Source organism: Argopecten irradians, chromosome 4 (assembly GCF_041381155.1).
Source record: "Argopecten irradians isolate NY chromosome 4, Ai_NY, whole genome shotgun sequence".
NCBI classification, from domain to species: domain Eukaryota; kingdom Metazoa; phylum Mollusca; class Bivalvia; order Pectinida; family Pectinidae; genus Argopecten; species Argopecten irradians.
The window spans coordinates 4533847-4678025 of NC_091137.1; the positions used below are offsets into that span (position 1 = coordinate 4533847).

Sequence of the window (144179 nt, forward strand, 5' to 3'; positions counted from 1 at the left end):
TACTGAAAAGGCTAATATCATATAATTAAACATTTTAGTCATAAATAGCAATACCAGCATAGAGGAAATATTATTGAAGTTTAATTCCCGCTGTTCTTCAGTCCTCCTGTTCTTACATGTAAAAGTTTTGTCCTTCATAAATTGATTGTAATATAGCAGTTGTTATATAATGTGCACAAAGAAATATAAATATACACACGTATCATATGCATGGGTACAATGGTAAATTAATAAGTTATACAAAAAATGATGGTGCTGATCATGAAAAGCGTAAAGTCTATTTTGTTGAGTAAAAAGTTAAAAAAAACTAACATTGTTCACACCCTAAGATGTAATCGCACTAAAAACAGTAATCATGTGGGCTTTTGTGCGATTGCATTTGTAAGACTGTGCCAGGTGGTAGAGATTAGTTCCGCTCGAGTGATCACACAATGCAAGTGAGAGTCGGGAAAATCTCTGATGCTTGTTGGTAAAATATAACTCAGGATAATTGCTAAACAATCAACAGTTTTCTCTACATTTTTACAGATTGAAACAGTGCCGTTTTACGGAAGAATTATGAAAAAGAAATCGACATTTTCGTCGATCTAGTAGTTCAAAAATATCACTTCGAGTTATATGAACATTCCATCTATGATTTATGTCATTCGGCCAAAAATTTACTTCGTATTTATGGAACGCCGTTTTGTCATAAAATACATATAATACTTAAGGTCAAATCTTTTGCCCTTAAGGTAAAAATATTTGCCGTTAAGGTCAAATCATTTTACCTTAAGGTTAAATATTTTGACCTTAAGGGCTAAAACGTTGAAACTGTACATAATGGCAAAAACCTTTGCCCTTAAGGTCAAAAGATTTGCCCTTAAGGTTAAAAAATCGGATAGGTAACATAATGGCAAAAGCGTTTATTTGACATTATGTCCATATTTTTTAACCTTAAGTTGTTGTAAACAAATCTTTACATAATGGCAAATCTTTTGACCTTAACGTCAAATCTTTTGACCTTAAGGGCAAAAAATATTTTTTGTCATTATGTGTGATGTCCTTAATATTGATATACCACTTACTAGGAATGGAATCATCCAATTGTTTGTTGTTCAGAAATAGTATTCATTTCATTAAGGGGAAGGGGAGTCATTTTGAGATCAGGTGTTTCTTCAATAAACAGTATCAGCGATGGATAATAAGGTTTCAATGTTTCAATAATTCAAGAATCTTGTAGTATTTATCATTTTTTGAAGGGGAATGGTAAAATTTTTATTATCGTCTAAAGTATAAAATAGTCCAAACAGTTTTTTGACCTTAAGGGCAAAAGATTTATTTACCTTAAGGGCAAAAAAGTTTTTTGACCTTAAGGGCAAAAGATTTATTTACCTTAAGGTTAAAAAAGTTTTTTGACCTTAAGGGCAAAAGATATATTTGCCTTAAGGGCAAAAGATTTATTTACCTTAAGGGCAAAAGATTTACTTACCTTAAGGGCAAAAGATTTATTTACCTTAAGGGTAAAAGATTTATTTACCTTAAAGGCAAAAGATTTATTTACCTTAAGGGCAAAAAATGTTTTTGACCTTAAGGGCAAAAGATTTATTTACCTTAAGGGCAAAAAATGTTTTTGACCTTAAGGGCAAAAGATTTATTTACCTTAAGGTTAAAAAAGTTTTTTGGCCTTAAGGGCAAAAGATTTATTTACCTTAAGGGCAAAAATGTTTTTGACCTTAAGGGAATAAGATTTATTGACCTTAAGGGCAAAAGATTTATTGACCTTAAGGTTAAATAAGTTTTTTGACCTTAAGGGCAAAAGATTTATTGACCTTAAGCAAGGGCTAAAGATTTCTTGAATATACATGTAAAGTTACAACTTGTTTATTATAATTGTAGCAATATAAATGAATTATAACTAGATAGACTTCTAGTGTCAATAAATGAACAATTTTGAAAACAATTTTGTTAAAATTATTTTATGGGATTTTTAATTTTCATCAGTTGTTTTGTGTTTTCATTGGTTTTTTTTTTCAACTTTTAAAGGTTCAGTATGTGGACAAGTCCATTATGTGATTAGGGGTATGAATAGCATAGTGACTTCTACAGATTTTAAAATTATTTGCCATTATGTACATTTAACCTTAAGGGCAAAAGATTTGACCTTAAGGGCAAAAGATTTGACCTTAAGAGCAAAAAACGTTTTTTGACCTTAAGGTCAAATCTTTTGCCCTTAAGGTGAAATGTACATAATGGCAAAAAACATTTTTTGCCCTTAAGGTCAAAAGATTTCGTCCTAAATACTGCGCGGTAGTTGACTATCACTGCGGCATACGGTAAAACAGCGAAATGACTCTCCATTGTTATCATATATTACGCAGGAAATCTTGCATATGTTTGGTGTTGTAACCTCATCTTAGGCCATCGGTATATATTTTCTGAGGTAATTAATGTTTCAAGAAATCTTTATATTTTGCTCCGGAAAGGTAGTGGGCCTTTAATGAATATGCTGTATGTATATGATCAGAACGTCAAGCTCCTGTGGTGAAAATAACTAAAATGTTTTAAAAGTATGGTTTAGTGGTAATCTCTGAACGTGCTTTAGTATATAGATATAATCTGATATTTATACATGTGCTTATGAAATTATCGATAATTATGGATGTGTTAAATATTCATACCTTATTAACTGCCGTTAGTTTTAAGATTACGCCACCTTGGACATTTACAAAATGTTCACCGTCTGTCACGTGCTATTTTATCAGTAGACCAAGTTTGTCCAAAATTTTGTTAGAGTTGTCTTTCTTCCATTGTAGTAAGGCCATGTGCCATAACGCAGCCGTGATAAATGCATCTCCATTTCGCCATGAAATGTATTTGCTCCGAGACAAATTGATTCAAATTACAAAATTCATTATGGTATCAATTTTGATGTTCGAGGTGAAATATTGATTTCCTTTTTTTCCGTTGCGGGATAACTGTCACTAATAGGGAGTAAACGTCTGGGGGAACCAGCTTCGGAGCGAAGCATTTTTGGGACGAAACGTCTTCATTCATTGTAAACACCATTTTGTGGACGAAAAGTCTAGATACTTTGTAAACAATTCAGGTGAAATTTTTCAAACAGAGGTTTGATTAGTTTAACGTCCTATTAACAGCCAGGGTCATTTAAGGACGTGCCAGGTTTGTTGGTGGAGGAAAGCCGGAGTACCCGGAGAAAAACTACCGACCAGCGGTCAGTACCTGGCAACTGCCCCACATGGGATTCGAACTCGCGACCCAGAGGTGGAGGGCATGTGGTAATATGTCGGTACATCTTAACCACTCGGCCACCGTGGCCACAGAGGATCTTTTGGATAGTGTATATAGTAAGGATATGAAAGCCGTAATATACTATTCCTATTTCAACATTACAGATACGCTTATTTCAGTAACTTTCATATTCAATATTTGCTATTTAAAATTCCCGGTAAAATCAAAGTTGTTGAATACACTGCCGCTAGGAGCGCTAGTAACTGCGAGCAATTTCTAAGCCAATCATATTGAGGAAATTGACTGTAAGAGAATTTTGCAACCACGATCACAATGGCGAGGTGACCTCGCCAAAAACGTTTGATATCTATACATGTGTACGGAATGGGAGAAAGTATTGAAGGACTTGTTGTAACATCGCTGTGTAATGCATGGCGGGAAGGTTGTCGTCAAGTCCGGGTATAAAAACAATGGGTAAATCGCTAACTGAGCACCGTTGTCAAGGCCACTACATTGTCACTGCAACCCCAGTATGTAACCTTACCAAACACAGTTGGCGTTGTTCAGGCTACCATCTGTTTATTTTGTTGACTTTTTAAAACAGTTCCATCCTTGGCAATAAAATCTCTCTAGGTATACTTATAAAATCATCATCAAATGTAATATAAGCAATGAACTGCATTGAATTAATGCCACATGAACAACGGCAAAATCAGCATCATTCGTGTTAAACTTCATGTTTCCCCCCCCACAGTGGCCACAGTACACACTTAGTCTGTAGACAGAAGTATACCGACTGCATGTGGCCACAGTACACCCTTAGTCTGTAGACAGAAGTATACCGACTGCATGTGGCCACAGTACACCCTTAGTCTGTAGACAGAAGTATACCGACTGCATGTGGCCACGGTACACCCTTAGTCTGTAGACAGAAGTATACCGACTGCATGTGGCCACAGTACACCCTTAGTCTGTTACACCCTTAGTCTGTAGACAGAAGTATACCGACTGCATGTGGCCACGGTACACCCTTAGTCTGTAGACAGAAGTATACCGACTGCATGTGGCCACAGTACACCCTTAGTCTGTAGACAGAAGTATATACCGACTGCATGTGGCCACAGTACACCCTTAGTCTGTAGACAGAAGTATACCGACTGCATGTGGCCACAGTACACCCTTAGTCTGTAGACAGAAGTATACCGACTGCATGTGGCCACAGTACACCCTTAGTCTGTAGACAGAAGTATACCGACTGCATGTGGCCACAGTACACCCTTAGTCTGTAGACAGAAGTATACCGACTGCATGTGGCCACAGTACACCCTTAGTCTGTAGACAGAAGTATACCGACTGCATGTGGCCACAGTACACCCTTAGTCTGTAGACAGAAGTATACCGACTGCATGTGGCCACAGTACACCCTTAGTCTGTAGACAGAAGTATACCGACTGCATGTGGCCACAGTACACCCTTAGTCTGTAGACAGAAGTATACCGACTGCATGTGGCCACAGTACACCCTTAGTCTGTAGACAGAAGTATACCGACTGCATGTGGCCACAGTACACCCTTAGTCTGTAGACAGAAGTATACCGACTGCATGTGGCCACAGTACACCCTTAGTCTGTAGACAGAAGTATACCGACTGCATGTGGCCACAGTACACCCTTAGTCTGTAGACAGAAGTATACCGACTGCATGTGGCCACAGTACACCCTTAGTCTGTAGACAGAAGTATACCGACTGCATGTGGCCACAGTACACCCTTAGTCTGTAGACAGAAGTATACCGACTGCATGTGGCCACAGTACACCCTTAGTCTGTAGACAGAAGTATACCGACTGCATGTGGCCACAGTACACCCTTAGTCTGTAGACAGAAGTATACCGACTGCATGTGGCCACAGTACACCCTTAGTCTGTAGACAGAAGTATACCGACTGCATGTGGCCACAGTACACCCTTAGTCTGTAGACAGAAGTATACCGACTGCATGTGGCCACAGTACACCCTTAGTCTGTAGACAGAAGTATACCGACTGCATGTGGCCACAGTACACCCTTAGTCTGTAGACAGAAGTATACCGACTGCATGTGGCCACAGTACACCCTTAGTCTGTAGACAGAAGTATACCGACTGCATGTGGCCACAGTACACCCTTAGTCTGTAGACAGAAGTATACCGACTGCATGTGGCCACAGTACACACCCTTAGTCTGTAGACAGAAGTATACCGACTGCATGTGGCCACAGTACACCCTTAGTCTGTAGACAGAAGTATACCGACTGCATGTGGCCACAGTACACCCTTAGTCTGTAGACAGAAGTATACCGACTGCATGTGGCCACAGTACACCCTTAGTCTGTAGACAGAAGTATACCGACTGCATGTGGCCACAGTACACCCTTAGTCTGTAGACAGAAGTATACCGACTGCATGTGGCCACAGTACACCCTTAGTCTGTAGACAGAAGTATACCGACTGCATGTGGCCACAGTACACCCTTAGTCTGTAGACAGAAGTATACTGACTCTGTAGACAGAAGTATACCGACTGCATGTGGCCACAGTACACACTTAGTCTGTAGACAGAAGTATACTGGCTGCATGTGGCCACAGTACACCCTTAGTCTGTAGACAGAAGTATACAGACTGCATGTGGCCACAGTACATCGGTAGTCTGTAGACAGAAGTATACCGACTGCATGTGGCCACAGTACACCCTTAGTCTGTAGACAGAAGTATACCGACTGCATGTGGCCACAGTACACCCTTAGTCTGTAGACAGAAGTATACCGACTGCATGTGGCCACAGTACACCTTAGTCTGTAGACAGAAGTATATACCGACTGCATGTGGCCACAGTACACCCTTAGTCTGTAGACAGAAGTATACAGACTGCATGTGGCCACAGTACACCCTTAGTCTGTAGACAGAAGTATACCGACTGCATGTGGCCACAGTACACCCTTAGTCTGTAGACAGAAGTATACCGACTGCATGTGGCCACAGTACACCCTTAGTCTGTAGACAGAAGTATACCGACTGCATGTGGCCACAGTACACACTTAGTCTGTAGACAGAAGTATACCGACTGCATGTGGCCACAGTACACCCTTAGTCTGTAGACAGAAGTATACCGACTGCATGTGGCCACAGTACACCCTTAGTCTGTAGACAGAAGTATACCGACTGCATGTGGCCACAGTACACCCTTAGTCTGTAGACAGAAGTATACTGACTCTGTAGACAGAAGTATACCGACTGCATGTGGCCACAGTACACACTTAGTCTGTAGACAGAAGTATACTGGCTGCATGTGGCCACAGTACACCCTTAGTCTGTAGACAGAAGTATACAGACTGCATGTGGCCACAGTACATCGGTAGTCTGTAGACAGAAGTATACCGACTGCATGTGGCCACAGTACACCCTTAGTCTGTAGACAGAGGTATACTGACTCTGTAGACAGAAGTATACCGACTGCATGTGGCCACAGTACACACTTAGTCTGTAGACAGAAGTATACTGGCTGCATGTGGCCACAGTACACCCTTAGTCTGTAGACAGAAGTATACCGACTGCATGTGGCCACAGTACACACTTAGTCTGTAGACAGAAGTATACCGACTGCATGTGGCCACAGTACATCGGTAGTCTGTAGACAGAAGTATACCGACTGCATGTGGCCACAGTACACCCTTAGTCTGTAGACAGAAGTATACCGACTGCATGTGGCCACAGTACACCTTAGTCTGTGGACAGAAGTATACCGACTGCATGTGGCCACAGTACACCCTTAGTCTGTAGACAGAAGTATACCGACTGCATGTGGCCACAGTACACCCTGTAGTCTGTAGACAGAAGTATACAGACTGCATGTGGCCACAGTACACCCTTAGTCTGTAGACAGAAGTATACCGACTGCATGTGGCCACAGTACACCCTTAGTCTGTAGACAGAAGTATACCGACTGCATGTGGCCACAGTACACCCTTAGTCTGTAGACAGAAGTATACCGACTGCATGTGGCCACAGTACACCCTTAGTCTGTAGACAGAAGTAAACGTGTGTAAGTAGTGGTGTTGTGATATTAAATAAGACAGAAAAATTATTCTAGCAGAAAATTGTCCGATTGTGATTTACAGACCTGTAAGTTATAATCAATAAGCCACTGGGGTTTAGTTGTCGCCAAGACATCGTCCTTAATTCCATAACTGAGATTCTTCTGTCACGCAGGGTCTCGATACAATCTCGGCCAGTTTTGTCTCCCGTGTCTCAAAAGAGACTTGACAACGACCCTAATTATCTCCCTTTTGTCATATACTGCTTTAAGAGAACTCTGTTACTACATTATATCAAAGTAAAGGGGTTGGGTTTTATTAGTTTAACATCCTATTAACAGCCCGGGTCATGTAAGGATGTAAGCCAGAGTACTCAGAGACAAACCAAAGACCAGTAGTCAGTACCAACTCGCAACATAGAAGTGGAGGTCAAATGATAATATGTTGGGACATCTTAACCATTCTCTGTAGTTATCAATGACACATTTATGTCAAGTTGACAACTATCTGAATTCCTAGTCAATAAACAGTATTTTCAGTGAATCAAACTTAACAAATCTTAAACAATGACATAACTCAAAGGCTAATCTTAAACATAACTTAACAGTTTTGCATGAAGATTTCTCTTTCACTATGATAAATCATGCTCTAACTCCAATATTGTTTGATTCTACTTTATTTACAATGACACATCATGTCGATGGCATAATATAGGTACATACAAATCTGTCTGAGCATTCGCCACTCACTCTGCTAGGGAGGATTCTAATCCAGGACAACCTCTACAAACAGACAATGTACTATCACTGACATATGTCTCTTATTTTCCATTTCACAAGGAATTCATTTTAGAAATTCATTAATTGGAACCAGAAAATAACCTTAAATCCCATATCTTTCTTAACAAGATTCCTCTTACAGCAGCTCAGTTGCCATATTGTAATGAAAAAATTTGATAAGTTATATTTCAGATCTTTTGAATATTCAAAATTATTACCCTTTGTAGGTCTTTCTGGTGAAATTGAATAAACATTGTCTTAAAATAATTTGCTATTTCCCTTTTTAAAAAATCTTATTTCTATATAATACGAAATATCAAGTGTTCATCATTTTCAAATGTGTAACATCACACTCTTACAACTTGATTATGCACAAGAACATTTCCTGTTGTGCAATGCATTGTATATTGGTACAATGCATTGTATATTGTTAAGAAGATGAATACATGAAATGTTTGAACACATGGAACAAAGCTTTTAATTATTGGAAATTACAAATTTCTAAATCAAATGGCTGTTATATAAACTACATTTTGTACATAAACAACCAATGTAAAAAATAAAATTTCCATGTACAATGTATTCTTCAGACTGTTGCTGAATTAAAGTCTCCATCTTTAAATATTTCCTAATCCATCTTTAAATAATTCCTAACATCATTTTCTTGATACTGAATTAAACTCCTCCAATATCCACTACTAACGACAGAGTATACATATAACCACTGCCAAACATACAGGAGAGATAGTAAAGCCTCCATATCACTTCACAAGTTTGACGTTTTAGAATTATGTTCAGAATTCTATGTAAAAAACTACTCTTTTAATAATTTTGTTTTTGTTTGTGAATAATCTCTGCATTTTCATAATCATAACATATTAATTACAGATTTTCATCATAAACATCTAGAGTATCAAATGTTTTAGCCAAATTTGGACGACTGGTTATCTGTAAAACACTTCATTACATGGGCCGTCAAAGTTGATTTGTTTACAAAACACATAATATCAAAGTAGGAAAATTATTGAAACAGTCTAAAAAGTGGAAAAGGCGAGAAATGTAAGATGACTAACAAAATCGGCTTCTAGATTTAAATGTTGTCCTTGAAGTTATCTATTTACTGTTGTTATGGCAGGTAGCAGTAAAACAAATAAAGAATTCATTCACACCAAAATTAGTTAGTATAATTAAGGCAAGAACAGAGTGAATGACTAATAAATATTACATTAACATCGTACCTCTTATAGTCCAAGAGTATCAGGACTTTGTGCACTCCCCACACAGATTCACCACACCAACCCTTGTGGAGAAAAGGGCTCTGAGCAAATAATACAATTATATATGTTATTACTACAAAACAAACAAAATAAAATTAAGCTGATACATGTAGCTAAAATCATTATCGGATTATATATGCTTGAGTATATATACATCTGATACAAATAAAACTACAAAGCAAAGCATCTGTTTAAACTAAAATGACATTTATCTTGTATGAATACACATATCTATACAACATTCTGTCACTATAACACAAGTACCTGCTTACTAATTTTAGCTGCTGGTATGTAGATACATCTACAAAAATTGTGTGAAATGAACTGTGATTCAATCGACAGTTTAAGAAGCATCTGAGTTACATACCTATATCTATATGGTGACAATATTCAGATAAAAGGATCCTTTGTTATACCCCTATACAATCTTTTCTATATAAACTCTATTGACAAAAATGCCAATAAATGAACTGTTCCGTCGAGCGGTCCAAAGAACTGTTAAATTTGACTGTTAAAATGTGCTGTTGGACCGGAGTGACGTCACAATGGGGTATAACAAAACAGTTGTCGACTGGGTTTTCGGGTAATAGATGATTTGTGTGAGGGTCCAACAAATCATCTGTTGCCCTCAACCCCAGTCAACAACTGTATAATATTTTACAGGTTGCTTTCTTTCTCTGTCACACTGGTGGAAATGATACATCCTGACATTATTCACAGGGTGACAACTATTATAATACACAAGTATCATCAGTGAAATACATCATGGTTGAAATCCAAGCAATGCTTAATGATCATATTAAATAAAGGAAGAAATATAGTCAATATTCCTGGCTGGTATTTGGCTACCACCAACATGTAATATGAAATTGTTTTACTGTCAGATGATGTGTATTGTCACATTTTGTCTATACACTTCCTGGTTTTAATAGTATTGTTTATCAAACACTGACCAATTTTAGCTTCAAACAGAATAGCAACTATGTTTTTTTAAGTCTAAAACTTTCTGTGTCTGACAGCCTAAGATTAATTCTGAATCAGAGAGTTGGAGGTAAGAATATTTGTCAATTTGATGATAGGTGGAAGTGAATCGCTATTTCTATTTTTTTATCAATTTCCCCTCTATGCAAAACAATTTTAATACTTGATGGGTAATTGCATCTCAAGAAATATCTGCCCAGCACATCTGACACAGGCAGTCTAATTAGGATCTGGCATATAGAATCCCAGATAAATGTGTCAATTTCAATCAAATCACTTTCTGAGTTAAATTAAAAATATAGAAAAATAGAAGGCAAATTATGATCGTAAATTATTTTCAAAAGCAACTCATGTAAATTAAAGGCAGTAAAAATGCAAAAGGCAGAAAAATATATATATAGGAGCTGAAGCTAGCAAAAGTTGATTATCAACACATACTCCTGTTATAACAAGATTACAACTTATAAAATATGTGAACAATTTACAATATAAAAAGCATACACAAATTATTTACAATCTAGCTTTTTATACATAATTAATTTTGGTCAAACAACTATGACACTTCCAATATAAATCGTCTATAAAAAGGATAACTTTCGGATCTTGATCAAATGGCTAGCATTTCTTTGTAAAGTTACCAAAGGTTTCACAGTTTTACAGCTTATGTTTTTCTTTATTTATGTTAGATATTTTCATTTTCCTAAAGTTGACTATGTTTTAGATTTTCCCCTCCCCTGACATAAAAATATATAAACGTGAACAAAACCTTTTAGCAGAGATGACAAATTGAGACTATCCCCACCTAATTTGACTGTCATATACCAAATAAAATGGCATGTCTAAAATATATAATTGGATCAGAATATAAAATATTGTTCTTATATTAATATCAGTATCTACAGATCATATAGCCATATCAATAAGAATTTAACCCCACAATATACAGATTAACAACATAAATAACACCAGCTAGTACCAGATCAGATTTAAATAGTGAACTCCGGATACTAAAGATATCTCCCACACAGAACACCACAAATAGTGAACACATTCTTCATCACTTTGTTTTGATTTAGATTTCAAACATAAGTGACATCACCTAGCAGATTTACAGTCATCTTCATTATCTAATACTATGAATGAGTGAGCATAACTGAATGACAAGCAGGACACCAAAAGAGCTATGCTTGGAGGATCAAAGAAGTGACCAGAGATACTAGACACCAACTCTGATGATTACAGACATTTGATAGTCCCCTAAAATGACAAGGGATTACTAGAAGGTACGTAACCATGCATACCAAAGGGTGAAAGTACGGCCATAAATAATAGGTGAAGGTCAAATGACATCAATAATGTAGATTGACAGCTGATACTTCAACTCACGTTTGGTGACCAGAGATGATAAACATCACCTGTGTCACACATAACTATCTCATAGAAAATTAAATCTTATTGCAGTGCTTCATTGAACAAATTCCCCAAATCTATGCATGCAAAGTGAAGTTATTTTAAAAAATTCGGACCCATGTCAAAGTTTTACATAGCTACAAGTTTTGTTACAGAGAGAGACCCTGAGACAGCCAACTCTACACCAACGCTATTGAAATGATCTTTCCTATAAAACCTACCTTTGTCACAATCACACACATCAGTACATCTCATACAGGACTGTTATTCTGTACATACTCCAAATTGAACAACCATACATTTTTGTGAGTACATTTACATTTGTGACGAGTTGAAATCAGACCGTGGTATTATGTTGATAATGAAATAGTGATCACTATGTGATAGCACAAATATAACAAATTCTTCCTGATAGAAGTCCTTATCTACAATAACTGAATGGTCCCTGTAACTATGTGGTTCCGCCTTCCCCGATTCCCTCATCCTCGTGACGAAGACGGTAGTCCTCCAATGTTTTCTGGATTGTCTCATTAGAATATTTACATTTGTCTGAACCACAGGCACACGTGAACTGCTTCCATTTAATCATCCAGAACTTCTCACCATAGTCAAACCTGTTCAGGTACATAAACACAAATCATTACATGTATGTAACAGGCATTATTTTACATCAAACTTACGAGGAAAATAACAAAACCCTCAAATTCTGACATTTTTTAATAATTCAAAGCATTTAATGACATAGATTTTCTAGATTTCGAAAAGATAATTTCAGCTGATAAACTGTAAAAATTCAAATCTGATTTTAGCATTTCTTTATGATCATTAAGGCCAAAAAAAATGAATGAGTTGGTTCTGAGGCCCGCGCGCATATAATTTTTAAGCCCCACATTACCGATTTTATTGTTAAAGTAAAAAAAAAAAAAAAAAAGTTTGCGTGGACAGCACATCTTAAAAACGCTTGTCTGCATTCACACTACGAGTATTCCAAGCGCCAACGTGATTTTGATTGGCAAACGCTCTCGTAAAAAGTGTCCGTCTCAAGCTTTTTTAGCAGTTTTAGACGGCACATCTTTTAAACGTTTGTCTGCAATACTAGTGAATAAATGTTCCAAGCGCCAAAGTGATATGCAAAACACGACATTGTGATACGGTCGTGTGGTAATGTCGCTGGTATCTGTCCACATTTGGCACGGTTCCACAGTCGTACTGCCATGGAACATTATCGGTGGATTCTCCGATGCTTGTACTTTGACCGAACTGTTCCAATAATTGAAGGAGGGCACATAAGGACACCAAGATTGGACTTTTCCCGAGAAACTGATGCTGAACAAAATGGCGGCGTCAATCGGTCAGAGCAAAGTGTCTGGATTAGATCAAGTAATGATGAGCATGAAGGTTGGGAGACTGTCACAGCATTCCGCCGTTACATCTGATATGACATTATTGATGGTGCATGCACCCAAACGAAACCTGAATACCTTGATCATGACGAAACGAGTGATAGTGGGAACAGTAAACGAAATGCTTTTGATGTGCTTTTCGCGGCCGCTCGGAAACTGTCATTACCGGAGCCCTACACAACAAACGTGTTGTATTTAACAAGGTGTTGATAATTTGCTGTTACGAAATCCTTTTGAATTGAAACTTTGGTGAATTTTACCTCCTATTGTGTTGGGAAATTAAAAAAATAAAAAAAAAATTAAAAAAAAATCCCTCGTCTCTTTTTTCTACAATAAAAAAAAAGAAAGGAAAAAGCCCTCCCTCCCTCATCTATTTTCAGAAAAAGTGGCCTGAGAACCAACTAATTAATTTTGTTTGGCCTAATATTTTTTTTTTTTTTTTTTTTTTTTTTTTTTAAATTTTCCTGTGCAAATATTTTCCTTATTCTAGGACACAAAAGTTGATTTCATTATCAAAAGTATGAATTTTATTTGTTACATTAATAAGGAAATCTCAGAAATGAGTTGATCAAACTTATAATACTACATTGAAGGTCAGAATGCATTGATTGATGTCAGACTTTTTACTGACCCTAGTTCCTCATCTGCCTTGATGTCGCGGGAGGAAAAGAAACATATCCGAGGAAAGCGGAGATCCTGATGCTCCACAAAGACCTTCACAGGAATGAGGTTTGGTTCACAAAGGTGGTTGATGAAGCGGCTAATGTTACCATAACGACGAGCATCAATACAATAGGTGTCTCCATCCTGCAAAATAATAGCAAAGTTTATAACTGAATTTTTAAACAAGAGGCTGATGGGCCTTAGTGGTCATCTGAGTTTGGATACAATATGAAACAATGACATATAAACACTATATATTGGCCCATCAGGCCGTTAAAGTCAGTCAGTGATTTTATAAAAGGCCGTTAAAGTCAGTCAGTGATTTTATAAATAGGACTTTTCAATCTAAGAAGAATATCTGATCCCATCAAATCTGTCAATTCAGAAGATTATTTTTAATTTTAGCCATTTTGACCGCTTTTGGCCCCTCCCCTCTAGCCCCTGGGTATCGGCGAAGACCAATATGGATATGACATTAAAAAAGATATTTCAGGTTAACAATTCTAACCCAGGTTGATTAATTTCCTATGAAAACTAAGCACATAATGTTCATGAATGTGATTTTCCTATATGAACTATAGTAAACTTGATCCCCTCCCCAGGGAAAAACTTGAGACCCCAGGGTCCTATAATTCACATTTTTTGTAAAGGACCTTAAGACCTTTCCATCTATGAAGAGTATTTGATTGAATTTCAGGAGAAGATTTTCGAAATTTTAGCCTATTTGACCCCCTTTGCCCCTAAGGCCCCTGGGGTCAGTCATGGAAAAGTTGTTAATAAGATTCAATGGCCATTTCATAGGGATAATTCTGACAACATTTGACTAATTTCCAATTACAAATGACCAAATAATGCTCAAAAATATGTTTTCTCTATATAAACTATAGTAAATCTAACCCCCTCCCCAATGGGAAAACTGAGACCCAAGGTGATATAATTTACAATTTTTGTAGAGGGCCTTGAAACCTTTCTATCCATGAACAGTATTTGATTCTACGTCATCTGTGAGTGGAGATTTTTGAAATTTTAGTCAATTTTACATTTTTTCTTTTTGCCCCTCCCACAGCCCCCTGCGAGGTGGTAGTCATATAGTTCACAATTTTTTTATTGGCCTTATGTCTTAATAAGATTGTGCAAAATTTCAGTGAAATTGCTTTGGCCGTTTTGGAGAAGTCGAAAATGTAAATTGTTTATCAGCGCATGACGGACGACGACGACAGACAAAAGGCGATAAGAATATGTCACCATGAGACTTTGTCAAAGGTGACCTAAAGATTGATTTAGCTAAATTACATTGAAGACAAATGATTGTACAGATCAAAGTTACAAAATGTTTGCAAAAGCTGAATTCTGAATGTAGTATTATGGAGACAATAGAAAACCGCATCTAAATTGAGATAAAGCCAGCCTATGAAAAGACTATAGTGTGGAGTTTACATAATTTCTAAGACTTGTATCACTTTTTTCTTTCAGTTTTTACCAGAAAGACATATTTTCTTTAAAGCATTAGGCCTAGGGACATCATTTTATTAAACATTGTACCTTTAACATTGATAAACTGTGTAACACTATCTTGATTTTGAGTCAGATTACATACCCTGTTATCTAAGTCAAATAAATAGGAATCATCTTCTCTGCTGTCAGCCTCAGAGTCCGAAATCAGCTCCCCGATATATCTGTAGATAGTACAAGCATGCTTTAATATAGGTAGCATTTGTCTAATATAAAACATGTTGGGCTGTCAAATAGGAGGAGACTGACTTCATGCAATCCAATATCTTTCAAAATCATTGATTTATGATTTAAATTGATGAGAGCAAATGGGTGCCATGTATTTGTTGTACTTACAGAATTTTACTAGCTACTAAACAAGTAAAGTGTACTTACTCGCAAATAAACATGCCCTTAGGTATATCAAGAAGTGATTTAACACCCCAACCACGGCCATTAGTTTTCACCATTTGGAGTCGACTCCTGAGAATGACAATAAATGTAAATGCAACATAAATACTAACAAACAGTTAAATATATAATTTCAAGATTTATTGACCTCTGAAGTATTTCTAGGAACACCTGAGCTACCATTAAAATCCAAATTAGTTGTGGATTTGTAGCAAGGGAGATAATTCATTTTCATACAGCCACATATATCATCATTAGATAACCTCCCATGGAAGTAACTTTGATATTCAATTTTCAATATTTTGGAGTAGTAAAAGAGATGATGAAGGTGAATAGAAATAGAGACACTAATATCAGCTTACGCTATTCCCATCTGTACAACCCGGTTATTACAAGTGCTCCAACAACGACAACCCTTATTACACTCAAATATCAATGGTGGCTCCAACATGTTGAAATCTGGCAGCAGGCGACAACCCTACAAAGACAATTAACCAATCTTTCAGTGAGTGGGTGATCACTTATCACACAACATTGATACAGTATGATTTTCCTGTTTCTGAAAACCATGTTAAGATTTAAATCGCCAAAGTTACATGCATGCAAAACATGAAATCAAGCAAAAACGTTCATGTTTAAAGTATTTAATGAGCACTGAACTTGTTTATTTAACAACTCACCCGGTCATACCAGCATTTGACACTGTTTCTGCCACACACACAGAACATGGATGAACAATTGTCTGAACAGCGACAACTCTGTAATCACATACATCACTGGAGCATTACTAATTTATTTCTAACAATATTTAATGGGTTCTTCACCAATGGTCAGGTCAAGGTTATAATACATACATCACTGGAGCATTACTAATCTATTTACTACAATATTTAATGGGTTCTTCACCAATGGTCAGGTCAAGGTTATAATACAAACATTACTGGAGCATTACTAATCTATTTACTACAATATTTAATGGGTTCTTCACCAATAGTCAGGTCAAGGTTATAATACAAACATCACTGGAGCATTACTAATCTATTTACTACAATATTTAATGGGTTCTACACCAATAGTCAGGTCAAGGTTATAATACAAACATTACTGGAGCATTACTAATCTATTTACTACAATATTTAATGGGTTCTTCACCAATAGTCAGGTCAAGGTATAATATAAACATCACTGGAGCATTACTAATCTATTTACTACAATATTTAATGGGTTCTACACCAATAGTCAGGTCAAGGTTATAATACAAACATTACTGGAGCATTACTAATCTATTTACTACAATATTTAATGGGTTCTACACCAATAGTCAGGTCAAGGTTATAATACAAACATTACTGGAGCATTACTAATCTATTTACTACAATATTTAATGGGTTCTACACCAATAGTCAGGTCAAGGTTATACATACATCACTGGAGCATTACTAATCTATTTACTACAATATTTAATGGGTTCTTCACCAATGGTCAGGTCAAGGTATAATACATACATCACTGGAGCATTACTAATCTATTTACTACAATATTTAATGGGTTCTTCACCAATAGTCAGGTCAAGGTATAATACATACATCACTGGAGATTACTAATCTATTTACTACAATATTTAATGGGTTCTTCACCAATGGTCAGGTCAAGGTATAATACATACATCACTGGAGCATTACTAATCTATTTACTACAATATTTAATGGGTTCTTCACCAATAGTCAGGTCAAGGTATAATACATACATCACTGGAGCATTACTAATCTATTTCCTACAATATTTAATGGGTTCTTCACCAATGGTCAGGTCAAGGTATAATACAAACATCACTGGAGCATTACTAATCCATTTACTACAATATTTAATGGGTTCTACACCAATAGTCAGGTCAAGGTATAATACATACATCACTGGAGCATTACTAATCTATTCACTACAATATTTAATAGGTTCTTCACCAATGGTCAGGTCAAGGTATAATACAAACATCACTGGAGCATTACTAATCTATTTACTACAATATTTAATGGGTTCTTCACCAATGGTCAGGTCAAGGTATAATACAAACATCACTGGAGCATTACTAATCTATTTACTACAATATTTAATGGGTTCTTCACCAATAGTCAGGTCAAGGTATAATACAAACATCACTGGAGCATTACTAATCCATTTACTACAATATTTAATGGGTTCTTCACCAATGGTCAGGTCAAGGTATAATACAAACATTACTGGAGCATTACTAATCTATTTCCTACAATATTTAATGGGTTCTTCACCAATACAGGTCAAGGTTATAATACATACATCACTGGAGCATTACTAATCTATTTACTACAATATTTAATGGGTTCTTCACCAATAGTCAGGTCAAGGTATAATACATACATCACTGGAGCATTACTAATCTATTTACTACAATATTTAATGGGTTCTTCACCAATGGTCAGGTCAAGGTATAATACATACATCACTGGAGCATTACTAATCTATTTACTACAATATTTAATGGGTTCTACACCAATAGTCAGGTCAAGGTATAATACATACATCACTGGAGCATTACTAATCCTTTTACTACAATATTTAATGGGTTCTTCACCAATAGTCAGGTCAAGGTATAATACAAACATCACTGGAGCATTACTAATCCATTTACTACAATATTTAATGGGTTCTACACCAATGGTCAGGTCAAGGTTATAATACAAACATTACTGGAGCATTACTAATCCATTTACTACAATATTTAATGGGTTCTTCACCAATGGTCAGGTCAAGGTTATAATACATACATCACTGGAGCATTACTAATCTATTTACTACAATATTTAATGGGTTCTACACCAATAGTCAGGTCAAGGTTATAATACAAACATCACTGGAGCATTACTAATCTATTTACTACAATATTTAATGGGTTCTTCACCAATAGTCAGGTCAAGGTTATAATACAAACATTACTGGAGCATTACTAATCTATTTACTACAATATTTAATGGGTTCTTCACCAATAGTCAGGTCAAGGTTATACATACATCACTGGAGCATTACTAATCTATTTATCTATACTACAATATTTAATGGGTTCTTCCACCAATGGTCAGGTCAAGGTATAATACATACATCACTGGAGCATTACTAATCTATTTACTACAATATTTAATGGGTTCTACACCAATAGTCAGGTCAAGGTTATAATACAAACATCACTGGAGCATTACTAATCTATTTACTACAATATTTAATGGGTTCTTCACCAATGGTCAGGTCAAGGTATAATACATACATCACTGGAGCATTACTAATCCATTTACTACAATATTTAATGGGTTCTACACCAATAGTCAGGTCAAGGTTATAATACAAACATCACTGGAGCATTACTAATCTATTTACTACAATATTTAATGGGTTCTTCACCAATAGTCAGGTCGAGGTATAATACAAACATCACTGGAGCATTACTAATCCATTTACTACAATATTTAATGGGTTCTACACCAATGGTCAGGTCCAGGTATAATACATACATTACTGGAGCATTACTAATCTATTTCCTACAATATTTAATGGGTTCTTCACCAATAGTCAGGTCAAGGTATAATACAAACATCACTGGAGCATTACTAATCCATTTACTACAATATTTAATGGGTTCTTCACCAATGTCTGATCAATCTCACACCAGCCAACAACATGGACTGGTGAGGGATGAACAATTTATGAATATTAAGAAAGTGTAGCTTACCTGAAGACTACTAATTGTCCTGTTGATGTTCAGGTCCACCGTCTCCACGTTTTCAGTGATGTACTGGAAGTCTGTGGGGATCGGGTCATCATCTGTACCATTCACCACAGCTATTGGAATGTTTTCTCTGCCCATCGACACATCCCTATCACAGAATACTACAGTAACATATCAATACATCAACAGCATACAACCCTTGAGGGTTTCGTTAAATACGAGTTCAAATTTAAGATATAAAACTTTATAATAGAAGTTTCTAAGGAAAGAATTTATCCAGGCTTTTGCCTGTTATTCAATCCTTTTGATGTAACATATGTAGCTAAAATTTGCTAATATGAAATGAATAATCAGCAATTTTCACATGAACTTTGATTTCCGAAATCCAACAACATAAAGATACATTTACATGTGTGGCCATGAAAGAGTAATACTATAAGGTAAATGTAACATTCAACGTTTCTGTAGATGTCCACACAAGTTTTAAACAAATTAGTTTTACCTATGGATCAATCTCTCTGGCCTGCCCATTCTTGCTGCAGCAAAACCTTTGAGTTGTTTGTTGACTCGTAAAGCGAGCCAGACCGGACTGCTCTCATTGAGACAACACTGAAAGTAAGCAAAAAAGGCACATATAATACTATTTTACTACTTATCTATTCAATGGGGCATATCATGCAGAATATGAATATAGAAGAACAATTTCAGGTGGATCGCTTCCCTTTAGTCACATTTCCACAATAGTTATGTAGGCAATGTTTTGCTATAAATAAATCAGTTAACTTGTAACAATGAAATGGAAGTTTTAAAAATTGAAGAAAGAAATAGAATATTTAATGAGTGTGTTAAGTGGACTAAGACATCTCAACCAGAATGTAACCTACTTGTTGACCAGCCAACATTTTACTTATTGGTCGAAATATCTGTGTCCACTACACAGACCCATTAAAGTTTGATAATCAGTTTCCTTTACACTAAATAAAACCTCATTTACATTGCACCATCATTACAGGAATGATGTCATACATCAAATTAGATGTCCTAAGGTTCCTATCAGCATGTTTACAGGCTTTTTCTCTGTTCATTTTCTGATGTATCCACTCTATAATAATTGTATGATAATGTTGTTATGTATCAAATTAGATGTCCTAAGGTTCCTATCAGGATGTTTACAGGCTTTCTCTGTTCATTTTCTGATGTATCCACTCTATAATAATTGTATGATAATGTTGTCATAAATCAAATTAGATGTCCTTAGGTTCCTATCAGGATGTTTACAGGCTTTTTCTCTGTTCATTTTCTGATGTATCCACTCTATTATAATTGTATGATAATGTTGTCCTACATCAAATTAGATGTCCTAAGGTTCCTATCAGGATGTTTACAGGCTTTCTCTGTTCATTTTCTGATGTATCCACTCTATAATAATTGTATGATAATGTTGTCGTACATCAAATTAGATATCCTTAGGTTCCTATCAGGATGTTTACAGGCTTTCTCTGTTCATTTTCTGATGTATCCACTCTATAATAATTGTATGATAATGTTGTCGTACATCAAATTAGATATCCTTAGGTTCCTATCAGGATGTTTACAGGCTTTTTCTCTGTTCATTTTCTGATGTATCCACTCTATAATAATTGTATGATAATGTTGTAATGTATCAAATTAGATATCCTAAGGTTCCTATCAGGATGTTTACAGGCTTTTTCTCTGTTCATTTTCTGATGTATCCACTCTATAATAATTGTATGATAATGTTGTAATGTATCAAATTAGATGTCCTAAGGTTCCTATCAGGATGTTTACAGGCTTTTTCTCTGTTCATTTTCTGATGTATCCACTCTATAATAATTGTATGATAATGTTGTTATGTATCAAATTAGATGTCCTAAGGTTCCTATCAGGATGTTTACAGGCTTTTTCTCTGTTCATTTTCTGATGTATCCACTCTATAATAATTGTATGATAATGGAATGCTACTGATGTGACATCATCACAGTATTTTCTCGAAGTTATGGTATTGCCATGATTTCCTAACATATCTCATGCATGCGTGCTATCATGATCTTGCTCTGGTAAGATTAAGTTAGGTTTTATCTGTTCAGGTCTCACTAATGATACACTGTACACACAAACATCTTTGTCCTACCTGAATTGGCACTTCGTTTTTATATAGCCATGCTCACTATGTACAACTCTGTATCCACACTCATTATTGATACACTGTACACACAAACATCTTTGTCCTACCTGAATTGGCACTTCGTTTTTATATAGCCATGCTCACTATGTACAAATCTGTATCAACACTCCCTATCGATACACTGTACACACAAACATCTTTGTCCTACCTGAATTGGCACTTCGTTTTTATATAGCCATGCTCACTATGTACTGATCTTATCAGCACTCCCTATTGATACACTGTACACACAAACATCTTTGTCCTACCTGAATTGGCACTTTGTTTTTATATAGCCATGCTCACTATGTACAACTCTGTATCAACACTCCCTATCGATACACTGTACACACAAACATCTTTGTCCTACCTGAATTGGCACTTCTTTTTTATATAGCCATGCTCACTATGTACAACTCTGTATCCACACTCATTATTGATACACTGTACACACACAAACATCTTTGTCCTACCTGAATTGGCACTTTGTTTTTATATAGCCATGCTCACTATGTACAACTCTGTATCAACACTCCCTATCGATACACTGTACACACAAACATCTTTGTCCTACATGAATTGGCACTTCTTTTTTATATAGCCATGCTCACTATGTACTAATCTGTACCAACAATCCCTATTGATACACTGTACACACAAACATCTTTGTCCTACCTGAATTGGCACTTCTTTTTTATATAGCCATGCTCACTATGTACAACTCTGTATCAACAATCCCTATTGATACACTGTACACACAAACATCTTTGTCCTACCTGAATTGGCACTTTGTTTTTATATAGCCATGCTCACTATGTACAACTCTGTATCGACACTCCCTATCGATACACTGTACACACAAATATCTTTTCCCTACCTGAATTGGCACTTCTTTTTTATATAGCCATGCTCACTATGTACAACTCTGTATCGACACTCCCTATCGATACACTGTACACACAAATATCTTTTCCCTACCTGAATTGGCACTTCTTTTTTATATAGCCATGCTCACTATGTACAACTCTGTATCAACACTCACTAATGATACACTGTACATACAAAACAACATCCTACCTGAATAGGCACTTCATTTTCGTTATTTTTAGCTTCCACATCAGCACCACGAGCTAGGAATAACCTACAAAGTCAATAAAGATATGCATCTTAATTATAGGTCATTCTTTGATTTAATATTAAATTGTATCACAAACTTAACAAACATTACATCATACCAGATCATTTTTTTCAACCAGATTTTATTGTAAACACATGTAATATCTCATTTTAAAAGAACATTTGTTGTAATGTTGTTTTGAGATCAAACCTACTTGTTCTATCTTGAGGGATAATTATCACTCATACATGTCAACTAGTACAGTTAGAATAATTAACATATTTCTGGTGTACTTACACTACACATTCGTAGTGAGTTAGAATATTAAACATATTTCTGGTGTACTTACACTACACATTCGTAGTGATCTACTCATACATGTCAACTAGTACAGTTAGAATAATTAACATATTTCTGGTGTACTTACACTACACATTCGTAGTGAGTTAGAGTATTAAACATATTTCTGGTGTACTTACACTACACATTCGTAATGATCCACTCATACATGTCAACTAGTACAGTTAGAATATTTAACATATTTCTGGTGTACTTACACTACACATTTGTAGTGATCTACTCATGCATGTCAACTAGTACAGTTAGAATATTAAACATATTTCTGGTGTACTTACACTACACATTTGTAGTGAGTTAGAATATTAAACATATTTCTGGTGTACTTACACTACACATTCGTAATGATCCACTCATACATGTCAACTAGTACAGTTAGAATATTAAACATATTTCTGGTGTACTTACACTACACATTTGTAGTGATCTACTCATACATGTCAACTAGTACAGTTAGAATATTAAACATATTTCTGGTGTACTTACACTACACATTCGTAGTGAGTTAGAATATTAAACATATTTCTGGTGTACTTACACTACACATTCGTAGTGATCTACTCATACATGTCAACTAGTACAGTTAGAATATTAAACATATTTCTGGTGTACTTACACTACACATTCGTAGTGATCTACTCATACATGTCAACTAGTACAGTTAGAATATTAAACATATTTCTGTTGTACTTACACTGCACATTCGTAGTGAGTTAGAATATTAAACATATTTCTGGTGTACTTACACTACACATTCGTAGTGATCTACTCATACATGTCAACTAGTAAAGTTAGAATATGAAACATATTTCTGTTGTACTTACACTGCACATTCGTAGTGAGTTAGAATATTAAACATATTTCAGGTGTACTTACACTACACCAGTGTAGTGAGTTAGAATATTAAACATATTTCTGGTGTACTTACACTACACATTTGTAGTGAGTTGGAATATTAAACATATTTCTGGTGTACTTACACTACACATTTGTAGTGAGTTAGAATATTAAACATATTTCTGGTGTACTTACACTACACATTTGTAGTGAGTTGGAATATTAAACATATTTCTGGTGTACTTACACTACACATTTGTAGTGATCTACTCATACATGTCAACTAGTAAAGTTAGAATATTAAACATATTTCTGGTGTACTTACACTACACATTTGTAGTGAGTTAGAGTATTAAACATATTTCTGGTGTACTTACACTACACATTTGTAGTGAGTTAGAATATTAAACATATTTCTGGTGTACTTACACTACACATTTGTAGTGATCTACTCATGCATGTCAACTGGTACAGTTAGAATATTAAACATATTTCTGGTGTACTTACACTACACATTTGTAGTGAGTTAGAATATTAAACATATTTCTGGTGTACTTACACTACACATTTGTAGTGAGTTAAAATATTAAACATATTTCTGGTGTACTTACACTACACATTCGTAGTGAGTTAGAATATTAAACATATTTCTGGTGTACTTACACTACACATTCGTAGTGATCTACTCATACATGTCAACTAGTACAGTTAGAATATTAAACATATTTCTGGTGTACTTACACTACACATTCGTAGTGATCCACTCATACATGTCAACTAGTACAGTTAGAATATTAAACATATTTCTGGTGTACTTACACTACACATTTGTAGTGATCTACTCGTAGTGAGTTAGAATATTTAACATATTTCTGGTGTACTTACACTACACATTCGTAGTGATCTACTCATACATGTCAACTAGTACAGTTAGAATATGAAACATATTTCTGGTGTACTTACACTACACATTTGTAGTGAGTTAGAATATTAAACCTATTTCTGGTGTACTTACACTGCACATTCGTAGTGATCTACTCATACATGTCAACTAGTACAGTTAGAATATTAAACATATTTCTGGTGTACTTACACTACACATTTGTAGTGATCTACTCATACATGTCAACTAGTAAAGTTAGAATATTAAACATATTTCTGGTGTACTTACACTACACATTTGTAGTGATCTACTCATACATGTCAACTAGTAAAGTTAGAATATTAAACATATTTCTGGTGTACTTACAAAATAAACATATTTCTGGTGTACTTACACTACACATTTGTAGTGGTAACATATTCTTGTACTACACTACACATGTAGTGAGTTAGAATATTAAACATATTTCTGGTGTACTTACACTACACATTTGTAGTGAGTATTAAAATATGTACTTACATATTTGTAGTGAGTAAATATTTCTGGTGTACTTACACTACACATTCGTAGTGATCTACTCATACATGTCAACTAGTAAAGTTAGAATATTAAACATATTTCTGGTGTACTTACACTACACATTTGTAGTGATCTACTCATACATGTCAACTAGTAAAGTTAGAATATTAAACATATTTCTGGTGTACTTACACTACACATTTGTAGTGAGTTAGAATATTAAACATATTTCTGGTGTACTTACACTACACATTTGTAGTGAGTTAAAATATTAAACATATTTCTGGTGTACTTACACTACACATTCGTAGTGATCTACTCATACATGTCAACTAGTACAGTTAGAATATTAAACATATTTCTGGTGTACTTACACTACACATTCGTAATGATCCACTCATACATGTCACCTAGTACAGTTAGAATATTAAACATATTTCTGGTGTACTTACACTACACATTCGTAGTGATCAACTCATACATGTCAACTAGTACAGTTAGAATATTAAACATATTTCTGGTGTACTTACACTACACATTCGTAATGATCCACTCATACATGTCAACTAGTACAGTTAGAATATTAAACATATTTCTGGTGTACTTACACTACACATTCGTAGTGATCAACTCATACATGTCAACTAGTACAGTTAGAATATTAAACATATTTCTGGTGTACTTACACTACACATTCGTAATGATCCACTCATACATGTCAACTAGTACAGTTAGAATATTAAACATATTTCTGGTGTCCTTACACTACACATTCGTAGTGATCAACTCATACATGTCAACTAGTACAGTTAGAATATTAAACATATTTCTGGTGTACTTACACTACACATTTGTAGTGATCTACTCATACATGTCAACTAGTACAGTTAGAATATTAAACATATTTCTGGTGTACTTACACTACACATTTGTAGTGAGTTAGAATATTAAACATATTTCTGGTGTACTTACACTACACATTTGTAGTGATCTACTCATACATGTCAACTAGTAAAGTTAGAATATTAAACATATTTCTGGTGTACTTACACTACACATTCGTAGTGAGTTAGAATATTAAACATATTTCTGGTGTACTTACACTACACATTTGTAGTGATCTACTCATACATGTCAACTAGTACAGTTAGAATATTAAACATATTTCTGGTGTACTTACACTACACATTCGTAGTGAGTTAGAATATTAAACATATTTCTGGTGTACTTACACTACACATTTGTAGTGAGTTAAAATATTAAACATATTTCTGGTGTACTTACACTACACATTCGTAGTGATCTACTCATACATGTCAACTAGTACAGTTAGAATATTAAACATATTTCTGGTGTACTTACACTACACATTCGTAGTGATCTACTCATACATGTCAACTAGTACAGTTAGAATATTAAACATATTTCTGGTGTACTTACACTACACATTTGTAGTGATCTACTCATACATGTCAACTAGTACAGTTAGAGTATTAAACATATTTCTGGTGTACTTACACTACACATTCGTAGTGAGTTAGAGTATTAAACATATTTCTGGTGTACTTACACTACACATTCGTAGTGATCTACTCATACATGTCATTTAGTACAGTTAGAATATTAAACATATTTCTGGTGTACTTACACTACACATTTGTAGTGATCTACTCATACATGTCAACTAGTAGAGTTAGAATATTAAACATATTTCTGGTGTACTTACACTACACATTTGTAGTGAGTTAGAATATTAAACATATTTCTGGTGTACTTACACTACACATTCGTAGTGATCTACTCATACATGTCAACTAGTACCGTTAGAATATTAAACATATTTCTGGTGTACTTACACTACACATTCGTAGTGATCTACTCATACATGTCAACTAGTACAGTTAGAATATTAAACATATTTCTGGTGTACTTACACTACACATTCGTAGTGAGTTAGAATATTAAACATATTTCTGGTGTACTTACACTACACATTTGTAGTGAGTTAAAATATTAAACACATTTCTGGTGTACTAACACTACACATTCGTAATGATCCACTCATACATGTCAACTAGTACAGTTAGAATATTAAACATATTTCTGGTGTACTTACACTACACATTCGTAGTGAGTTAGAATATTAAACATATTTCTGGTGTACTAACACTACACATTCGTAATGATCCACTCATACATGTCAACTAGTACAGTTAGAATATTTAACATATTTCTGGTGTACTTACACTACACATTCGTAGTGAGTTAGAATATTAAACATATTTCTGGTGTACTTACACTACACATTCGTAGTGATCTACTCATACATGTCAACTAGTACAGTTAGAATATGAAACATATTTCTGGTGTACTTACACTACACATTCGTAGTGATCTTGTCGTGCAGCTATGTGTCTGAAATTACCAATAGGATTAGATTTTTAGTTAATACATAGCTATGTACATGTAGATAATATTTAGGTTTTGTAGGTGAGTGGCATATCAACTTATGAAAAAAAAGTTAACAAAATCTAATAATATTATTATTATATAATTATTTAATTTTGCTTGTTACGAGCATTTTCATTGGCTTAAACATGTACTTTATCAGCTCATAAAGGAAAAAATCGCGTCGCCGTTCGTAACATTGCTTCTGATTGGCTTAGATGCCGGCGTAATAATTTCATAGACAAGAGTCCCAAAATGAATTTTGAATATTGAAGAGATTATCTTTAGTAAATTGAATTACAAGGATTAACTTGAATAGATTTTTTATGTTATGGAGATATAACACAAAAATCTGAGTGTACTCTCATCATAAACCGCTTCGCGGTTTATCTAGAGTACACTCAGATTTTTATGTTATATCTCCATAACATAAAAAATCTATTCAAGTTAATCCTTAATTATTAAATGATTATTGCACACATTGTGTATGAAAATACACAAGTATGGAGCTTGTTATTTCTTTCATTTCAAACTTAGTTCAAATGTACTCCTCTTAAATTGAGTCTTACCCCAAACTTTCAAAAATGTGAATACAAATACCTGCCCCTCAAAAAATTAGCTGGAGCACTGCTAGTAATAGACAAAAACTTTATTTCTATATAAGATTTTTAAATTCCACCTCAGATGTAGCATTTCCATGTCACATTGTTCGGTTATGGCATCAAAATTACCTGACATCGAAATACAGTGTTCTATTACATGTGAGGTGTCTTACAATATTTATTATAAAACACTCCAGTTGTGACATTTTTCTAACACCCATTTATTTATCAGAGAAATGAAAATTCAACATAGGAAAAAAATCTATGTACTTGACTGTCAATAAATTGATCTACTTACAATGGACGGTCTCCGTGTTCATTAGGAGTCTCTAAATCACAGCCTGCATTAAGGAATATTTCGGCGATGTCTACACTTCCTGAGAAAGCGGCCCAGTGAAGACTCGTGTTCTCCTCCTGTTCACAACATAACACTGACAATATATAAGCTCTCTCCAGTACTCAAATGCTTGTGAATTCAGTTGAACTGTTTGCTCTACTGAAATTCAATTTCTTTCATGGCTATTAAATGTCAAATCTAGAAGTTGTGGTAGTAGTGTGGTTAAGATGGTACCAGCATATTAGCAGAAGCCCTCCAACTTGAAGTTGTTAATTCAAATCCCATATGGGGTAGTTGCCAGGTACTGCTGGTCGGTGGTTTATCTTCGGGTGCTCTGCCTTTCATCTAAATCTGGTACATCCTTAAATGACCCTGGCTATTAATATTATCTTATATGAGATCCCAGAGGGATCTTGGCGCTAACCAAATAATGATCCTTTGACAATGGTAAGAGGGATCTTTTCAGTTTTTTAAAACTTTTGCTACATTTGAAATTTGAGAAAGATCCTTTCGGTACTTTCTGAGATATATAAAACCAACAAACTTCAATTATCAAAATCCAAGATAGCTACCTGTCTGCCATCTTGTTGACTGATAAGTCCGAAAATGCAATATGCACAAGTTTCAAGGGGAACCTACATATAAAATTTGAGAAAGATCGCTTCAGTACTTTCTGAGAGATAGCGATAACAAACTTCAATTAACAAAATCCAAGATGGTGGCCTGGCGGGTATCTTGTTGACCAATCGGTCCCAAAATGCAATATGCACAACTAGGGCGCTAGGGGAACCTACATGTCAAATTTGAGAGAGATCCCTTCAGTACTTCCTGAGAAATAGTGATAACTGACTTTCACAATTAAAAATCCAAGATGGCTGCCTGGTGGCCATCTTGTTGAACGATCAATCCCAACAAGAGGCCCAGAGGGCCTGTATCGCTCACCTGGTTTTTTGTTAGTAATTACCACAAGACTCTGACAATTAGAAAAATAAGCAAAATTGACTCCCAAAGTTTAATTTTGAATCACAACAATACAATGATGCTATTAATACCATCCAAATATGCTATCCAATACATAGGTTCAGAGACAAAGTAATTTATATGAAAGTACATGTAGTAGCCTAATTGACCTTTTTGACCTCGCATCTATTGCTGTCTAAGGCCCCGGGGGTCAGCCCTATCATTTGTACAATTTCAAATCCAAACCCTATAAGGATGCTACCATTGCATTATAAGTGCTCTTTCATTCTTAGTTGCAGAGAAGAAGTCGTTTATATGGAAATAGCTAAATTAACCCCTTTTGACCCCACCCTTTAGGCCCCCGGGGGTCAGCCCCATCATTTGCAAAATTTTGAATCCAAACCCTATAAGGATGTAACCATTGCATTATGAGCATAATCCCATGTTAAGTTGCAGAGAAAAAGTCATTTATATGGAAATTGACCACTTTTGACACCGCTCCTCAGGCCCCTGGGGGTCAGCCCTATCATTTGCACAATTTGGAATCCCCACCCTATAAGGATGCTACCATTGCATTATGGGTGCTATACCATGCTTAGTTGCAGAGAAGTCATTTATATGGAAATAGCCAAATTGACCCCTTTTGACCCCGCCCCTCAAGCCCCCGTTGAGTCAGCCCTATCATTTGCACAATTTTGAATCCCCACACTATAAGGATGCTACCATTGTATTATGGGTGCTATACCATGCTTAGTTTCAGAGAAAAGTTGTTTATATGGAAATAGCCAAATTGGCCCCTTTTGACCCCGCCCCTCAGGCCCCCGGGGGGTCAGCCCCATCATTTGCACAATTTGGAATCCCCACCCTATAAGGATGCTACCATTGCATTATGGGTGCTATACCACGCTTAGTTGCAGAGAAGAAGTCATTTATATGGAAAAAGCCAAATTGACCCCTTTTGACCCCGCCCCTCAAGCCCCGGGGGGGTCAGCCCTATCATTTGCACAATTTTGAATCCCCACCCTATAAGGATGCTACCATTGCATTATGGGTGCTATACCATGCTTGGTTTCAGAGAAGAAGTCGTTTATATGGAAATAGCCAAATTGACCCCTTTTGACCCCGCCCCTCAGGCCCCCCGGGGGTCAGCCCCATCATTTGTACAATTTTGAATCCCCACCCTATAACAATACTACCATTGCATTATGAGTGCTATCTCTTGCTTAGTTTCAGAGAAGAAGTCATTTATATGGAAATAGCCAAATTGACCCCTTTTGACCCCGCCCCTCAAGCCCCCGGTGGGTCAGCCCTATCATTTGTACAATTTTCAGTTAGTAGCCCATAAGGATGCTACCAGTCAAATTTTGTTGAAATCCGACCAGCGGTTATGGAGAAGAAGTCGATTGTTGACGGACGCCGGACGCTGCGGTATCCCATAAGCTCACTTCCGTCCTTTGGACCAGTTGAGCTAAAAATACAATATGCACAACCATGGCCCTAGGAAAACCTACATGTGATATTTGAGAGAGAGATCCAAATTTGGTCAAAATCCAATAAGAACTTCATGATTAGAAGCGTTTTGAAGGAATTTTCCTCAATTTCCCCTATGGGACTCCGCCCTTCACCATTTATGAAAAATCTGTTCCCCTTAACCCCAAGGATATTTCTGGCAAAATTTGGTTACAATCCATTGAAAACTTTTTCACTAGTAGTGTTTTAAAGAATTACAAAAATTTTCCCTATTGGGCCCCGCCCCTCAGGCCCCAGGGGGGACAGAGTCATCATTTATACAAAATCTGTTCCCGTTCCAGACCTGCCAACATTAAATTATGAAAAAGCGTAACATCAAAATGAAAGGGGGTCTGGGAGTGTCCCTTTGGGTCAGATGACCTAAAAACCTGATTCCAGTATACCCCCATCCCACCCTTACTACGTTGTAGGGAATAAAGTTACAAACTGTGATATTTTGAAAGGTAGAGATATGATAGGCCTTTACTTACCTTGTCTTTAAGGTTTGGGTCAGCACCATTCTTGACTAAGTATTTGACAGCGTTCACATATTTATGTTCTGACGCCCAAATTATAGGGGTCCAGCCACCATCATCCTACAACATACGTAATACTTCAAATTTTGGCCTCAAGAATTGCAGTTTAAGAGTGCAAATATAGTGAGTAATACAAAACAAGACGCCCATGGGCCTTAACGGTCATCTGACTCATGGCACAAAACAACAAAGTCACAGTATAAAGTAGTGGTTAACAATTAATATAAACAATACAAGGAACTCCTTAGTTGAATGTGTAAGTTTCTGAAATAGGTAAATGTCATTTGTTGAACAAACTTGGTAGCCCTTCATCCATATATGGTTGTAACCCATTCAAGGATTAATATATGGAGTCAGATTTTAAAGCCAAATTTCAGCAAAGCTCCCATTTTTTTGACCTCCGCCGTACTATCCCCATGGGTCTTAGCTCGGTCCTTTACAAAATATGATTGTCCTCACCTAAAGTTCCCCCTTCTGAATCAATTAAAACCCATATACACCAATTTTCATTGAGATCGGAGACTGAACCCGAACACAGGAAGTGGGCCAGGGGCCATCTTGGAATACCAAAATCTTTACGAAAATGTTTGTATGTTGTTCCACATCATTTAAAACCCCTATAGACCAATTTTCATTTAGATCAGAGACCGAAACCTGAAAACAGGAAGTTGGCCAGCTAAAATTAAAAAAAATTTGCCCATTTGGGCCCCCCCCCTCAGCTCCTAGAGGTTGGACCAGACTCATTTATATGAAATATGATTGTCCTTCCCCAATGATGTTTCACACCAAAAATAGATGAAATCCATCCAAGGATAAAGGAGAAGTAGGATTTTAAAGCTAAAATTAAGAAAATTTGCCCTTTTGGGGCCATCCCTCAGCCCCTAGGGGTCGGACCAGGCTCATTTATATAAAATATGATTGTCCTTCCCGAATGATGTTTCACACTAAATATGGATGAAATCCATCCAAGGATGATGGAGGAGTAGGATTTTAAAGCTAAAATTAGAAAATTTGCCCTTTTGGGGCCCCACCCCTCAGCCCCTAGGGGTCGGACCAGGCTCATTTATATAAAATATGATTGTCCTTCTCAAATGATATTTTACACCAAATATGGATGAAATTCATCCAAGGATAAAGGAGGAGTAGGATTTTAAAGCTAAAATTAAGAAAATTTGCCCTTTCGGGGCCCCGCCCCTCTGACCCTAGGGTCGGACCATGCTCATATATATAAAATATAATTGCCCTTCCCCAATGATATTTCACACCAAATATGGATGAAATCCATCAAAGGATGAAGGAGGAGTAGGCTTTTGTATAAACAGTCTTACGCACTATGCACGGCGGACGGCGGACGGCTGACGGCGCACGACGACGGACAAAACATGATGACAATAGGCCATCCTGACCTTCGGTCAGATGACCTAATTAAACAATTCAAAATCAATGTAAAGTTTCCTTATATCTTTTAAGTTTTTAAAATTGTGATTGTGTTCGATTAAGCAACAAGAAATCCTGGAAAAATCCGTGCTGTACCTGTACATTGATGTTGATTTTGTCAGCCTCGAGTAGTAATTTGAGCACACCCACATGTCCAGCTTTAGCAGCATAATGTAACACAGTCATACCATCCTCAGCCTGCAACAGTTATAGAATAGGGGGGAATAGGTGACACAAGTCTAAATAGGGACCTCAGGTGACACAAGTCTGAGTCAAAATAGGGATCTCAGGTGACACAAAGTCTGAGTCAAAATAGGGATCTCAGGTGACACAAAGTCCGAGTCTAAATAGGGATCTCAGGTAACACAAAGTCTGAGTCAACATAGGGATCTCAGGTAACACAAAGTCTGAGTCTAAATAGGGATCTCAGGTGACACAAAGTCTGAGTCAACATAGGGATCTCAGGTAACACAAAGTCTGAGTCTAAATAGGGACCTCAGGTGACACAAGTCTGAGTCTAAATAGGGACCTCAGGTGACACAAAGTCTGAGTCAAAATAGGGATCTCAGGTAACACAAAGTCTGAGTCTAAATAGGGATCTCAGGTAACACAAAGTCTGAGTCTAAATAGGGATCTCAGGTGACACAAAGTCTGAGTCTAAATAGGGACCTCAGGTGACACAAAGTCTGAGTCTAAATAGGGATCTCAGGTGACACAAAGTCTGAGTCTAAATAGGGACCTCAGGTGACACAAAGTCTGAGTCTAAATAGGGATCTCAGGTGACACAAAGTCTGAGTCTAAATAGGGACCTCAGGTGACACAAAGTCTGAGTCAACATAGGGATCTCAGGTGACACAAAGTCTGAGTCAACATAGGGATCTCAGGTGACACAAAGTCTGAGTCAACATAGGGATCTCAGGTAACACAAAGTCTGAGTCTAAATAGGGATCTCAGGTAACACAAAGTCTGAGTCAAAATATGGATCTCAGGTGACACAAAGTCTGAGTCTAAATAGGGATCTCAGGTGACACAAAGTCTGAGTCAACATAGGGATCTCAGGTGACACAAAGTCTGAGTCTAAATAGGGATCTCAGGTGACACAAAGTCTGAGTCAACATAGGGATCTCAGGTGACACAAAGTCTGAGTCAACATAGGGATCTCAGGTGACACAAAGTCTGAGTCTAAATAGGGATCTCAGGTGACACAAAGTCTGAGTCTAAATAGGGATCTCAGGTGACACAAAGTCTGAGTCTAAATAGGGACCTCAGGTGACACAAAGTCTGAGTCAAAATAGGGATCTCAGGTGACACAAAGTCTGAGTCAAAATAGGGACCTCAGGTGACACAAAGTCTGAGTCTAAATAGGGATCTCAGGTGACACAAAGTCTGAGTCAACATAGGGATCTCAGGTAACACAAAGTCTGAGTCTAAATAGGGATCTCAGGTGACACAAAGTCTGAGTCAAAATAGGGATCTCAGGTGACACAAAGTCTGAGTCAAAATAGGGATCTCAGGGGACACAAAATCTAAGTCAAAATAGGGATCTCATGTGACACAATGTCCGAGTCAAAATAGGGATCTCATGTGACACAATGTCCGAGTCAAAATAGGGATCTCATGCAACACAATGTCCGAGTTAAAATAGGGATCTCATGGGACACAAAGTCTGAGTCAAAATAGGGATCTCATGTGACACAATGTCCGAGTCAAAATAGGGATCTCATGTGACACAATGTCTGAGTCAAAATAGGGATCTCATGTGACACAATGTCTGAGTCAAAATAGGGATCTCATGCAACACAATGTCTGAGTTAAAATAGGGATCTCAGGTGATACAAATCTATTAAATCTATTTGTGAAAAAAAGTTTTTGAAATAGAGACAACATATACAGACATTTATCAATATAAGTTTCAAAAAAGTATGAAATTATTCAATTAGTAGAACCTTTATTTCCATTGTACAAAAAAGTACATCACATATAATATAAGTATTAATAGCTTGTATTTAGAAAAACTCACCCTTAATGTAACATCAGCATCCATCTTGAGGAAATACTGTACAATATTTACATGGTTATTTTCTGCTGCATACATCAGTGGTGTCTTCATCTCCTTGTCAGTTCGGTGGATAGACGATCCGGCCTACACAAATAGTTGTAACAACAGTAATCTCCCTTCACACAGTAAACATGATAAAGATTGTTCAGGTTACTACTGCAACAAATTGTTACAGAAAAATGGTCCTCAACTTCAAAATTATGCTACTCTATTTTTTCTTTAACAGATGAACGAGGAATGACAATCATCACTTCTCCGAGTCTTTAAAGAATTTACTTTCGACAAGTTTCATACCTTAATTATTTTTCTTGAAAAATGTTAAAATACATGTACATACATCTCAAAGACATTTATTTATTGGTAATACATCTCTGTCCTACTCTATATATTTGTAGACTCTGCTCCCACCAATAACTTACCTGTACAAGCAGGTGAACTATAGGTAGACTGCCACCATTAACTTACCTGTACAAGCAGGTGAACTATAGGTAGACTCCTACCATTAACTTACCTGTACAAGCTTTTGAACTATAGGTAGACTCCTACTAATAACTTACCTGTACAAGCAGGTGAACTATAGGTAGACTCCTACCATTAACTTACCTGTACAAGCAGGTGAACTATAGGTAGACTGCCACCATTAACTTACCTGTACAAGCAGGTGAACTATAGGTAGACTCCTACCATTAACTTACCTGTACAAGCTTTTGAACTATAGGTAGACTCCTACTAATAACTTACCTGTACAAGCTGGTGAACTATAGGTAGACTACCACCAATAACTTACCTGTACAAGCTGGTGAACTATAGGTAGACTCCTACCATTAACTTACCTGTACAAGCAGGTGAACTATAGGTAGACTCCTACCATTAACTTACCTGTACAAGCTGGTGAACTATAGGTAGACTCCTACCAATAACTTACCTGTACAAGCAGGTGAACTATAGGTAGACTACCACCAATAACTTACCTGTACAAGCTGGTGAACTATAGGTAGACTCCTGTCATTAACTTACTTGTACAAGCAGGTGAACTATAGGTAGACTCCTACCATTAACTTACCTGTACAAGCAGGTGAACTATAGGTAGACTCCTACCATTAACTTACCTGTACAAGCTGGTGAACTATAGGTAGACTCCTACTAATAACTTACCTGTACAAGTAGGTGAACTATAGGTAGACTGCCACCAATAACTTACCTGTACAAGCAGGTTAACTATAGGTAGACTGCCACCAATAACTTACCTGTACAAGCAGGTGAACTACAGGTAGACTGCCACCAATAACTTACCTGTACAAGTAGGTGAACTATAGGTAGACTACCACCAATAACTTACCTGTACAAGTAGGTGAACTATAGTCAGACTACCACCAATGGCAGCTGCATGTAATGCTGTCTGGTTATCATAATCCTCATACTTCTCATTGGGGTCAAAACCATCAACTGAAATACAAAATAGAAAGATGAGATTAACAAAACAATCTGTGAGCAACAAGGCTACATCGGAATGGCAGAGGACTTTTTAGCATAAAAAAGAATCAATATCATATCCTATTACATATATTTGAGTATTCTTTTTAGTCTCAAACTTACCTATCATAAATATTATTTTTTCCAAGTCTCCCTCATAAGCTGGGTTGAACATAGATTTTGGCAATTTACGGTACTTCAATGGCCTGCAAGTAATGTGATGAAAATGTAAAAAGTTCATGTTCAGCTATCACATATACTCAACTGCTTTTTTTATCACAAATCATCTAAGAATTCTTATTATTCCAGAATTATTCCATGAGGGAGAAGCAGGATGCATTTATGCCACTCTCATGTGGATAATTCTGGAACAAATGTAAGTTAGTGACTTTAATGTATATATATATACATACCTTCATAGATTTACCTTTAAGTAATACCTGAAAAAATATTTATCTGCCAACTTAACCTTTTAGTCATTAAGTAAAGGAAATCATTTATAATGAAATATTTACCTTTCTACAGCCAAACTATTTATGACCTTTTCAAGGGCATTCTTATCTGGTCCTATGGGAACTCCACCTGTACAGAATATACAATTGTTCAGAGATAGAGACATACCAAACAATTCTCTTTGTAAGTTACATGGTGTTTTGTCCTTTATTACTTATAGAGTTAATTTTTTCAATAAAATACAACAATTTTGATCAATTCACGGTCAAAGAGTACTATAACATGATTGATAATTTCATTTCACGTATGTTGTGAATATAAATAATATGTTGAATTGGTGATTGCACAACTTCATCATTGTTCTAACCTGTTCAACATCACTTTTACACTAAAATTTGATTTAAAATTAGTAATACATTTACATTATATCAAGAGCAAGCAAATACAAGTACCCACAAACATTCCTTAACTTAAAATTCTCTATAGGAAAGCATTACTATAGTTAAGGAGGTTTCCTTAAAATCTGTAATACTTTCCTATGGAGAGTTTTAAGTAAAGGAATTCCTTCAATTTAAGGAATGTTCATAAAACTATGCCTAGGTCAAAAGTTAAGTCCCCAACTTCCAATAAATGTTTATACCCGTAGACAGTGTCTTGTCGTTGGACAGTTTATGAGAGGCAGTTATTTGATCTTCACTCGGATCTTTTTCTGGCTTTAGGAATGATCTGTATGTGTTAGCATGAATGCTCATCTTTGCTCTATTTACACTGCAAAATAAAATTAAGTAAATACATTAGAAAGTACTAGACAAAATTTACCAGTCATGGAGTCTGCCAAACTCTCCCAGGGTTCATTGCGGTCCCCACATTCGCCACTGTCAACAGCTCACGAACTGGCCGTCTGTTGACCTCGGGTCACAATATTACGTCATGACGATTATTCAATACATTTCGCCCCCTTTTTATATGATCACAGTGATTGTTTTTGAAACGGCGGACGAAGTATGCAAATCGTGACTATTTACTTACAAGTTAATCAAGTGTTTCCGCAAAATAATCCACAATTGTTTGGTTAGATATTGAATTATCAAATTATAATATGTCAGAACTGACAGACATTTACAGGAAAAGGATACAAAAGGAAACTTACAATATGTATCAAAGAAATTAGTATGTGTCCGAAATACATTTTTCAAGAATCTTGAAATTTCGCTGAGCTGTTTACAGAAGCGAAATTGTGGGGACCTCAATGCACCCTGGGAGATCTGGAGTCTGCTAATATTACATGTACTGTACAAATCTGTTTACATCTATATTTCTGTAAGGCAAGTTAAATCAAATTGTTTGTCTTTCTTCTCGTTTCTTAAGATAAAGAAATACTCCAAAATTCAAAAATCAAAAAGTATAGTTGACCTACTTAATCTTAACAATAGAAATCAATATATCATTAATTCCAGCAAGTGTATGGAAACATCTGACTTCAGGCTTCTTGGTTTTGGAAAACATGTGAACATTTTAAATTCTTGACATTTTGGACAACTTTCAAAGAAACTTACACAGCTGCCCTGGCATTGGTTTTCTCCTCTGCCACTTGACCGTCCCCACCAGGCTCCTCTAGTGATAAGGTCACCTCAAACTGCTGTGACTCCTCCCCACAGTGAGGACAGTAGTATTTACCTCCCTTTAGGACTTGGCACTGCTTGTGGAAGTTGTGTACAGACAAAGAACCCTCCTTCTTACACTGGTAAAATTTACCCTAATAAACAATAATTTCATAATATATACAGTGGCGTAGCGCCCGTGCATGCTTGCATGCTCGAGCATGCAAAAAATAATCTGACTAACATTTTTGTAGTGTCAGAAAAATTACAACATTATATACACGTAACGCTGCAGAATATAAATGACGTAACAAGAGGCCCAAAGGGCCTTAACGGTCATCTGACTACCTTGACAATAGTAAAATTAATTATATATGGTGTCACTTTGTCAGGATCATGTCAGGATCATTTTCAATTTCTTTCAACAAATTTTATTTCAAACAAGAGGCCCAAGGGCCTTTAAATATAGGAAATTAATTAGACATAGTGTCATGGTAGTCATCTTCGATTTGGGATCAACCAGAGATGTAACAATACTTTGTCTGGACCATGTCAGGATCATTTCATGCAAGTTTCAGCCAAATCCCTTCGGTAGAACTTGAGAATAAGTTCAAAATGTGTTTTCAAGATGGCGGCTGTGACGGCCATCTTGGATTTCAGATTGACCCGAAAAATAACAACACTTTGTCTGGACCATGTCAGGATCATTTCATGCAAGTTTCAGCGAAATTGCACCGGTAGAACTTGAGAAGAAGTTCAAAATGTGTTTTCAAATGGCGGCTGTGTCGGCCATCTTGGATTTCGGATCGACCCGAAAAATAACAACACTTTGTCGGGACCATGTCAGGATCATTTCATGCAAGTTTCAGCCAAATCGCACCGGTAGAACTTGAGAAGAAATTCAAAATGTGTTTTCAAGATGGCGGCTGTGGCGGCCATCTTGGATTTCGGATCGACCCGAAAAATAACAACACTTTGTCGGGACCATGTCAGGATCATTTCATGCAAGTTTCAGCCAAATCGCACCGGTAGAACTTGAGAAGAAGTTTAAAATGTGTTTTCAAGATGGCGGCTGTGGCGGCCATCTTGGATTTCGGATCGACCCGAAAAATAACAACACTTTGTCGGGACCATCTCAGGATCATTTCGGGAGCCATCTGGTCAGGATCAAAATGTGAATTTCATGGTAGTTTCATTGGGATCACCAGAGATGTAACAATACCCACCATGTCAGATCATTTCAAGTTTCAGCCAAACTTCGGTAGAACTTGAGAATAAGTTCAAAATGTGTTTTCAAGAGGCGGCTGTGACGGCCATCTTGGATTTCAGATTGACCCGAAAAATAACAACACTTTGTCTGGACCATGTCAGGATCATTTCATGCAAGTTTCAGCGAAATTGCACCGGAACTTGAGAAGAAGTTCAAAATGTGTTTTCAAGATGGCGGCTGTGTCGGCCATCTTGGATTTCGGATCGACCCGAAAAATAAACACTTTGTCGGGACCATGTCAGGATCATTTCATGCAAGTTTCAGCCAAATCGCATCCAAAATGTGAAAAGTTAACGCACGGCGGACGGCGGACGGCGACGACGACGGACGAAACATGATGACTATAGGTCATCCTGACCCTTCGGGTCAGATGACCTAAAAATACATGTGATATGACCGGCTGTATGCCTAACATAACTTTGTGTACATTTGAAAGACTTAATGTATTGGCCATCAAGGAAATTTATTAGAATAGTGTATATATTTCCTGTTACCAAGTTGTTAAATGTGGTTATCTTTAAATCATGTCGAAGAAAATATTAGATCCTCCAGCAAATGAGGATTTTGAATCGGCAAACACTTACGATCACCAAAATAAACAACATCACATGAAAATTAAAAATATTAAAAACAAATAATAATAAAAATAATTTATGTTAAATGATAGCCAAACATCCCTCAAATAGCACTAACAACATGTTTTTTCGCCTTAGTAATGAAGGTGTTTTTTTTTTTAATTTTGGTTCACTTGCAGCCCGATAAAACGCGTATTAACCAATGATATCCGTGGTACGAAATAGTTGGCTTTGTTTTTTGTCGAATATGAAGTTCAGGTTGTGGATTTAGAATTTTTTTTTTTTAAGTTGATTTTTAGAAAAACAAGAGATCCCAGAAGGATCTTGGCGCCCACCAAAAAATAGTCTATGTCTGACAATGGAAAGAGTGATCTTTTCTCTGCTTTTAAAACTTTTGCAAACATACAAAATTTGAGACTAGGGGAACCTATATAAGAAATTTGAGACAGATTCATTCAATACTTTCTGAGAAATAGCGATAACAATCTTTAACTATCAAAATCCAAGATGGCAGCCTGGCAGCCATTTTGTTGACCGATTGATCCAAAAACGCATTATGCACAACAAGAGCCCTAGGGGAACCTACATATGAAATTTGAGAAAGATCCCTTCAGTACTTTCTGAGAAATAGCGATAACAAACTTTAACAATCAAAATCCAAGATGGCTGCCTGGCAGCCATCTTGTTGACCGATCAGTCCCAAAACGCAATATGCACAACAAGGGCCCTAGGGGAACCTACATATGAAATTTGAGAAAGATCCCTTCAGCGATAACAAACTCTAACTATCAAAATCCAAGATGGCTGCCTGGCGGCCATCTTGTTGACCGATTGGTCCCAAAATGTAATATGCACAACTAGGCCCCTAGGGGAACCAACATATGAAATTTGAGACAGATCCCTTCAGTACTTTCTGAGAAATAGCGATAACAAACTTTAACTATCAAAATCCAAGATGGCTGCCTGGCAGCCATCTTGTTGACCGATCAGTCCCAAAACGCAATATGCACAACAAGGGCCCTAGGGGAACCTACATATGAAATTTGAGAAAGATCCCTTCAGCGATAACAAACTCTAACTATCAAAATCCAAGATGGCTGCCTGGCGGCCATCTTGTTGACCGATTGGTCCCAAAATGCAATATGCACAACTAGGGCCCTAGGGGAACCTACATATGAAATTTAAGAAAGAACCCTTCAGTACTTTCTGAGAAATAGCGATAACAAACTTTAACTATCAAAATCCAAGATGGCTGCCTGGCGGCCATCTTGTTGACCGATTGGTCCCAAAATGCAATATGCACAACTTGGGCCCTAGGGGAACCTACATATGAAATGTGAGACAGATCCTTTCAGTACTTTCTGAGAAATAGCGATAACAAGAATTGTGAACGGACGGAGGGACGGACCACGGACCACGGACCACGGACAAAAAGCGATTTGAATAGCCCACCATTTGATGATGGTGGGCTAAAAATATCTAAATAGACCAGAATAGGTAGAAATCTTGTCATATATAAAATGTTTCATTTTTTTATTGACGTGTTCAGGGGGCTGGTCTTACGCAATTTCCACCATTTTGGCAGTGGTCTTTGAATTGCTATCGTAAACAAACCAAACACACGAATCTAATCTTAATTTTGTTAAAATATTCGCCAAAATTTTGTCCTAAGTTAAAATAATACAAAATTCAGCCATTGCTTACTATTTTATTATTCACAGCCAAAATCCATGTTTTTTGCTCGAGCACTGGTCAGAGGAGTCTAATATAGTACGATTATACAGTGTAGACAATATAAAATCACCACTGTTCTAATTTTATATATAATTTTCGCATGGTTATAAACCTCAAAATCGTGACCTCCATTTAACCATTCATATATATACATTTATAGAACTTCACCAAAGAGATAAAATAGTTATTACATTATAACAATTTCCCATCAGCTTCTGGGGGGCTTCGCATCCCATACCCTACCGGGGCTTCGCCCCTGGACCCTGAGCAGAGGGCTACCGCCCCCTGCACCCCTAAGCATGCAGGTCCTTCCAAACCTAGCTACGCCGCTGATATAATACACAATATTTTGCATAAATGACAGCCTTAAAAGCCAAAAAATGTGAAAAGGTTAAAAAGGTGAAAATGATAGTTGAATATCTAAAACAAGTTTTCGATAGATTGAAATCTCTTTTTTTTAATACTGATGGATTCACAACCCAACATTGACCAGCTACTAGACTTGTATACATCATCCAGGGCCTACCTGTGCACAGAAATGGCCGCAACCAGGACAACATTGGTGTAGTCGTAACCGTTTACGATGTGCCTCACACAGGGCCATGAACGGTATCTTGACTCCCGGCCGGACCAGCTGGGAACCTGTCACCTTATTGCAGCAACCCATCACCTAAATAAAGGAAAATTGTACTAACCATCACCTAAATAGAGGAATATTGTACTAACCATCACCTAAATAGAGGAATATTGTACAAACCATCACCTAAATAGAGGAATATTGTACTAACCATCACCTGAATAAAGGAAAATTGTACTAACCATCACCTAAATAAAGGAATATTGTACTAACCATCACCTAAATAGAGGAATATTGTACTAACCATCACTTAAATAGAGGAATATTGTACAAACCATCACCTAAATAGAGGAAAATTGTACTAACCATCACCTAAATAGAGGAATATTGTACTAACCATCACCTAAATAGAGGAATATTGTACTAACCATCATCTAAATAGAGGAATATTGTACTAACCATCACCTAAATAGAGGAAAATTGTACTAACCATCACCTAAATAGAGGAATATTGTACTAACCATCACCAAAATAGAGGAAAACTGTACTAACCATCACCTAAATAGAGGAATATTGTACTAACCATCACCTAAATAGAGGAATATTGTACAAACCATCACCTAAATAGAGGAAAATTGTACTAACCATCACTTAAATAGAGGAAAATTGTACTAACCATCACCTAAATAGAGGAATATTGTACAAACCATCACCTAAATAGAGGAAAATTGTACTAACCATCACCTAAATAGAGGAATATTGTACTAACCATCACCTAAATAGAGGAATATTGTACTAACCATCACCTAAATAGAGGAATATTGTACTAACCATCACCTAAATAGAGGAATATTGTACTAACCATCACCTAAATAGAGGAATATTGTACTAACCATCACCTAAATGGAGGAATATTGTACAAACCATCACCTAAATAGAGGAATATTGTACTAACCATCACCTAAATAGAGGAATATTGTACTAACCATCACCTAAATAGAGGAATATTGTACTAACCATCACCTAAATAGAGGAATATTGTACTAACCGTCACCTAAATAGAGGAATATTGTACTAACCATCACCTAAATAAAGGAATATTCAGTAGTGTTGGAAATCCGTTAAAATTTGATGATCCATCATCAGTTTTGTGGAACCAATCGATGATCGATTAAAATTGATAACATTTTTCTTTGGTGTATAAAGAAGTTGTATAATATATGCAGTATCAAGCTTAAGGAGAAACGTGTTGCCATGATCTCAGGTCACTCAAAACATACACCTCTGAATGTTTACATTACTACGTAATGCTTAAGCACTATTCAATTTGTTAAGACGCTTGATCTTTGAAATGATATGAGCGACAACACACACAAGCGATTTATTGCGATAAGTTTTCTGTGACATTTCTTGCATGTTTTATTGTTTGGCTAATTATACAGTTTGGCTAATTATGATGTGGTATAGATGTAATAGTGACATATATATTGTATTTACCTTTCCATCGATGGAATCGAGAGCCTGACAGTATGTCGTACTACAGCCGAGCTTTTTGAAACTAGCACCATTAATTTTACAGCAACACAGTGGAATGATGTCCTTGTCAGGTGGCGTGGGACCAGGAGGGGCCTGTACCGATAAAACACTGGTTATTGTCAGCCTCAATCATTCTTCTTATTTATCTTATCTAGATAATTTTTGAACATATTACCACTTAATCTGTAAAGATAAAATTTCCTAATCAAATCCATATAAAGTATTAAAACTAATGATGTGAGAGGAAACAGAAACATTTTGCCCACAGCCTCTTGTAAATGTTTAAACATGAAATTCAGCTAACACGGTAATTTCACAAAGTGTTGAATTTAGATATTCACAGCAATTTCGAATTTAGGTATTCAATTTCAACAAAATTTATTTCAATTTAATTGAAAAGGAATTGAACATCAAGAAATGCCTATGTAAGGTCTCTCCCTGTTATAGGTATTCACTCAGAAAATATAAAACAGTCTTAGGCATAAGGAATCCAGCATACATATACCATGCACATGCAAAATAACTAGAAAGACTTAGATCAACCTTTAAAACACCATAATTAAAAAAGATCATTAGAAGTCAAGGTCATTCCAAGCTGTTCTGAAAAGAATCTGATGAGATGAAATTTCCCTTACTACCAAATTAATTTTTTCTGTGTACTGACAAATTTAAAACATCCATAAAGAAAATCAAACGGTAAATAAGGATTTCAAAAACACACCTACAATCAAAATTGATCATTCTCAATGCACTTATGAAATAAAACATTGTATATATGTGACACCTGTACAGAAAAAAACTGAAGTAAACTAAGGAAACTTCAATAAGAATGAACATGATCGACAACAACAACAACAAATTTAACAGACCGTACTTGCCAAGCATCATTTTTACTGTCATAATATGATCAATCAAAAAAACAATAAGTTCAAGAGTTATGGTTCTTGTTTATGAATGATTATGGAAAAGACCCTTGCAATTCATAAGAAATGATACCTTGCATTTTTCCCATTTTACTGAAGTTTCTGAAACTCAGTGGAAAATTAATGCTATATGCCTTGAATTTAGATAATTAAGCCAATTCCATGGATATTAGATGACTCAAATTACTTTGATAGAGCAGAAATGATGCTTGACCCGTATGTATATACCTAAGGCCAAAAAAAATTAATTGTTAGTTTCTCAGGCCACTTTTTTAAAAAGTCAGTGCGGGCGGCGGGAATATTTTTTATTTTTTATTTCTCTGAAAACAAATGCGGCAGATAACATTATATTTTTTTCTCACTTGAAGGACATGAAAATCAATGAAAACACGTGTAGAAAATGTAAATTCTTACTCAATCTTTAAGAACTGCTTTTAAATATCTCAATCGTCACTATATCCCAAGAAAACCAGTTGAAAATACATAAGGCGTGGCCTGAGAAACTAAGAATTAATTTTTTTGGCCTAAGATATTTATACACTTACTTGAATATAATCTATGCCCGATTTTATAGGAACCTTGAAGCAAGTAAGGATGAAAATTTCAGATACATGTTGTCTACCATAATACCATGCACCATAACATAGAAACTCACAAAACTATCAGGTATTGTTTGAAAGCTGTACAGAGTTGGTAAATACATTTAAAATAAAATATCACATTAGAGAGATATGTATTGTGTAGCGTCTCAGTAACATGATCATGAACCTTCCAGAAGAATTGCAATTAGTTCACTGGAATTTATTCACACAATTATCAAGCAAGTATGACTGATTTTTTTTCATGCAGAAGAGAAATTATTTTTCCATGGAAAATTCATCCTATTTAATATGATTTTTTCTTAACTTCATGAAAAAATGCAAAGTCTGCAATCTTCAATCAAGCAAAAAAGTTAATAGAAATCAGTACTGTCATTCCAGAGCCCATGAATTGAAGCCCACCCCCTCCCAGAAGCCATGAATTTGAGCCCACCCCTCCCTGAAATTATCAACAATGAAGCGAAGAAAAGTTCCGCCCAGTTGTTGGCCAATTACTTACTGAACACATATCCTCACTGTGCTGTTCGTCGGGCGTTTTTGGTGGAGTCACCGGATAGCTCATACTGGACGGGAGAGAGTCAGAACTGTTCTCTTTTTCTGAGTCGGGCTCCTCACCCTCTCCAAGGCACACACCCCTCTCCATGTTCTCTGTGAGCAGATTCTTGAGGACAGGTGCTCGACCCTGTGGGGTCAGCTCTAGGATATCTTGTTGGGAGTTATTGCTCTTAATACACAATGGAGTGGAAACCAAGGAATGCGACACTGTAGTCAAGGGCTTGGAAACCATGGTAATAGCTGAACTAAATGGTGGCTGCTGTATAGTGTTGGATAAAGGTGGCGATGACAGGACAATTAGTTTAGGTGGATTGTTGTGTGTAGTTATAACATTCTGTACTGTTGTGTTCGTTTCAAGTTTTGGCATGGAGTTGACTGGACTTGCCGTCAGTGAGGGAGGCAGTAGAGACCGGAGTCCTGTGGGGGTAGGCATAGAACCAGGGGGGGTTTTTAGCACTGTGATCAGGGTCTTTCTTGTGTCCTCCAACTTCAGCTTTTTTCCTACAAGATAATAACGTCTGGTGTTACATGTGGCACAGTTACTAAATAATACCAACAACTGAAGTCTTTTATGGTAAAACATAAAAAGCACTTCTGTTAAAGCCAATTGCGAATACAGTAAAACATGTTTATAACTAACTAACGCCTAACGAATCCATGGTTAAACTGTAGTACTTTCCATTCCCAGTTAATGTATACCTGACTATGCTTATAACAGAGTGATTCTGTTGGTCCCCAGAGGTTCATTATAGGCGTGTTTTACTGTGTATCAATTTTCCGGAAAATCTTTGAAACACTAACCTTACAATTTTGTTTCATGCTATCATTGACAAAAAGCTTGATAGATTTTCTATTGTGTTAAAAGTGACCTCAGATCAGAACAAACCTGACTGTTGCTGTATGCTGGATTGTGGAGTCGACATTGGATTGGTACGGACGGTTACCTCCTCATCAGAATCATCATCTGGTAACATAATTAGAATTTCTCAAGTGTAATCAGGGCATACACATACAAGATAGCGTCTCTGAACAGCCAATCAGCTAATCAATGTAAGTGACCACCATAAGGAGCTTGCTTTCATTAGCCAATAAAATACAGGGAAGGCGTACAAGTAAAGATGCTGTAAACCTGTCCTTTCAACTGACCAAAGGCACTGTAAGGACTTTTGTGGTAACTTTTCCTCAATACACATATAGTAGTCTGCAAAGCTACTGTGTTAGCGGAAAGAATATCACCTACAGACTGACTTTTGATCAGCTTCTGCAAAGTCCCAGTACCGGAAAAGTCAGTCAGAAAGTGATATCTTGGCATTCTCTCACATTTCAAATGTAGCTAACATTTAGGGAATGATAATAACAAACATATATATATCATCAATTTCCAATGTCTTTTGTCATCAGACATTTTTGTAATAAGAGCGACCATCTACTATTCAGTACTATTAATACAGAAATACATAAGATTATCTCCCCCTTGCTCACTATAAAACAATTGTCCATTATGGCTAGCTATACTTTATAAACACAATATTTTCACAGTAATCATCATACACAAACCTTCTACTTTCTTCCTTTTCCTTGATTCCTCTACCTCAATCTTGTGTGCTGCAATATGAATATTCCAATTTTCATTTCATGATCATGACTAAGCAGACAAGCCACCGTACTGACTTTTGTTGGCAGGTACAGCTAATCAAGGAGTTTCATGTATTTTTATATATAAAAAAAGGATTATCAGCTCATGCACCTTCCTTCCAGTTCACATCTTTTCCTTTTTAAGCGTACCTTGCTGCCTGATCATCTAACTTTACATATGGTCTATGATATGAACACCATCGTGTCATCATGAGTGTACCGTTTACTGTTCAAATATCATTATGTTTTTATATAAATTTCTTTACAATACAATTGAAGTCAAAAAAATAATCCTTTGATGTTGTACTTACAAGATGGAGTACTCATTACATTTGACTCAGACACCTGAAAGTAGTATAAAACAGTGTTAATGGAGAATCTTAAAGATGTCAAACATGGATATAAATCTTAAAGATGTCAAACATAGTTACATTTGTTAAACAGCATACAATATAAATAACAGTTCCTAAACAACAGGTTGTTGTTTGTGTTGTTTATCAAACCTTAGTTATAGTTCAACAACATACAGTATAAATAGCAGTTACCCATCAACAGGTTGTTGTTTGTGCTGTTTATCAAACCTTAGTTAGTTCATTTTCAAATTTTGAAAAGATACAAGCTTTAGATAAACAAGAGGCCCAAGAGGCATTAACGGTCACCTCAGTGCTGATACAGAAAGAGCATTGCAAAGTTGGTTCAACTCTGTAAAAAGTAGTTACAAATTAGAATAAACTTTAAAGTTGAACCTTCGTATTAGAATTTTTATTTTTTGTTTTTCATTTTGATAGTTAGTGTATTATGTTACCGGACCTTATACTTAAAATTCCAATTTGCTTTGCCAACGTTAAACAACAAAACCAAATTAGAAGTCAGTCAGTGTCGGTGATTTTACAAATTTCACTTTTTAATCTAGTAAGATTATTTGGTTCCATCAAACCTGTGAATTCAGAAGAAGTTTTTTTTTAGAAAGTTAGCCAATTTGATTACTTTTGACCCGCCCCTCTGGCTCTTGGGGGTCGGCCAAGACCAATATTGATATGATGTTAAAATGCTACCTCATGCTAATAATTCTAACCCAGTTTGACTAATATTCCTATGAAAACAAAGCAAATATAAATAATGTTCATAAAAGTTTTTTTCTTAAATAAATATTAGTAAATTTGAACCCTCCCCAGGGGAAAATCTGAGATCCCAGGGCCATGAAATTCACAATAAAAGGGCCTTAAGACCTTCCAATCTATGAAGAGTATCTGGTTCCATCAAATCTTGTGAATTCAGAAGAAGATTTTAGAAGTTTTAGCCTATTTGATCCCTTTAGGCCCCATCCCTAAGGCCACAAGGGACGTTAAAATGCTTTCTCAGGCTAAAAATGCTAACCGAGTTTGACTAAGTTCCTATGAAAAATAAGTAAATAATTTTCATAAATGTGTTTTTCCTATATAAACTACAGTAAACTTAACCCCCTCCCAAGGGAGTAACATGAGACCCCAGGGTCATATAATTCACAATTTTTGTAAAGGACCTTAAGACCTTTCCATCTATGAAAAGTATTTGATTTTACCAGTTCCAAAATTTCATCAGAAGATTTTTTGAAGTTTTAGCCTAATTGACCCCTTTTGGTCCTGCCCCTATGGCCCCTGGGGGTCAGTCATGGGAAATTTGTTCATAGGATTCAATGGCTATCTCATAGGGATAATTCTGACAACATTTGACTAATTTTCTATTATAAATGATCAAATAATGCTCCAAAATGTGTTTTCACTACTAAAACTATAGTAAACTTAACCCCCTCTCCAGGGGGAAACCCGAGACCCCAGGGTCATATAATTCACAATTTTTGTAAAGGGCCTTGAGATCTTTCTATCTATGACGAGTATTTGATTCTACCACATCTGTGAATGGAGAAGAAGTTTTTGAAATTTCAGTCAATTTTACCCCTTTTGACCCCTCCCACAGCCCCTTGGGGGAGTATGGGTCATATAATTCACAATTTTGATTGGCCTCATGCCTTAGAAGGTTTGTGCAAAATTTCATTGAAATTGCTACAGCAGTTTTTGAGAAGAAGTCGAAAATGTAAATTGTTTACGAACACACGAAGGATGATGCACGACGAACGACGCAACACGACGGACAAAAGGCCATTAGAATAGGTCATTTAAGACTTCGTCTCAAGTGACCTAACAAGAATAATAAGTCACATGTAGGTTAACTTGTTTATCTTGTAACTTTAACTCTTGCATTACCATAGTGATCAGTTATTTTTCTTCTACATTATTCATGATGGAAGCTAACCACTACATATTGTGTCGCACCTATTATCTTTCTACCATAAAATAATAATATTATATGCCTAAATACAGTGACCCAATACTTTAATGCTTATAAAATAGATAAGCAAAAACCAGTTATGAATGCAATTTAAGAGAAATTACACTAAGAAAATTAGACTGAATTTGAAAGCCAAATATGCAACATATCAGAATAAAGAGAGGTTTGAGATGAGGGAGATCACGGCCCCTCAGGTCAGCAGCTAAACTGCAATAGAATTAGTAATGAGATCAATACATTTTCTGACTTACAAACTAAAATAAACGAATTCGAAGGTCATGTGATAACCTTATCATAATTATATTTATATCTAAAGCATACATTTTTTTGTATGTATAGTATTTTTAACTCCTAATTACATGCTGTTTAATTAGCTACTTAAGATAATTACAAATAATATTAAATTATTTCTGTTAAATTGTTTTGATTTCTAGACTTATACACCATCAGATTTACATGTGCCCAAGTAAGAAGTACATACCTTGGTTTCCACTTCCTGTTCTGACTTGATGGTGTTCCCTAACAAATAATCGTCCATTGTTTTACCTTTATGGACCTCCTTTCCGGTCTTCTCCAACTTTCGGACACATGATCCTTTCGTGCTCCTGGTACTACCCAGAGTATTTTTACCTTTAGGCGTGACATTTGTGTTCTTGAAAATGTCCCAAACACTTTTGCTATTGTTGCTGTCTTTGTTAGTTTCTGGACTTGTTGGGACATCAGTAGATTTAGAAATATTTTCAATCGAATGTTCATTACTTGGACTATCTTCCTTTTCCACTATAGTTGCCTTGTTGAGAGCATTTGATTCCAAACACGATGTATTGTCTATGTCCATTGCCGACACATCACTAGTAGGGTCCTGACTATCGTTCAGCTCAGCAATCATCTCACTATCTATACTCTCATCACAATCTGAACCTTTAGTGTCTTTTCCACTCTCCGAATCGTTTTTCTTTTTCCCAGATTTACCTTTGCGAATTTCATTTGGAAGTTTATAACCCCCTAATTTCCGTTTTCTCCGCTTATATGGAAATTTCTTACTAGGACTAGATAGAATGGGTGATGAGCGTTTTGATGAAATTTTTGGGGAAGATTTCTTCTGTAAATGTTTATCATGAAATTTTGAGGGACCTGCCCCCTTATGCTTATTTTCCATTTTTCCTAACCTACTTATTTTCTCCAGGGTTCGACTATCAATTTGTATAGGGTTATCAAAGTCAGGTAATTTAACAATAACATTATTTGAGAGCATCATGTCACGTTTCTTTGCTGATGAAGATGGGAAACCTGACTTTCGGGCTTTAGGCACAAATGTTCTGGATTTACTTGACATTGCACTGTCTGTTGAGTCAAGGGATCTCTCCTCTGAACTTCGACAACCTGAGTTATTACCTAGTGGACTTATAGGACCTAAATGTCGCTCCTCTGAGCTTCGTGTACTGTCAACTAACGAACGCTCAACAGAGCTACGGGCACTTTGGCTGCTTGAATTTGCATCTAATGAATCTTTATTTTCCGCGTCACACGGCGGGTTAATTTGTATTTGTGAGTCAACTGCCATGTCCACTTCAGAACTTTTGGATTCTGAACTAAGCTCAATGGTCTGACTGTCTGTTAGATTGGCTTTCAATGAATTTCCATCACATTTGTCTTTAAGAAAGGCAGAATCCTTTTTGTCGACTCCACCAACCATGAGATTTCCCTGATTGTTACACTGTACTTTATCTGTTTTCAACATAGGGTCAGGTGTTGAACTCCTGCTACCGTCCGATACCACTGTTGTACAACTGCTGTGGGCAGTACTTACTGGGGTGCTACAGCGACTGTCTTCTATAGAGGAGGCAGTGCCTGCCACACTGACAGGAGTTCCACTTCTGCTTCTCGTGGTCACTGGAGTCTTGCTGCGACTTCTACTTGTCCTTGTGTTAACAGAACCCGTTTCTGGATTTTCAATGGGCACACTATTTGTACCATCAGTACCAGACAATTCTAAACTTGGTTTTAAAGCTGTGGATCCCCCTTCAGATTGGGAATGGCCATTTTTATCACAATTTGCTGAGGGAGATACCATTTTTTCACCTACTGCTGGCTGTGTTTGGGAGGAATTAATTTCTGTATTGTCAGGAGTAGCACTTTCAACATTTTCCGAATCATTTTTTACTTGTTCAGATGTGACCTTGCCCTCTGTTAAAGTATTTCTTAATTCAACTGAATCTATATTTCCATTGATAGTAGTCTTTTTCTTCAGTTTGTCTACAACGTCCTGAACATTATTTTTAGGCATTGTTACGACACCGAGAAAATCTTCTTTCTTTTCTGTGTTATCAGATTGGTAGCCATTTGTGGAATGAATTTCAGATTTTTCGGCTACCCTTCCACCATCTGTATCATCAAGAAGCGTGTTGCCATTATGGACCACTTCCTGTGTTTTCATTTTGGCGAGAGCTTCACTCTCCTTTGCTCTCGCAAAATCCACATTCAAAGATTCTCCAATCGTGTCTGCATTCTGTAACATACAAAATGATAGACGATATTGATTACATTATAATGCATTGCTTTCAGAGAAGAAAAATTTGACATATTTGCAAGACATAAATGTACCAGCTGACATTTCAGACACTTCTTTTTATTGGATGTCTATAGATTAAACCCCCTCAGTAATGGCTCCTGGACCTGATCATGAAGAACTGAGCCCACAAGCCACAACTCAACTTTAAAATCACTTGACCCCTTCAGCTAGTATACATCAAATATTAGACTCTAGATCTATACTTGATAACTTAACAACTTGCTTCAGTAAGATTAATTTCAGAATTTTCTATCTCAATAAAGATCTGCTACTAAAGCAAAATATAGAAAAATATATTTACTAATAGACAATATTCAATGCATAATAATTAAATGACTACTCTGTAGATTCAGCACTTAATTATATCAACCTTCACAGGGGACATCAAAATTTCACTTTCCTTATAGAAATAGTAATAAGGAGTAGAAAACAAACAAAATATTCAATACCAAGACTAAATCAACCCTTACACATTCATTCTCCTCTTTAATAGAATTATCGTATATGAGGAGCTCCGCGGCTTTTCTCCAGCATAATTTGGTGCCAAATTTCGGCCCTGTTCCGAATTACCAACAATAATTTTTCCACAAATGGCCTTAATTTTCTAAAAAAAAAAACTCAATTGTATTCAAAACTTTTGGATGAACTTAGTTGGGTATGGCTCCAAACATTTGTGCATTTGCTTCAGAAAAGTAAATAAACTACACTGGAAATTGATAATCTTATTCACTATGCTTTACGTATTTCATATTTTATAACTTTTCCTAAATATTGGTTTATTTATAATATATTTTCCCCAAACTCAAAGCCACAGGCCCAAATCACCAAGTAGTGAAAAATGTCCTAAGCTTATCGAACTTAACAGATTTGTGAAGACCAGTCACCTGTCACCAATATTACTTCAAACATTATCAGCATGAAATATAAAAGTAATGTTTTGGGGTTATTCTAGGACTTTACTGGTGTTTAACCAGGTATTTATTTTGTTATGTTGATCATGAATGATGTATTCAGTAGTTTGATTGCTAGTTTTACACTTTTTTTTGTTTGTTTGATTTATTAACGTCCTATTAACAGCTATGGTCATGTAAGGACGGCCTCCCATGTATGCGGTGTGTTGCGTGTATGTTGTGCGAGGTGAGTGTACTGGGAGACTGCGATATGTTCGTGTTGTGTCTTCTTGTATAGTGGAACTGTTGCCCTTTTTATAGTGCTATATCACTGAAGCATGCCGCCGAAGACACCAAGCAACACACCCCACCCGGTCACATTATACTGACAACGGGCGAACCAGTCATCATTGATTTAACACACCCTAATGTTTCATTGTTCTGAGGAAATTTGCCAAATGGTATGTATACAATTTAGATGACACAATGCATTTATGATATTTTCTTCAGAGAAATAAAACATGGCATGAACATATTGGCACATTATAAACAATAGAACGCTAAATATTCAAGTTCATGAATATTGTACATTTTTTGTACATGTGACATTGTACTTAACCTTCACTTCAGGTACATTGCATTGTATGATACATAATTCACAAACATCATTCCATTCTTATGATTGACAAGATTGACAAACTTGTATAGGAAAATTGATAATCAATTACCAATTAATACCTTTCTATTTATATTTGACCTTTAGCAACCAAACCATGAGTATAATGTTGACTACATCCACAACAAGAGGCCCATGGGCCTTAACGGTCATCTGACTCATGGCACAAAACAACAAAGTCACAGTATAAAGTATTGGTTAACGATTAATATAAACAATACAAGGAACTCCTTAGTTGAATGTGTAAGTTTCTGAAAAAGGTAAATGTCATTTGTTGAACAAACTTGGTAGCCCTTCATCCAAATATGGTCGAAACCCATTCAAGGATTAATATAAGGAGGAGTCAGATTTTAAAGCCAAATTTCAGCAAAGCTCCCATTTTGGACCTCGGTCATACTATCCCCATGGGTCTTACCTCGGTCCTTTATAAAATATGATTGTCCTTACAAAAGTTCCCCCTTCTGAATCAATTAAAACCACTATAGACCAATTTTCATTAAGATCGGAGACTGAAACCTTAAAACAGGAAGTGGGCCAGCGGCCATCTTGGAATACCAAAATCTTTACGAAAATGTTTGCATGTTGTTCGGCATCAATTAAAACCCCTATAAACCAATTTTCATTGAGATCGGAGACTGAAACCTTAAAACAGGAAGTGGGCCAGCGGCCATCTTGGAATACCAAAATCTTTACGAAAATGTTTGCATGTTGTTCAGCATCAATTAAAACCCCTATAGACAAATTTTCATTGAGATCGGAGACTGAAACCTTAAAACAGGAAGTGGGCCAGCGACCATCTTGGAATACCAAAATCTTTACGAAAATGTTTGCATGTTGTTCGGCATCAATTAAAACCCCTATAGACCAATTTTCATTGAGATCGGAGACTGAAACCTTAAAACAGGAAGTGGGCCAGCGGCCATCTTGGAATACCAAAAATCTTTACGAAAATGTTTGCATGTTGTTCGGCATCAATTAAAACCCCTATAGACCAATTTTCATTGAGATCGGAGACTGAAACCTTAAAACAGGAAGTGGGCCAGCGGCCATCTTGGAATACCAAAATCTTTACGAAAATGTTTGCATGTTGTTCGGCATCAATTAAAACCCCTATAGACCAATTTTTATTGAGATCGAGACTGAAACCTTAAAACAGGAAGTGAGCCAGCTAAAATTAAGAAAATTTGCCCTTTTGGGGCCCCACCCCTCAGTTCCTAGGGTTCAGACCACACTCATTTATATAAAATATAATTGTGTTTCCCCAATGATGCTTCACACCAAATATGGATAAAATTCATCCAAGGATGGAGGAGGAGTAGGATTTTAAAGCTAAAATTAAGAAAATTTGCCCATTTGGGGCCCCACCCCTCAGCGCCTAGGGGTTAGACAACGCTCATTTACATCAAATATGATTATCCTTCCCCAATAATGTTTTACACTAAATATAGATGAAATCCATCCAAGGATGAAGGAGGAGTAGGATTTTAAAGCTAAAATTAAGAAAATTTGCCCTTTGGGGGCCCCACCCCTCAGCCCCTAGGGGTTGGACCACGCTCATTTATATAAAATATGATTGTCCGTCCCAAATAATGTTTCACACCAAATATGGATGAAATCCATCCAAGGATGAAGGAGAAGTAGGATTTTAAAGCTAAAATTAAGAAAATTTGCCTTTTTGGGGCCCTACCCCTCAGCCCCTAGGGGTCGGACCAGGCTCATTTATATAAAATATGATTGTCCATCCCAAATGATGTTTCACACCAAATATGGATGAAATCCATCCAAGGATGAAGGAGGAGTAGGTTTTTAAAGCTAAAATTAAGAAAATTTGCCCTTTTGGGGCCCCACCATTCAGCCCCTAGGGGTCGGACCAAGCTCATTTATATAAAATATGATTGTCCTTCATCAATAATGTTTCACACCAAATATGGATGAAATCCATCCAAGGATGAAGGAGGAGTAGGATTTTAAAGCTTAAAATAAGAAAATTCGCCCTTTTGGGGCCCCACCCCTCAGCCCCTAGGGGTCACACCTATCTCAAATATATAAAATATGAATGTCCTTACCTAATGATGTTTCACACTAAATATGGATGAAATCCATCCAAGGATGAAGGAGGAGTAGGATTTTAAAGCTAAAATAAGAAAATTTGCCCTTTTGGGGCCCCACCCCTCAGCCCCTAGGGGTCGGACCAGGCTCATTTATATAAAATATGATTGTCCTTCCCCAATGATGTTTCAAACCAAATATGGATGAAATCCATCCAAGGATGAAGGAGGAGTAGGATTTTAAAGCTAAAATTAAGAAAATTTGCCCTTTTGTGGCCCCGCCCCTCTGACCCTAGGGGTCGGACCAGGCTCATTTATATAAAATATGATTGTCCTTCCCTAATGAAGTTTCACACCAAATATGGATGAAATCCATCCAAGGATGAAGGAGGAGTAGGATTTTAAAGCTAAAATTAAGACAAGAGGCCCAGAGGGCCTGTATCGCTCACCTGGTTTGTAATGCCAAATAATTTTCTGAATACAGGTTCATTGTTTCTTTTCTAAAGGAATTTTAATATTAACCTCTCAATCCCCTATTGGGCCCCACCCCTCCTGCCCCCTGGGGGTCAGAGCCAAAATTTATACAAGTTCTGTTCCCCTTCCACAAAGGATGTTTGTGGCCAAATTTGGTTACAATCCATGCAGAACTCTATGAGAAGTAGCGATTTAAAGGATTTACCTCTATTTCCCCTATTGGGCCCCGCCCCTCCTGCCCCCAGGGGATCAGAGCCAAAATTTATACAAGTTCTGTTCCTCTTTCCCCAAGGATGTTTGTGGCCAAATTTGGTTACAATCCATGCAGAACTCTAGGACAAGTAGCGATTGATAGAATTTACCTCTATTTCCCCTATTGGGCCCCGCCCCTCCTGCCCCCTGAGTGTCAGAGCCAAAATTTATACAAGTTCTGTTCTCCTACCCCCAAGGATGTTTGTGGCCAAATTTAGTTACAATCCATACAAAACTCTAGGACAATTAAGTAGCAATTTATAGAATTTACCTATAATTCCCCTATTGGGCCCCGCCCCTCCTGCCCTGGGGACCAGAGCCAAAATTTATACAAACTCAGTTCTTATTCTCCCAAGGATATTTCTGGCCAAATTTGGTTACATTCCATGCAGAACTCTATGACTAGTATCTAATTAAAGGATTTACCTCTATTTCCCCTATTGGGCCCCACCCCTCCAGCCCCGGGGGGGCCAGAGCCAAAATTTATACAAGTTCTGTTCCCCTTCCCCCAAGGATGTTTCTGGCCAAATTTGGTTACAATCCATGCAGAACTCTACGACTAGTAGCAATTTATAGGATTTTCCTCTATTTCCCCTATTGGGCCCCGCCCCTCCTGCCCCCGGGGGGGTCAGAGCCAAAATTTATACAAGTTCTGTTCCCCTTCCCCCAAGGATGTTTGTGGCAAAATTTAGTTACAATCCATGTAGAACTCTATGACTAGTAGCGATTTAAAGGATTTACCTCTATTTCCCCTATTGGGCCCCGCCCCTCCTGCCCCGGGGGGTCAGAGCCAAAATTTATACAATTCTGTTCCCTTCCCCCAAGGATGTTTGTGGCCAAATTTTGTTACATTCCATTCAGAACTCTATGACAAGTAGCGATTTAAAGGATTTACCTCTATTTCCCCTATTGGGCCCCGCCCCTCCTGCCCCCGGGGGGTCAGAGCAAATATTTATACAAGTTCTGTTCCCCTTCCCCCAAGGATGTTTGTGGCCAAATTTGGTTACAATCCATGTAGAACTCTATGACAAGTAGCGATTTAAAGGATTTACCTCTATTTCCCCTATTGGGCCCCGCCCCTCCTGCCCCCGGGGGGTCAGAGCCAAAATTTATACAAGTTCTGTTCCCCTTCCCCCAAGGATGTTTGTGGCCAAATTTGGTTACAATCCATGTAGAACTCTATGACAAGTAGCGATTTAAAGGATTTACCTCTATTTCCCCTATTGGGCCCCGCCCCTCCTGCCCCCAGGGGGGTCAGAGCCAAAATTTATACAAGTTCTGTTCCCCTTCCCCCAAGGATGTTTGTGGCCAAATTTTGTTACAATCCATTCAGAACTCTATGACAAGTAGCGATTTAAAGGATTTACCTATATTTCCCCTATTGGGCCCCGCCCCTCCTGCCCCCGGGGGGTCAGAGCCAAAATTTATACAAGTTCTGTTCCCCTTCCCCCAAGGATGTTTGTGGCCAAATTTTGTTACATTCCATTCAGAACTCTATGACAAGTAGCGATTTAAAGGATTTACCTATATTTCCCCTATTGGGCCCCGCCCCTCCTGCCCCCGGGGTGTCAGAGCCAAAATTTATACAAGTTCTGTTCCCCTTCCCCCAAGGATGTTTGTGGCCAAATTTGGTTACAATCCATGTAGAACTCTATGACAAGTAGCGATTTAAAGGATTTACCTATAATTCCCCTATTGGGCCCCGCCCCTCCTGCCCCCGGGGTGTCAGAGCCAAAATTTATACAAGTTCTGTTCCCCCTCCCCCAAGGATGTTTGTGGCCAAATTTGGTTACAATCCATGCAGAACTCTATGACTAGTAGCGATTTAAAGGAAATGTTGACGGACAGACGGACGGACGGACGGACGGACGACGGACGACGGACGCCGCGCCATGACATAAGCTCACCGGCCCTTCGGGCCAGGTGAGCTAAAAATTTGCCCTTTTGAGGCCCTGCCCCTCTGACCCTAGGGGTCGGACCAAGCTCATTTATATAAAATATGATTGTCCTTCCCCAATGAAGTTTCACACCAAATATGGATGAAATCCATCCAAGGATGAAGGGGGAGTAGGATTTTAAAGCTTAAAATAAGAAAATTTGCCCTTTTGGTGCCCCACCCCTCAGCCCCTAGGGGTCGGACCAGGCTCATTTATATAAAATATGATTGTCCTTCCCTAATGATGCTTCAAACCAAATATGGATGAAATCCATCAAAGGATGAAGGAGGAGTAGGCTTTTGTATAAATAGTCTTACGCACGACGCACGGCGCACGGCGGACGGCGGACGGCGGACGGCGCACGACGACGGACGAAACACGATGACAATAGGTCATCCTGACCTTCGGTCAGATGACCTAAAAAGCACTGCTACAGTGCTGTATATGTGTGCCTATCTCTATCTAGGTTAGTTCAGGACAGTAAGCTGAAACTAAAATACAAATTCTTAGGAAAGTGATTAGTATCAATTAACTTAAAGGACTTCATTTACATTTAAGTAGAAGGAATGTGGAGTAAGATCTGGGAATTAAGGTACTATTTGAAATACTCATCTATATCTATTCATCCAATTAAAGATGCCAATGTTTAGCTTTTAAACAAAGAATAAAGAGCATGAATATCAACAGTTGGGCGTGATTGTATGGTCGGCTCTCTGTCAAACAACATATCCTATAATGGTAATAGTTCTGTGTATGATTGGGGTAACCCAGTTTTGTCCTCCTGGGAGAAGTGCCTTCAGATAACCTCTGTACATCTAAATATAGCTACAAGTAGCAATTTACATATCAGTACCAGGTATATATGGTACAGGTACGCCAGCAGTACCAGTCTACTCCAGCCTTGACCACTAAAGATATCTGCATAGCCATATATGCATAGCCACAATGGCCATGTTAACGGAAAGCACCAGTTTATAAACTAGTTGATGTGTTTTATCATTTCTTATGTCACATACATTGTTGCCATATAACAGCAAATTTCATCATATCTAAAACCATATGCCTTCCATATAAATCCAGTTTAATACAATCTGTGTATTAGCATGTCAATTATAAAGATACACTTATACGTACATGCATGCAAATACTATTATATATGTATAGTGAAATATTACACATGCATGTAAATTCCCACAGCTAGCTACTCTGTATAGTACTATATTCCATGTAAGTTGTCACACATTCATAAATAATCAAAACAGCCAAACACCGAATGAATCCAAATCATAATTCATTTCCAGTATTTGAATATAAATGCTATTGTGTCAGTATAATCTGACTGACAGACTAATTCTCCCTTAGGCTTTTAATAAGACTGTCGGAAGACTTTAATAATAAACCAACGGTCAGTATTTGGGAATGCTTTCCCCTCCCCCATTGTAAATTCCCAAAATGTTAACTAGAAAGAATTGCTGCTAAAGCAATTACGTTATAGTTTCACAGAGTTTGCACAAAGTGTTCAATAAACTGGATAAATCTCATTTAAAATCAGGGGGTACCTTTAAGCACTGTATAATTGGAATGAACTTTCAGGGAAAAAATAAGATCTTTTCCCCCCCTTGTGGTTAAAATGACAAGAAGATCGTGTATACGCAAACCCTGGGTTAATAAATTAAATATAGTAGTAAAGATCAAAAATGAAAATCAAATCTTCACTTGATGTAGGTATATCTATGTGTATGCCATAAAATATTGAAGGCACTAGTCTCTTATGTGAGGTATCACCCACAATCTTTATTGTCCTGCTTTCCCGCTTTCCTATGGGTACTTGAGCTATGTAACTTGTTGAAGCATTGAAGTGAATCTAGGTTGTCATATATAGAACTTCATATTGATATACAGAATGTATTCTTTGTAAAAGAGTGAGTGATGCATGTCAGTAGGAAGGACTTGGAAGTACAATTTTTATATAACAATTAAACAGTACAAGTTTTATTAGAGATTCACAGTAGGAAGATATCCTTAACCAGTTAAATGCTTTAAAACCAACCTGAACTTTATGAATGGTGAAGACTAATCATGACCTTTTACATTTACATGTAAAGCCAACCTATAACATTATAAGACTAGATAAGATGATCATGTGACAAGAACATGGGTGATCAGCTTAAAGGATTAATTCATCAAAAAACCTTTGATATATATATATAGTGCATGTGAATGACTTTCTGTTGCAGAATGCCTTTTCTGTCCGATTTGATCCAACTATGTCTTCAAATCTATCATGTCTACCAACCCACAGAACTCAAAATATATATACATATGGCAGGGTGACAATGCCCACAATTGTTTCAGTACAAGTTCAGGAATACATCCTGTACAGCCAATTTATTATAGTACATTTACAATGTGTATAGTATCTGCTAGCGGACACAAATATATGAATTACCTTCCATGAACTAGTTTCCTTTTAATAACATTGTCAATCTAATTTCTAAGTACATTGTAAACAAATGACTGCATCCATGCCAGAAAGCACCTGTTGATGGACTGATATCCTGATTCCTAGATTTTCAGTATTATCAGTTTCATTCCTTTTTCAAGGGTGAGAAATATGTAATGTTGTTATTTTATCTCCACTTCTTTCTGTTGTACCTGTACAGCAATACTCAGATATTGAATCATCATGAAAATCAATACATAGACATGGTATAGGCATAAGAGAGCAATCTGGAACAAGGTGTTTACAGCAAAAATGATATAATCTAAACTTCACGGAAATACACAACTACAAATGTACAGTGTAGCGGTATTTGTATTGTACTAGGAAAGCCTTGATAACAGTTAAATCTGAGGAGTTATGGATAGCCCTCATATGACTAACACACTCACTCAGTATTCTCTAAGAAGGTGTATTGTAGGAAAACTCCAGCAAGACACATGCCTTACCGGCAGGTGGGTGTTCACTGACTGGAACAGCCAACTTGATGTGACCTTGATTCTAAGCACTACTATAGACATATTGGCAGGCTCTGCCACACATTAAGCTGTAGGCGTACAGTGTGTACCCTAGATGTAGTGTACCCTACTATATATAGGCAGCACTAATGGATTACAATGCTACTTAGTACTGCACAACAACTCTATCATAACTCATACTTCAATCAGACCGCATGGATACAGTTTGTTACATTAAATCAATGCAAGTAAAGACATCTAGCTTGTTAATCCAGAATCACACCTTGTAGCTTGTGCGTTATAGAAAGTTTTGCTTACAAAATTCATCAACTGTTCATCAAAGTAATAAACTTTTAACAATTAATGCATAGTTTCTCAGTTGATCTAAGAACAGCAGTTTTCCCACATGTCAAAAATAAAAGATTTTTTGATACATTGTTAATCCTGATGCAAACATGAGTTGTTTCCTATTGGGAATTTCATGACAATATTTGCACTAAAGGAAATTTAATAGTTGTGAATGCATCGATTTAGTCGCTAACAAATTGCTTTTTTTTCCTTCTGAATTTTATGCTCATAACTTTCTAATGAAATTGTCATTTAATCATTTCTATATCTTCCTTGTTATAACTCCATAAATTTGAACTAACAAAAGTTCTTGGGAATTCTTGTATATAGTGAAACTATACCCAGGTGTTTTCTTTGAAATGAAATAAGAGTTAAAATTTGAGAAGAAACCACTAACACATACAAATATAAGATAATGAAATATCTTGATGTCTTCTACCTACTCCTATAATCTGCTCTATAGGTACTCCAACACTGTTAGAGGTATAGCATGATGAGACACATTTGATCATTACATTGTGTCTAACACCGACGTGTAATATTATTGGATAGGATACACATACCTACTGGTATGTACTAGTCAGTTGTAAAGCAAGCTAATAACAAACCTCTTCATCAGCACCATAGATATGGATACAAAACTGGAAACATTCAGAAAAAGTTAAATATTTAGGGAGAAAATCCTTGTTTGGTACACAGAGGAGCGTGTGTTATAGTAAAGTATGATTAGTAGCCACTAGCCAGAGATTCACAAATCATGCATGGTAGGAAACAAATGTGCAGTAGCCATTTAACCGGTGTTTATTTCTTGTATCCTTCAAGCTCAAGTTACAACTGTGCATGTCTGACAACATAATGGTATTCAATTGTAAAATCATCACATTCTTCTTTGTTGCACACGTTTGAATACATGTGCTGCTAATTTTTGTTGAAAAAAAATACTTCTGTTGTTGCTGTTTTTCATCTAATCTAATTTTCCATTTATTTCCATGTTTTAGCCTTAGGTGATCTCGAGAGACTGGAACATCGGATAAAAGATTTTGGAACTACCCAATACTTGATTAGACATAGAGGTTGAATGAGGTTCCAATTGTCCTTATGACCTTCTACATTCGGCAATCCCGAGATACCTTGAGTTGAGGCTCTTATAATTAATGACTTTTTTTTCTAGATTAAATAAAAGAATACATTGGTTAATAAAAGATTGATTGATCAATATAACATTCACTTTTTGTTGATTTTTAAACAATTTAAAGCTTCACTGTATCTATAGTCAATACAAATGCACATGTGTACACATTTTGCTGTGAAATTTGCTCAGCCTATTTGTAGGTGATGTACACAACTTCATTTATTTATAAAATTGTCTAACAAGTGTTAACTTAGATCTTCAGAACCATAAACTTCAAAAAAAATCTTTAATACTATAAATATCATAAGAACATGTATATAATGCTACATTTCTCACAATAAATTTCTTTGCAAGTATTTACATTTTTCAAACTTGTGCGAAATATCTTCATGAACTCTGCTTTTTTATTCAAAATATAATAATTTTTTTCAACATTGTATGACTATTTTTGTACATTTCCCTTCTCTATATAGGGTATTATCATTGAGAACATTACTTTCACAATGTTTCAATCTTTTTACCTAGTTTTGTACATTTCCCTTTTCTATATAGGGTATTATCATTGAGAACATTACTTTCACAATGTTTCAATCTTTTTACCTAGCTTTGTACATTTCCCTTCTCTATATAGGGTATTATCATTGAGAACATTACTTTCACAATGTTTCAATCTTTTTACCTAGTTTTGTACATTTCCCTTCTCTATATAGGGTATTATCATTGAGAACATTACCTTCACAATGTTTCAATCTTTTTACCTAGTTTTGTACATTTCCCTTCTCTATATAGGGTATTATCATTGAGAACATTACTTTCACAATGTTTCAATCTTTTTACCTAGTTTTGTACATTTCCCTTCTCTATATAGGGTATTATCATTGAGAACATTACTTTCACAATGTTTCAATCTTTTTACCTAGTTTTGTACATTTCCCTTCTCTATATAGGGTATTATCATTGAGAACATTACTTTCACAATGTTTCAATCTTTTTACCTAGTTTTGTACATTTCCCTTCTCTATATAGGGTATTATCATTGAGAACATTACTTTCACAATGTTTCAATCTTTTTACCTAGTTTTGTACATTTCCCTTCTCTATATAGGGTATTATCATTGAGAACATTACTTTCACAATGTTTCAATCTTTTTACCTAGTTTTGCTCCCTAATGTCTATAAAATGAGTTGACACTTTTACATCAATCAGTAGTGATTAAAATCCTGGATATACCGATGTTAAATAGTTGATAACTTAACAAAATAAAAACAAAATGTAATACAGGTAATTCTGGCAGACTGAGTGTTTAAACACCAAAAAGAACACCAGACCAATAACAGCTTTTGCTTAAAAGCTAATGGTTACATCAATTATCACATTATGAAGTTGTGTATTAGACTTTGATTTCATTTACATTAAATTAAATGCAGACAGAAAATATCAAAACTGTAGGTTTCTTTCTTCTTCTTTTTTTCCAAATAGACTATAGTTTTCTTCGAGCAGTAATTTTACTATCAAGTGTTCCCTTACTGGGCTCACACTAACTTTCCAGTTTTCTTAAGCAAAAATTGCGAAAGTGATTTTTTTTCTCTTTAGCAAATAAGAATTTCATTTAGCAAATTGTTCATTCACAGCATTTCATCAAGAAAAACATTAAATTACTAAGGAGCATCATATAATTTTTTATGCATCAATTGAGCCCAGCCTTATTTGTTTAAATTTTTAAGTGCCCTGTGTTCTGATTGGGTTGAGTACAGTATTAGAATTAAGACAGGTAACTCAAATCAATAATCAACCCTCCAATCACTACCAAAAAGATCATTGTATTCTCTATTGGTTTTACACATGTGAACTTATTTCATAAGTGACAAGGATTGAATTTACTAGTCTCTTAAACCAAACCCTTACACTTGATCAAATCAAGATCATTGCATTATTCCTGTACTACTTTTAATTTAGTTCACACACATTTAATCAGTTAATCAAGATGATTTTCTTTCTATACACTGCTTCCAAAATTAGAGACTAATGTGACCAAGACGTCAAGATGTCACTTCTGCCACATGGTCCTGAGTTTGAATTTCATGTGGGGCAGTTGCCAGGTACTGACTACAGGTCGGTAGTTTTTCTCAAAGTATTCCAGCATTCGTCCACATCCTTAGGCTTAAATGAACCATAATAGGACATTACACAAATCAAACCATAATCTTCAGTTGCTGTTCAGCCATGTGTTCATGGTTTCATCTAAATATTGGTCACTCTGATGTAATAACGCAACTTGCTCAGTAGATTAGGGAAATCAATATCTGGGTACACACTAACTTTCTTTTTTGGTTAGCAAAAGTTGCGAAAAGATTTTTTCCCTTCTCTTTAGCAAATAAGAATTTAATTTAGCAAATTGTGCATTCGCAACAGTTTTTAATGAAAACTTTAAATTACTTAGTTAGAAACACAAAATAATGTAATTGTAAGCATCAATTGAAAAGCACATAAATACGAATGCAAGTTACATTTAGCTCCGGATCATTCGTTAAACATACTCTGTCGTGCATAATCTTACTTTTTAAATCCCTTTCACATTAAAACATATGTTGTACCGCAACAGTAAATGATTACCTTATCGTCTGTTTTATACTTGCTATGCAAGCTATGAACTATGCTATGCTATGAGGGTATACTGCAGCAAAACCATGCAAGGAAAAAGTAGTCAATAAACGACAGGAGGGATAGTGGATTGAGATAAGACAAGTTGTGCATAAAAATCTTACCGATGTTGGCGCTGACGTGTGATTGGATATCGGACGAGTGAAGAAAAACTTTCGCATTATTTTGCGAATTAGCCCATTGAATTTATTTTTGCTATTAGTCAAATAGATTCATGAATAACGAAAATGTGAGTGGGTAGCATGCGCCCAAATATCAATGAAACCTGCTTAAAAAAACGTAAGTGCATTAAATTGAATGTAATTACTGTTAACAATAACAATGTCTTGAAACTTTAATTCAAACAGTCTTTTGTGTTTCACAAACACATGAAGACAGTGCTACTATATTAATTGTTTGTACTTCAAGAGAACCTGTCCCTCTTCCTCCCTCCCCAATAAATGAATTCATTAATTTATATAGTCCTGCAAGTCTAAACCAACAAACCCAACATTTCAGGGTTCGGGAGTTTACCATGAAAACTGAGAAACTGTAAACATCTATGAGATCAGATATATATGGCAGACACACATGATAAATTAAGGCACTGCTCTCAATCATTTTTCTATACGAGAGACATCATATGTTTGTTTCCTCTATCTACATTGATTTTTTATCAAATTTCAAAGAGTTCTTTTAATTTGTATTTCTAACAACTTAATCAGTTCCTGAAGTTCTAAAGCATTGGTTAGGCCAAAAAAATAATGTACGTTTCAGGTACCCCTACCAACCCTAGTTTTTTCTTCCGACCCTAGCTATTTAATCACACCTTTTCAAAACAAAAATGTAGTGTGTAAAGTTTTCAACTTAGATTTTTATGCTTGCTTTAAGTTCAATATGGTAATGAGAAATAAAAGACTTCTAGCCAGCCTAAAGCCTGAAAGACAAATTATTTCGTAATCTAGTGATAATGCAACTCAACCCCTCCCCCACCCCTCATAAAAAAATAAAATAAAAAAAAATCCCAACCAACCTACCCTATGTTTTTCAGTCATGTAACCTGAAACATGTATATAAATTTTTGGCCTTAACAGTCAATTTCAAGCACAAAGGTATTAGGTGGAGAACTGGAATATTCAAGAAAAGGCTGCAGCGGCCAAGTTGCTTAGATCAATGTCTTGACATATGACCAAAAGCCTTCCACCTTTGGGTCACAAGTTAGAATCCCATGTGGGGCAGATGCCAGGTACTGTCCGCTGGTTGGTGGTTTAAAACCGTTCTTCTCCAGGCACTCCGGTTTTCCTCCACCAACAAACCAGGCACATCCTTACATGACCCTGGCTGTTAATAAAGGAAATTTAACTAACTATACCAAACCTAAACCAGCTATTTTTCCCACCCTAGCTGTATGTATTGGTGTATGTGCATGTATATCATCAATGATTATTTGAAAAAAAAATTTGTTTAAACTAAATAAAACATAAATCACCAACCAATGGTCACAGACAACTTCGTAATACAAGTGAAATAATTATTGTATTAAACTTTCTTTCATAGTAGCAGTCAAAAAAAAAAATCAAAATTGCAAGGAAACCTTGTAGTTGCTATATTGACAACATCAGAAACATCTAAGCCAGACTGTCAAATGTTCCACATGATTTTTATCTGCAGAGTGTACAACGGCATACATCATCTATTGGAACATTTTATATGTGTTTCAACACCCCGAAGTTTACACTTGTGAACATCGTACACATGTAACACCGGGATCGACACAATACAATACACAAGTGCACGCCTTCAGCGTAGCAAAACACGTGTCCGTATGCGAAAACTGTCAATATGAAAGTAATGAAAAAATGTCAACAGTGACTGTCGATAAGATAAAAGCCACGTGTGTAGAAGTAACGGACATTGTCGAGCAACAATACAGTCGAATCACATAGCCCTACCTGCCTTGGTTGTGTTTCCTGCTCAAAAACTAATGAAAACCTCGCAATGGCCAACACAATTGCTAAGAAACACTGATGAACATGTCAATATTTATCATAAACAAGTCATATCAACTGATCGGGACATTCAAGCAGGTGGAGAGATGTGTCGTCTGTCTGTAGATGGGGTCATAATGGACAGACACACGACACATTGGCGATGAACAGACTTCGCACTGCTCTACTTCCTTTGGCGAGACACCGAGGAAGGTTCGGGTCACGATGTAAACAATGTCGGCTAGGACGAAAAAATGACAGTATAGAGAGGAAATGGATATACAGCACCCCCAAGATATATACATACAAACGCATCGTATAGTCATTTTGACTTCACATATCCATTAAAGTGAACAACTGTCCACATTATCCTAACCTCTTGTCTGTTTCTGTTCGCTGTGTCCGCCATGAAGAATCTTGGTGGATTGCGCATGCGTATTGTGTTATGATTCCGACTGCCTGAATTTCCCGCGCTTTATAGCTAGACGTCTTGTCGCAGATTCGGGATGCTTGCAACAGAAAAAAGAAGCTGTGCCGAAACTTGAAACTTATTTAACAAAGCAATAATATGGAAATTTACATTTAAATGGCGTGTTTATGTTGCTTTGATAACTTTTAAAGACTAGTGATATCATCTAAAGGTTCCTAGGCTATTCCATCCTGTTGATAACGCCCCTACAACACATTGCATACTAATGAATCTAGAACATTGGCAAGGACATTGTCTGAAAATAAACCTATTAATTTTCATAAAGAATTCAAATCACCGAGAAAACATATATAGTACGTGTGTCTATGTTTGTGTACACTACAGATTGCAATCCCCGGATTTGTTAAATTCCCAAAAATCTGCGTTTTTTCCGTTAACAGGATGCAATTGCAGTCCCTAAATATCCTGCTCATGCCGGCATGTGTTGTTTTATATATCTATAGATGTTCAAAGATATCTTCAGTGATAAAATAAGTTCGATTCCATGCTATTGTACATCCAAGTCATACTTTGCGCAGTTGAAAACGTGAAAAATGCATACAACTGGATTCGAAAACTTAAAGTGAGGTATAAATACATGCACATAAGAAAACTCTTTTGCACATTAGATATATACATATTTTGCTTGTACCTTGTGAAAAAGTCTCCTTTTAAATGTTGTGAACTTATGCTAGAAATCTATAGTTTTCGTAAAAATGACTGAGGATATTAAGTCATTAATGATATGGGTGTCATTCACGAAGTTTCTATTTTCCAAAAGAAAGACTTTGTACTGACAATTTTTTCTCATGACCAATATCTCATTCATTACCCGATGATTTGTAGAGCGGAATGTCTATATATGGAGTTGCACGACGTAGTAAATATGATATGGTTGATCCGCTATAGATCACCAATGACATCCATTGTATATATAGCTGTGAGGAATGACAACCATGGAGGACAGTGACCTCATCTGACCTTTGGCTAAATATACTATTCATGGATATATATACACTGTACACATGCTTGCTTTGATTGTTTCTTCTCCGTCGGGTTCTAAAATAGAAGTGTTAACCTGTACATTGTATATTATGTTTCTACGGCGTATCACCAATAACACAATACAAACTGTATACAGAATAATAGTAATCTATAAAAAACTTTTATGTTTCTGCTATCACTTCACATATTTTATATGATGCTGAACATTACACTGACTAATACTGTCTTCAATCACTTCTTGAATATGTTCTACAAGGACCCATAAACTGATAAGATGGCGTACATTTTTAAAGATGCTCCTCCGCCGTCATAGCATAAATGATATTCATCATTTTAACAATAATTGGTGTTTACTCGTGTATATATATGTCTAATTAACACAAAAAATAATATGAAATAATTTATTTTGCCTTTGGTGCATGCGCAATCAGTACTTTATTCCGTATAGGATATAGTGACACGGAATTTTTTCGGGATGCAATTAATTATTTTTCATATTTTTAACTTGAAGTAAAATTAGAAGCTTAAACTTTTCAATGGTGGTAATGGTGTAAAGTAAGTAACTTTTGTTACTGAAGAAAAATACTAAATCGTTTGCTCCTGTTTTTGATAGTGAAAAAATACCATTTGTCAGCGGTGGAGCATCTTTAAGAGTGTAAAAAAGGAAGTTTCAATAATTTCTGTATGATGATGAAACGAAAACGAAAAAAATAATTCAAAGTTTTAAACTATAATATCAATATATTAACTGTAATTTTAGGCGCTTATGAGATTTAACAGAGTGAATCCTGTCATTTATACACATCATGATCTTTAATCACGAAGTAGTCCATTTGTATTAAACATAAAGCCGACGACATTAGACTATAAAGTACTGCTGCTAGTCTTGATACACTGTAGTGTATTATAAATATATCAAGGAACTATTTCGATGTGTACATGTACATGACTTGAATAAACAGTTACATATATATGGTTTCATCATCACAGCAAATATTTGATTAAAGATTGTCCACTTCCGAATAATGGTATTTTTTCTCTGTGAAAAAAAGGAGTAGACGATTTAGTATTTTTCTTCAGTTACAAAAGTTACTTACTTTACACCATTTGAATTAAGTGCTAATTGCGTATACACCATATGTCATATATTGTTTTATATGCATTTTTGTGTTAGTTCAATTTAATTCTTTATTTTGTAAGGTTCATCAGAAAAGGTGCATGATATTTGTTTATACAGTTAGACATGTATGTAAACGGGTACGGACCCCCGCCCCGGACAAAAGCCCCTTGGGCAAAAAAAGCCCCTCCATACTAATGGAAAAGAGGACAAAAGCCCCTTCATTTTTCAAAAAAGATTGAATTAAAAAAATATAGTAAAAAAAACATAAAATTTTTCTTATATGATTTTTTTTCTTCAAATATACATGTAGGTCAAAATAAGACATAATGTATCAATTTACTGGATTATTGGGATTTTACTAAAAATTTGATAAATTGATTTCATGATTTATAGAAAAAAAATGTAAATTTTTTATTGATGTTAATCTAATTATGACACTATATGATAGAAATATTTTGTAATTAAACATACTTTCCTAATTATCTATATATAATCAATGCAAACATCAAGCTGTTAGCCTGGTAGGTGTGTTATTATAAAGTAAACATTAATGGCTTCTTGTATATATAACATTCTAATGTCTATGTATACATGTGTGTACATGTTTTTTTTTATTCTTTCTTTGGTATCAATAACTCAAAAATTAAAATTATAAGTATGCTTTTTTATTATGTTTGACACTCTTCTCTGATAATACCAAAAGGTATCAAATAGCAAATAAATATCTTAAAAAATAGAAATAAGAAAAAATACATTATTTTATAAAGAAGGGGCTTTTGTCCGGAGGGGCTTTTATCCTAAGGGGCTTTTGTCCGGAGGGGCTTTTGTCCTAGGGGCTTATGTCCGGAGGGAGGGGCTTATGTCGGGGGGAAGGGGCTACACTCTTATTATCGTTCTCTTAAAGATGCTCGACAAAGCATAAACGATACTCATCATTTGAACAATAACTGATGTGTAATCGTGTTTACATGAGTATCGTTTATGCTTTGTCGAGCATCTTAAGAAAACGATAATAAATAGGGGCATTGATGGCTACATTAACGGTCACTTTTAAGTAACTCGACAGAATATTTTCAATTCTGACGTCTATCCAATTTTCACTATGATGATAAGTACAATATATACGGAGGAAAACATTGCTTTCAATGAGGTGGGCTTCTTCTAAAGATATTTTAAACATACGCTTTGTATATTTATAAAACATGACGTCTTACAGAAAGAGGGAAATACATATCCGATAAAACTAGCTAGACGTAGCGTCATTAAACACTTGTAGAGGCATGCGGAGCGACCGATTCTGCATCAGTTTGTATTTCAAATATTGTATTTGTATACTCTGAATTGCAAGGTCTGATGTCTTTGGTCAATTCGATAGAATTTTATAGTTGTAATAAACAACTCGACGTACATCTGTTGTGATTAGCCTATATGTTTGTTTACCTGTACAGTGAACCTATACTACAGGTATGACCGGCGCCACGAGCTGTCGTATTTCGTCACTAGGTAAAGGTGTTGTATATTGCAGGTTCCTTTGATACCGCGAGCTGTCATAATTCCTCACGAGGGCTCTGGTAGTTCCTCTGTATATTGATAACTTGTCAGTGTACACCTGAGCGATGACGTCAGTCTACCCTACACTCCATCATACGTGCGATTTGACAGGTAAAGATATTCCGTCTGTGGCTAATGATATCTACCAGTGGAAATGAGGTGGTGGATACATGTATATCCGTAAGCTTTTATTGTGTATATCCGTAAGCTTTTATTGGAATTTATTATCCGTTTGGGACTTTAGTAATATTCTAATTAGTTTAAATACATTTCCTTTGAAATTTTAGAAATATTAAACGTATTTTATCTTTAACATTCAAGTGAAATTGGACACAAGTTATTAAACTTAATTAGTTCACCAAATTCTAAGTCTTCGATTCGCATATTCGAAATAAACGGAGCCAAATTAATTCCAAAAAGAAGCGAAGTATCGACGTGTAGAAGGAAGACATATGACATCACTAAAAGCAACATGATTTTAAATTGTAGATTGAATGGGGAAAAAAAGTAAAAATTCATTAATTTGGACACAGAAACTGCTCTTATACAAAGATGGCTAGAACTAATCTTAGGACTGCAGGCGCCATCAGTCACTTTCATAATGATTGAAGCATTTTAGGAAAAAATAGAGGTAATGGTAAAATATATGTTTATTCAATGTTGATGCCTAAATTAGTGTCTGATATTGAGAATAAGAAATCATGTATACATATATATACAAATCTATACAAGTATATATACATCCAGAGATTTTGAAAGTATTCTATCTATAGAGAAGATATATTTACAGGTTAATGTCAGTTTTATTGAAATACCATGTTAGTACTTTTTATTGGAGACACATTTTTTAATAAAAGGATTAGACAAGAGTTCTAACAAGTCATTTAGTACTTTCGTAGTCTCTTCGGTAAAAGGTCAGAAAAAATCTCTTTACGATGTGTATGAAACAGCAACGAAATGTATAAACGTTAGATAGGATACTCCACAGGAAATATTCTGAAAAGTAAAGAAATATTCGGAAGTACAGGATTGTAATTCAATTAATTTACATTAGAATGGTAAGTAACTCATTTGCTAACGTTATATGTGCCGTATTTTTTATATTGACGAATCAGGAAGAGCGTTACATATATATAATTCACCACCAACAGTTACCTACATTTTGAGAAATACATTTTCTCAGATAAATAATACCTCAAAATGAATTTCAGCAGTACTGCCAAAAATCCTTATATTTACGTCTACAGTGCAATGAAATGAGTTAATTTGGTCAGATCACAAAGTCAAGTTGTGGTCTACAATACCCATGGATGTAGATAAATAATAAATCCTTGACAATTTCAGATAACATTTCTAAAGTGTATAAGTAATAACAAAATAACGTCTGCTGACATATATGTTCATCTAACATACAACAGCATAAAACAAGAACTATATTTTATTGCACGAATTCTGTAATGTTGCAAATGTTTTTAAAGCATTATACATGTTTGTATGTGGGTTTGAATGTTTTTCACAGCTTATTCATGAAAATATATGGTTTTTAGCAGATTACTGAAGAAAAATAAGATGGCATTTTTTACCCAGTCACGGTACATATAACGTTAACTTGAATATTAATGAAACATGCCTTGCCATCTCACTGCAAACACGACAAATTGACATAAATTTATTATGAAACAAATGATTTTACCATAAAGATAAGGTGAAATAAATGGATATTTTTTATCTATTACAACGAATCTCCCTGCTTATATGGAACTGTTTTTTAGTTTGGCAAGACAAATATTTAATTGTTCTTTTCACATTTGAATCCAATCTAGATAGTAAATACTGAGGGTCAAGCTATACGATGTTATTTACAATAGAAAGACAGACACCATTCGGCGGTGATCTCATACATGTATGTAGTAAACGATTTGAAGCAGCAGAAATATGTCGAATAAGATATAGATGTCCTAAGTTTGGTTACTCATAGTTAAACTTATACATATCCATACTTAATATCATCCTCGATACCGTCCAGGGGCTCTGATCACTTACCATATCTATACTTCTGGAGTATTGAGAATGACTTATATGTGCTATACCTAATGATCGAATTAATGGATTTTGATGAGAAAGTACACAATTAGTGCATGGTGTGTTACAACATCAGCTTTATGCACAGTGACATGCTTGGATTCTGATCCCCTATGCATGTTTAGATGAAAGATGAAATCACTTTACAATATTTTATTGCACTGTGAAAAATGATACTGGTTGGCTTTCGTGGATTTTTACAGCATAGTAACATATAAATATAATCTTTTGGGGGCAATATGATAACAATATCTTCACAGTATAGGCTATACTTTACTTTGTATCATTAAATCATATACATTATTAAGTCTTCACAAAGCATATAAGCAGAAACATATATTTCTGGTATAAGCAATTGCAATGGTATTTATCATAAGGCATATTGATTTTCATGAGTAGCTTAAAGGGACAATTCACTCAGGCTAATTCTTTTACATAACCAAGAAGAAAAATATGGCATTTATATAAATTTCTTGTTCTACATTTCTTATGAAACATATAACATAAACTATTGACAAAATCATTGTTTAGTATTTTAATTGATACACTATGTACGCTGTATCCATATCCGAGTCAAAGTCACGCACGTTAAACAAATGAACTACATAACCACTGTGGAGGTGATAAAATGATTTTTTTAGCAAATACAATTCACCTAATAAGGTAAACACACTACTGTCAGAGCGATTTGAGCAGTTCTAGACAAAAGTAGGATTACTCTACCAGCAAGGACAGGGTTCGGCATACCAGATGTTCGACCACAATGTGTAATGGCGGACAGCGAGCGAGTTTGAACATTTCTCACGCATATCACATTAAAACCGACTGATCTAATTTCCATTAGAACTGGGGTTTTTGCGATATATGTACAAATTTTAATGTTCTTTTAGACTGAATTGTCCCTTTAATAAGATCTGGCATCACTAAAATATTAAACAAAATACATTCATCAGAATTACGAAAACAAATTAGCATTATTGGTTTTATATTTTGAAAGTCTCACAGTGGTCGAGTATGTTATTGTATTCCTTGATCCTAACAGAACGCTGAAAATATATTTATCATGGTCAGCACATAGACGAGAGGCGGAAACATGATTTTTAAAACGGGAATGAGAGCAGTAATCCCTGATATTTGGTCCTGTCACCGATAAACATAGTAGAGTTTAAGTCTGGAAATTTTGAACCTGTCTCCGACCACGCACCATATCTTTTACGTTGAGAATAGAACAAATCTCTGAAGTAAGACAAATTAAAGATGATATTCATACTAGATGTGTATATGAAAATATACGGTGGATGGATGGAAATATAAATGAGATAAGACAAAATCTTATGGAAAATATGAATTCATTAAATGATTCACTTAGACCTTCATTGACAAACCCGGTTGATATTGAAAGATGTATTGAACGAGTTGGTTCTATTCTACGTGATGTATGTCTACCGTTGTGTGATGTTTTTACCTGTAATTTACATAAATCTGATGAATGTCAAAGGAAGAAATCAGCATTGAAAGAAGATAAACCCTGGTTCAATGTTATTTGTAAGCAAAAGTACAACGAATACAAAAGAGCCTTGTATAATTTTAATAATGTGAAAAATGACAGTAATCATAAAGCGCTTGCAGAGAAAAAGACCGCTTATAAAAAGTATGAAGTAAGACTTAAAAGAGAATATCAACGGCATGAAGGTGATATGATGGAATATTTAAGAAAACATAATCCAAAACATTTTTACAAATTTTTCTGCAAAAGTAAATCAAAAACATCTGATAACCTTTCAAATGATGATTTCTTCCTCCACTTCAAAAATCTCGCGAGCCAATGTAACCTAGATGGGGATCAATGTACCAAAAATACTAATGATGTTATTGATAACAATTTGTCCTGTGTGTTTAATGAATTAGATAAGGAAATTACTGATCAAGAGGTATTATTTTCTATACGCAAATTAAAAAGAAACAAAAGTTGTGGTGTCGACAAAATACTTAATGAACTTTTCCTTGATTGTTAGGACATACTTGCTCCATTTTTGGTCAAGCTTTTTAATGCCATTTTTAATTCGGGCATATTTCCAGAGGCCTGGTCTACTGGTTCTATCACACCAGTTTTTAAGAAAGGTGATAATGAAAATATTAATAGCTACAGAGGAATAACTCTTGTTAGCTGTATGGGTAAACTTTTTACATCCATATTGAATGAACGTTTAGTAAAGTGGAGTACTGAAAATGATATTATAACAGATGCTCAATTTGGCTTCAAACCGGGCTATTCAACGATAGATGCAATATATGTACTTCAAACCTTAATTAACAAGTATTTAAGTAAAAAGGGCGGGAGATTGTATTGTTGTTTTGTGGATTATAAGAAGGCATTCGATCTTATTGATAGATCTCAGTTATGGAGTAAATTGATTAAACAGGGTGTAAGAGGGAAACTGTTACAAATAATTCAATCATTATATAGTTCGGTCAAATCTTGTGTTAAGCATAATGGTTATTATTCAGATTTTTTCTCAAATACAATCGGTCTCTTCCAAGGAGAAATTCGCTCCCCGATTTTGTACTCATTATTTGTAAATGATTGTGAAATGCACTTTATTAATGAATGCTGTCCATCAATTGAACTTAATTTAATAAGTATTTTTCTTTTAATGTATGCAGATGATACAGTGCTTTTTGCAGAAACACCAGAGAAATTACAGCAAATGTTAGATGTTCTGAAGTCTTACAATAATAAGCATAGCCTTAATTTGAATATTGATAAGACAAAAATAGTTGTGTTTAGGAATGGGGGCATAGAAACACTGAAAAGTGGTTACATAATGGAAGCGAATTACAAATTGTTGACCGATTCAATTATCTTGGAATGCTTTTCAATTATAATGGGAAATTTTATGTAACTCAAAAACATGTTGCTGAACAAGGCAATAAGGCTCATTATGCAATCAATAGTAAGTTCAAAAATCATCAATTTAACGTAAGTACACAATGTTCTGTATTTGACACATATGTAAATAGTATATTGGGTTATAGTGCGGAAGTTTGGGGTTTTCATAAAGCCTTAGATGTAGAAAAGGTTCATTTAAATTTTTGTAAAAAATACTTGGGGTAAAAAAGTGCACTTGTAATAATTTAGTATATTGTGAATTCGGAAGATTGCCATTGTCAACATTAAGAAAATTACGTATAATTAAGTACTTGCTTAAAATTCTTAACTCAAATAATTGTGTATTAAGAGCTTGCTACGAAGATAGAATACGATCTGATGACAGTTGGATTTTAAATATACGAGGGGAATTAAATAAATTAGGATTAACATATCTCTGGAATAATACGACAGTAGATGATAAAGTTACTTATAAAATTATTGAGAATAGATTTTACGATGTTTATAGACAAGAACTAATTTCAAATGTACAAACGATATCAAAGGGGTTTCTTTATAGACATATTATAGATAAATTCACTCTTCAATTTTACCTAACAAAATCAATTAATAATTCACATAAGAAGAATATTGCACGTATAAGACTTAGTTCACATAATTTAAATATTGAACAAGGGCGGTATAGGAATCGTCAGAGAATTCAAAGATTGTGTGAGGTATGTAATGCTAATGACATTGAAGATGAATTTCACTTTATACTTATATGTAATTGTTACTCTGAATTAAGAAAAAAATATATTAAATCATATTATTATAGACGTCCTAGTGTGTTTAGTTGGTACTTTTATTATCAACCCAGAATATAGGGGAATTAAACAGGTTAGGAAAATATATAGATTTGGCTTTAAAGCTACGAGATAATTTAATTTCTAATTTAAGTTAATTAATATTCCAAGGTTTTGAAATGTGCATTATAAATCATTGATCTTATGTTTTATGAAATGGTATATATACATAATTAATCATACAATGTATCTGTTTTGCTATGAGAAATGTAGTTATATGTTTGTCCAGCACTGTCTGCATTGTTATATTGTATATGTTTATGTCAACTCTCTGATGTTGTAAAAAAAAAAACAAAAAAAAAAAAACCAAAAAAAAAAAAAAAAAAAAAAAAAAAAAACAAGGAAATAAAAGAATACTGAATACTGGAGCCCTCCCTATAGACAGGGTTGTGGAAGTATTTTTGAAGTGATTTCAACCTAGTGATTTCCGCAGTCCGCTTCTCTACCAAACGGCTTTTCCATCGAGATTAAAGCTTGACTTTATATTGCGGCCTACACCAATGTTCTAACTAGTCCAGTCAAAGTAGGGTTGGCAACAGAATTTATTTCTGTTGTATTTGAAAGTTTGATACCTATATCTTAACAGGAAATTGTCTATCATAACTGGCTACCAATGGGGATTTTTTTCTGCCTTATTTGGGTTAACAAAACAAGCATTATTGCCTAATAGAGCACTTTTTGGGGGAGGTTAAAATATCAAATTTTAAGATAATATTTTATAGACTACCTTCAATAAGTTTGTGAATGATAAAACAATCTAAATCACTGGGAACCACTACATAACATCATAATACAATATCAAAGGCATTAAAAAGTAATTGAAAGATTGAAAAATTAGGTCTATTATTTTACCTAACATACAGACATTTTTATTCGTTTCTTTTAGAAACTAGATTTGCCTTTTCCTTTATGAAATTTTCGTTTTAAATTACCTTTTTTATGATTATTTTTTATTCAGGATTTCCATTCAATACAATATACAAATACACTCAATAGGAATCTCAAAGACATACACACACACAGTAAAAAAACCCTATGTTTAACACATGCATTAACCTGATGCATTCAGATATATTCATTCTCCATATAATTACATTAATTACAAATAACCTATAGCTAACACATACATCCACACACATACATTAACAACTAAATTCTGTTCATATTATGCCTTATATTATAAATGTCCACTATATGATACAATTTCATCATTATTTGTTACAAAATCATCATTATATGGTACGATATTGTCATTATATGATGTGACTTATCATATATGATACGATTTCATCATAATGGCAATGTCGTATCATATAATGACGGTATCCTATCATATAATGTCAATGTCCCATCATATAATTACAACTTGTATCATATAATACCAATATCGCATCATATAATGATCAATTCGTATCATATAATGATAAGTCATATCATATAATGACAATATCGTATCATATAATGATGAAATCGTATCATATAATGGACATTTATAATATAAGGCAGCTATGGCTTTCCATAGTATAGCATAGTACATAAGGAGGAAATAACATAAATTTTGAGTCTGAAGATGAGAAAAATCATTTATATTGCACTGGATATAAGGAGAGGAATCAAAGTCAGGATAAGTAGAAAAAGAAAAAGAGTTACATAGTCAGGAGGGACTGGAGGTGCGGAGGATAGGTAAACATAATTATGGATTTAAAAGGCTAATTAAAGTAAATGTGTGACAAAGTGCAATTATAACTTGACTAGTTTTTCCCATTTTCATTTCAAATTAAGTTTTACTTTTTTATCCTAAGTATCAGAATTATATTTTTGAATTGTTTAATGGTCTTTAATTGTGCTGATAAAGGCATTGATGCTCAATGAAATATGTTAACATCTCATTCTGTAAATGTATTGCTTTATAATTGTAATCATTTCATTATTCACTCTATATCTATGGAGATAATTTTCATGCGGGAGTCCAGAAAGAAAGGATATTTTTAACAGAAAAGGGAATTGGAGAGCTTGTAATAATGTGTCAAAACTTTCAAGTAATCCTTGCATTTCCTCACACTCCCATAATATGTGCTTAATAGTTTCAGGGTCTGTATTACAGAGTACACAAAGAGGTGAGATAACTACTCTGATTTTAAACAAAAATGAATTTGTTGCCAAAATATAACGGATTAATCATATTGGAACCACTATTGTTTGGTATTTGTTTTAACATTAAATGGTATTTTATATATTTTACACCCAAGTTTCATAATCTATATTGTCAAAAATTGTATTCCAGTTTCTAGGACCAGATGGTATTATATCTGACTTAGTTAAAAAGTTATAAAACAGTTTTGATCCTTTTCTATCTCTAAGAAAGAGAAAAAAAATCAAGTTTTATAACATTTTTGGTGACAGTTAAAAATTCAATAGTATCAGTGCTAAGGGGTTAAATTCATTTAGATACATGTATGTCAAAATCATTTAACATTTTTGGTGACAGTTAAAAATTCAATAGTATCAGTGCTAAGGGGTTAAATTCATTTAGATACATGTATGTCAAAATCATTTAACATTTTTGGTGACAGTTAAAAATTCAATAGTATCAGTGCTAAGGGGTTAAATTCATTTAGATACATGTATGTCAAAATCATTTAACATTTTTGGTGACAGTTAAAAATTCAATAGTATCAGTGCTAAGGGGTTAAATTCATTTAGATACATGTATGTCAAAATCATTTAACATTTTTGGTGACAGTTAAAAATTCAATAGTATCAGTGCTAAGGGGTTAAATTCATTTAGATACATGTATGTCAAAATCATTTAACATTTTTGGTGACAGTTAAAAATTCAATAGTATCAGTGCTAAGGGGTTAAATTCATTTAGATACATGTATGTCAAAATCATTTAACATTTTTGGTGACAGTTAAAAATTCAATAGTATCAGTGCTAAGGGGTTAAATTCATTTAGATACATGTATGTCAAAATCATTTAACATTTTTGGTGACAGTTAAAAATTCAATAGTATCAGTGCTAAGGGGTTAAATTCATTTAGATACATGTATGTCAAAATCATTTAACATTTTTGGTGACAGTTAAAAATTCAATAGTATCAGTGCTAAGGGGTTAAATTCATTTAGATACATGTATGTCAAAATCATTTAACATTTTTGGTGACAGTTAAAAATTCAATAGTATCAGTGCTAAGGGGTTAAATTCATTAAGATACATGTATGTCAAAATCATTTAACATTTTTGATATGAAAGTGTTTGCTTTTATACAACGGGATTGACTAAGTGCTAAGGGGTTAAATTCATTTAGATACATGTATGTCAAAATCATTTAACATTTTTGGTGACAGTTAAAAATTCAATAGTATCAGTGCTAAGGGGTTAAATTCATTTAGATACATGTATGTCAAAATAATTTAACATTTTTGTGACAGTTAAAAATTCAATAGTATCAGTGCTAAGGGGTTAAATTCATTAAGATACATGTATGTCAAAATCATTTAACATTTTTGATATGAAAGTGTTTGCTTTTATACAACGGGATTGACTAAGCATGTAAATGGGATATTTGGGGTCCATTGTTGTTTTTAAATCATCAATATTAATTAAACAATTTCTAAATTCGAATATTAGGACACAAATGACAAAGTTAACACCCTTTTGATATTCATTTATTTAATTGCAATGCCCAGCTAAAACATGGAATAGAAAGGATTAATACTGTCATGTGTCACAATTCAAGCCGTGGCAACTCTATCTCGTGCAGTTTTTGCAGGACAGCCAAATCCATCATTTCGAAAACAAAAAATAGAGCATAATATTTTGTTGTTGTATCTATTTACAATGTATTTTTTATTGTTACGAAATAGTATGGCGATTATAATTTATTAATTAATAAGTTTTGGTCAATGAGGTTTTTTATTACAACATGCATGTTTGTGTGAATCTCAGCTTTACATGTACTAGTTATGAAACATTGTTCTCCATTTCTCATTCAAAATTTTTAACAGTTTTGTATTTGACTCCAAAATTGGTGAAATAGTCAATAAATTTTATTTTCTTGATCCTAAATACAAAAGGTATAGATTTTGGTAGAAATCCAAGTAACATCCAAATGGTTATTAATGTTGCAATTCTGTCCCATTTAAGCATATTTTTAGACTATTTTGACTGGACTCATGCGGCTTAAGTATATTTCAAATTCTTTTGTATTGATTTTTATTGGTTTTAACAGAGATTTAAATACTTATTTAATAATAATTATATTTAAATCTCTGGATTTAATTAATAATATTTTGTAAGACATTGTCTGAAGTGTATAATTTATTTTTTAAATAAAAGTTCATTTTAGAGAATCATCAATTATTTGAGCTTCAACAAAAAATAATCTGGATGTAAACTCAAAAAAATCTACGTCATCATTTAGGACATGGTATGAGTACAGATCTAAAGGGGGCTACATTAAAATTATTTCTAACAACTTGGGTGTATACTATTGAATATATCTTCGTCCACAACTATAACAACTGTACTTAACAGTTGTAGACAGACAAATCTTTATAGAAATTATGACTTAATTCAGAGCGTATGTCTGGGAGGGGTTGGAGAGCTGGGAAAGGTACCGATGTGTCAGGAAAAGTCGGCAATATCACCATTGACCTAAAGAGGAATAGGAGATGAACACGCTACCATTCTAATCAGGTTGATATATTATAGATATACAAATGAATGTGAAAATGTCATTAATACTAGTAATTTAGAGACGGTTTGATACTTTCATCAAGATATGAATTTTATGTACATTAATGGACCAAAGTACATTTTGTAACAGTATTCCGTTACCTCTAATCTGATATTTTTGGTTTTGTTACCCTACTTATTGCAGGGTTTAAAAAATAGTCTATAGACTCATTGAATGTTCCTCTCCACGGAAATCTTTAGTAAAAGGCGAAAGATTTATGCGTGGTTTGAAGAGAAACCAGAGTATCACTACAAAGCCTGATTACGCTTTATATATGACAATTATTAGGATGTAAGAAAGTGTCTAAGGAAACTTCCATATATGGTGTTATTCTAAATCATTATCAGACATATTTTATAGCAAATTTGAAACAGATAAGATGTTAATATATATTTTGAAGATTTAAAAATATTTTATTTATCACAAAATTGTTATTATGAAGCACTGCAATACTTTAAGTAACATGTATAAATACATTCTTGCATTTTCAAAGGGAAGAGTAGGTAGATCAAAGGGAAGTAATCCAATGTTATACAAGTGTATCACAAGTGTAAGTTTTTTTTATTCAAACCAACACTGATAGATATATGTACAGTACCAAAAGTGTCATTCAATTTTGCTTGTTTAAAAACAGAAGCGTTTTTTCTTCAGTTCGATCAAGTGTTTTGTGGAGATTTTACCATTTGAAAATGGTTTGTTATTTATTGACTGTTAAAGTTATATGAGCCGTAACTGGCCGAAAATTTGGACATGTTATTTTTTCTTCAATTATCTATTTAAAACCATAAGTTTTAATGAATAAAGCTGTGAAAATCATTCAAATGGACAGACAAACATATATAATGCCTTATAAACGTTAGTTGGAACACATAGGTTATGCGCTGTGAAATTCATGTTTTTTATGCCTTAGGCCTATACACGTTTAGATGGAAACAAACCTGTAGAAATCACTTTACAATTATTAATAATACTGTAAAAATGTGCAATGAAATTGGGGACAATAATATGGCTTCATGGTCTGACCGTATGAACTCATTTCACTACACTAAAGATGTTAATATAATGATTTTTGGCAGTACTGCCTGCCAAAAATCATTTTCAGCTCTCTTTTGTACTTGTAAAATTAAAACCTATACATTGAAAGTATGGTAATTCTCAAAATGTTGGTAACTTTTGGAGTTGAATAACATATTAAAAGCTCTTCTTGATTCGTGACTATGAAAAATAAGGCAATGATATAACTTTTAAATAACTGTCTAACTAGTCTAGCCTTATTTGTTTGATTAATTAACGTCCTATTAACAGCCGGGGTCATGTAGTAAATTCAAGTGCTTGGGTCCACTTTTATGTAGGTAGTCCACATCTATAGGCTGTATGACACTAACTTCATTTAAATTCAACACAGAATCCATCTATGTCGGGATTTTTATTAGACATTAAAATACTATAGGTTCTACAGTAGATTCATTATAAGGCTTTCTGTATAACAGTTTGCATCATAAAGAAATACAATTCTTCAAAAAGTGACAAAAATGAAGTTTGAAAAATACAATGATGGTTTTCCATCAAATGACAGCGTAGAATTGAATTATAATGTTTCCAATTATCAAGATCTGGGGATCAATACCCTCATTTCGAGAACACGAGTTATCGCTCTTTGAACTATCACATATCAAAATGAATCGCACGGATCTGAGAATTAATTACATTTAATATAATTATGGATCCGCCAGTGTACCCAGTGCCCATTGACCATGTTTGAGGTGTCTAGATGAAAAAAGAGTGATTTTTACTCATTTTTTTTTTATCTAGACCCGTAAACGTCTAAAAATGGTCTATGAGCACTCTGTGTGTCCATAATAAACTGTAACCAATATTCTCAGATCCCTGTTTAATGAATCGGAGTGTTACCCCCATATTTTTTTTTAAATTCAATTTGGATCTTTATATATAACACTATATAATTTTACAGTGTTAGAAGATGACGGAATATTCCACTATGGGCACTGGTAATAGAAAGAACGTTTTGAAATATTTGATCGAAAAGATAGTAGATTTGGGAAGGATTAAAATTGTATTGGCTAGATCTTATAAATTCAGAATTCGAAGGCAGTCTTATACTTAACCAATCAAAATCATGTTACAACAGTTATGTTACAGTAAGCAATATTTTTTGGCTCAGTCAATATCTTAGTCTAAAATTGTTGGATCCTTGAGCGTGATGTCAAAGCAAAATTGTTTAGATAATTACAGATCCCTTGTTGTTAAAGGCCCACTACCTTTCCGAAACCAAAATCAAAATTTTTAGTTTCTTGAAAACAACAATAAGAGACGGGAATACATATTGATGGTCTAAGATGAGGTTACAACACCAAATAAATGCAAGATTCGCTCCATAATCTATGTTAACAGTGTAGAATCATTTGGGGCCGCGGTGGCCGAGTGGTTAAGATGTACCGACATATTACCACATGCCCTCCACCTCTGGGTCGCGAGTTCGAATCCCATGTGGGGCAGTTGCCAGGTACTGACCGCTGGTCGGTGGTTTTTCTCCGGGTATGCCGGCTTTCCTCCACCAACAAACCTAGCACGTCCTTAAATGACCCTGGCTGTTAATAGGACGTTAAACTAACCAAACCAAAAGATTCATTTCGCGGTCAAATACCGCGCGGTAATTAGGACGACGGCGGAAAACATAAGACGACCCGCGTTATGAAAATAAACATTTAATTTATTCAAATTAGAATGTTCATAAGGCGATGATAAGTATAGTATTAACGGTAAGCTATTAACTTTTGCGACTCTACAAAATTATCAATCTCGTTTTACATTTACATTTTAAAAATCAAAAGTCGTTTCGGATAGGTATTGGGCCATTAAAGACTTCAAAAAGTATGAATTGATAATCCAGATGATATAAGTAAGACATGGTTTTTTGTGTTTGTCGATCATCTTTTATAGTGGTAGTTGTAACATGGTATTCTGGAAGTAAAGATGTCACGTCATATTACCCTCCACTGTGATCTCCAGGTCGCGAGTTCGAAGCCCGGCCATGCGGTGCAGTGGCCAAGTACTGACCACTGATTGGTGTTTTTTTCTCCGGGTACTCCGGTTTTCCTCTACCATCAAACTTGGTACGTCCTTTTAAATGTCCCAGACTGTTAATAGGTCGTAGTCACCTCCCTTACGGGTTTTGTTACTTCGAAAATAAACCATTAAAAACCGGAATTTTTTCGTCTCAAACATTTACTCAAACCATCTGAAAATTATTTAATTACTATAAAATACAAAAAATACCATCCTGCATTTAAAGAGACAATTCAGTCTAAAAAAATTGTACATATATCGGAAACAAAAGGCCCAGAGGGCCTGTATCGCTCACCTGGTTTGTAATGTCAAGTAATGTTCTGAATACAGGTTCAATGTTCTTTCTTGAAGGAATATTTAATATTTAACTCTACTTCCCCTATTGGGCACCACAGGGGGGTCAGAGCCAAAATTTATAGAAACTCTGTTCCCCTTCCCCCAAGGATGTTTCTGGCCAAATTTAGTTTCAATCCATGGAAAAATCTAGGACTAGTAGCAATTTATAGAATTTACCTCTACTTTCCCTATTGGCCAAATTTAGTTTAAATCCATGCAGAACTCTAAGACAAGTAGGAATTTATAAGATTTACCTCTATTTCCCCTATTGGGCCCCGCCCCTCCTGCCCCTAGGGGGTCAGAGCCAAAATTTATACAAGCTCTGTTCCCCTTCCAAAAATGATGTTTCTGACCAAATTTGGTTTCAATCCATGCAGAACTCTAGGACAAGTAGCGATTTATAGGTTTTACCTCCATTTTTTTCCTATTGGGCCATGCCCCTCCTGCCCCTAGGGGGGTCAGAGCCAAAATTTATACAAACTCTGTTCCCCTTCCCACAAGGATGTTTCTGGCCAAATTTGATTTCAATCCATGCAGAACTGTAGGACTAGTAGCGATTTATAGGATTTACCTCTATTTCCCTATTGGGCCCCGCCCCTCCTGCCCCAGGGGGTCATAGCCAAAACTTATACAAACTCTGTTCCCCTTCCCACAAGGATGTTTCTGGCCAAATTTGGTTAGAATCCATGCTGAACTCTAAGACTAGTAGCAATTTATAGGATTTACCTCTATTTCCCTATTGGGCCCCGCCCCTCCTGCCCCCAGGGGGTCAGGGCCAAAATTTATACAATCTCTGTTCCTCTTCCCACAAGGATGTTTCTGGCCAAATTTGGTTTCAATCCATGCAAAACTCTAGGACAAGTAGCGAATTAAAGAAAATGTTGACGGACGGACGGACGGATGACGGACGCCGCGCCATGACATAAGCTCACCGGCCCATCGGGCCAGGTGAGCTAAAAACCCCGTTCTAATGGAAATTAGATCAGTCATTAAAGAGAATAGGCAAAAAACCCTAGGTACATATATGGATCTGACGAATGGATCGTCAATATGGCAGGACGACCGATCTAAAGTATTTTTACTGATATAAGTTGTGCACAATTCTGTCTTTATTTTTCCGATGATTTTCAAATTTCAAAAGATAAACACCGAAATGAGCCGATAATGGAATGCTGTCACTATCTCACATCAAAACTCGTCACTATATATACTAATGTCACAAAACTGAACCATTTCAGGTCACACACCTATATGGAACGTTGTCTATATAATGAGGGACGTCTTCATGACCATGCTCGACTGACAGAGAACAAAACCTTGTTTCTTGTCGAAATGCATTACATGGAAACAGACGACTTTTAAAATATAACAAGGCAGCCATTTTTAATCCTGTATCATTTTTGAGTACGGCTGCTTTGGAATCAATTAAACAACCTTCGTTTGTTCTTGTTGATTCCATCACCCTGACTGAAGTAGATAAAAGGAAACTCCTTCTCCCACACCCAGTGTAAGTTTGTTCTGATAGATAGCAAGAAACCCTTTCTGCTACCAAATTGGTTTGTTGGAAAATATTCCAGTCCCAAACTTGGTGAAATATGCCTAAGATTTTCTTTTCCTAAAAGTTACAGACCCTCTGATATCGACGGAAGTGACCATGTTCACTCAGCAGTCACTGGGAGTACTACTGGTTTTGTATGGGATACGCTTCAATAGCAGGCTTTCACCGCCAATTCGTGTCAGAGATGTGACTGCACCCTGTACTGACATACACATTGTGCCCTATCAGAGATGGAACTGATGTGACAATAAATGCCTGACAATATGAAAGTAATGCTGCCAGAATGTACTAAAAATGGCATGCTATTCGAGTGCTCCTGTGTGTAGCAGAAATAAGCTGACACCAATGCAAGTAAAACTGTCTGTGATGAACAAACTCAAATAGTGTTCGGTTTTGCCATGATTCTGCACATTAACAAGAGGCCCAAGAGGCCATGACAGTCGCCTGCGTACTAATACAGAAAGGGCATTGCAAAGTCGGTTCAATTCTGTAAAAACATTTATGAATCAAAATATACCCCTTTTGTATCCACCCCTTATGCCCCAGGGGTCAGTCATGGAAATTTTGTTAATATGATTCTATGGCTATTTACAAGGATTTATACGTCCTTGCCATCTCATACTGATAATTCTGATAACATTTTATTCATTTCCTATTACAATTGACCAAATAAGGCTCAAAAATGAATTTTCCTTATATAAACTATAGTAAACGTGATCCCCTCCCCAGGGGTAAACATGAGACCCCAGGGTCATATAATTCACATTGTTTTGCGAAAGACCTTAAGACCTTTCCATCTATGAAGAGTATTTGATTCAGAAGAATTTCAGAAGATATTTGAAGTTTTTAGCCTATTTGACCCCTTTTGACCCCACTCCTCAGGACCCAAGTCACCATATAATTTACAGTTTTAATTTACCTTTGGCCATTGAATGTTTCTGCAAAATTTCATTGAATTTGCTTTAGTGGGTCTGGATAAAAAGTCGAAAATATAAATTGTTTATGATTATCGTGGCAAGATATCAGAGATATCCATAATCTAAATCTCTGATCCATACTTGGTTTAGAACTTGGTTTCGCTGGTACACGGACAGGTCCAACTTCGCTAGCCAAGGGTATTTAGTCCGTAGAAGGAAGAGAATCGGACTAAATACCCTTGGCTAGCAAAGTTGGGACAGGTCCTGATAAGACCAGAGATTTCTAACCAACAGTATTATACTTATATGTACATGTATTCTGTTAGTACGAAATTCTGTAAGGTCCCTTTGGATAAGACAGAGTAACAGTAATCATTACATATTACAGAGCTATGATAGGTATCCACTATAACGTCATTATTTTGTGAGCGAAATTCACGTCGTAAAAATACAGAAGACAACATGGATACCTTGTCTGGGTATTACTTATAATTGACCGCTTTCTGTATGAAACAGTAACTAATATATTAGATGTACAACAATAACCTCCAAATTCTTGTAACTGTTTCTTTATTTCACCACTTGTAAACATTATCTACAGCGTAACCAATAAACAAGTAATGCAGCGTACTAAAGGTACACTATGTCATGTCCTGTCCTTCTTCACAACAGAAACTTATACATCCCAACATCTTGTCACTTCATTATTCAGTACAGTTGGACTGGATCATTATCCTCAGACACAAACTAGTTATCAGAGTATACAAAGAAAAGAGAGTTTGAACATTTACGCCTAATGCTAAGTTTTTAAAAGATAAACAAAATTCTTCAAGTGAATTTAGTTTTCAAGATAAAAAATAAAGTTCAAAAGTTGCGTGACAGACACAGTGTATAGTGTATCAATACCCAACAAAATAACTATGTTGTTTGTAGATATATTTGACTGCATAATTCTTTTTGACAGATCTTTAACTGATTAAGTTGTCACATCACACGTAAAATTGAGAAAAATAGATGAATTTTTGAAATAAAATCGCTGCATAAATGCTGGTATAATGATCTAATAATAAAATACTTTAACCATCTATATTTACGATTTAATCCACTCCAGTAAAGGAGAGACACATTGAAAAGTTATAATAAGCTTTCCTACTACACTGTTTAACATGTAGCTATATCTTTCTGAGGTGATATCCCTCCACTGAGTGTCAGTACATAAAGAGAACACATACCATGAATTACATTCGGATATATCAGAGTTACTTCCCTTTATTTCTCTAAGTAAGGGGACACAAACCATCAATATCATTCGGATATATCAGAGTTATCAGAGTTACTTCCCTTTATTTCTCTAAGTAAGGGGACACAAACCATCAATTACATTCGGATATATCAGAGTTACTTCAATTTATTTCTCTAAGTAAGGGGACACAAACCATCAATATCATTCGGATATATCAGAGTTACTTCCCTTTATTTCTCTTAGTAAGAGGACACAAATCGTTATTTACATTCTGATATTCTGAGTTACTTCCCTTTGTTTCTCTAAGTAAGAGGACACAAATCGTTATTTACATTCTGATATTCTGAGTTACTTCCCTTTGTTTCTCTAAGTAAGAGGACACAAATCGTTAATTACATTCTGATATTCTGAGTTACTTCCCTTTGTTTCTCTAAGTAAGAGGACACAAATCGTTATTTACATTCTGATATTCTGAGTTACTTCCCTTTGTTTCTCTAAGTAAAAGGACACAAATCGTTATTTACATTCTGATATTCTGAGTCACTTCCCTTTGTTTCTCTAAGTAAGAGGACACAAATCGTTAATTACATTCTGATATTCTGAGTTACTTCCCTTTGTTTCTCTAAGTAAGAGGACACAAATCGTTAATTACATTCTGATATTCTGAGTTACTTCCCTTTGTTTCTCTAAGTAAGAGGACACAAATCGTTAATTACATTCTGATATTCTGAGTTACTTCCCTTTGTGTCTCTAAGTAAGAGGACACAAATCGTTATTAATTACATTCTGAATATTCTTGAGAGTTACTTCCCTTTGTTTCTCTAAGTAAGAGGACACAAATCGTTAATTACATTCTGATATTCTGAGTTACTTCCCTTTGTTTCTCTAAGTAAGAGGACACAAATCGTTAATTACATTCTGATATTCTGAGTTACTTCCCTTTGTTTCTCTTAGTAAGAGGACACAAATCGTTGATTACATTCTAACATTCTGAGTTACTTCCCTTTGTTTCTCTTAGTAATGTTCTGATTGATCTGGAACCAGTTTCATATACATTATGAAACTTAATTTGCTTCAAATTCCAAATAGGAAAACATTACATTTGTTCTGGAATTTCTAAGGTCTTTAATACTTTCCAATGGGGAAAAATACTATAAGTTAAAAAAAAGTTCATGAAACTGGTTTACAGCATTGATAGCAACAAATGATACCTAGTCACAGGCCAATTATTGCCAATAAGTAAGACAAAACGTTAAATGGTGGTCCCAAATTAAAGTGAAGGCAAACCTTAATGAAGATGTAGAGTGTTATACAGTTGTTTATAGAAACCATATCATTTATGATGTATGGTTAGCAGTGGAATGGAAATGACAATCATCAATGAGAGTAAAGTGAGTTTTTGTCTGTTAGCTTTAATTACCTCCCTGATTAATAATTTGGCTGTGATTAATTAGCTGAAAACACATTTGAACACATTTGTGTATCATATCAAAATAATCCTTAAGTATCTAGTAAGTGTACTCAGAAAACAAATTTCTAACTGGAATTAAAGGGAGATAACTAGTTACATGGTATTTACATCTCCCACCTGTAAAACTATATATCACTATTTACATAATCTACTCCACTTCCTGTGCCAGCAGCAACATTGAAATATTCTACAACACCAACATAAACTTAAATACAGCATAACAATATTGAGAATATGTTAATAAAAACATTTAACATCTCTACTGTTTTTCACAAATATACAATGCTATTAAAATTTGTATCAGAAACAGAAGCAGAAATAAGATTCAGTTTTTTTTTTTTAACTGAAACTATGTTTTCTTTTAAGTTGAAAACAAGTTTGATAATTTTGTAGAGTCTTCAAAACTGAAAATCTGAAAAATGAAATAATATTAGCACTTAGACGTTTGGACCAGTAAACCATACATAAATCAAAGTTCTACATAAACACATATATTATTTAAATTGAAAAGTTAGAAGAACAATGTTTAATACATTTCTCTAAGATTATTGATGTATCTCTGTCATCTCTACTATTTATGGGGATACAGATGTCATTTTTTATTCACCCTTATTTGTTGAAATGAAATGTAACAACAATTGTTTTGATTGTTAGTTAATAGTTTTGAGAACTTTCAGGATGAATATTTCACATTTCTAATGTGATATACCCGTTAAAGACAATATGATTGTCCTTCCATTGTTTCTGTAGACCATGTCACATACACACCTTCAGTGTAAGGGAGAAAACATTGTAGAAGATAAATGTTTATTGGAGAATTGTTTTATTGAATCTTAGGTGTGTGAGAGACAGAATAGTACTTTTACACATATGTATGTACACAGCACGAAACACCGATCCCTCTCCTACTTTACTTGTACTATCCTTTATAAAGACAATATCAGTCAGATTTTTGGGAATTGTTTTTTAACTGCATGGCCATACAAAGGGAGCTTTTAATTTTAAAAAGTATTGAGATTCAAACACATCACATAGCTATGGGCCCATAAATAAAAAACAATTGTTTATTATAGCTGTTTGTATGTGATTGCTTGTATTCAATGCTACATGCAAGCAATCATAATAGAATAGTGTTACATATACACAACCTTTATTTTGGTCAGATCCTTTAAGAACACCAGTAAAAACATCCCTACTGGCCGTATAATTGTTGGAAATAATATGAAATTAAGCAAACCATTTATTTCTAACAATACAAAATATTAATCTGTCAACTCCTTATATCTCAATAAAAGTATGACATCAAAATCAGACTTCCTTTCTCAGCAGTTATTTTCGGCTAGACCTATGTAACTTATAAATATAGTATACCCATGCATTTTCAGGAAAGACATTTTCACGAATTTCAATGAAATAGAGAAAATTGATTTTAAACAAATTGAAAATTTCACAGTCTGAGTAAAAGTTAAAACAAAAAATCATAACATGCCTTCACTTCATTCCCAATCAGAAATCTTCCGCCCGTCGTCCAGAGCTACATTGTAGCAGCTAGTTAAAAAGTTGGTATACAATGTACTCATTCTTTTATTTTTTCATGGATCAGAATTTCGTGATCATGTCAATATCCTGAAAATCCTGAAAAAGTTATCCTCGCAAAAAATCACCAGCTATACAATAACTTAAAATACAATCTGAACATTCACAAACAATATGTACATATACAAACAATTTAATACATACAAAGATACACACTCATGCTAAAGCATTCTCTCTCAGCAGCACAAACATCTACCAGTTGACATTTCAAAACACTCATCTTCCATTTCACATGTTCACAACAAAAACCTAATCTACATTGTCATTATTTCTTCTTCTTCTCCTTGCCGTATGCACTGTCCAATCCTAGCCCAGTAAACACAAACACTGTTCCAATCCACTGCCGTGAATTCATCGGGTTTTGGAATATAATCACCGAAGCGAAGATAGTGAAAAATTTTCTTGTTGTTGTGATAATGGAGCATGTCAGTGGGCCAAAGCAAGTCACAGTAGTAAATATAAACATCTGAAAAGATAAATAAATAAATGCAGTATCACATGAGAAATTTTATCTTTGAATAAATGGTAATTAACAGCTTTTTAATTGAAAAGAACTTCAACTATTCCATTTTTGCATATTACAGAGTTATCACCCTTGTGGGCAGGTATGCATTGTGACGTCGTTATGTTGTGAGCATAACAAGAGGCCCAGAGGGCCTGTATCGCTCACCTGGTTTGTAATTCCAAGTAATGTTCTGAATACAAGTTCATTGTTTCTTTTCTGAAGGAATTTGAATATTTACCTCTAATTCCCCTATTGAGCCCCACTCTTTCTGCTCCAGGGGGTCAAAGCCAAAATTTATCTTGTTAACCCGAAGGATGTTTCTGTCCAAATTTGGTTACAATCCATGCAGAACTCTAGGACAAGTATCGATTTTCAGGATTTACCTCTATTTCCCCTATTGGGCCCCGCCCCTCCTGCCCCCAGGGAGGTCAGAGCCAAAATTTATACAAGTTTTGTTTCCCTTCCCCAAAGGATGTTTGTGGCCAAATTTGGTTACAATCAATGCAGAACTCTAGGACAGGTAGCGATTTATAGGATTTACCTCTATTTCCCCTATAGGGCCCCGCCCCTCGTACCCCCAGGGGGTCAGAACCAAATTTTATACAAGTTCTGTTCGCCTTCCCCCAAGGATGTTTCTGGCCAAATTTGGTTACAATCCATGCAGAACTCTAGGACAAGTAGCGATTTATAGGATTTAACTTCTATTTCCCCTATTTGGCCCTGCCGCTCCTGCCCCCGGGAGGGGGGGGGGGGGGGGGGGTCAGAACCAAAATTTATACAAGTTCTGTTCCCCTTCCCCCAAGGATGTTTCTGGCCAAATTTGGTTACAATCCATCCAGAACTCTAGGACAAGTAGCGATTTATAGGATTTACCTTTATTTCCCCTATTGGGCCCCCCCCTCCTGCCCCCAGGGGGTCAGAGTCAAAATTTATACAAGTGCTGTTCTACTTCTCCCAAGGATGTTTCTGGCCAAATTTGGATGCAATCCATGCAGAACTCTAGGACAAGTAGCGATTAAAGGATTTACCTCTATTACCCCTATTGGGCCATGCCCCTCCTGCCCCAGGGGGGTCAGGGTCACCATTTATGCAAAATCTGATCCTCTTCCCCTAAGGAAGTTTCTGGCCAAATTTGGTTGCAATCCATGCAAAACTATAGGAAAAGTAGCGATTTATAGGATTTACATCTATTACCCCTATTGGGGCCCCGCCCCTCCTGCCCCAGGGGGGTCAGGGTCACCATTTATGCAAAATCTGATCCCCTTCCCCTAAGGAAGTTTCTGGTCAAATTTGGTTGCAATCCATGCAGAACTCTAAGACAAGTAGTGATTTATAGGATTCACCTCTATTACCCCTTTTGGACCCCACCCCTCTTGCCCAAGGGGGGGTCAGGGTCACCATTTATGCAAAATCTGATCCCCTTCCCCTAAGGAAGTTTCTGACCAAATTTGGTTGCAATCCATGCAGAACTCTAGGACAAGTAGCGATTTATAGGATTTACCTCTATTACCCCTATTGGGCCCCGCCCCTCCTGCCCCAGGGGGGTCAGGGTCACCATTTATGCAAAATCTGATCCCCTTCCCCTAAGAAAGTTTCTGGTCAAATTTGGTTGCAATCCATTCAGAACTCTAGGAGAAGTAGTGATTTATAGGATTTACCTCTATTACCCCTATTGGGCCCCGCACCTCCTGCCCCAGGGGGGTCAGGGTCACCATTTATGCAAAATCTGATCCCCTTCCCCTAAGGAAGTTTCTGACCAAATTTTGTTAAAATCCATGCAGTACTTTATGACAAGTAGCGATTTAAAGGAAATGTTGACAGACGGACGACGGACGGACGACGGACGCCGCCCCAGGGGGCTCAGGGTCACCATTTCACCCTTCGGGCCAGGTGAGCTAAAACCTATATAAAACTTATATCTTGTCAAAACCCACCAATATCTAATACCATTTGGTGTTTTTATCATCTAGTACAGAATTTGTCTCCTATCCGCTATACTAAATCTTGATCCCTGCGTAATCTGGCTTAATCATATGTCATTTTCTATCTTAATGTATAATCCAGAAACCTGGCTATGAGGGTACAAGAATCAGGTGAATTTTAAACATTTACTAACAATATTTACTTACCTGTCCTATTGCACTGGCTATCCCAAAATAAAGCATATTCAGTAATACTGATGGGTAACTTTGGGCAAAAGCTAAAAACGTCACAATCTCTCCAGAAACTAATAAACCTAAAACAGTAAAAAAAAAGCATGTTAAAATCATATAGCAATAGGTACTTATTTATTAGCCAGGGGTTTTATTACCTTTCAGGAGAGGCCATACAATTGCAATTTCAGGGGGTACTTTTCTATACCATCTGTATACTATCTAATGTAATTTAGCCCAAATCAGGCAGAACCACAGCCAGGTTAAACTGGCAAAAAGTACTGGGTACCACCTGATATTGAAACCCTTGATTATTTATATAAAATTGATTTTAAGTTTTGAAGTTGTATATTGCTAAACGATGCATTATCACATCAAAGTATCAAAACAAACCAATATTTACAGTTTTTGCACACAACCCCACTTACATTCGAATATTAGGTCAGTGACAAATCTGTAATTGACTTTACACACATCTGATCTATTAGCAGTGCCCAATGATACACCAATTCACAGCTGAATCAAATTAAGGAGGTAGGCATGAACGGCTGCTCATCAATCATTACCTATACTTCAATGTACTAAGTGTTTTATCATTTAACTATCGGTTACCTCCTCTGGACCAAAGTATCTGTAATTCTGTATACTGTACCAGTGACCCTATCTAGCCTGTATATGTGTGGTACTGGCCTATACTTGACCACAGTGTCACTACCTAGTCTGTACTGGCCTATACTGGACCACAGTGTCCCTACCTAGTCTGTACTGGCCTATACTGGACCACAGTGTCCCTACCTAGTCTGTACTGGCCTATACTGGACCACAGTGTCCCTACCTAGTCTGTACTGGCCTATACTGGACCACAGTGTCCCTACCTAGTCTGTACTGCCTATACTGGACCACAGTGTCACTAGCCTGTACCTTACCTATACTGAACCACAGTGTCCCTACCTAGTCTGTACTGGCCTATACTGGACCACAGTGTCCCTACCTAGTCTGTACTTACCTATAATGGACCACAGTGTCCCTACCTAGTCTGTACTGGCCTATTCTGGACCACAGTGTCCCTACCTAGTCTGTACCTTACCTATACTGTACAACGGTGTCCCTACCTAGTCTGTACTGGCCTATACTGGACCACAGTGTCACTACCTAGTCTGTACTGGCCTTTACTGGACCACAGTGTCCCTAGCCTGTACCTACCTATACTGGACCACAGTGTCCCTAGCCTGTACCTACCTATACTGGACCACAGTGTTTCTACCTAGTCTGTACTGCCCTATACTGGACCACAGTGTCCCTACCTAGTCTGTACTGGCCTATACTGGACCAAAGTGTCCCTTCCTAGTCTGTACTGGCCTATACTGGACCACAGTGTCCCTAGCCTGTACCTACCTATACTGGACCACAGTTTCCCTACCTAGTCTTTCCTGGCCTATTCTGGACCACAGTGTCCCTACCTAGTCTGTACTGGCCTATACTGAACCACAGTGTCCCTACCTAGTCTGTACTGGCCTAAACTTGACCAAAGTGTCCCTACCTAGTCTGTACTGGCCTATACTGGACCATAGTGTCCCTAGCCTGTACCTACCTATACTCGACCACAGTGTCCCTACCTAGTATGTACTGGCCTATACTGGACTACAGTGTCCCTTCCTAGTCTGTCCTGGCCTATAACAGTGTCCCTAGCCTGTACCGACCTATACTGGACCACAGTGTCCCTACCTAGTCTGTACTGGCCTATACTGAACCACAGTGTGCCTAGCCTGTACCTACCTATACTGGACCACAGTGCCCCTACCTAGTCTGTACTGGCCTATACTGGACCACAGTGTCCCTAGCCTGTACCTACCTATACTGGACCACAGTGTCCCTACCTAGTCTGTACTGGCCTATACTGGACCACAGTGTCCCTTCCTAGTCTGTACTGGCCTATACTGGACCACAGTGTCCCTAGCCTGTACCGACCTATACTGGACCACAGTGTCCCTACCTAGTCTGTACTGGCCTATACTGGACCACAGTGTGCCTAGCCTGTACCTACCTATACTGGACCACAGTGTCCCTAGCCTGTACCTTACCTATACTGGACCACAGTGTCCCTAGCCTGTACCTACCTATACTGGACCACAGTGTCCCTCGCCTATACCTACCTATACTGGACCATACTAATGACCAGAGATTGACGTTCAGCATCATACTGTAGGCCCCAGTCTTGTGGTCCGACCTCATCCTCTCCTGTGTAGCACCAGTAAGGCCATCTAATGTCAGAGACACCAGCTGTGGGGTTACAAAACATACAAAATGTTATTCAGGATTCAAAGTGAAAGGATTGCTATTATCCTGTATAACTTGGACACTGCATGTTGATTATCACACACTGAAACTGTCTGAAACAATTCAATTATTAATTTATTAAGTACAGTTTGTACATGAATACCTCATATCTACAACATAATTCATCACAACTATGATTGTATAAAAGCTGTTAAAGACGGACAAACAGATCTAGACAACCTGATTACTATAGCACACCCACATCTCAGTGTACGGCCCTAATAACAGATTACTATAGTACACCCACATCTTAGTGTATGGTCCTAATAACAGATTACTATAGCACACCCACATCTTAGTGTATGGCCCTAATAACAGATTACTATAGCACACCCACATCTTAGTGTATGGCCCTAATAACAGATTACTATAGCACACCCACATCTTAGTGTATGGCCCTAATAACAGATTACTATAGTACACCCACATCTTAGTGTATGGCCCTAATAACAGATTACTATAGTACACCCACATCTTAGTGTATGGCCCTAATAACAGATTACTATAGCACACCCACATCTTAGTGTATGGCCCTAATAACAGATTACTATAGCACACCCACATCTTAGTGTATGGCCCTAATAACAGATTACTATAGTACACCCACATCTTAGTGTATGGCCCTAATAACAGATTACTATAGTACACCCACATCTTAGTGTATGGCCCTAATAACAAATTACTATAGCACACCCACATCTTAGTGTATGGCCCTAATAACAGATTACTATAGCACACCCACATCTTAGTGTATGGTCCTAATAACAGATTACTATAGCACACCCACATCTTAGTGTATGGCCCTAATAACAGATTACTATAGTACACACCCACATCTTAGTGTATGGCCCTAATAACAGATTACTATAGTACACCCACATCTTAGTGTATGGCCCTAATAACAGATTACTATAGTACACCCACATCTTAGTGTATGGCCCTAATAACAGATTACTATAGCACACCCACATCTTAGTGTATGGCCCTAATAACAGATTACTATAGCACACCACATCTTAGTGTATGGCCCTAATAACAGATTACTATAGCACACCCACATCTTAGTGTATGGCCCTAATAACAGATTACTATAGTACACCCACATCTTAGTGTATGGTCCTAATAACAGAGTTACTATAGTACACCCACATCTTAGTGTATGGCCCTAATAACAGATTACTATAGCACACCCACATCTTAGTGTATGGCCCTAATAACAGATTACTATAGTACACACCCACATCTTAGTGTATGGCCCTAATAACAGATTACTATAGCACACCCACATCTTAGTGTATGGCCCTAATAACAGATTACTATAGCACACCCACATCTTAGTGTATGGCCCTAATAACAGATTACTATAGTACACCCACATCTTAGTGTATGGCCCTAATAACAGATTACTATAGTACACCAACATCTTAGTGTATGGCCCTAATAACAGATTACTATAGTACACCCACATCTTAGTGTATGGCCCTAATAACAGATTACTATAGTACACCCACATCTTAGTGTATGGCCCTAATAACAGATTACTATAGTACACCCACATCTTAGTGTATGGCCCTAATAACAGATTACTATAGTACACCCACATCTTAGTGTATGGCCCTAATAACAGATTACTATAGTACACCCACATCTTAGTGTATGGCCCTAATAACAGATTACTATAGTACACCCACATCTTAGTGTATGGCCCTAATAACAGATTACTATAGTACACCCACATCTTAGTGTATGGCCCTAATAACAGATTACTATAGTACACCCACATCTTAGTGTATGGCCCTAATAACAGATTACTATAGCACACCCACATCTTAGTGTATGGCCCTAATAACAGATTACTATAGCACACCCACATCTTAGTGTATGGCCCTAATAACAGATTACTATAGCACACCCACATCTTAGTGTATGGCCCTAATAACAGATTACTATAGTACACACCCACATCTTAGTGTATGGCCCTAATAACAGATTACTATAGTACACCCACATCTTAGTGTGTATGGCCCTAATAACAGATTACTATAGTACACCCACATCTTAGTGTATGGCCCTAATAACAGATTACTATAGCACACCCACATCTTAGTGTATGGCCCTAATAACAGATTACTATAGCACACCCACATCTTAGTGTATGGCCCTAATAACAGATTACTATAGCACACCCACATCTTAGTGTATGGCCCTAATAACAGATTACTATAGCACACCCACATCTTAGTGTATGGCCCAGATACTATACCCACACTTGTAAATAACAGATTACTATAGACAACACCCACATCTTAGTGTATGGCCCTAATAACAGATTACTATAGCACACCCACATCTTAGTGTATGGCCCTAATAACAGATTACTATAGCACACCCACATCTTAGTGTATGGCCCTAATAACAGATTACTATAGCACACCCACATCTTAGTGTATGGCCCTAATAACAGATTACTATAGCACACCCACATCTTAGTGTATGGCCCTAATAACAGATTACTATAGTACACCCACATCTTAGTGTATGGCCCTAATAACAGATTACTATAGTACACCCACATCTTAGTGTATGGCCCTAATAACAGATTACTATAGTACACCCACATCTTAGTGTATGGCCCTAATAACAGATTACTATAGCACACCCACATCTTAGTGTATGGCCCTAATAACAGATTACTATAGCACACCCACATCTTAGTGTATGGCCCTAATAACAGATTACTATAGTACACCCACATCTTAGTGTATGGCCCTAATAACAGATTACTATAGCACACCCACATCTTAGTGTATGGCCCTAATAACAGATTACTATAGCACACCCACATCTTAGTGTATGGCCCTAATAACAGATTACTATAGCACACCCACATCTTAGTGTATGGCCCTAATAACAGATTACTATAGCACACCCACATCTTAGTGTATGGCCCTAATAACAGATTACTATAGCACACCCACATCTTAGTGTATGGCCCTAATAACAGATTACTATAGTACACCCACATCTTAGTGTATGGCCCTAATAACAGATTACTATAGTACACCCACATCTTAGTGTATGGCCCTAATAACAGATTACTATAGTACACCCACATCTTAGTGTATGGCCCTAATAACAGATTACTATAGTACACCCACATCTTAGTGTATGGCCCTAATAACAGATTACTATAACACCCACATCTTAGTGTATGGCCCTAATAACAGATTACTATAGTACACCCACATCTTAGTGTATGGCCCTAATAACAGATTACTATAGTACACCCACATCTTAGTGTATGGCCCTAATAACAGATTACCTGGGTACAGTCTTGAAAATAGTATGTTTTATTATAAAATATCTATATAAATTTGTATTTTTATATTTTTTCAAAATTTCATATTTCACAACAAGAGGCCCATGGGCCTTAACGGTCATCTGAGTACCTTGGCAATAATATATAGGAAATTAATTAGATATAGTGTCATGGTTGCCATCTTCGATTGGGGATCAACCAGAGATGTAACAACACTTTGTTGGGATCATGTCAGGCTCCTTTCATGCAAGTTTCAGCCAAATCGAAGTTCAAAATGTGTTTTCAGGATGGCGGCTGTGGCAGCCATCTTGGATTTCGGATCAACCCGAAAAATAACAACACTTTGTCGGGACCATGTCAGGATAATTTCATGCAAGTTTCACCCAAATCGCACATGTAGAACTTGAGAAGAAGTTCAAAATGTGTTTTCAAGATGGCGGCTGTGGCAGCCATCTTGGATTTCAGATTGACCCGAAAAATGAGAACACTTTGTCGGGACCATGTCAGGATCATTTCATGCAAGTTTCAGCCAAATCGCACCGGTAGAACTTGAGAAGAAGTTCAAAATGTGTTTTCAAGATGGCGGCCATCTTGGATTTTGATCGACCCGAAAAATAAGAATACTTTGTCGGGACCATGTCAGGATCATTTCATGCAAGTTTCAGCCAAATCGCACCGGTTGAACTTGAGAAGAAGTTCAAAATGTGTTTTCAAGATGGCGGCTGTGGCGGCCATCTTGGATTTTTGATCGACCCGAAAAATAAGAACACTTTGTCGGGACCATGTCAGGATCATTTCATGCAAGTTTCAGCCAAATCGCACCGGTTGAACTTGAGAAGAAGTTCAAAATGTGTTTTCAAGATGGCGGCCATCTTGGATTTTTGATCGACCCGAAAAATAAGAACACTTTGTCGGGACCATGTCAGGATCATTTCATGCAAGTCTCAGCCAAATTGCACCGGTAGAACTTGAGAAGAAGTTCAAAATGTGTTTTCAAGATGGCGGCTGTGGCGGCCATCTTGGATTTCGGATCGACCCGAAAAATAAGAACACTTTGTCGGGACCATGTCAGGATCATTTCATGCAAGTCTCAGTCAAATCGCACCGGTAGAACTTGAGAAGAAGTTCAAAATGTGTTTTCAAGATGGCGGCTGTGGCGGCCATCTTGGATTTCGGATCGACCCGAAAAATAACAACACTTTGTCAGGACCATGTCAGGATCATTTCATGCAAGTTTCAGCCAAATCGCACCGGTAGAACTTGAGAAGAAGTTCAAAATGTGAAAAGTTTACGGACGGCGGACGGCGCACGACGACAGACGAAGCATGATGACTATAGGTCATCCTGACCCTTCGGGTCAGATGACCTAAAAAGCAATAATGTACAAACCAGTAATATTTCTCCGAAGCCAAATAGTGACTTTGTGTCCTTAGCTGTAGGTGCCTTGTCTTTGTACAGAAACATGGCTACGCCTATAACAATCATCAGTACAAATAGGAACTTGGCCGCGGGGTAGCGCTTCCTCGCGAACAGTATCCCGAGGATCATAACCGGAATTGGCTTAGCAGACTTCCCAAGTACCTAAAATCAGAAAGGATAGAAAACTTGTGATTATTAGTTATTTAGCATCAACTGAATGACTTATCTGTATCACAGTAACTTGTGTGCCAGCATTGAAGAGCAGAAAGAAATATGTGAAACAATATCATACCAACCATACATGTACCACTCGCTGTTTATATTGCATTCAACTTTATCATAATATATGTTTCCTTTGTTACCTGTGTTTTAAATATCATGTATCTAAAACAATATATATATGCCTAGTTAAAGGATTGCAAGTGATCAAATAAATAAAGAAATTAATGTAAACTGTAATCTTCAAACTTTTTATATCATATATAGCGAGTTACATTTCGAGGATAAAAAAAATTCACAATTTTCACTTATAATGAGAATTATAATTTTACAGAAATATTCATCTGGCTTGATTAAATGACACAGTTTTTCTCCATGATGAGTAATAAAGAGATTATTGACCAGTTGTTTATAAACGATATAGATAGTGTACATACATGTGTGGGTTATTAATAAAATCTTTCTATTTCACTCCCTTTGGGATGACACAAAAGAATCTCAACTGTCAACCCAAGGGGTAAGATGCATAAGTTGTCAGCTTAAGAATCTCATCTTGAGGGTTGGAATCTCTTGTCTCATCCAAAAGACATTGAATGATTCTTTTTCTCAGACCTTATGTGATCACATGCAAAGATCTCATGTAGCTTGTCTTTACCCTAGCGTAGGTGATATAGAAAAATCTCACAATGGTAAAATTGTAGATATCTCAGTCGGGGGTAAGAGAAGACGAAGTTCTCACCTTTGTGAGAAAAGAGAAAAAAAAGTTCTCACCTGTGTGGGGGAAGAGAAGACAAAGTTCTAACCTGTGTGGGATAAGAGAAGTTCTCACCTGTGTGAGATAAGAGAAGTTATCACCTGTGTGGGGTAAGAGAAGTTCTCACCTATCTGGGGTAAGAGAAGCTTTCACCTGTGTGGGGTAAGAGAAGTTCTCACCTGTATGGGGTAAGAGAATACAAAGTTCTCACCTGTGAGGGATAAGAGAAGACACAGTTCTCACCTGTGTTGGATAAGAGAAGTTCTCACCTGTGTGGAATAAGAGAAGTTCTCACCTGTGTGGGGTAAGAGAAGACAAAGTTCTCACCTGTGTGGGGTAAGAGAAGTTCTCACCTGTGTGGTGTAAGAGAAGTTCTCACCTGTGCGGGGTAAGAGAAGTTCTCACCTATCTGGGGTAAGAGAAGCTTTCACCTGTGTGGGGTAAGAGAAGTTCTCACCTGTATGGGGTAAGAGAATACAAAGTTCTCACCTGTGAGGGATAAGAGAAGACACAGTTCTCACCTGTGTTGGATAAGAGAAGTTCTCACCTGTGTGGGGAAAGAGAAGTTCTCACCTGTGTGGGGTAAGATAAGTTCTCACCTGTGTGGGGTAAGATAAGTTCTCACCTGTGTGGGGTAAGAAAAGTTCTCACATGTGTGGGTAAGGGAAGTTCTCACCTGTGTGGAGTAAGAGAAGTTCTCGCTTGTGTTGGGTAAGAGAAGACAAAGTTCTCACATGTGTGGGGTAAGAGAAGTTCTTACCTGTATGGGGTAAGAGAAGTTCACACCTGTGTGGGGTAAGAGAAGTTCTCATTTGTTTGGGGTGAGAGAAATTCTACCCTGTGTGGTGTAAGAGAAGTTCTCACCTGTGTGGAGTTAGAGAAGTTCTTACCTGTGTTGGGTAAGACAAGACAAAGTTCTCACCTGTGTGCGTTAAGAGAAGTTCTCACCTGTGTGGGGTAAGAGAAGTTCTCACCTGTGTGGGGTAAGAGAAGACAAAGTTCTAACCTGTGTGGATCCACGTAAGAGAAATTCTCACCTGTGTTGGATAAGAGAAGTTCTCACCTGTGTGGGGTAAGAGAAGACAAAGTTCTCACCTGTGTGGGATAAGAAAAGTTCTCACCTGTGTGGGTAAGGGAAGTTTTCACCTGTGTGGAGTTAGAGAAGTTCTCACCTGTGTGGAGTTAGAGAAGTTCTCACTTTTGTGGGGTATGAGAAGTTCTCACTTGTGTGGGGTAAGAGAAGTTCTCACCTGTGTGAGGTAAGAGAAGTTCTCACCTGTGTGGGGTACAAGTTCTCACCTGTGTGGGGTAGTTGATAAACTGTAGAGCCTGATTACTGGCTAACATGGCACCGAGGTATGACAGTGAACACAGTCCATATAACTTTGCTGGGGTTGAGTCCTTCTCCTTCGTCCAGAACATCAAAACTGCAAAGAGTTAGATAACTTTATTTTCAAATTGATCTATGTCATATTAAAGTCAAATTCATGTAGATACAAATTAGTAGATGTTTAATGTACCGTTATTAGTATTTAATGGTATAAATTGATTCAAACATCTATGAAAGTCACTTCTAGTGGACACCATTTAGTGAGTTACTTATTTTCAGATCATGCCATACCTAATTTAGCAGCTAATGCATTGATGATACACTGCATAAACACCAAAGTTGTTGTGTATGTGAACTTCTCCTTCTTCTCGCCCTCACCATATTTCCCTTTAGTGCTGAAAAAGCAATGAATCTTTATGTTAAAATTGAAATAAAATAATTACATATTATATTCTTTCCTCCGTCCAGACTTTATTACAACTTTAGTGATCCTTCAGTTTGTACCACACATGTAAAATAATAGCATGCCTAATAACAAATATGAATCTTACATGGATAATTATTATATAAGTTAATTACCAACCTATCAGTATGTACGGTTCTTACTACAGTATTACTGTTACTCAACGATAAAAGCCATTATTTTATCATTCTTCTTCTTATCGTAAGGTCGAGCCATCAATAATGATGACTTACGATATGGGGGTGGGGTAATCACAGGGGCAAGTTGAATATTATGTACAATGCTGAAAATTTAAGGATTTTTTTGTTAATTTTTGTGCAGCTTTAAGAAAAGAGGTGTGGAGTTTAGTATGTTGTGAAAGCTTCAAGGAATGTATATGGAATTTGTGCCTTAAAGTCTTCCAGTGTTGTGTTTTGTACTACTGCTACTTGTAGGAGGTTCCATTGTGTGATGGTATGTGGAAAAAAGGAATATTTGTATGTGTCATTGGTAGCAGATATCTAATGCTATGTGTGTGAATGTGCATGTTTATTTCTACAGTCTATTTTGATAATCAACGGTGTGTTGACTATGACATTTTTGTGTATGATTTTGAAGAAATGTGTTAGTCTTGACTGTAGTCACCGTGTGTGTAGTGATGGTAGACTGATTTCATGTATTATGATTGTAACTGAGCTTGTGTTGTGGTATCTATTTTGGATGTATCGTAATACTCTGCCTGTATTTCTTCGAGTTGTGTGATCTGCTTGGCAGGTTAGAGTTCCAATATGGAAGATCAGTATTCCAGTTTGGGTCGTGCAAGTGCCTTGAATGCAAATTCTTTTATGTGTGGTGAGTTAATTACTTTTGAATTGCGTTTAAGGAAGCCTAATGATTTGTTTGTGTTTGATGTGATGTTGTTTATGTTTTTGTCCCAGCAAAGGTTGTGATGTAGTGTTATGCCTAAGTACTGTGTTTGCTGGACTGTGCGCATTCTAGAGTATGGTTTAGCAGGGTGTAGTTTTGGTGTATTTTATTTTGTTTAGGTGTGATGCTGTCTGATAATGTTGCATTTGTCGGGGTGGAAAAGACATGAGCCAAAAAAACGTAACAGTGTGTTCTGTTTTAGCATTTGTGGAAGTCATTTATGTAGATAAGAAACAGAATAAGTCCCAGACAGGTTCCCTGGGGGACTCTTGATGTAAATGGAATTTTGTCTGAGTATTTCCCTTCAAGGCCACTGTCTGGGTGGAATGTGTAAAAAGTCTTTAATCCACATGTGTGTGTTCTCTAGTGATCTTGTAGTATATAAGTTTGTGAAGAAGTTGTGAGTGTGGGAATTTGTCCAAGGCTTTGTCCAAGTCAATTATGATGATGTCTGTTTGTGTTTTGTAATTGTTTGCTTGCGAGAGGTCTTGTATAAATGAAATTCAGGGGTGGCATGGTCACATGGTAGCACTTGTAATGATGTGTTCCATTGTAAATTCATAAACTGATATTATCTTTTATTTTAATAATTAGTTCGGTTATATTATGCACAGGCGTCTGCTTCTGGTTTTGGAAAAAAAAACCAACAATATCATAACCCTACCATACTACTGCTCATATAGTAGGGGTAGGTTATTATATTTTTTCAAACCAGACGCAGACGCCTGTGCATTATGATGTATGTTCATGCACAAGATGTACATAGTTTCATGCACAAGATGTGCTTGTGCATAGTTTGTATACTGGTACACGTACACATATTGAACTATCATTAAACTATAAGGCCAGGGTAGACGATAGCATGCATTTCGACTGCAGAGTTTCAAGTTTAGATACTTACATCGATTCCTGAAGTATACCATACACGAAATAAGACAAAAAAGTTCCAATGGCACATACGGCCAGTTTTGTGTTGCTGGCAGAATTCATACTCTCTGCTTTCTCTGGATCCTTTGAAATTAGAACCTTTGCTTGTCCTTCCGGTGTATTCCCACCTACCATTAAGCAGATAAGAATATACAAATTTACATATTATCAGTTTAAATTGTATAAAATAGGCGTGTGACTGGGTCGTCTCTGTACGTGTCACGTTCACACTAAACAAAATGTTACTTCCTGTTTAGAGAGTAAAATGACGTGCTGCGTTCTGATTGGTCAAAATATCCTGCGTGGGTTTTCCCCTTTGGTTATATTTACAGTGGTGTCCACATGTTTGACTAATAATAACCCTGGATACTCGAATTTAAAATATCCCTGTTTCGCTTTTAAAACTATTAACGTTTTCAAAACAGGAGAGTTTTATATATTCACCAAAAGGTTCTTCAGAAACAAAATGACAACGGTTACAAAATTTGTACATTAAGTTACACTTGTACATGTAACATGATAATGATAATAATAATTAGTGATGCAATGCTAACATTCTATAAGGAAGTGAAAAAAACCCAATTCAGTTATCGATCTTTTGCAGAATGTCCATGCATTTTCATTCTTTTTGGTAAATATGATAAGGTCGATCGTAAACTTTAAATACTTTTTTTTAAAACTTGCATTGTCAGCTTTAACAACAATCCGGCCTAATCACACGAACCCTAATCCTTAGTCCGCTAAACCTGCCTATATTATCATTTTTTAAAATTTAGATTATATATAAGAAAAAATAAATAATGAAAATGCCTGATAATATAGGCAGGTTAGCGGACTACCTAGAACGCTAAACCTAACCCAAACCCTAATAGACACTAACCGAACTTGCACTTTTAACTGGGAACTGCTTTACCATCAGCGTCGGAAACCATGGCATGTTTTTTTTTTTTGTGTATTTTATTTTGAATAGTTACATCAGACTTCAGCACAGCAGTCATTCATCATCATCATCATACATATACCCATTCAACAAACACACCATCACTCAGTAATCATCATCATCATCATACATATACCCACTCAACAAACACATCATCACTCAGTAATCATCATCATCATACATATACCCACTCAACAAACACATCATCACTCAGTAATCATCATCATCATACATATACCCACTCAACAAACAACACCATCACTCAGTAATCATCATCATCATCATACATATACCCACTCAACAAACACACATCATCACTCAGTAATCATCATCATCATACATATACCCACTCAACAAACACATCATCACTCAGTAATCATCATCATCATCATCATCATCATACATATACCCACTCAACAAACACATCATCACTCAGTAATCATCATCATCATACATATACCCACTCAACAAACACACCATCACTCAGTAATCATCATCATCATACATATACCCACTCAACAAACACATCATCACTCAGTAATCATCATCATACATATACCCACTCAACAAACACACCATCACTCAGTAATCATCATCATCATACATATACCCACTCAACAAACACACCATCACTCAGTAATCATCATCATCATCATACATATACCCACTCAACAAACACATCATCACTCAGTAATCATCATCATCCATACATATACCCACTCAACAAACACATCATCACTCAGTAATCATCATCATCATACATATACCCACTCAACAAACACACCATCACTCAGTTAATCATCATCATCATACATATACCCACTCAACAAACACACATCACTCAGTATCATCATCATCATACATATACCCACTCACAAACACATCACACTCATATACATCATCATCATACATATACCCACTCAACAAACACATCATCATCAGTAATCATCATCATCATACATATACCCACTCAACAAACACACCATCACTCAGTAATCATCATCATCATCATACATATACCCACTCAACAAACACACCATCACTCAGTAATCATCATCATACATATACCCACTCAACAAACACACCATCACTCAGTAATCATCATCATCATCATACATATACCCACTCAACAAACACACCATCACTCAGTAATCATCATCATCATACATATACCCACTCAACAAACACACCATCACTCAGTAATCATCACTCAGTAATCATCATACATATACCCACTCAACAAACACACCATCACTCAGTAATCATCATCATCATACATATACCCACTCAACAAACACACCATCACTCAGTAATCATCATCATCATCATACATATACCCACTCAACAAACACACCATCACTCAGTAATCATCATCATCATACATATACCCACTCAACAAACACACCATCACTCAGTAATCATCATCATCATCATACATATACCCACTCAACAAACACACCATCACTCAGTAATCATCATCATCATCATCATACATATACCCACTCAACAAACACACCATCACTCAGTAATCATCATCATCATACATATACCCACTCAACAAACACACCATCACTCAGTAATCATCATCATACATATACCCACTCAACAAACACACCATCACTCAGTAATCATCATCATCATACATATACCCACTCAACAAACACACCATCACTCAGTAATCATCATCATCATACATATACCCACTCAACAAACACACCATCACTCAGTAATCATCACATCATCATACATATACCCACTCAACAAACACACCATCACTCAGTAATCATCATCATCACATACATATAACCCACTCAACAAACACACCATCACTCAGTAATCATCATCATCATACATATACCCACTCAACAAACACACACCATCACTCAGTCAACAAACACATCATCAAATCATCATCATACATATACCCACTCAACAAACACACCATCACTCAGTAATCATCATCATCATCATACATATACCCACTCAACAAACACACCATCACTCAGTAATCATCATCATCATACATATACCCACTCAACAAACACACCATCACTCAGTAATCATCATCATACATATACCCACTCAACAAACACATCATCACTCAGTAATACATCATCATACATATACCCACTCAACAAACACATCATCACTCAGTAATCATCATCATCATCATACATATACCCACTCAACAAACACACCATCACTCATCAGTAATCATCATCATCATACATATACCCACTCAACAAACACACCATCACTCAGTAATCATCATCATCATACATATACCCACTCAACAAACACACCATCACTCAGTAATCATCATCATCATACATATACCCACTCAACAAACACACCATCACTCAGTAATCATCATCATACATATACCCACTCAACAAACACACCATCACTCAGTAATCATCATCATCATACATATACCCACTCAACAAACACTCATCACTCAGTAATCATCATCCATACATTACCCACTCAACAAACACATCATCACTCAGTAATCATCATCATCATACATATACCCACTCAACAAACACACCATCACTCAGTAATCATCATCATCATACATATACCCACTCAACAAACACACCATCACTCAGTAATCATCATCATCATACATATACCCACTCAACAAACACACCATCACTCATCAATTAATCATCATCATCATACATATACCCACTCAACAAACACACCATCACTCAGTAATCATCATCATCATACATATACCCACTCAACAAACACACCATCACTCAGTAATCATCATCATCATACATATACCCACTCAACAAACACAACCATCACTCAGTAATCATCATCATCATACATATACCCACTCAACAAACACACCATCACTCAGTAATCATCATCATCATACATATACCCACTCAACAAACACACCATCACTCAGTAATCATCATCATCATACATATACCCACTCAAACAAACACACCATCACTCAGTAATCATCATCATCATACATATACCCACTCAACAAACACACCATCACTCAGTAATCATCATCATCATACATATACCCACTCAACAAACACACCATCACTCAGTAATCATCATCATCATCATACATATACCCACTCAACAAACACACCATCACTCAGTAATCATCATCCATACATATACCCACTCAACAAACACACCATCACTCAGTAATCATCATCATCATACATATACCCACTCAACAAACACACCATCACTCAGTAATCATCATCATCATACATATACCCACTCAACAAACACACCATCACTCAGTAATCATCATCATCATACATATACCCACTCAACAAACACATCATCACTCAGTAATCATCATCATCATACATATACCCACTCAACAAACACATCATCACTCAGTAATCATCATCATCATCATACATATACCCACTCAACAAACACATCATCACTCAGTAATCATCATCATCATACATATACCCACTCAACAAACACACCATCACTCATCACATACATATACCACTCAACAAACACATCATCACTCAGTAATCATCATCATCATACATATACCCACTCAACAAACACACCATCACTCAGTAATCATCATCATACATATACCCACTCAACAAACACACCATCACTCAGTAATCATCATCATCATACATATACCCACTCAACAAACACACCATCACTCAGTAATCATCATCATACATAACATACCCACTCAACAAACACACCATCACTCAGTAATCATCATCATCATCATACATATACCCACTCAACAAACACACCATCACTCAGTAATCATCATCATCATACATATACCCACTCAACAAACACACCATCACTCAGTAATCATCATCTCATACATATACCCACTCAACAAACACACCATCACTCAGTAATTATCATCATCATACATATACCCACTCAACAAACACACCATCACTCAGTAATCATCATCATCATCATACATATACCCACTCAACAAAACACACCATCACTCAGTAATACATCCACATACATATACCCACTCAACAAACACCATCACTCAGTAATCATCATCATCATCATACATATACCCACTCAACAAACACACCACACTCAGTAATCATCATCATACATATACCCACTCAACAAACACACCATCACTCAGTAATCATCATCATCATCATACATATACCCACTCAACAAACACACCATCACTCAGTAATCATCATCATCATCATACATATACCCACTCAACAAACACACCACACTCAGTAATCATCATCATACATATACCACTCAACAAACACCCATAATCATCATCATCATCATACATATACCCACTCAACAAACACACCATCACTCAGTAATCATCATCATCATACATATACCCACTCAACAAACACACCATCACTCAGTAATCATCACATACATAATACCACTCAACAAACACACCATCACTCAGTAATCATCATCATCATACATATACCCACTCAACAAAACACACCATCACTCAGTAATCATCATCATCATCATACATATACCCACTCAACAAACACACCATCACTCAGTAATCATCATCATCATACATATACCCACTCAACAAACACACCACATCACTCAGTAATCATCATCATCATACATATACCCACTCAACAAACACACCATCACTCAGTAATCATCATCATCATCATACATATACCCACTCAACAAACACACCATCACTCAGTAATCATCATCATCATACATATACCCACTCAACAAACACACCATCACCTCAGTAATAATCATCATCATACATATACCCACTCAACAACACACACCATCACTCAGTAATCATCATCATCATACATATACCCACTCAACAAACACACCATCACTCAGTAATCATCATCATCATACATATACCCACTCAACAAACACACCATCACTCAGTAATCATCATCATCATACATATACCCACTCAACAAACACACCATCACTCAGTAATCATCATCATCATACATATACCCACTCAACAAACACACCATCACTCAGTAATCATCATCATCATCATACATATACCCACTCAACAAACACACCATCACTCAGTAATCATCATATCATACATATACCCACTCAACAAACACACCATCACTCAGTTATCATCATCATACATATACCCACTCAACAAACACACCATCACTCAGTAATCATCATCATACATATACCCACTCAACAAACACACCATCACTCAGTAATCATCATCATCATCATACATATACCCACTCAACAAACACACCATCACTCAGTAATCATCATCATCATACATATACCCACTCAACAAACACACCATCACTCAGTAATCATCATCATCATACATATACCCACTCAACAAACACACCATCACTCAGTAATCATCATCATACATATACCCACTCAACAAACACATCATCACTCAGTTATCATCATCATCATACATATACCCACTCAACAAACACACCATCACTCAGTAAATATCATCATCATACATATACCACCCACTCAACAAACACACATCATCATATCATCATCACACATATACCCACTCAACAAACACACCATCACTCAGTAATCATCATCATACATATACCCACTCAACAAACACACCATCACTCAGTAATCATCATCATACATATACCCACTCAACAAACACACCATCACTCAGTAATCATCATCATCATACATATACCCACTCAACAAACACACCATCACTCAGTAATCATCATCATCATACATATACCCACTCAACAAACACACCATCACTCAGTAATCATCATCATCATACATATACCCACTCAACAAACACACCATCACTCAGTAATCATCATCATCATACATATACCCACTCAACAAACACATCATCACTCAGTAATCATCATCATCATACATATACCCACTCAACAAACACATCATCACTCAGTAATACATCATCATCATACATATACCCACTCAACAAACACAAACCATCACTCAGTAATCATCATCATCATCATACATATACCCACTCAACAAACACACCATCACTCAGTATCATCATCAACATATACCCACTCAAACAAACACACCATCACTCAGTAATCATCATCATCATACATATACCCACTCAACAAACACACCATCACTCAGTAATCATCATCATCATACATATACCCACTCAACAAACACACCATCACTCAGTAATCATCATCATACATATACCCACTCAACAAACACACCATCACTCAGTAATCATCATCATCATACATATACCCACTCAACAAACACACCATCACTCAGTAATCATCATCATCATACATATACCCACTCAACAAACACATCATCACTCAGTAATCATCATCATCATCATACATATACCCACTCAACAAACACACCATCACTCAGTAATCATCATCATCATACATATACCCACTCAACAAACACACCATCACTCAGTAATCATCATCATCATACATATACCCACTCAACAAACACATCATCACTCAGTAATCATCATCATCATACATATACCCACTCAACAACAAACACATCATCACTCAGTAATCATCATCATCATACATATACCCACTCAACAAACACACCATCACTCAGTAATCATCATCATCATACATATACCCACTCAACAAACACACCATCACTCAGTAATCATCATCATCATACATATACCCACTCAAAAACACACCATCACTCAGTAATCATCATCATCATACATATACCCACTCAACAAACACACCATCACTCAGTAATCATCATCATCATACATATACCCACTCAACAAACACACCATCACTCAGTAATCATCATCATCATACATATACCCACTCAACAAACACATCATCACTCAGTAATCATCATCATACATATACCCACTCAACAAACACACCATCACTCAGTAATCATCATACATACCACTCAACACACACCATCACTCAACATCAATCATCATACATATACCCACTCAACAAACACACATCACTCAGTATCATCATCATCACATATACCCACTCAACAAACACATCATCACTCAGTAAATCATCATCATACATATACCCACTCAACAAACACACCATCACTCAGTAATCATCATCATCATACATATACCCACTCAACAAACACACCATCACTCAGTAATCATCATCATCATACATATACCCACTCAACAAACACATCATCACTCAGTAATCATCATCATCATACATATACCCACTCAACAAACACACCATCACTCAGTAATCATCATCATACATATACCCACTCAACAAACACATCATCACTCAGTAATCATCATCATCATACATATACCCACTCAACAAACACACCATCACTCAGTAATCATCATCATCATACATATACCCACTCAACAAACACATCATCACTCAGTAATCATCATCATCATACATATACCCACTCAACAAACACACCATCACTCAGTAATCATCATCATCATACATATACCCACTCAACAAACACACCATCACTCAGTAATCATCATCATCATACATATACCCACTCAACAAACACACCATCACTCAGTAATCATCATCATCATACATATACCCACTCAACAAACACACCATCACTCAGTAATCATCATCATACATATACCCACTCAACAAACACACCATCACTCAGTAATCATCATCATCATACATATACCCACTCAACAAACACACCATCACTCAGTAATCATCATCATCATATATATACCCACTCAACAAACACACCATCACTCAGTAATCATCATCATCATACATATACCCACTCAACAAACACACCATCACTCAGTAATCATCATCATCATCATACATATACCCACTCAACAAACACATCATCACTCAGTAATCATCATCATCATACATATACCCACTCAACAAACACACCATCACTCAGTAATCATCATCATCATACATATACCCACTCAACAAACACACCATCACTCAGTAATCATCATCATCATCATACATATACCCACTCAACAAACACACCATCACTCAGTAATCATCATCATCATACATATACCCACTCAACAAACACACCATCACTCAGTAATCATCATCATCATACATATACCCACTCAACAAACACACCATCACTCAGTAATCATCATCATCATACATATACCCACTCAACAAACACACCATCACTCAGTAATCATCATCATCATACATATACCCACTCAACAAACACACCATCACTCAGTAATCATCATCATCATACATATACCCACTCAACAAACACACCATCACTCAGTAATCATCATCATCATACATATACCCACTCAACAAACACACCATCACTCAGTAATCATCATCATCATACATATACCCACTCAACAAACACACCATCACTCAGTAATCATCATCATCATACATATACCCACTCAACAAACACACCATCACTCAGTAATCATCATCATCATACATAATACCCACTCAACAAACACATACATCATCACTTCATCATCATCATCATCATACATATACCCACTCAACAAACACACCATCACTCAGTAATCATCATCATCATACATATACCCACTCAACAAACACACCATCACTCAGTAATCATCATCATCATACATATACCCACTCAACAAACACACCATCACTCAGTAATCATCATCATACATACATATACCCACTCAACAAACACACCATCACTCAGTAATCATCATCATCATACATATACCCACTCAACAAACACACCATCACTCAGTAATATCATCATCATCATACATATACCCACTCAACAAACACATCATCACTCAGTAATCATCATCATCATCATACATATACCCACTCAACAAAACACATCATCACTCAGTAATCATCATCATCATACATATACCCACTCAACAAACACACCATCACTCAGTAATCATCATCATCATACATATACCCACTCAACAAACACACCATCACTCAGTAATCATCATCATACATATACCCACTCAACAAACACATCATCACTCAGTAATCATCATCATCATCATACATATACCCACTCAACAAACACACCATCACTCAGTAATCATCATCATACATATACCCACTCAACAAACACACCATCACTCAGTAATCATCATCATCATCATACATATACCCACTCAACAAACACACCATCACTCAGTAATCATCATCATCATACATATACCCACTCAACAAACACATCATCACTCAGTAATCATCATCATCATACATATACCCACTCAACAAACACACCATCACTCAGTAATCATCATCATCATACATATACCCACTCAACAAACACACCATCACTCAGTAATCATCATCATACATATACCCACTCAACAAACACACCATCACTCAGTAATCATCATCATCATACATATACCCACTCAACAAACACACCATCACTCAGTAATCATCATCATCATACATATACCCACTCAACAAACACATCATCACTCAGTAATCATCATCATACATATACCCACTCAACAAACACACCATCACTCAGTTATCATCATCATCATACATATACCCACTCAACACAAACACATCATCACTCAGTAATCATCATCATCATACATATACCACTCAACAAACACATCCATCACTCATAATCATCATCATCATCATCATACATATACCCACTCAACAAACACACCATCACTCAGTAATATCATCATCATCATACATATACCCACTCAACAAAACACACACATCACTCAGTAATCATCATCATCATACATATACCCACTCAACAAACACACCATCACTCAGTAATCAACATATCATCATACATATACCCACTCAACAAACACACCATCACTCAGTAATCATCATCATCATACATATACCCACTCAACAAACACACCATCACTCAGTAATCATCATCATCATACATATACCCACTCAACAAACACACCATCACTCAGTAATCATCATCATCATACATATACCCACTCAACAAACACATCATCACTCAGTAATCATCATCATCATACATATACCCACTCAACAAACACACCATCACTCAGTAATCATCATCATCATACATATACCCACTCAACAAACACACCATCACTCAGTAATCATCATCATCATACATATACCCACTCAACAAACACACCATCACTCAGTAATCATCATCATCATACATATACCCACTCAACAAACACACCATCACTCAGTAATCATCATCATCATACATATACCCACTCAACAAACACACCATCACTCAGTAATCATCATCATCATACATATACCCACTCAACAAACACACCATCACTCAGTAATCATCATCATCATCATACATATACCCACTCAACAAACACACCATCACTCAGTAATCATCATCATCATACATATACCCACTCAACAAACACACCATCACTCAGTAATCATCATCATCATACAATAACCTCAACAAACACATCACACTCAAATCATCATCATCATACATTACCCACTCAACAAACACACCATCACTCAGTAATCATCATCATCATACATATACCCACTCAACAAACACATCATCACTCAGTAATCATCATCATCATACATATACCCACTCAACAAACACACCATCAATTATAATCACAGTAATCATCATCATACATATACCCACTCAACAAACACACCATCACTCAGTAATCATCATCATCATCATACATATACCCACTCAACAAACACACCATCACTCAGTAATCATCATCATCATCATACATATACCCACTCAACAAACACACCATCACTCAGTAATCATCATCATCATACATATACCCACTCAACAAACACACCATCACTCAGTAATCATCATCATCATCATCATACATATACCCACTCAACAAACACACCATCACTCAGTAATCATCATCATCATACATATACCCACTCAACAAACACACCATCACTCAGTAATCATCATCATTATACATATACCCACTCAACAAACACATCATCACTCAGTAATCATCATCATCATCATCATACATATACCCACTCAACAAACACATCATCACTCAGTATCATCATCATACATATACCCACTCAACAAACACACCATCACTCAGTAATCATCATCATCATCATACATATACCCACTCAACAAACACACCATCACTCAGTAATCATCATCATCATATATATATACCCACTCAACAAACACACCATCACTCAGTAATCATCATCATCATACATATACCCACTCAACAAACACACCATCACTCAGTAATCATCATCATCATACATATACCCACTCAACAAACACAACCATCACATCATATACCCACTCAACAAACACATCATCATCATCATCATCATCATATACCCACTCAACAAACATACCATCACTCAGTAATCATCATCATCATCATATATATATACCCACTCAACAAACACACCATCACTCAGTAATCATCATCATCATCATACATATACCCACTCAACAAACACACCATCACTCAGTAATCATCATCATACATATACCCACTCAACAAACACATCATCACTCAGTAATCATCATCATACATATACCCACTCAACAAACACATCATCACTCAGTAATCATCATCATCATACATATACTCACTCAACAAACACATCATCACTCAGTAATCATCATCATTATACATTTACCCACTCAACAAACACATCATCACTCAGTAATCATCATCATCATACATATACCCACTCATCAAACACACCATCACTCGGTAATCATCATCATACATATACCCACTCAACAAACACATCATCACTCAGTAATCATCATCATCATCATCATCATACATTTACCATCAATAGCAGATTTTCTTTCATATCTACAGGTGTAATACTGGCTGGTCCAGGACAATACACTCATGTCGCCTGAGGCAGTATTGCATGTCTACCCATGCAATAAAGCCTCGTGACGTCACGGCGTCAACAAAATATCTATTTCCTCGGTAAAATTTAAACATTTTTTTCCACAAATATGACTGGTTTTAATATAAAACATGCACACAATGAAATTTGTGTTGAAAATATCACATAAATTTTCATGTATGGAAAACTGATTTTCAGTCGTGGATTTCTTCGAATTTATTTCATAATGGCGGGATATATTGCAATAAAACGTCGAGGTATGAAAGAAAAATACTCTTTCATAAGTGGATATGAAGGATAGGGATATTCTACCCTCGGGTAGAATATCCCTATCCTTTATATCCACATATGAAAGCGTCTTATAATATTTAATCATCATCATCACCACTCAACAAACACATCATCACTATATAGCTACATTTATGTACATTATTCTAAACTTGTCCGTCGTCAACTGTCCCGTAACAATTAAGGTCCAGGACTTATTTTTAAATAAAATACTGGCGTATATGTATGACATATATATGCTGGGGTCACATTATCCTGATATGAAAGATCAAAACCTAATAAATTGATATCAATCGACTCAGGCTGATTCAAGCTAGCAACATTCTATAAAATTGTTTCATTAAGGAGTGTTCTAGCTAGCAACATTCTATAAAATTGTTTCATAAAGGAGTGTTCTGGCTAGCAACATTCTATAAAAATGTTTCATTAAGGAGTATTCTTGCTAGCAACATTCTATAAAATGGTTTCATTAAGGAGTGTTCTAGCTAGCAACATTCTATAAAATGGTTTCATTAAGGAGTGTTCTGGCTAGCAACATTCTATAAAATTGTTTCATTAAGGAGTATTCTTGCTAGCAACATTCTATAAAATGGTTTCATTAAGGAGTGTTCTAGCTAGCAACATTCTATAAAATGGTTTCATTTAGGATTGGTCTAGCTAGCAACATTCTATAAAATGGTTTCATTAAGGAGTATTCTGGCTAGCAACATTCTATAAAATGGTTTCATTAAGGAGTGTTCTAGCTAGCAACATTCTATAAAATGGTTTCATTAAGGAGTGTTCTGGCTAGCAACATTCTATAAAATGGTTTCATTAAGGAGTGTTCTAGCTAGCAACATTCTATAAAATGGTTTCATTTAGGATTGGTCTAGCTAGCAACATTCTATAAAATGGTTTCATTAAGGAGTGTTCCAGCTAGCAACATTCTATAAAATGGTTTCATTAAGGAGTGTTCTAGCAAGCAACATTCTATAAAATGGTTTCATTAAGGAGTGTTCTAGCAAGCAACATTCTATAAAATGGTTTCATTAAGGATTGGTCTAGCTAGCAACATTCTATAAAATGGTTTCATTAAGGATTGGTCCAGCTAGCAACATTCTATAAAATGGTTTCATTAAGGAGTGTTCCAGCTAGCAACATTCTATAAAATGGTTTCATTAAGGAGTGTTCTAGCAAGCAACATTCTATAAAATGGTTTCATTAAGGATTGGTCTAGCTAGCAACATTCTATAAAATGGTTTCATTAAGGATTGGTCCAGCTAGCAAAGTTCTATAAAATGGTTTCATTAAGGCCGCAGTCAGAATAACAATGTCTTCCTATTTTGTTTTGGAACGCAGACTATGGTTACCAAGGAATCATTCTCTACCTTACTATTTGGCAATATGGGACAAGGAAGATATTCCAACCGTGTGGACAAAGAAATTATCATATTTTCGAGGCGATCTGCCCCTTTATCAAGACATACAAAACGAACACGATTACATAATAGGATACGAACAATAATGCGGGACAAAGTAGACATACATGTAGAACCAAAATAAATTGACATTGATGATCAGCATACTTGCTCTGCAATGTTGAAATGTCTTACTAACAATGGTTTCACCTTATATAATACAGTAGCATGTAATTGACATTATCTTTTATAAGATGTGGGAACGGTTGTCGTTGGTTCCATTCATACATAATACAGGTGTATTAAGATATTCTGTCTGGCTGTCGCGCGTAAAGGGAACACGAGGATGAGCACACATTTACAACACGAGATGTAAATATGTCTGATCTAATCGACCAAATGAATCTTAAGGTGGAAAACATCAATGAGGTTATTTATATGTATAGGAGTAGTTATATGGATGGTAAATATTTAGTATTGTTCTGTATAGGAGTAGTTATATGGATGGTAAATATTTAGTATTTCTCCAATGATGTACATAATTCGTTCTAGGTATATGTATAGGAGTAGTTATATGGATGGTAAATATTTAGTATTTCTCCAATGATGTACATAATTCGTTCTAGGTATATGTATAGGAGTAGTTATATGGATGGTAAATATTTAGTATTGCTCCAATGATGTACATAATTCGTTCTAGGTATATGTATAGGAGTAGTTATATGGATGGTAAATATTTAGTATTTCTCCAATGATGTACATAATTCGTTCTAGGTATATGTATAGGAGTAGTTATATGGATGGTAAATATTTAGTATTTCTCCAATGATGTACATAATTCGTTCTAGGTATATGTATAGGAGTAGTTATATTGATGGTAAATATTACACTAGCGTAGCGGTCGTGCACGTGTTCGGTGTATCTGTACTACAATATATGTATGTGTGTCTGTGTATTAAATATCTTTGTGATTAAGTTTTGTTGCTTTCACAACTCATTACATGTTAATTCCTTAATTAAAACAATGCAAGATCATTATCATGTTCAAAAATATATTGCTACTGGTAAAGGTGTTTCAATGATGGAAAGGTTTGTTTTAGAGTGGAGTAAATGGAAAAATACTCATTGAATTTTCTTGATTTTATTTGTTTATATATTTATCTCTCTTGCTAACATGTTTATTTTACATATGGTGTACCATACAAAGTAAACCTTGACAAGGCCCAAATAAAACACCAAAAAAAACCCCCAAAAAAACAACAAATAACTTGGCTAGCCTACCCTCCCCTCTTTATCTATTTCTCTCTGGTTATCTCTCTTCTTTTCTTATCTCCTTTTTTCCTTCTTTGGTTTCTTTTCCTTCCTACTAAAAAGTGCAATACACATGTATTTATTTAATAGCTACCAATTTTCAAAATAAGTTAAAGATAATATGAATCAAAACTTCACTTTACAAAAAAATTGTATGGAAATGAAAGATGTGTGTAAGGTAGATGAAAATGATGATTGAATGAATGCATATGTGAAGATCATAATGATACTAGTGCAATGTTAAGAAATGGATGATGGATGAATGAATGTGGTTCTAACATGTGATAATGACTTGAGGATGTATGAAATGATGATAATGACATAGTATTTTGTATGTATGGTTGATAATTTTGAAGAGGTGAGGATGGTAAACGTGAGAATGATAATAAGGAAATAATTATGTAATGTGTATTGCATATTGAAAAACTGAATAAAAAATAAATTATAATAAAAAAAAAACAAGCAAAAAAAAAAAAAAAAAAAAAAGGAAAAAAAAAAGTTTTGTTGCACTGTATATATTAATGCACTTTTTCTGATGAACCGTAAGGTTCAACAAAATAAAAGAATTGAATTGAAAAGACGATATGATGTTTACTTATTATTAATGGATGTCTAAATATAGGGGTCTAAAGACGATATGATGTTTACTAATTAATAATACTGGTAAAAAGACGATATGCTGTTTACTAATTATCAATAGAGGTCTAAAGACGATATGATGGTTACTTATTACTAATAAAGGTAAAAGACGATATGATGTTTACTAATTATTAATAGAGGTCTAAAGAAGATGTGATGTTTAGTAATTATCAATAGAGGTCTAAAGACGATATGATGTTTACTAATTACTAATAGAGGTAAAAAGACGATATGATGTTCACTAATTACTAATAAAGGTAAAAGACGATATGATGTTTACTAATTATAAATAGAGGTATAAAGAAGATGTGATGTTTAGTAATTATTATGTACTCAGTAATTAGCTTTGGTTCGACTACTGCATTAACATTACATATTGTGCATGTGTAACTATATATCACCATTAGAAGTCTTGACAATTTCTGATAGCCCATACAAATATTAATGTTTTTAACATTCCTATTAATGTAATTACAAGAATCTGATATCTTGCGTGACAAGGTTTTAAATGGCCAACAGAAGGTCATATGAAATACCTATATATGTAAATCGTAATGGAATCAGCTGAATGACTTTATATATAGGAATGGACAGAGGAAGTACTATGCCATTCACATGATTACGTTGTTCAGTCATTCAGAATCTGTGTAACTGACATTGTACGTTCCAAACAGCATTGACTTAGGTGAGTACTTCTCTTTACATTTCTAAGCCCAACCAACAATGAGACATGGCTATGTGTTTATTTTTAGTGTTCAGACATGTATCACAAAGAATTTTGTGATAAATTTTAAAGTGCTTTGAACTTGCGTTAATAGTTGCTAAATTTTAACATCAATTATCAGTTAATACTATTGTGTGTAATTTGACATTCCTAAGGTTATATTCTTGATCATATTTACGTTTGTGACATTTGAGATAAAACCCCATATGTGTGATAACTGTGTATATCCTCTGGCAATTTACTTTGATACCTTTTCTGAAAGATTTGAAGTTCCATTCTATTACGTAACCGGATTAATGTCACGGCCATCCTAATTGCCTAAAGGACACTGACCACGGCTGATTAATCTGCCAATGAACGATATCTGTCAATCATAATTCTTTAATTTTATTGTATGTACATTATTTAAGCATGAAATATTTTATTTGTAAGTCAGTTAGGTCTCCGACTTTGTACGGAACACAACGGCTATATTCTGGACACTCCAGAATAGCCATCCGTCAAGTCAAAGTTATCATCATTAAATTCCAAAGTTCAACTTCAACATTTTCTTTCGTCATCTTTACATCGTGACAAAACGTGCGGAAGTTTCCGTATGTTAATTGGTGGAGATAATCCTGGTAGTACCCACTTCTACGCTGGGTACGCTTTCCCGAAACCTCAACTGCCAAGCAAGTATTTCCCGCGAGTGACTCAAAGAAGGACCAACTCTATTCGTAATCACACGGACTTGATTTTAACCAAGACTGTGTTCGCCATACTTTGGAGTTAACCAGGGTAACGTTTTGACTGTAACCATTCAGGATGGCATTATGCTATAGATGTGGAGGCCACTTCGCCCCAAACCATCCGATGTGTTGTCCAGCAAACGGATGTTACTGTTTCCGATGTGGAAACATTGGCCACTTTTCGAGAATGTGTTTTAATCGAACCGGACATTGTACTACAAATGTTGGTACAACAGGATATTATCCCTGGACCAGTCAGCGACAACTGCCTATTCATCCTGTTCCTGTCCCGAAAAACTCTTCGGACAGTAAGTCCGTTATTCGCACTGCACCAAAGAAAAAGGCCAAGTCAACATCTAAACGGCGGCGAGATTCTGAACGTCTCAGGAAATTCCGAGAAACCAAAAAGGTATTGTGTATTTTTCCATTCAGTGACATTGAAAATAGTGAACTTCAAAACGATTTCCAGAAAGACTCTAACTACAACAACCAGATAATTTCATTACAGTCAAAACTTGTTCGTACCAAAATTACCATCTCTAAAATATCAGAAAAGTGTGCAAAATTACAAAGATCAAACGAAATTCTAGAAGAGGAATGTGCACGCGCCAAAAATGTGAATATAATCAATTATGTGTCTCAAATTAAGGAACTAGAAAAAGCATTGGACAACAGAAAGAAAATTATGAAAAGCAAAGACGAAACAATCAGTACATTACAAACAACCGCGAAACAAAAAGAACAGACACAACGACAGATTGCGAATTTAAAGTTCAAAATTTCGGAGAAGGACGAGGAATTAAAACAGAAACAAAACATAATCACAAGCCTCCAAAAACAACTTAGTTACTACAGCGCTCCAAATACTACCAGACCGAATACTTTTCCCAGACCACGAAACCAACCACAAAATAATTCACGACGCCAGCGACCACACATTTCCTATGGAAACCGAGCGAATAGACTCCATCAAAACAGAGGACAGTTTAATTAAGACGCGGGACACGTCTTTCCCGGAGCGGAAGGAAGTTATCACAAAGAATTTTGTGATAAATTTTAAAGTGCTTTGAACTTGCGTTAATAGTTGCTAAATTTTAACATCAATTATCAGTTAATACTATTGTGTGTAATTTGACATTCCTAAGGTTATATTCTTGATCATATTTACGTTTGTGACATTTGAGATAAAACCCCATATGTGTGATAACTGTGTATATCCTCTGGCAATTTACTTTGATACCTTTTCTGAAAGATTTGAAGTTCCATTCTATTACGTAACCGGATTAATGTCACGGCCATCCTAATTGCCTAAAGGACACTGACCACGGCTGATTAATCTGCCAATGAGCGATATCTGTCAATCATAATTCTTTAATTTTATTGTATGTACATTATTTAAGCATGAAATATTTTATTTGTAAGTCAGTTAGGTCTCCGACTTTGTACGGAACACAACGGCTATATTCTGGACACTCCAGAATAGCCATCCGTCAAGTCAAAGTTATCATCATTAAATTCCAAAGTTCAACTTCAACATTTTCTTTCGTCATCTTTACATCGTGACAAAACGTGCGGAAGTTTCCGTATGTTACATGACAATCTGATTAAAATACAGATCCTTATTATCACTACGTTTGATAAGAGGATCTGAGAAAATCCCATGGGGGGGGGGGGGGGGGGGGGGGGTCATGTCCAGGTGACCTTTGGAAAAGGCCAATCAAATTGCTACTTGCAAAATTTTGACAGAGAATTTCAGGGACGAAATAGTTTGGGTTTATGTAGTCATCTCGCCCAAACAGTATAATAAGGATAGTTGTATATGTATACTGGGACGAAATATCGTTTTCAATGGATGTGACAAGGTGTTGAAAATGTATCTTATATGAAGACCACGTGGTATAAAGGTCATCTGGACGTGACCCCCTATGGGATATTGTCAGATCCTTTATATAACGCAGTGGTTATAAGGATCTGTATTTTAATCAGATTGGTTACATGACAGCGGTTAATTGGTCCCATTGCTCTGTTCGGAGGAGAAATATGTAGATCTTAATGTAGATGTATATATTCATGTGATAAAATGTCAATAAATAAATCAGTGGATACATAAGTAATAAATTAAATAACCATTAAATTAAATTACTTTGCACTCGAATTAATTTTACATTTGCTTTTGGTAGTGACTTTAAAATCCATTAATAACTTCCACGTTCAAGAATACAAATGTATACATTGTCGCAGCAGTATATCGTACCGTAAAGACATGTGCACGTGAGATTGTACCCCAATGATACCTGCTGAAACACACTTGCTACTGATGACAAAGATGTTATACTTACCCGTGAACGGTTTATCTTTTACATCCGCCATTTTATAACTTTTCTGATATCACCTACAAAAACACAAAACTCATTATATTTAACTTGCCAACTGATGTGATACTCTTTCTCTAGTTTGTGTGTACACATGCGTAACCGTTAACGCTGTCACTTGTGTCGTCATGTATGTATAATAATATACAGGTGTCTCTCTGTCAAATGTTTATTATTCAGTGACCGAATAGTACGGTAACACACGGGCGGTAGGCTTACATGTGTTCCAGATTTTATTTAATCACCCAACGACGTCTTATAGTGTTATTCTGTCTGTATTACAAGACATAGGTCCTTTAAATAACTATATTATAACATTCACTGTATAACAGCTGACAAAGAAAACAATCTGAAATAAATATACAAATCTTACCACATAAATGGCAGTACCAATTGTCATGTTATGTTCGCAGCAACTTTTTATCACATAATCTGCCTGATTTTGAGCGTGTAATATTTTTGCATATGTCACTAGTGTAATATGACCTGGAGCGATATTCATTGAATGGAAATTCATTGTGATGTCATGACAGAAACAATGAAATGACGTCAGGAAAATGACGTAACCTCAGGATTTCGAGGACGTCGGGACAAAATGATGGCCTCCGCTGTATTTTCGCAATACATTTTGACTTGAGATTTTCTGAAATGTATGTTCTTATAGGTCTTCGATAAATAGTATATCAAATTCTGTGTTCATTTCATATGAAATTTTATGATACTTGCAAATATGTATAAAAACTTCTTAGACTCGTTTCATAGATTCTCATATAAAATGAACACTCATTTAACATACTACATATATCTTTATTACATGTATATACATTGAGAACAGAAAAGGCTTCCTCTGCCGAAACGCCTGATGATTTTGGGAGTCACCTAACACACGCACACACTTCCTCACACAGATATGTATCGTTGTAATACACTGTTGTTTGTATATGTGTAAAGCAAAAAGCAACATTCATTGTAACTTAGCCAATGTCTGTTAAATGGTAACTACGTAGGGCATGGCTGGTTTGTCACATTGACTGGGGACAGTTGATAATTATCAATCGTTATTAGCATCAGCATATCATTATTTTGCGAGGAAATAATTTAACTAGTATAGTAATAAATGCGTTGTAAAGGAATTTGTTAACGAACGGCTATACATTGGATACCATGGAGCATATCATTATACAAACACTTCAACATACCAAAATCTAAAAGACTGGATTTATATGTGTGTTAATTAATTAGCGCTGACAATTTATACGTGCGCCAGCCATTTAACAGCCTATACAGGCCCCAGGATACTCGACAGGGATCAGTAAGAAAATTCAGTTATATATATAGCCTACTTTTTCATTCATTAGATATATAACAAAACTTGACTCGTCAGTATAAATCACAAATACTTATGCATATTTAAAGTTTCCTCCCATTTTTAGAACTTGGTAATGGCCATGAACATCGCCATACTTCTATGCAGCAGATATATCTAATGCAAACTGAATGAAGCTTTATTCTCGCTGGAAGTCGGTCAGATTGTGCTACGGACCTACCGACCTGTTGAGAATACACATTGAGATCCCGAGGCCGTTAATCCGTATCGATTTTTAGAAGTTGATGAGCTGAAGCAGAACAGTGATACTTTATCAACCAACCAGCTCTGTACCTAGACTTAAGTATTTATCTACAAACAATAAATTCACCCATGTACCGTGTAGCGATTTTATCACATTTAACGGTGAATTTCTGCAAATATCAACTCATTTAACGTTCTTAAAATAATATGTCCTTCAATAGGGCAAACACGGGTAGTAATATTCCTGAGTGAGTTGGCAATAGTTTGACTGTTTGTTTCTGTGAGTTACACACGTAGAACTTTTTCAAACGTATATGTTTTAACAGGGTAGCACGTTTTTACCAAGCGAGATCCACCACTTCTAAGTTTATAAAAAGACACATTTGTTCATAGAAACCTGGATTGCAATTAAGTAATGATAGACAAAACAAAGATAATCCAACTTGACAAAGCCGCTCAATTAATTTGAGATCATAGGAACTTTTCGAAGCATCCTTTAGATCAGTAAAAATGGCGTGACATGCTCCTGTTTCTGACACAAATATAACAAGCATCTGCCGCCACAGGATAGTTCTTCCGTTTAATCTGCAACAAATTAAATGGCGTGGATATACGTCACGTGCGATTACCTCGCGCGAACTTGAGTGATCACCTTCTCATCATTGTGGACTGGCGGAATACATTGCCCTAGTTTTATTGCTTATGGTGACGTGATGTTTACAGTATCTTCAATCAGAGTCAATGATGATGTTGATGTCGACAAACGAACAGAATTTTACCCCCATGATGCTGTACAAAGCGTTTTATACGCGTTGGTAAGATAGTTATTTGTGTTACCCACGGATACATTGGTAACTAGAAAACGGTCTCATTGGGCAACTTGTCTCTTTCTATTGACTCTGGCATCTATTGATTTTTACAAGACGAAAAAATCGCGGTGACTTGGTTCAGTAGAGTGCTATTACTCCTTACTGTATGGGAAACCTGTAAACTGTATTAATAAATGATGGTGAAATAGGAGTGTGGTCATCTACCGCCATTTACTGAATAATCTACAGTACATAGATTGTATGTGTAAATCAAGGCTTCAGTCAGTACAATTGACAAATATACATTGAACGGTAACCATAATTACCACCACCAGAACCAACATATCATCATCATCATCATCATCATCAACTTACTTTTTGAGCACATTATCTTTAGTGATCACGATGGATATTTTCTCGTGTGTTTCCACTTAACTAATAAAAGGTTGATTATAGTAAATCAGTAAAAAGCACTAACTCCATATATGCATTAAGCCATAATTAATATCTTCCTATACAAATCTTAATTTCTACAAACAGTTTTAGATCAAACTGCTACAATGCATTTTGTATACCTAACCTTGAGCATTGAACGACTGTTGCTGATAAAACATCGTCCACAAAAACACCGGAAGCTATCCGATAATGAGTGCTGTTTAAAATGGCTGAATCGCCGAAAAGCAAACGAGAGGAAAAGTTATAAATGTCAAATCGCCTAACGGGACGGCTGAGCGATCTTATCAGCGTGGGGATCATATACGGGAGTCCCAGTCAGCAGATTGATAGATGCAGTTAAATCAAACATCCTTATATTTATGACGAGGTAAATAGAAATGGGTGACCTACGTTAGTATTGAGATATCAACTGAGACAAATCAAGTTTACACTAGGCCTTGGTCACTACAGCATCTATTGACATGTCGACAGCATTTTTATACCAGTATACAACAGAACGTTGAATACTGCATTTCAAATTCAAATTAATAACACAGATAATAGCTGACTTTAACACAAACTTATTCACACAGAAACAGGAGCTTCTCTGCTATTATAATTGTTGAAATGTTTTCCATTAAAAGAAACCGTGTAAACAACCATTTGATATTAAGTCTTCTTAATGGTATATCAATAATATATCTCATTGCGATAGCGGAACTCTTGCCTATTTTTATTTTCACTGAAGCTAATTCCTACAGCTATTCTGTCCCCCTCCTATGCCAAATCACGATGTATTTATGAGTTTTATTGCACACGAATTCTTGATAATTTTACTTGGATACAAACTGATACATATTGTTCAAGTACATCCCTTTTCTGTTCTATTGTGAATTTATTGACAATCCATTACATAAAAAGCAAATTGCAATCCTTCATTTTTAAAGTTGTAACACGGAAATTATTTATTCTGTTAATTCAATTATGGATATAAATATAAATCCCAAACCTGACCTAAAGTCGCTGGGTTCAATTTTCCTGCCTGATTGATTTGACCTTTTAACCTTTGCGATCGACAACCGCTAATGTGGGAATTGAATTCCTAAAACCAATACATGAGAACTAATAGTACCCACTGTCGGCCTCGCGAAGTAAAAGAAGATAATTATAAAGCCTAGCCCGAGCGCCACACACTCGCTACTATAGACACTACCTGGGTGCTAGAGCAAAACACAGCCGCATCATCAGAGGAGGTTCTAGGCTTGTTTGGGATGCATAGTTGTGTTTACTCCTGATGACAGAATATGAATTGAACTCCAAACGCAACAATGAAGGAATTGAGGGCGTTCTCAGGGATTGTTATCTTAGCAGTACAGATTGTTACTGGTATGTAAATGTTTATGTTGTGTTGTTTTGTTGCTGTCATCGTGACGTTTTATACTAGTTATTCATGCAATCCTCAAATCTCTGTTGACAACAATATACGCGAACACACACAGCTACGGGCTCAGTACATTTCACACGCTCTCACAGCGTTTACCACGCGGGCATTTCGAGGATAAAAATCTACAAATTATCAGTAATATTTTTTTCCTTGTGACAGTGTAATTGAGGACTAGTGTCATTAACACATATACTGGCTATCGATGACTGTGGAGGATGCCAATCTGAGAGCGTTGTTTACATTCTATGTTGTTCTGCACGCACTGCTTGCTTGCTGTTGCTCACGCTGACAGTATGGAGAAATTGTTTTGAAAAATGTGACACTTCAATGCTTACAGTATTTACAGTATCGCTAATTTTATTGTAGACACAGTAAAATTGATATCAATCTGTGGTTTTGATTAAACATTATGTTTTTATCTGCATCTGGCAGAAGGTTCTAGTTGATGTAATGGTAATTACTTTGACGCACCCTAACACATATACTGTGACTGTAGCCTATTCAAAAACATAAAACCACAGCAGGCTTACATGGCCACAATATCTTCATGTAAATTCAGGTTGTCTCCAGGTCAATTTCAGCTGATGTTCAAGCTTACCCTCAAAGAACAAAAAGTCAAATACCTTAAACTGACCTGGAGTTTTTTCATGTGAAATTGAGCTCAATTTTGCAGGAGAATTTCAGAGAAACTTCATATCAAGTTCTATTCAGGTCAAATAGCTTGTGATATAGCAGATTACATACAAGGTGAAATAGCTAAGATACAGTATTACTCAAAAATTGTTTCTCATTTTGACATAAACATATTTCAAAGAACATGTTGATCTCATACAAATTAAAAAAAAAAAAAACCCAAAAAACATTGGCAAGTGCGTAAATAAACTTAGAATGTAGACTATGGAGTATGTGCTAATGTATAATATGTAAGTATATGTTCATAGCAGCCCAGATCATCAATGTTGAAATAATAGCTGTTTTGTGTAATTCAGTAAGTCAAAACCCTTCACAGCATCGTATCCCCCACACAAATCACTAAGGAGTAAGACTAGATTCTACAGCCAAACATTTCTCAGTGAGCAGGCCATTTAGACGTCTAGTACCACCAGCATGTTGTCTTATCAAAACTGTTCAGATAGATAAGGTGTTTTACTAAAAACTTTTATGTCTTTCATCGCCAATCAAACTGCTTAAGCCAGTGCCAGAGGAATTCTAATGTATCCCAGCACGGCCCTAATAATACGGAAATTCCGTGTCTCTATACCAAAAATACATATCAACAGAATGGTTCAGGAATTAAATATACTTTAAAAGGTGGATGTATACACTAGTTTTTTATATTCGTGATATCAACATTTGGCGGTGTGGATATATACGCTAGTTTTTATATTCGTGATATCAACATTTGGCGGTGTTGTTATAAACGGTGGATGTATACGCTAGTTTTTATATTCGTGATAACAACATTTGGCGGTGTTTTGATTTTCGCGATACTTTCACCAACTTGAGTTTCATACATTCATACATATACATATATAAAATATCACGCGTGGAGGAAATTTTCGATTTAGTGACTCCCGTATTTAGTGACTCCACCCTCCAGACATACACATCGCGGAAATTACATTAACAGTCCAATTAAATAGCAGAAAAAAGTGTTTTTAAAAAAGAAGAAGAAGAAAAAAAACCCACTGTAATATGATGATAAGTCTGTTTCGCAATTACTTAAAATGTGGAGTAGAAAGATCGATTTTCATCATTTTACGATAAACGAGATGTTTATGGCACCAATCCAATTGTCTGTCTACAGTGTTCTGTTTATTTATATTTTATCATGTGACTCGCGCATAATCTAGGTACACTCTTGGGACTCTCGGCCAATCAATAGAACGAAACTACATTTGACATGAAAAATTACAACGAGTAACAGTTTCGGAGACTGGCAGTGAAATGCTAAACCGGCAACAAACCTATAAATGTAAATTTTATGACAACTGGTGATTTTAAAGATTGCATCTAGTTTTTATCATACGTACTAAGTACTCTGCGTTGAATAACAACATGTTATGTAAAATGTCATGAGGAAGAGACATGTGGATGGTCTGGGATACCTGTTCTTGACGGGTATAGGGATCTACCTCTGATAGCGATGTCATGAGGAAGAGACATGTGGATGGTCTGGGATACCTGTTATTGACGGGTATAGGGATCTACCTCTGATAGTGATGTCATGAGGAAGAGACATGTGGATGGTCTGGGATACATGTTATTGACGGGTATAGGGATTTACCTCTGATAGTGATGTCATGAGGAAGAGACATGTGGATGGTCTGGGATACCTGTTATTGACGGGTATAGGGATCTACCTCTGATAGGGATGTCATGAGGAAGAGACATGTGGATGGTCTGGGATACCTGTTATTGACGGGTATAGGGATCTACCTCTGATAGTGATGTCATGAGGAAGAGACATGTGGATGGTCTGGGATACCTGTTATTGACGGGTATAGGGATCTACCTCTGATAGGAATGTCATGAGGAAGAGACATGTGGATGGTCTGGGATACCTGTTGTTGACGGGTATAGGGATCTACCTCTGATAGGGATGTCATGAGGAGGAGACATTGTGGATGGTCTGGGATACCTGTTATTGACGGGTATAGGGATCTACCTCTGATAGTGATGTCATGAGGAAGAGACATGTGGATGGTCTGGGATACCTGTTATTGACGGGTATGGGGATCTACCTCTGATAGTGATGTCATAAGGAAGAGACATGTGGATGGTCTGGGATACCTGTTATTGACGGGTATAGGGATCTACCTCTGATAGTGATGTCATGAGGAAGAGACATGTGGATGGTCTGGGATACCTGTTATTGACGGGTATGGGGATCTACCTCTGATAGGGATGTCATGAGGAAGAGACATGTGGATGGTCTGGGATACCTGTTATTGACGGGTATGGGGATCTACCTCTGATAGGGATGTCATAAGGAAGAGACATGAGGATGATCGGGGATACCTGTTATTGACGGGTATGGGGATCTACCTCTGATAGTGATGTCATAAGGAAGAGACATGTGGATGGTCTGGGATACCTGTTATTGACGGGTATAGGGATCTACCTCTGATAGGGATGTCATGAGGAAGAGACATGTGGATGGTCTGGGATACCTGTTATTGACGGGTATAGGGATCTACCTCTGATAGGGATGTCATGAGGAAGAGACATGTGGATGGTCTGGGATACCTGTTATTGACGGGTATAGGGATCTACCTCTGATAGTGATGTCATGAGGAAGAGACATGTGGATGGTCTGGGATACCTGTTATTGACGGGTATGGGGATCTACCTCTGATAGTGATGTCATAAGGAAGAGACATGTGGATGGTCTGGGATACCTGTTATTGACGGGTATAGGGATCTACCTCTGATAGTGATGTCATGAGGAAGAGACATGTGGATGGTCTGGGATACCTGTTATTGACGGGTATGGGGATCTACCTCTGATAGGGATGTCATGAGGAAGAGACATGTGGATGGTCTGGGATACCTGTTATTGACGGGTATGGGGATCTACCTCTGATAGGGATGTCATAAGGAAGAGACATGTGGATGATCTGGGATACCTGTTATTGACGGGTATGGGGATCTACCTCTGATAGTGATGTCATGAGGAAGAGATATGTGGATGGTCTGGGATACCTGTTATTGACGGGTATAGGGATCTACCTCTGATAGGGATGTCATGAGGAAGAGACATGTGGATGGTCTGGGATACCTGTTATTGACGGGTATAGGGATCTACCTCTGATAGGAATGTCATGAGGAAGAGACATGTGGATGGTCTGGGATACCTGTTATTGACGGGTATGGGGATCTACCTCTGATAGGGATGGCATGAGGAAGAGACATGTGGATGGTCTGGGATACCTGTTATTGACGGGTATAGGGATCTACCTCTGATAGGGATGTCATGAGGAAGAGACATGTGGATGGTCTGGGATACCTGTTATTGACGGGTATAGGGATCTACCTCTGATAGTGATGTCCTAGTGCATATTAACAAGTGTATTGATTAGCTGATCACATCTCAATGTAATTATGTTCTATTCTAGCTTTAATTTACATGCGTTCATAACATTGGCAGATTCGCGATTAGGGTTAGCATATCGATATACTGTATATATATGTATCAAGTAAAACAAAATCATGGGGCTATACCTTCACACATGTAACTAATTCATACCGTTCATTCCATTTATACTGTATGTCCCTTTCGTATTTAAGCCGTATTCAGGAGAATCGGGAGGATACCATGTATTGCTAATGAGGTTACCCACATTTGTAGTGGTTATTAGCATAACAATTGCGAGTTGTGTTCCACAATCAATCTACATAATTACAAACTACAATCACTTGCTATTATCATTGTACTTTCTGTTCATTTAGAAATAATCTAAATATAGTCGTTTTGGTTTGAAAGAATTTTAAAAGAACCAAACACTTGAATTAAAGCGTGCCAGAGAATACTGTAACGTTGTCCTATGTTTTTTTCGTGTCTGTTCAGGTGATTGGCCAAAACTGATGTTTTAAAGATTTACAATTCGTCTTTAAGCCATGGAGCACTTCAAAGTCCGGTCATTCTAACAAAATGTATAGATTTTGGGGATTTCACGTAGACCTCTTCCAGTTCACATACTTGTACTTTGCAGACGATGACATTTAGATTTGGGTTTCAATTTTATCTTCAATTTCACGGTATTTTTTAGAGAGAAATGCTAAAGGATACGATAAATGTTTTGTTAGTACTCTGTCGAGTATGCCTAAAGGGGCCATGTTCTGATTACCATAAGAAGTTACAGACTTTCAAAAAGACAATAACTCCAAGCCTGACTATAAACGAGCAGTAAAATGCCGTCTGTCTCATGGCTGACGTGGATAGGAAACCAATGAGGGGTCGGAGGCATTGACAGGTTAAGTGAAAGAGAAAGGAAATGCAAGTCATTATGTACATAACACATGCTATTGGGCAGATTTCGTAATAACTTTTACATATTCTCAATTTTCTATTCACACATAGACTATCTAAATTAAGTAGTAACCTGGAAATACTTTTCAGATACTAATCTCTCTCTATTCATAGCAAAAGTTCATGTATCAAACCATCTGAGAACAGGTCAAAACACAAACTTATTCTTATGTTTAAGATACTCATGATCAGTGACTTTGCTCAACAGCAATTGAAAGAAATTGTACAATCATTTTTATATCAGCCTGAAAATAAGAGATATCCACTATGGATGACAAGATATTTTAATATTCCTATACACAGAACTGCAAGTCACTATTATAGTTTTTTTACCAAGTACTTTTAGGGAATTTAATTATTTCGCTCTAAACTTTGACTTATCGAATCGTAATACTGTCGCACAATTTAAAAACATTTTTTTTTAATATTAATAAAGTGGAATCTCATATAACAAATACCTTTATAAACAAAGGTTCTCGAATTATGAATATTACTTTGAGCCAGCACAGAGATTTCTCTAGCAATCTATATATTGACGTATTTCGCGATCATTTGAGAGATTCTCCAACGTGTTCCTGTGGCCTTGGTGATGAAACAGCTGAACATTATCTTTTTATATGTCCGTTATTTAATGAATCAGGATCAACAATCAGAACCAAAGCACGCAACCCTAATATTCCCATTTACATTTTAACACAAAAATCTATTACATGGCTGTGACTATCTCAACGAAGAAAAGAATTCATATTTATTGCAATGCATATCAGAATACATATCTGAAACTAAAAAATTTGTTTTAGATTTTTTCTATGGTGATAGGTTGGGGAGATACACTAATAATATTCATTCAAGATGTAATATTAAAGGTTAAAATATTTTGTTGATAATTGTACCATATCGAATTTGTTTGGGGATGACTAATATAGGCATTTCCATGTTATTTGCAATAACATTTGTGAAATTGAAGAACAGGTTATATATCTATGTAAACTTTTTAATCAAGTTTTGACAAACAGACCGATATTGACATACATGATAACATGTACAATACCAATCGGATGGCGGATGATTATAACGGTCATCAGATTCAGTTATAATATATTACGCAGGAAATCTTGCATATGTTTGGTGTTGTTACCTCATCCAAGACCATCGATATGTATTTTCTTATGTTATTGACGTTTTTAAGAAAACATTATAATTTTGCTCCGGGAAGGTAGTGGGCCTTTAACCGTAAGACATGCAATGCTGCTTCCATCATCTGTCCTCGCTGGCAGTTAACTCACTCGTGTCAAATTATTAGCAGATATAGCGTTGAGTCAATAGCAGCTCATCCTCGATATTCCAGAGGCTACTATCACTGTTAGTTTATATCCACATAACCATAGCAAAACTGAAAGCTGTGTGTGCGACAACAGGTAATTTGTTCCTTTGATGTACATAAAAAGAAACGAGTAACGATACACTGTGAAGTTTTGAAGTTTGGTGTCGCTCTCTTCAAACGAAGCCTCTGCAGGCCTATAATTGTTCAGTTTGGTTCCCATGAAACGACTTTAGTTTCACTATGACATTGTCCAGGGATGGGTATAACGACAGTAGAAGTAACTTCATAAATATCGAGGATGATAGTAGTTTGATTGATAAATGGATATTAGTGAATAATTGTACTGTTTTATTGCCATAATTCTATGTTCTTGATAGCGTGGCTCAACCTAGATTTAGATATTCAGCGATTATCCACATTTGCCATTTGTATTTTATACACATACATAAAGCATTAATATAGTGTAAAACCCTAAAACAAGTATTATCTTATGGGCCACAGTTATTACCATGACAGTATCGAAACAGAAGTAAACAATAACACTGTACTTTTTTATGTGGACGTAAACCAAGATATTGAATACGAAAATAATGCAATTGACCAACTCATTCATCTATGACAGTTTCTTCTCAACGATAAGTGCAGAAGGAAAAGTTTTTTTTACATATTGTAATAAAAATATATCCTGTTATGCAACATACATAGATGAGATATTTGATATTTTCGTAAATATCGTGAAAATATGACTACACACAATCAAATTGATTGGATTATAACATGACGTTTTAGTACAACATGATGTGAGACCCCTTGACCTTTAAGAATCCTGGAACATTGATGTATGATGGATTGTAGATGCCCCTGTCTCAACATGAATATCATCGTGTGAATCTGATGAAATACATAGTCAATCACATATAAAACACGACCCCCGTACTAAACTGGGCTAAACTGAATGATGAGACCTTATTTGGTGGGTTACTACTCCAGATCTCGGTATGGAAGTCTCGGGAGATACAGCAATATCAGTAGTGATAGATTGAAAGTTTGTGTTATAAACGTTCATTTCTCATGGGATCCAAAATAGAAAATAAAAACACTTCCCATTGTCCTTAAATGGAATTTTGAAACGATAGCTTCATCAGACTAGTTCATATGAGACAACCATAACACAATGTGTATAGCTCCAGTTCAAATTCTACAATTCAACACGGATCAAATGTACCTAAAGAGTACTGGCCCTACTATACCAAGGGACCGTGTTCGAGATCTCTCAAATACATGCAACTAGAGCATTTCTAAGTATACATACAGTAGGTAACTAAAAATCATTCCGATGGCTGTATCTCTAACAAACGCTATCTGCAAAATCTCTGATCAAGTTGTCAGCGACTACCTTGGCATGTTGTCAACATTACGAATGCTTACTGATCAAGTTGTCAGCCACTATCCTGGCATGGTGTCAACATTACGAATGCTTACTGATCAAGTTGTCAGCCACTATCCTGAAATGGTGTCAACATTACGAATGGTTACTGATCAAGTTGTCAGTAACTATCCTGGCATGGTGTCAACATAATGAATGCTTACTGATCAAGTTGTCAGACACTATCCTGAAATGGTGTCAACATTACAAATGCTTACTGATCAAGTTGTCAGCCACTATCCTGGCATGGTGTCAACATTGCGAATGCATACTGATCAAGTTGTCAGCCGCTATCCTGAAATTGTGTCTATATTGCGAATGTTTACTGATAAAGTTATCAGCCACTATCCTGGTATGTTGTCTACATTACGAATGCTTACTGATCAAGTTGTCAGCCACTATCCTGGCATGGTGTCTACATTGCGAATGCTTACTGATCAAATTGTCAGCCACTATCCTGGCATTATGTCAACATTACGAATGCTTACTGATCAAGTTGTCAGCCACTATCTTGGCATGTTGTCAACAATACGAATGCTTACTGATCAAGTTGTCAGCCACTATCCTGGCATGGTGTCTACATTGCGAATGCTTACTGATCAAATTGTCAGCGACTACCTTGGCATGTTGTCAACATTACGAATGCTTACTGATCAAGTTGTCAGCCACTATCCTGGCATGGTGTCAACATTACGAATGCTTACTGATCAAGTTGTCAGCCACTATCCTGGCATGGTGTCAACATTACGAATGCTTACTGATCAAGTTGTCAGCCACTATCTTGACATGGTGTCTACATTGCGAATGTTTACTGATCAAGTTGTCAGTCACTATCCTGGAATGTTGTCAACATTGCGGATGCTTACTGATCAAGTTGTCAGCAACTATCCTGACATTGTGTATACATTGCGAATGGTTACTGATCAAGTTGTCAGCAACTATCCTGACATTGTGTCTATATTGCGAATGCTTACTGATCAAGTTGTCAGCCACTATCCTGGAATGGTGTCTACATTGCGAATGCTTACTGATCAAGTTGTCAGCCACTATCCTGGCATGGTGTCAACATTGCGAATGCTTACTGATCAAGTTGTCAGCCACTATCCTGACATGGTGTCAACATTGCGAATGATTACTGATCAAGTTGTCAGCCACTATCCTGACATGGTGTCTACATTGCGAATGCTTACTGATCAAGTTGTCAGCCACTATCCTGGCATGGTGTCAACATTGCGAATGCTTACTGATCAAGTTGTCAGCCACTATCCTGGTATGTTGTCTACATTGCGAATGCTTACTGATCAAGTTGTCAGCCACTATCCTGGCATGGTGTCAACATTACGAATGCTTACTGATCAAATTGTCAGCCACTATCCTGGCATGGTGTCAACATTACGAATGCTTACTGATCAAGTTGTCAGCCACTATCCTGACATGGTGTCAACATTGCGAATGCTTACTGATCAAGTTGTCAGCCACTATCCTGGAATGGTGTCTACATTGCGAATGCTTACTGATCAAGTTGTCAGCCACTATCCTGGTATGTTGTCAACATTACGAATGCTTACTGATCAAGTTGTCAGCCACTATCCTGACATGGTGTCAACATTGCGAATGCTTACTGATCAAGTTGTCAGCCACTATCCTGACATGGTGTCAACATTGCGAATGATTACTGATCAAGTTGTCAGCCACTATCCTGACATGGTGTCTACATTGCGAATGCTTACTGATCAAGTTGTCAGCCACTATCCTGGCATGGTGTCAACATTGCGAATGCTTACTGATCAAGTTGTCAGCCACTATCCTGGACATGGTGTCTACATTGCGAATGCTTACTGATCAAGTTGTCAGCCGCTATCCTGGCATGGTGTCAACATTACGAATGCTTACTGATCAAGTTGTCAGCCACTATCCTGACATGGTGTCTACATTACGAATGCTTACTGATCAAGTTGTCAGCCGCTATCCTGGCATGATGTCAACATTGCGAATGCTTACTGATCAAGTTGTCAGCCGCTATCCTGGTATGTTGTCTACATTACGAATGCTTACTGATCAAGTTGTCAGCCACTATCCTGGTATGTTGTCAACATTACGAATGCTTACTGATCAAGTTGTCAGCCACTATCCTGACATGGTGTCAACATTGCGAATGCTTACTGATCAAGTTGTCAGCCACTATCCTGGAATGGTGTCTACATTGCGAATACTTACTGATCAAGTTGTCAGCCACTATCCTGGCATGGTGTCAACATTGCAAATGCTTACTGATCAAGTTGTCAGCCACTATCCTGACATGGTGTCTACATTGCGAATGCTTACTGATCAAGTTGTCAGCCACTATCCTGGCATGGTGTCAACATTACGAATGCTTACTGATCAAGTTGTCAGCCACTATCCTGACATGGTGTCTACATTACGAATGCTTACTGATCAAGTTGTCAGCCACTATCCTGGCATGGTGTCAACATTGCGAATGCTTACTGATCAAGTTGTCAGCCACTATCCTGGCATGTTGTCAACATTGCGAATGCTTACTGATCAAGTTGTCAGCCACTATCCTGGACATGTTGTCATACATTGCGATGCTTACTGATCAAGTTGTCAGCAACTATCCTGACATTGTGTCTATTTGCGAATGCTTACTGATCAAGTTGTCAGCCACTATCCTGAATGGTGTCTACATTGCGAATGCTTACTGATCAAGTTGTCAGCCACTATCCTGGCATGGTGTCAACATTGCGAATGCTTACTGATCAAGTTTCAGTCAGACATGGTGTCAACATTGCGAATGATACTGATCAATTGTCAGCCACTATCTGACATGGTGTCTACATTGCGAATGCTTACTGATCAAGTTGTCAGCCACTATCCTGGCATGGTGTCAACATTGCGAATGCTTACTGATCAATTGTCAGAATCCTGGTATGTTGTCTACATTGCGAATGTACTGATCAAGTTGTCAGCCACTATCCTGGCATGGTGTCTAGCATTACGAATGCTTACTGATCAAGTTGTCAGCCACTATCCTGGCATGGTGTCAACATTACGAATGCTTACTGATCAAGTTGTCAGCCACTATCCTGACATGGTGTCAACATTGCGAATGCTTACTGATCAAGTTGTCAGCCACTATCCTGGCATGGTGTCTACATTGCGAATGCTTACTGATCAAGTTGTCAGCCACTATCCTGGTATGTTGTCAACATTACGAATGCTTACTGATCAAGTTGTCAGCCACTATCCTGACATGGTGTCAACATTGCGAATGCTTACTGATCAAGTTGTCAGCCACTATCCTGGAATGGTGTCTACATTGCGAATACTTACTGATCAAGTTGTCAGCCACTATCCTGGCATGGTGTCAACATTGCGAATGCTTACTGATCAAGTTGTCAGCCACTATCCTGACATGGTGTCTACATTGCGAATGCTTACTGATCAAGTTGTCAGCCGCTATCCTGGCATGGTGTCAACATTACGAATGCTTACTGATCAAGTTGTCAGCCACTATCCTGACATGGTGTCTACATTACGAATGCTTACTGATCAAGTTGTCAGCCGCTATCCTGGCATGATGTCAACATTGCGAATGCTTACTGATCAAGTTGTCAGCCGCTATCCTGGCATGGTGTCTACATTACGAATGCTTACTGATCAAGTTGTCAGCCACTATCCTGGTATGTGTCTACATTGCGAATGCTTACTGCCACTATCAAGTTGTCGAATGCTTACTGATCTAGTTGTCAGCCACTATCCTGGCATGGTGTCAACATTACGAATGCTTACTGATCAAGTTGTCAGCCACTATCCTGGCATGTTGTCTACATTACGAATGCTTACTGATCAAGTTGTCAGCCACTATCCTGGCATGTTGTCTACATTACGAATGTTTACTGATCAAGTTGTCAGCCACTATCCTGGCATGGTGTCTACATTACGAATGTTTACTGATCAAGTTGTCAGCCACTATCCTGACATGGTGTCTACATTACGAATGTTTACTGATCAAGTTGTCAGTCCACTATCCTGACTGAACAGTATACGAATGTTTACTGATCAAGTTGTCAGTACTATCCTGACATGGTGTCTACATTACGAATGTTTACTGATCAAGTTGTCAGCCACTATCCTGGCATGGTGTCTACATTACGAATGCTTACTGATCAAGTTGTCAGCCGCTATCCTGGCATGGTGTCAACATTACGAATGCTTACTGATCAAGTTGTCAGCCACTATCCTGACATGGT

The 144179-nt window shown here is 36.3% G+C and overlaps 2 protein-coding genes and 1 non-coding gene across 4 annotated transcripts; all 3 read right to left on the bottom strand.

Annotated features, from left to right (window-relative positions):
* Positions 1–7955: 7955 nt before the first annotated feature.
* LOC138320408 (uncharacterized) lies at positions 7956–68936 on the bottom strand. 2 transcript variants are annotated; one of them, XM_069263368.1, is made up of 28 exons: positions 68802–68936; positions 50991–53018; positions 48493–48526; positions 48104–48151; positions 47433–47510; positions 46491–47047; positions 45938–45970; positions 44431–44562; positions 42883–43026; positions 38733–38932; positions 37817–37944; positions 37239–37305; positions 36847–36929; positions 36590–36696; positions 35212–35334; positions 33288–33389; positions 31710–31814; positions 28711–28826; positions 27739–27777; positions 22727–22790; positions 19967–20073; positions 19468–19612; positions 16391–16468; positions 16073–16188; positions 15696–15782; positions 15406–15484; positions 13777–13952; positions 7956–12356 (listed from the first exon to the last, which is right to left on the bottom strand). In XM_069263368.1, exons 1-28 carry the CDS (start codon positions 68856–68858, stop codon positions 12194–12196), a joined length of 5196 nt encoding a protein of 1731 aa, XP_069119469.1. In that variant the 5' UTR covers positions 68859–68936; the 3' UTR covers positions 7956–12193. The 2 variants fall into 2 exon arrangements, with proteins under 2 accessions (XP_069119469.1, XP_069119470.1); XM_069263369.1 differs by lacking the exon at positions 45938–45970.
* Positions 68937–83256: 14320 nt separating this feature from the next.
* LOC138322567 (U5 spliceosomal RNA) lies at positions 83257–83374 on the bottom strand. The gene has a single exon (XR_011208439.1). It is a non-coding gene; the product is annotated as a U5 spliceosomal RNA (small nuclear RNA).
* Positions 83375–91074: 7700 nt separating this feature from the next.
* On the bottom strand, positions 91075–107908 carry LOC138320409 (solute carrier family 35 member B1-like). The gene is made up of 7 exons (XM_069263370.1): positions 107643–107908; positions 105664–105767; positions 105342–105469; positions 103040–103231; positions 98148–98274; positions 95971–96077; positions 91075–93802 (listed from the first exon to the last, which is right to left on the bottom strand). Exons 1-7 carry the CDS (start codon positions 107801–107803, stop codon positions 93602–93604), a joined length of 1020 nt encoding a protein of 339 aa, XP_069119471.1. The 5' UTR covers positions 107804–107908; the 3' UTR covers positions 91075–93601.
* Between the last annotated feature and the right edge of the window lie 36271 nt (positions 107909–144179).

Excerpts from the sequence above, each read along its gene's own strand:
- LOC138320408 (XM_069263368.1), bottom strand. The coding sequence starts at position 68,858 with ATGCGCAATCCACCAAGATTCTTCATGGCGGACACAGCGAACAGAAAC. Across the intron at positions 37,945-38,732 it reads ACCAATGCCAGGGCAGCTGT|TGTAAATAGAGCAAAGATGA; the intron begins GTAAGTTTCTTT and ends TTTATTTTGCAG. Across the intron at positions 12,357-13,776 it reads AAGGCAGATGAGGAACTAGG|GTTTGACTATGGTGAGAAGT; the intron begins GTCAGTAAAAAG and ends GTACCTGAACAG.
- LOC138320409 (XM_069263370.1), bottom strand. The coding sequence starts at position 107,803 with ATGGTAGGTGGGAATACACCGGAAGGACAAGCAAAGGTTCTAATTTCA. Across the intron at positions 103,232-105,341 it reads TTATCAACTACCCCACACAG|GTACTTGGGAAGTCTGCTAA; the intron begins GTGAGAACTTGT and ends TTCTGATTTTAG. Across the intron at positions 96,078-98,147 it reads ATTAGTATGGTCCAGTATAG|GTTTATTAGTTTCTGGAGAG; the intron begins GTAGGTATAGGC and ends TTACTGTTTTAG.